Source organism: Equus asinus, chromosome 25, assembly GCF_041296235.1.
Source record: "Equus asinus isolate D_3611 breed Donkey chromosome 25, EquAss-T2T_v2, whole genome shotgun sequence".
NCBI lineage: Eukaryota > Metazoa > Chordata > Mammalia > Perissodactyla > Equidae > Equus > Equus asinus.
In genome coordinates this window covers 20180478-20323250 of record NC_091814.1, presented here as the reverse complement: position 1 = coordinate 20323250, position 142773 = coordinate 20180478, and the positions used below count along the sequence as shown (strand labels likewise).

The following is a 142773-nucleotide window of genomic DNA, read 5'->3' as shown; positions in this document are numbered from 1 at the left end:
ATGGTCAATATATTAACACCTCCCTTTTCTTCACCTGAATATGTAACAAGTCTCTTTTCCTTACCCAAATTCTGAACCAGTGGAGATAGAGAAATGAAGCAGATGGCAAAAGTGACCTTTATAAAGACCGTATTGGAAGATATAGCTTAGGCGTGCAACCACAATGGACTCCTAACAGGGAAGTTCAGAATTAGACTGACTCACCACCCCATCATAATTATCAATGGAAAACCATAGGCCTCTTGCTCATGGGAGCGTACCCCTGTAAAACTTACAGAAAGGAGCAGACCCAAGTGGATGTTCTCTGCACCTAGGGGGCGCAGTGGGAAGGGAGTGAAAACCAGAGTGGAGAGAGGCCAGGAATGTTAGTAATAGGGTTTCTGCCCCAAGAAAGAAAACCTCAGGAATGTGGAGAAACTGTTCCCCAATATCATATTCTAATTCTCCTTTGGCTTCCAGACACCACCGTCCAGGTCATGCAGAGATGCTGGCCGCAGCCAGCGGTAAACTTTTCCTCGGTAGTGTGGTGGGTGAGTCAGTGGAGTTTCCCTGGAGATACTTAAGGGAGCTCAAGCTGCCTGGCACTTCAGCGTGTCTCAGTTTCTAGGCCCTCCCTTTCCAGAAATAAAAGGACAGTTCAATCTGGATATCTTCGACAGTCAGTTCAGGGAATGATGAGTTGTTGGGCCATTTCCTACAGGTCAGCAACCTAACTGGGAGCATAAAGGAAACTATCAGCTCCAGAGCCCCAGCAGAGACTCCTCAGTACCCCATCTAATGCGAGTTAGGGGTAACCACTCAAACCTCAGCCCCGAGTGAAGCAGCAGAATGGGGAATGAGAGAAGAGTACAGAAGACAAGGCACTGAGGAGCCCAGTCTGGTTGGGGATATGAGATCAATATGCCTGAAGTAAGGAACCATAAAAGACACAAGAACGCTAAGGAGTACAGGGTTTCTTCTGAGAGGGGATGAAAACATTCTCAAATTAGATTGTGATGATGTTCAAACAACCCTGTGAAGATATAGAAAAAGATGGAACTGTAGACTTTGAATGGGAGAATTGTATGGTATGTGAATTATATCTCAATAAAGATGTTTGAAAAAGACGTTTCAGCGAACTAGGAGAGGGAGACCAGAATCCCAGTCCTTTTACTCACTGAGCCAATAACTGTGTGACTTGGTCACTTTCCTTTTTCAGACCTCAGTTTCCTCATCTGTTAGATAAAGGAGTTGGACTAGATGATTATCACAAACTTGGTGGTTTAAAACAACAGAAATTTATTCTCTCACAGTTCTGGAAGCCAGAAGTCCAAAATCAAGGTATCGTCAATACCTTGCTTGCTTCAGACGCTGCAGGGGAGAATCCATTCCTTGCCTTTTCCAGCTTTTGGTGGCTGTGGTTGTTCCTTGGCTTGTGGCTGCATCTCTCTCTGCTCTGTCTTCACAGCTCCTTCTCCTCCGTGTGTTTGCTTCTCTCAAAATTACCTTCTCTTCTTTCTTAGAAGGATACATGTGACTGTATTTAGGACCCACTGGGATAATCTAGGATAACCTCCTCCTCTCAAGATCCTCAACATAATCACACCTTTTGCCCTATAAGGTAACATTCACATGATCCAGGGAATTGACATAGATATCCGGGGGCTGGGGGTGGGGGAGGCGGTAATTCATTTACAGACCTTTGCAAGTTTATAGGAGAGTTGGAACCAACTTGAGAAAAGCTGAACTGCCTTATATTCTCCAGTCACCCCCTCTTCACTTCCCTTCCATACTAGTTCTTATTTAAAATAACTTAGATTTGTATGCAATCTTATGGTTTGAAAAGTTATTATGCATTTATCAGCTCATTTCAGTCCCATAAAAACCTATAAATTTGGTATTATAATTCCATTTCTGATGAGTAAATGGAGGCTCAGAGAGATTAAATGACCTAACCAAGTTCGCGAATTCTGGGAAGTGTGAGTGCTGGACTCCAACCTGAGTCCTTGGACTGCAAATCCTGTGGCTCCCATTCTGTTGTCACCTGCCTGAATCTTGATATGGCATCCAGAGGTTCCAGACCACAATGGAGTAGATGCACTTGGAGTAAATTCAGTTCTCCCTGTTCCTCCTGCTAAGCACAGTTAAAAACCGTGGACATTTTATATAAAACCAACATAAGAAGACTCTGAAAGTTGAGAAGAAGAAGGCAGACTGACTAGGGACCTTGGAACCCAAAGGTCAGCATGACAGTTCCCTGGGTTTTCTTCTTGCCTCATCTATCCTGGACTGGGTGCTGGAGAAGCAACCTGGAAATGCCAATGGGCACAGACAAAATAAAGTCTCAAGAAAAGCCTGTTTGCTGTCTCTAGCCAAAGGAGTAGGAAAAGCAATCCATCAAGAAAGATAACTTTTAGGCAGTAACTGCCCTACTCCAGCCAAACACCATGGAAAAAATCATGGCCCCACCGCCACCCCATAAGCAAAGACCAAGCAGGAACCCTAGGTTTCCACCCTTGCCCAGCTGTAATGAGGTACTCTTCCCCATTCCTCACCCCTTGCCAGTGTAGTATCAGAAAAGACAGAGTAGGGAGCAAGGACTTTCATCCCTGCCCAGAGGTAAGGAGCTCCCCACCTAAAGGTAAAAAGGTGCCCTTCCCCCTCCCTGACAGAGTGTCAGAGGAGCCTCCCTGGGGAGTCTGAAATTCCCCAACCAGCCAGCAATGAGGAGTTACCTCCCCTGCCCCACCCTGGGTTGACAAGGCTGAGTGGAGAACCTGGACCTTCACCCCTGCCTGGCATTAGTGAGGCAACGTCCCCCACCTACAATTGGGACTATTCAGAAGAATCTAGCTAAAACAGAAGATTTAAATAAGGTCCAGAATCTCATAACACCCAAAATGTCTGGCATGCAATCAAAATCGTACATCATATTGAGAACCAGGAAAATCTCAACTAAAAGATAATCAGCAGATGCCACCACCAAGATGATACAGATATTGGAATTATCTGACAAAGATTTTGAAGAATCAAAAATGCTTCAACAAACAATTATGAATACACTTGAAACAACTAAAGAAAAGAAAATCTTGGTGAAGAAATTGAAGATATACAAAAAGAACCAAATTGGAATTTTAGAACTGAAAAACAAAATTACCAAAATAAAAAATTCAGTGGATAGGGGCTGGCCTGGTGGTGTAGTGGTTAAGTTTGCATGCCCTGCTTTGGCTGTCTGGGGTTCACAGGTTTGGATGCTGGGCACAGACCTATACACTACTCATCAAGCCACACTGTGGCAGTGTACCACATACAAAATAGACAACAACTGGTACAAATGTTAGCTCAGGGCCAGTCTTTCTCACACACAAAAAAGAGAACACTAAATGGATGGATTCAATAGCAAAATGAAGTGGACAAAAGAATCAGTGAACTTGAAGTCAGAACAATATACATGACCTAAGCTGGACAACAATAAATTGGGTAAGTACAATAGACTTTTCTTCTCATCTTGTGTTTCCTAAATTATATTTGACAGTTGAAGCAAAAAGCATACATTGTCTTGCGGCTGGCCCTGTGGCATAGTGGTTAAATTTGATATGGTCTGCTTTGGCAGCCCAGGTTCATGGGTTTGGATCCTGGGCCCCAACCTATATCAGTCATCAGCCATGCTGTGGCAGTGACCCACATATAAAGTGGAGGAAGATTGGCACAGATGTTACCTCAGGGCTAACCTTCCTCAAGCAAAAAAGGAGGATTGGCAACAGATGTTAGCTCAGGGCTAATCTTCCTCAGCCAAAAAAAAAAAGCATAACATTGTTTAAATGTGAATTTCAATGTATATAGAGGAAATATTTAATAAAATTATATTATAAATGGAAGAGTGTAAAGAGACATAATGGGAGGTAAGTTCTCTATATCTGTCTCCAACTGGTAGAAAGTGAACACTAGGAGATCTTCATGGTGACGGAATTGTTCTATATCTTGATTTTGGTGATAGTTACAAGAATCTACATGTATGATAAAATGCCATAGAACTATATGCACAGATTTGTTCCAATGTCCATTCACTGGTTTTGATTTTGTACTACAGTTACACAGGATTAGCCATTGGGGGACACTGGGTGAAGGGTACATGGGACCTCTCTGTATTGTCTTTGCAACTTCTTATATACCTAAAATTATTTCAAAATGAAAAGTAAGAAAGATAAAAAAGGATTGACAGGGCATCTTCACAGGCAATTGGGAAATTCTCTTTTCAATCTGGAGGCCAGACATGAAGGGAGGTGATGCTCAGAGGGTAGAGTTTTCTGGACTAGAACCTTCCATTCAGACCCTAGCCTCACCTTCAGGTGACATCACAAAGCCTCAGAAGCCCCACCCACCACCCAGAAGTTTTGCCAGTTGAACTATCACCTCAGAACTGTGATGACATTATGAGCAGTTGTTCAACCTTGCTGAGCAAACTTCTCTGCCTGCTCAGTCACATCCGAAAGAAAATGGCCCCACATGATCAACAGGATCAACAGATAAGTGGCCACAGCCCCGCACCCATCCTAGGATATAACAAAGAGCAAGCCCAATTCTCTTAGAGTTTTCTTGGTTGTATGGGCAGTCTGCTTATACCACGTATCTCAAGTCCCTGAGAACCTGTGTCTTCCCCACAACTTCCAGCCTTCTTATGGGACAAGGGTGCACTGCCATATCTGATCCTGCTTACCTAGTAAAAGTTCTCTTCTTCTTTGCACTCCTAATAACTCTGGTGGCTCTACTCATCCTGGCCTGGAAAGTAATCAAAGACAAGGCAACAAGAATAGACAGCCAGACCCAAGAAAGGAGGCAACATTGCAGGCATGAAGATCTATGATTCTTAGTGGAGACTCTATTGAGGTGAAGACCTGGAGGTCCAAAAGGCAGGGCCATCTTGGAGCTGTTTTAGAGCTTAGAGCCTGAGAAGGAACAGCTGCTCTAACCACCCAATTCTCCCAACGCCAGATGCTCCCCCCAGGCGTCATTTTCCTCCTCTACCACCTCCATGATAACTCACTCTCATCCTGCCGTTCTTTGCCTTGTCCAGGCTCCTGAGTTTGAATGTCTTCTGTAGATTTTCTAGACTAAAATTATAAACGGCTCTTGATTTCTGCATTAACAAACACATGGAGAATTAAAAATTGATTACAAAGCCCAAATTTTCCTTTTTAAATTGAGCATGTGTTGACTTAGGGATATTGAAATTATTGGGCGCTCACAACATCTCAAACTCTATAATGAAGCTATACTGGAAGATCAGTTTGAGAAGATCTTTGAAATGGAACAGCTCACTACTTTGAATTCCAGGTAAAGTTCTCTCTCCTCTTCACGTAATTCTGGGAATAAACAGTATTTCTTCCCAAATAATGATTTGAAGCACCATGTACTTTTTTTTCTTCTTCTCCATCCTCAACTTTGTGGGTTGGCAAATTTTTAAAATATCACATTCTAAAATGATAATTTTATTTCATTTTTTAAATCTTTTCTGAGTTTGGAAAAAATTAACTCCCTTTTCAAATGAAATCCAAATTAAAGAGGCAGTGTTTTTAAAATTCATACTCACATCCAATTAGGCTTGACTTATCCTCAAGAACATTTGACCATCTGCTTGGAAGGGATGAATACTTTTCTAGGAGAAAAACCTCTATGTGCAACACCATTGTTAACCCTTCCTCCTAGGAGCATCCTATCAGGAATCCCCTTGACTCCCTCCTCACATGCACTTGACTCTGGAGTCTCAAGCCAACAGTCCTTCCCTCTAAAGCTTTTCCCAGGGGCCGGCCCCATGTCCAAGTGGTTAAGTTCCCGCGCTCCGCTGCAGTGGCCCAGGGTTTCGCCGGTTCAGATCCTGGGCGTGGACATGGCACCGCTCATCAGGCCATGCTGAGGCGGCACCCCACATGCCACAACTAAAAGGACCCACAACTGAAATACACAACTATGTACCAGGGGGCTTTGGGGAGGAAAAGGAAAAAATAAAATCTCTAAAAAAAAAAGAAAAAGCTTTTCCCAAATCTTAGAATCAGAGACTGTGTTCAGCCCTCTCTAAGAATAAATCCCCCTGGTAGCTGGGCCGTGTAATCTGTGTCTCAAACCCATGCATCACTCTTTCACTTCTGCTTTAACTCATAAACATTAAGGAGCTTGGTCACGTGGTGCTGAGGAGAGGTTAGTATTGCTACCAGACCCAAGGGGACCCCACTCCAGTCAGGGAGGGTTCCCACCTGTCTCCTTGAGTGCCTGGTCATAGTGGGGTGATCACCTCTGTGGTTGACCAGCTTCAGCAGAGACAGATCATGGGTGGCTGGCAGTGGCACTGAGAATCTCACAGTCAAGGAAGACATAATCCCTTCCCCCTGGCAGCATGGGCCCCCTCTATCAGAGGCTGGCTGGCATTCCCCTTGAGCTGGCTACCCATGCCCCTTCTCAGTCCAGCACGCCTGCTTGGGAAGTAGGGGTGGGGTGGAGTGGGGAATGGTGAATTGACATGAGTGAGCCTGGTTTCCACACATCTCTTTGTTGATGAGGAGTTCCACAAAAGGCCTGTGCATGCCTCAGAGTTGGCAGACAGATCCTCAGCACTCCCAACACTCTCCAGATCTTTCTCTCCTACCCTGCAAATGCCCCTATTCATCCAACAAACTTTAGTGAGCTCTTGACATGTATCGGACTCTGTCCTGGGTGCCAGGGATACAAGAGAAAGGGGTCCCACCTTCTCTCCCCTAAAGCCTGTACAGCATAGTGAGAGAGAGATGTTAATGAACCAATCACATAGATGAATGCTTAATTATAAACTGAGAAAACTGCTCTGAAAAAGATTTTGGCTTTATGAGAGCATCTATCAAAGGAAACTGACCTAGTCTGGAGAAGGCTTACCTGAGGAAGTCATGCTTGGACTGAGAGATGAGGAACAGGTGAAAATTAAACAGGTGGAGTGGGGCAGAAGGGCACGACATTCTAGACAGAGAGATCAGCATGTGCAGAGGCCTGTAATGCAGGAGTTTGCTGTCTTAATGGGATAGAAAGACAGGGTTCTGGAGCACAGAAAGAGCTTGAGAATGGAGCACTAGGAAGCTGGAGACATAGGTGGGACTGGATGTCACAAAACTCTGGTGGGCAACACTAATGGGAGACAGGAGACAGGCCGCGGAGGGGGGTGGGGGATGTCCTCCAAGGGTCCTTCCCATTGGACATTGCTTTAACAGCTGGGTGCATGTATTATAAGACTCCTGGGCTGGGATGTTCCGTACTTCCCAGGGACTCTAAGACACCCTCCTTCCATTGTATTCTGTCCTCCAGGATCTCCTTACTCTTCAAACTCCTCACACACCCCAAATCTCCTCAGTTTTATCCTTACTGGGAACTTACTGACAAACCAGCCAGACTGCACTGTAAGCTTATGGCCACATGATGGCAGCAAACATCAGCAAACCTGGTCCCTGCAACAAGGCAGAGGGATCCCCTCTCCCTTATATTCTGAGAGCTGGATAGTTCGTCTCTAAAGGGCAATAATCAAGTCATCGACAATAATGGGGAATTCTTATCCAGAAGGTCTCCTGAGCTGGAAATTTTATAATTTTTAAAGTATGTACTATTGAGCATCAATTACATGCTGGGTCTTTATAGTATCTCATTCTGCTTAACTATCCTATAAGAAGGACATTATCCCTCCTACAGAAGGGAAGGTGAGGCTCAAACAGAGAGGGTGAGTATCTGCCTAAAGTTTCACAGTAGAGCTGGATTATCTTTCCCCTCCCAGGCTGCCTCCCACAGTTGTCCTGGAATAAGACATCACATCCCCTGCTTTGAGGCAGCTCTTCTTTCTCTATGAGCAGTCTTGGCTCTGAAATGTCACTAGCATGAATTTGTGCTGTTCTCTTGTGCCTGGGGTGCCCTGCGTCTTCCTCTGTTTCTCCTCTGGCTTCTCCCCAGCTTCTTCAGAGAGGTCTGTCTGCAGCTCCAGGTCCTGAATCTGCAGGGAGCAAGTCAACAAGAACCAGCCACCATAAAGCATCCAGTGGGATACAGGAACCACAGGCAGGAGGCAGTGAAGAGGAATAAGACGCTGCTTGCTCCCTCAGGAAGCTGCTGGTCCAGATAAGGCTGAGGGCTTTCCTTGGGACAGTAACAAGCCCAGGTGGTTTCTGAGAAAGGCCAAGGCTGGGGTACTAATGGAATGCTCTAGGCATTCCAAAGCCTGAGGTGCCCTATGGGCTAGATCAATCAGGGAGGACTTCCTGAAGCAGGTGAAGTGTCAGAGAAAGGGACAGCCTGGACTTAACTGTGGAAGGGAGCACGTGAGGCATGACAAGGGACAGTGAGAGAGCCACATGATGCATGTAGGGGAACAATGGAAATCAGGTTTAGAAAAGAGGACCAGCCAGTGGTAAAGAGCCTTGAATGCCAGACTAGAGTGTTTGATTTCAACCAAGAGGGAGCCAGGAAGGTTTCTGACAAAGGAGAGGGACAAGTAAAATTAACACTGAAGATCAATCTGGCACAGTCAGTGTTTACGACGAATGGGAATAAGGAGAGAATGAGTCAAGAAGACTAGTTAACACGTTAGTTCAACAACAAAACTTTTCAAAGCCCCCAGTGCTTTCCTGTTTCTGTGACTTTGAGCATTCTATGCCTTCTCCCTGAAAAGCCCTTCTATAAACCTTTCTCCGCTCAATAGTTTTTTAAGGGTATTCGTGAGGAGGGAGGGGACGTGGAATTCAGAGGAGTCCATCCTCAGAACTTTGTCTAAAAGCAAGCCATAGGATGGAAAACCTTCACCCCGTTCCCGTTCTCCCAGCCCTGAGCACTGAGCGGCTGTGTCAGAGGTTGAAACGGGTGAAGCCACAAGCTGGGGGTGGGGTGAGACCCTCTTTTCTCGGAAAAGTGTAGGACTCACAGAGCTGTCTTCTCAAGTGCATGTGAGAGCGGACGGAGACGCCCCTAGTCTTTCGCTGTTCCTTTAGACGCTCGCACTGTTCCAGCTCACTGAGGCGCGACTGCCGCGATTCCCTAAGTAGGCGGCAGCCGGCGAGTCGGAACTGCCCAGAGCTGCAGTCATCCGGACAGAATCGTGAAGTGTCAGCGCCAGAAGGGCCTTAGGCCATCCAGGACTCCACTATCATTTTACAGAGGTGGCCCCTGATGCCCGGAGAGGGTGAGTGAGCAGGCGGTGAGTGTGGGATAGCTGCGAGATTGTGTACCGTGAGGCCGGACAAGCCGGCGTGGCCTCCCGGCTCCGCCACTTGCCACCGGCTGTGCGTCCACAGGCGAATTATTTAATCCCGGGGGTCCCCCAGGACCCTCTCAGGGGATCTACAAGGTTGAAACTATTTTCATAAAAACATTAAGATGTTATTTTCCTTCTCACTCTCATTTTCTCATGAGTGTACACACCAGACGTGTCTTCTGATAAGCCAAGTGTTAAAGAGATTTACAAAAAGATAAAACGATGCCATTCTTCTCTCTAAATGTTACGTTAACTTATAGTAAGTTTATTATTTTTTATATGAATTAGTAACTATTTTTAAAGTTTAATGTTCATTTCTAATACCGTAAATATGGGTAAATATAACCCACATAAACAAAAGGTCCATAATTGTTAAGAGTGTAAAGGGAAAATGAAACAAAAAGTTTGAGAACCGCTGATGTAAATTCTCTATTCTTCCATTTCTTTGTCTGCAAGATGGGCATAATACTTATCTCACAGGATAGTTTGAGGCTTAAAAAAGATACCTCGGGTAAATACCTGGTTTCACGGTAAGTTAATGACTGAGTTAAGAACAGATAGCATGTCTCTTGAACCAGTGCTCTCTCCAACATCATGTCAGGGCTGTTCCTGGTGATTTCTGGGGCCCTGGAGAGCCACAAGTCTGGGGTCTGGGGAATGAAGCATTGCAGAGTATGAAGATGCTTTGCTGCTGGAAGCCAATGTCTTCATGCACAAAGTCGCCATCTGTGCCTGGGGCATATCTCTAAGGCAAGGCCACCATACAGTGAGTGACAATCCTACTAGATAGCCCTCTGCCACGATAAGATGCCTATGGGTAGCAGGTGAGGGCCCAGGTATGTTTGTGCATCTGTAGTTCATCTGTCTCACCACCTGAGGGCAGCATCCCCCACATGCAGAACAGCAGCGCACTTAGGACACAAAAAACCCAAACAAACAGCTCTTGGCGCTTCCAGAACAGGACAAGTCACTTCAGAGAGTATCTCCCTGAAGCCTCTGTTTTAGGAGCTGTGACATTTCCCAACCAGCTGACCTGGCAGCAGAGATGATAAACCAAGGATAAGGGAAACACCCCTGAAGAATTCCGGTTATCAATCTTCCTTCAAGTAAGGATTCCAATACTGTCTTAACTCCCCAGGCCCTTTTTATCACCACTGCCTCCACTCCACAGTGAGTCTGTCCTAATTCTAATGAAAGTAAATCCTGGAAGGATTAAGAAGATGGACTCCTGGACCCACTTGGCCACTAATTCCCTGTGTAAATAAGCCTCAGTTTCCTCATCTGTAAAGTAGAAAAAAAAATACCCATTTCATAGGATTATGAGTGTCTAAGGAGAGAGACAGAAAGGATATTTGTGAAGTTTGCTACAGGCCCTTTAAGAATTTCTATCTTACATAGGGAAAGCCAAATGGGTAAATCCTTTTACATATATAGGTAGATCTTTTCTTAGTGTACATAGAACGTACGAATGCCTGGCTCGGGTCAAAAGGGAGCAGCAGTCAAGCAAGATCAAGTTCCTTGGAGTTTCTGGGTCTCCTTGATTTAATTAGAGCTCAGTCCAAACAAGATGGCTCTAGAATACACACGTGACCTGGGAGAAGCGCACTTTCCCCTTAATAATAGTTAACACCCATGTGACGCTGTAGATCTTACAAAGAGGTTTTGCCCACTTCACCCCCTGACTCCCCCGGAGAGCAGAAAGGAAGAAGCTCTCATCAGTCCTCTTTCACAGTTGAGAAAACAGGGTTAAGAAGTAAAGTGACTTGCTCAAGGTCCCAAAGCGAGTCAGGGGTACAGCCAGATCCTCTGAGTCCAAGGCTCAAAATCTTTCCACCCAGAAGACTGGTGGTACAGGAGCCCCTCCCCCTCACATCCCAGGGACATGCTGTGGGTAGCTCCATCGCCAAAGGCTTTACCTGGCCTGGTTTATCCATCCCGCTAATAGGGAGCCCAGGGGCTTCTGGTCCCTACTTCCTCACCCCCAGTAAATGCCAGTGGCTTTTTCTCATCCCACCTGAATAGTGAACCAGCCTTTGTCTTCAGCTTGAAGGAGCTGCCCCCACTCCACTGAGCCCAGCTCCCTCCTGCCACCCAGCCCAAACCCTAACAAGCAAAGTTTCCTCACAGCTGTGCAGCAGTGAACCACGGAGCCACGTGGGAGCCACGTGAGATCCAGAGCACAGTGCAGTGCGGAGGGGCGGGAAGAGCAGAGCTCAACAAAGGGGGCCTGTGTTCACCTTCAGAGAGGAGGGCAGAGGGAAATGGGGACACAGGGAGGTGGAGACCACCTGGGATCAGAGTCAGGGGCACTGAAGAGTTTGAGCCCGGCTTTCGCTGCTTCCTCCTTAGGGCTCTCAGGCCTGTCACTCAACTGCTCTGGTCCTTGGTTGCCTCATTCATAAAAACACCTTGTATATTCCAGAAAGCCCTCCCAGGTAGACCCAAGCAAAGCAAGGCCCGCATACTGTCAAGCCCTCTCTGTCAGAAGGAAGGCTTTCTTTGATCTCCCCCATTGTCTACCCCTAAATTGCACTTTTTAATTCACATTAACATGTGTTTCAGCCAATTGCTTCTACTCCTAAGGTGGGATCCACGGAGAGATTTTTGAGGGTCTGGGAACCTGGATGGAGGGGATACCTTCTCACTAACCTGTAAGTGAATTCAGTATTTCTCTACTACAGCAGAATGGGCCACACCTGTGCTGCTGTCGCTGCTAGAAATCAAGATGCTCTCATATTCTCTCCACTGCTGCAGGTCTCTGGAAATATCATTTACACTCAGCACAACTTTGAAATTCTGGTAGTGATGAGATGTGCTGTTCGATCTGGTTATTGAAGGCGCTGTTAGAGGAGGTGGGAGATTACTATGTCACAAATTTGGTTTTTTGATTCTTTCTATAACTGTGTGACAGTAAAACTGGCTTCCTTGGAACTTCTTGGTAATTGTGCATGCGTTTCGGAACATTATGAGGAGTCTATAGGCTTCACCAGACTGCCAGGGGGTCCTGAGCACAGCGAGGGTTGGGACTCCTGACCCAAAATGCTCCTCTGAGTCCTCAAGGGCATCTGTGTCCAGCCAGTCTCCCAGCACAGAGCTCCCTGTGTGCAGAGGGACACTGAAGAGAGGCTGAAGGGTGAAGCTCCTCATTTCTTGAGCCCTTACAAGTGCCAAGACCTGCTAGCTCATTTAATTCTCGCGAGGCTTCAGAGAAGATGAACATATGACGCACATTGTAAAGAAGAAACAAAAGTTCACACAAGAAGTAACAGCCTACTCCCTGCTCCTCTGCAGCCACGAGCTAGACCTCACATTCCCTCCATTCCTTCCTCATGAAGAGGTGGGCCTTGAGTCCGGTCCAACCAGCTGTGTGACTGTGGGCAAATCACTTGACTTCTCTGAAACTCCAAATCTTCATCTTCTCAGTGAGGATAAAAACACCAGTTCCACAGGGTTTCATTGTGGAGATCAATGAAAAGCCATGTGTAAGGAGCTTAGCACAGTGCCCGGACCCACTGGCTGTATCCTAAAAAGGGGTCGCCATCACTATTACAGAGAAAGGACTCAGTCCATTGCATCTGCAGCCACATTACAGTGCATTTTAGAAATTACAGGCAACTCTAAGGCCTCTCCCCCTCCTCCAACTCATCTCATCAGAAATGGCCAAGAATTTTGTTTGTTTTCTTTCTCAACACCCTTGATTTCTGAGGCCACATGGACCTCCCCCTCCTTCCCAGCGAGGAACTCAGGCTGAAAAGATGCAAGCTTAAGTGTTAGGGGCCTGGGAGAGAGGAGGACGGGGGCTGGTGCAGTGCAGGAATCAGCAGTCCTCGGCTCGGGCTCGCCGTGGCAGAGCTTTCTCCCGGAGCTGAGCCCGCTGGCGGCGGAGGGCAGGATCATCGTGCTATCCGTGTCTCCGTGTGCATGTGTGTAATTTATTTTCTTGCGTGGTGGGGGGCAGATGGCTGAGATTTCACAAGCTGTACCTGACAGATAATTACACAGAGACAAATTGTGCCCTGCCTTACCCTTCTCCCAGTGTGGCAACCTCCAGACTGTGTGGGGGGAGGGAGGGGGAGGGGAAGCGGGGAGGGGGGACCTGTAAGGCCGCGGGGTGCGGAGGGGGAGGTGCCGGCCCAGCTGACCCATTACTCATCCACACAGCCAGGTGGACAGTGGAGTCAGGAAGACCTGGGGTGGGCTGTGACTGAAGAGCACACGCTTTTCTGGACCAGGCAGTGGCTCTCTTAAAGGGTGACAGACGCCCAGAGAGGCAGTACCCTCCGTGTGCCTGAACCAAACCTGGTAGCTGCATGGAAGGCCAGAAGGCCACCTCCGGGGGCGGGGGCGCGCCGCGGCGACCAGCCATGGGGGTCTCTGCTGCGCCCTCTGGAGGAGAGGCCGCCCAGAGCCTGGAGGGGCCCCACCTGGTGCCCCTGCTTCTGCTCTCGGAGCTGATGGGAATTCCAGTTTCTCATGGGGGGGGTTCTCTTCAGCTCGCAGATTCCTGCCCGCACTCTCCCCGCTCCCACTGTCTTCTCCTTTTTCCTTCCCCTTTCTATTAAAACCTTTTCTACTGCATGACAGGATTTTTTTTTTAATGTTCTCAGGAGAAAACGTGGAAGACTGTATATAGCCTACAACCTCCTACACTTTTTTAAAATTAAAATGGTAGTGATTTTCACTGTAATCTTGAATTTATAATTATTTTATGTTGACCAGCATGGAAGCTAATAAAAATAAATCAAACCTATAAACGTATTAAGCTTATTTGTTTGAGAAAGAGAAAAACAGACTGCTCAGAGCCCGGGGATACTAAGACTTTGGTTTTAAATTCTCCCAGAGCTGAAGGACAGCGTGGACTTCCTCATCAACAAAAGGGAAAAAATACTATCTTCCTCAGAGGGCTCCTGCTTGGTGCAAGGCACACGAGTTTGTTCACTTATGTGCTTGTGGAACATCTATTGAGCACCAACAGAATGTGTGGTGCTGGCTGTGACATAGTTTGGTCTGTATCATCAAGGAGAAGAGTGGAATATGGAAGGGTCCTCTGAGTGGACCACCAAGGCAGGGGTGACTGATGTCCTCTACGAGAAGTCAGGGAGAGCTCCCTAAGGAGGGTTTGTGATCAATAGTTCTCTCTTGGGCTTTTTTTTTTTTTAAGATTGGCACCTGAGCTAACAACTGTTGCCAGTCTTCTTTCTTCTTCTTCTTCTCCCCAAAGGCCCCCCCCCCCCGTACATAGCTGCATATTTTAGCTGTAGGTCCTTCTGGTTGTGCTATATGGGACGCCACCTCAACGTGGCTTGATGAGCGGTGCCATGTCTGCACCCGGGATCCGAACTGGCAAAACCCCGGGCCCCGAAGCAGAGCACACCAACTTACCCCTTCAGCCACGGGGCTGGCTCCTGGGCTATATTCTTTAATGCAGAGCTTGGCCTCCTCTGGTCCCACAAAACAGATTGCTACCTGCCACACTCCCTCTCTCGCTGTTTCTGTATAGCATATCTCATAGTGCATCTCAGTCTCTTACTCATTCTTCTGCCTGGCCATCTCTGAACCCCCAGGTGAGATTAGCAACTCCTCATTCCATCTGGGTTCCCAGAGCCCCTTACATGGACCTTGATCTCACAGCCAAATCACCTGTGGTTGTATCTGCTCCCCAACCCTGAGGGGGCAGCAGATACACCTCTTCATTCCCCAGCCACCACCCCGCCATGGCACAGAGCAGGTGCACAACCATCACTGAGCTGAATGGGCCTCTCCTCCCCGGACCAATCTCCATTTGGCTCTTCATTCTCCTGATTTCCCTCCCTCCTCTATCCTCCTCCTCCATTTGCTTCTGCTTACCCTCCTCTCTCCCTCTCTGTCATGCCTCCTCCAGACTCCTTTGTTCTCTTTCATAAGATCTGTAACTGAGAAAAGGTTCCTCCTCCTTGTCAGGCCCATTCATTCTCCTCCCGCCAAGCCGCCTGGCTGGCTCTGTATCACTCATCTTCCTGTGGTTCTCTGCCTTCCTTTGGCTCCTCCCTCTTTCTCCAGAGCTGTGGCTGAGCCCTAACAGGTGCTCCCAAGTCCCACGCAGCCCTCGCAGTGACTCTATTCCTCACAGGCCCCTCACCCATACATTACCATCCAGGCATACCCCAGTCCACACGCACATTCCCATCCCCTACACAGACCTCACTGTGCACACACGTGCCCTCACAGAAACACGCATGCCCCAGGGGTCTTCCAGCCTTTCAGTGAGGAGCCACTTTTCCTTTCCTGAGAAGGAGGGAGGGATGTCTTGAGTGCAAACCCACAAGTTCTTTGGAGGGCATGCTCCCACACTATTGGAAAGTCCAGCAAATCGCAGGGGACAAGGTGCTCAGATGACAACAGGCTTGGAGGAGATTCAGCAAGGAAGGTCCAGGTCCCCCACCACACAGCCCCTCCTCGAACTCCGAGCCACATGTCCTGTCTCCTGGACCACTGGTCCTGACCAAGTCCTGGCCTAGCCACCTCTCTTATTCTCTTCCTCCTAGCCGGCTGGGGCAGGGCCCTCCGACTCCTCTGGTCTCTCCCTCTTAGCTCCTTGCTCCCTCCACACTGAGGAGACCACCTCTGAGGTGTCCAAAAGCTCTGGATTTCAGGCCCCCACCCCTTTGCTCTCTAACCATCCCAGTTCTCACACTCTCTTCTTGTGGCTACACTTGCATCCCAGCCCAGCCCCTGTTCCCCTGCCTCTTCACACCCCAAATGCTCCTCCTTCCCTGTCCCAGCCCACCTGGCCACTCCCTTCCACTCTTTCAGATCACTCATGGGCTCCCCCTTGTACAGAGACCCTTCCTGAATCCAGGAGCACAGAGGACTGGGATATTCTGGGAAAGTCTCTACCCTAACATAGAGTCACGGATTAACACAGTTTGTAGGACCTCCAAGTCCATCCAATGCAACCTCCTTATGTTACAGATGAGAGAACTGAGACTATGCGAGGGCGTAAGTCATCAAGAGCACACAACTCTTTCAACCAAATGTAATCAGCAGGCACTCCTTGTTCAGTGCTCACACACTGCTGTAAAGATGCTTGTATGGACACAAGTCCACTGCCTGGCATAGTGTCGATGGTGAGGGTAAAGGTGGGAGAGAGAGAGATGGGCTTAATTCTGCATGAGGACCCCTGGGACAGACAGCTTCCAGACTTTGAGCCAAGCGGCAGAACCTTACAGCTGAGGAGATGGTCAACTGATTCAGTCACTCCTCACCCCGAGGAGATGACCCCAGGAGATGCCAGCCTGGCAGTCTTTGGATTTTTTTCTCTCTCTCTCTCTCTCTCTCTCTCTCTCTCATCTGGCGGCCTGTGGGCTTCAGGATGGAAACAGTTCTGGTGAATGAGGAGGCAAGGGACAAGACCTCAGGAGAGACGGATGCTCATTCTTGGGACCAGTCTGGAATTTTCATCACCTGGAAATGATGGGAGAGGTGCTGGGGGGTGTCTTCCTGTGGGCATAGAGACAAAGGTCAAGGTCAGCTAAGAAACAGACAATGAGGGAACCAGAGGGAAAGAGAGAGACAGAAATGGCCTAGAACGGGAAGGGAGTCAGCCGAGTTTCCCCGCGAGGCTGAGTTCCATGGCGGAGAGACGACTATTTTAATCATTCCTGCCTCCTGCCTCACCCCCGGGTCCCAGCACAAAGGAGCGGGTGATGGAGAGGAAGGGAGGGACTAAGACAAAAAATATGAAGCAGACAAACGCGGGAAATGGGAGAAACAAAGGAAAACGCCTAAGTAGCAAAGAGGGCAGCAGAAAGGAAGGGTAAAGAAATGGAGTCGGCCTCCTCCGCCCACCGGGCTCGGGCTCAGGGGCCGCCGGGGGGCGCCAGGCACCTCGCGCGCCCCGCGCCTGGCCCGCCCGCACCCCTCCAGCGCCCTCGCTCCCCGCTCGCGCCCCGCTACACTCCAGCAGAAGCCATTACAGAGAACAAACTACCTTCTTGTCTCCGAGATGGGTCCCCGGGGCGGAAGGCAAATTGCCTGCCTCGTGCATAATAAACCAGGCGTGCAGAGCAGCGCGGAGGAGGCCCGGGCGCCGCCGGGCCGCAGTGCCGCCCGCCCCCTGTCCTGGAGCCCCTGCCGAGGGAGTGGGTGGCTGCAACCCGCGACCGGGGCAAGGCGGGGAGGCACCGCCCCGGTCCAGGAGAATCTCAAAACGCTTTCAACACCGGGTTGCCCCCCGTACGCCCGTTCCTCCACTCGGTCCACACTTAAGCTTGTGGCTGTCGGCTTACCCCGGGAGAACCACACCAAATGCTTGGTGCCTTTCCTGGGACAGTTGCCTCTGCCTGGAATGCCTTTCTTCCGCGTGAAAAAGCCAATTGCCTTTGTCATCCTTTATCTCTGCCCGGAGGTGACGTTCTTCTCACTTTGAACCCTCAGCAGTTAGAAGTATATAATGGTTTTCTCTTCCGGCTAAGGCAGCGCTGTGTTCAGATTCCGAGTATTTAGCGATTACATCACGGATACATTTATTTGCATACAGGTATGTCTCCTCTGTTGGACTGCACATCCTAAAGGACAGACGCCATAGTTTACTTCCTTCCATGCCGCAGAGACTTCGCACAGTGTCCAGTACTGACTGACTGACCGAATGAGTTTAAAAGATGAGACTAGAGGTCCAGATCAGAATCGCCGGAGATTCTATATAGGGGCGAGGGGCTATACATAGGTGCTGTATATTGGATGAAACTTGCTCAGGGGAGATTAGCCGTCTCAGGGGTTGTGTAGGAAGAGGATGTGAAGAGGGAAAGGGGTATTTATTGAGGCCAGTCTCTGCCTCCAAGGAGCTCCCAGTCTCATGAGGAAGCCAAGCAAATAAACAGTCACAACCCAGTATGCCAAGTGCACGGAAAGAGAAAAGCAAGAGAGTCACAGCTTTTCCTGAGATAATCCAACAGTCACAAACTTGTCAGTGACCCTGGGAGCAGGGATGGGGGCACACGGACTGTGCCTCTAAGAGAAGCAGACAAGGGCAGGAGGTAAGAAAATCTCCAGGGAGGAGGCAAAGCCCAGTGTAGGTTTTGTAGGATGACCAGGAGTTAGGTAGGAAAAGATGAAGGGGGAGGGACACATTTCAGGGAGAGAACAATCCATTCCAAGGAGACAAGAAATGGCATGGCCCTCTTCATGGGGACTGTCAGTGGACTCACAGGTGGTCTCCTAAAGCCCTAGGGAGGGACTCAACGAGAGAGGTGAGGCTGGAGAGAGGGGGTCAGTTCAACCACGCCCTCAACCAACTTGTTAACGGGCTTAATTTTGTCCCGACCCTGACAAGAAGCCATGGAATGTTTTCAGGGATGAGAGGATCGCCTTGGATTTGCATTTTAGAAGGATTATTTCAGCAGCAGAGTCAAGTATGGATTAGATGGGGTCAGGCTGGAGACAGAAAGATCAGATAGGAGGCTGTCGTATTAATCCAGACAAGAAGTAAAGAATGCCTGGACCAGGACAGGTAGACTGGAAATGGAGAGGAGCAGCCAGGCTGGAGCCTGAGCAAGGAGGCAGAGTCAGCGGGTCTCGGTGCCTGGTTGGAGCTGCGAGGTGAGGAAGGGGAGAGAGCCAAGCCTGGCTCCCAAGGTTTTAGATTAAGCACCTGCGTGAAAGGTGACACCATCCAAGGAAGAAAGGTGGATCTTGTAGGTAGAGCATGTTGTATTGGAGGTCCTGGGGGATAGAAAAATGTGGATCTGCAGCTCCGAAGGAAGCTGTGCTGGAGATGGAGGTTTGAGAGTCATCAGCATAACTTTGGTGGCTTAAAGATGACAGAGTAGACATGTCAAAAGTGGAGGTAGAGGGAGAAGAGAGTCTAGGACAAAACACTGGAGAATACCTACATTTAAGGGCAGGTAGAGGAAGTGGAGGCCACTTCTGCTGAGAAGGAGTGGTCAGAGAGGTGGGGGGAATCTGAGGTGACACTGCAGAGCAAAAGGAGGAGCTTCAGGAGTGGTCATTAGCGTTCAGTGCTGCTGACAGGTAGAAAAAGTGTCAGGAAAGACTTTAAAAGGGACCAAACAAAAGTTATTGGATATCCTAAGTTACCCATCAAGGTTATCCCTGCCATTCGTTGTCTATCAGCTATTTTACAAACCTGTAAGTGGTAGAAAACTGATAATGCAAAGGATTCCTGTTCCTAGAAATGCAGATTAGTTGTGTCTGGTGGAGTACAATTGATTAGTGCCTTGTGGACAAACCAGTTTTACGTGGATTTGTAAATTCATTTATTAATTCTTGGTTGACCTATCCAGCTGTGGTATTTTGAATTTTCCATTGAACCAGTTGAAACATCTTTCTGGATCTCTCATTAATTAATGTATTCTATACAATTTTTGACATGTGTTCATTTTAGATGTATATGAAATTCATGATTTAACCTTTGGTTAAAAAATGATCCTGTAACAGAAGAAAGTAACTGAGAAGTGACTGTTAGATTTGATGAGCGGAGCAAGATCTGTTTGGTAGGTTTGGCAGGAGCAGAAGATAGATTACAGTGTGTTCAGGTGAGAGTGGTAAAAGTGAGGAAGCAGAGACAATGGATTTCAAGAGACTTGGCCGTGAATGAAAGGAAAGAGATTGGGTATTAGCTGGAGGGTACCATATTGTGGAAAGAAGGAAATATTTCTCTTACAGCTGGCATCACAATTTCTCTTTAAACTGTCAATACCTTGGTAAGCTGCAATGGGTATAAAAACAATTGACAGAGGGCTGGCCCAGTGGTGTAGTGGTTAAGTTCACATGCTCTACTTTGGCGCCTCCGGATTCTTGGGTTCAGATCCCAGGCGTAGACCTACACACTGCTCATTAAACCATGCTGTGGCGGCATCCCACATACAAAATAGGGGAAGATTGGATGGATGTTAGCTCAGCAACAATCTTCCTCAAGCAAAAAGAGGGAGATTGGCAACAGGTGTTAGCTCAGGGCCAATCTTCCTCACCAAAAATAAATAAATAAATATATATATATATAATTGTAGAGGCACAAATGGATGGGGGCAAGAAGGGAGCATTATATGATGACAAAGAAGAGGCACTTAATTTGGTATGGTGGGTGGAAGCCTTCCTTGAAGAGATAACTCTTGATTTGAGTCTTTAAATAAGAGTGAGTTAAGTCTTCTGTTTTTCTATGATTATGGAGACCCAGAAGGAGTCAGAGATGTTGCACTCAGTCAGTGTCAAGTATGAAGGAAACAGGCTGCGGTGGGAAAGCCTTAGGGTCAGGAAACCTAGATCCTTGCTGTTGCCACTGATTTGCCATGAACATCATGGATACAGAAGCCATGTGTTCTGAATGGAAAATGGGTGCAGAGCATTTGAAGGTGTTCTTTCCTGAACATCCTGCTGCTTAGTTGCCCCCAGTTTGGATCCTTAAAAGACATCAGAGTCATGGAATTCTGGATGTTAGTGCTGAGAAGGAAACTCGGAGACCAGTGATGCCATCCCCTGCCTTTTTAAAATGCCATTCTGCTCATATAAATTCCCTGATTTATGACAGATAAAAAATGGGAAAGTATTTCCCTGCCCTTAGGTAGCTTCAGCATTCGATCCCTGAATCAGACCTGTACAATCAGCCCATGGGCCTGAATTCAACTAGGCTTTTTCTCCTCAATCTACCAGAATCCTAATGTTTCTACACTTACCTTAAGGTTCTTTTACCCCCATGGAGATTTTACATCCAAGAGGAACGAACCTGTGTCTAGTGCTGAGGGTCTGTGTCCTCCCATAAGAAAGGGGCAATTCTTGAGCCATGAGGTCTGTCTCTCTCTTTTCCAACCCTGGTGGAGGGGCTGCCCTTTCAAAGGGAGATCTGGGATTCCAGCTTCCTTTTGTGGCATGTAGCCAGAACCAAAGGGACAGGCATCAAAAAAATTGTTTTAATAAGTGAAGAGACTGTTAATAGCCCTTTAGGTTATTAGAAGTAGAGAGCTGGAGCCCTGGGGGCTTCCAAGGCTGGAAGCTTCTTGGGTTTATTTGCTGAGCTTTTCTCTGAGCTGGCCCACTGGGTGTTGGGATGGCGGAGAGAGGAATTCCTTTTAAGTTCTAGCTTCAGAGGCCCATTCTTCTGAACAGTGCGTGTAATCACATTTATGAAAGTGCCTGGCACGTTTACTTAATGAATGTTAGCTTCTTCCCTATCCTAAGCATCCCCAAAACTTCAGCTGGTTTCACTGAAGGAAGGGGTCCAGCATTTTACTCCATGATAGAATGTCACAGAGAGCAAGGTCAGTGAAACTAGAGTGGTAAGTGAGAAAGAAAGGATGGAGGGAAGGTAGGCAGCGGCCAGCTAAGGTAAGGCCTGTAGGAATGAAAGGAGTGTGGATTGTATTCTAGATGGAATAGGAAGTCATAAGGTCTGCAGCAAAGGAGTGATGTGATGTGATTTACATTTTAAAAGGATTACTTTGATTGTGTTATTTTAGTTAAAGTTTAATTTTGTAGTATTGATGGTGAAACTAAGAACAGTTTCTTGTTTTCTCTAGTAGGGTAACAATTCCTTAGGAAACTGCTACCAATGCCCTGCTGTGGAAAACAAACTCTAGGGGAAGAAAGAATGGAAGCAGAGAGACCACTCAGCCACTGTGGGAGTCTGGGCAGAGCTAAAGGACCGGTGGAAGAGGGGTTAGCAGTGGAGGCGAGGCGGAGTGGTGGCATTTGAGATACACGCTCATTTAATTTCCAATTGTGCTAGCTCTTCCTTCAGCTAATGAAGTAGTATCATTATCCCCCTTTTGTGGTTAAGAAAACAGACTCAGAAAGTTTCAGTAACTTGTCCAAGGTCACATGGTTAAGAAATGGAGCTTGGACTAAAACCCATATCTCTTGATTCTCCAACCAGAGAGCAAACAGATGTCGATCCTGAGAGCCAGGTGTAGGTCATTATGGTGCCAGCCATGCTATTAAAAAATTCCAAGTAGGCCTGCCACACAGAGCACGCCAAGTCTTGGGACACCTCATAAAAACCTAAGTTGTGGTGCCAGGCACGGCCATAGCCAAGCTGCTGGACCTGGGAACCGCTCTTATTCTACCTCCTGGGGATTTTTGTTTGAGAATCTGGCACTATCTCCCCCTGCAGCAGAGGGGATGGTTCTGAGGGCCATTGGGAGGTTAAGGGGCCTCCACTCCCTCCTGGGGAAGAGCCAGAAGACAGTATCCTTGTTCATCGAAGGTTAGGAGGTGAAGGAACACAGAGAACCCCAGTGGGCTGAGGTGGGGAACTCCCTGTCAGACTAGTCGGGTGCTGTAGGAAACTGCTGTTTCCTGCCGATTGTTTAAAATTCATTGGGAAGGCAGGGTGAGCAGGATGAGGAAAAGTCAGGAAACCAGATCATAAGAGAAATGGTTTGAAGAATCAGAAATATTAAACTCAGAAAAGAGATGCCTCAGGAGAGACATGACGTCATGACAACTCTATTTCAATATCAAAAGGGCTAGCCGCTGGGGGAAGTGGGGCCGGCTGCCCAGACAGCACTGCCCTGAAGGCAGAATTATAGCCATTGGGTGAAAATTGCAAGAAGGCAGATTCATGCTCAATAGAAGGAAGAAATGTCTTCCAACTAATCCTGCCAAAATAATAGAAAAGCCTGTTTTTTTAAGTGGTAATAATAAATTAACGATACTGCAATTTACATCTATTAGGTTGAACCATATAAAATTGCTGATGTTCAACTGTTTCTGACCTACAAAAACAGCAGTTTCATATGGCTTGACTTACAACATTTTCCCATCTCGGAATAATTTCCAAAGTCCTTTTAATGGCTTACAAGCCTCACAGGATCTGTTCTGCGTCTCACACAGGATTTCCTTCTACCTCTCACCAGTGCCCCCAGCCAGACTTCTTGCTGGGTATTGACCCTTCTGAACTCATTTCTGCCTCAGGGCCTTCGCAGCGGCTGCTCCCCTGTGCCTAGAAGATTCTTTCCCCAAGCTTACTTGTCTTCTTAGCTTAGAGGCTTTCTCTGACCACCCAACATAAAAGCATGCACCCCCTCCTCCTCCCATCCCTGCTATTCCCTGCCCCTGCTCTGTGTCTCTCCATAGCACTTACCACCATCTGACATACATTTAGTTGTTTATTGTAATCTCCCACCATGAAAATGTAAGTGCCACCAGAACAGGGACTTTGTGCTATTCCCTGCTGTATCCCCAGGGTTTGGAATAGTACCAAACACATGGTAAATGTTCAATAAATATTTTTTGCATGAATGAAGGAACGATTTTTATCAATGAGGAAACCAAGGCCCAGAGAGGTCAAATGATTTTCCCAAAGGCACAGAGCTGGTGCCTGGAGAAGCTAGAGGGAAGTCCAAATATTCAGATTCCGAAGTCCGGAATCCATAAAAAGCCATCCAGCTTTCCCGTCCCCTGATGGTCTTGATGTGGAGCCCGTTTGTCTCTGAGGCTGAATAGGGGCTCCTGCTTTGGGTCCATAGTTGGGCCAGGTGGTTCCAGAGGTGCCTTCAATTTTTGAGATTCTTTTATCCACAGTTAAGCATTTATTTTAGTGAGGGCTCTGGGAAGAATAAGGTTTTGGTCAGCCCCAGGCTATAGCATGACTAGGGAGCCAGACTAGGAGTGTAGACATGATGCTGTTTGAAAAGAAGTCCCAACCAGTGTCTCTTTTGGGGAGGTGGAACATTAATCTGAGCCTCAAAATATGAAATATTCCCCAGTTTGCAAATGAATGCGGGATGTGTTTGCATAGCGACCACCAAGAGAGCAGTATTATGTGGAGAGGAACAAAAAGACAAAGCTCGTCTGGTTCAGTTCTGGGAGCTGATGGCTCTGCTCTCCCCGGGAGGTTGCCTCTGTGTAGCTAATTACAATGAGTAAAGGAAATGGGAAAGTGAGTGCCATGAAGTGATGTTTCTCCTCCCCCAGGTTCCTGCTTTGCAAAGAGCTGGTCTTTTGGTTTTAGGACCCTGGGGGCCAGCAAGATGGGCTCTGTGTGCCCAGCTGGGTGGGCACATTCTCCTAATATCAGGTCATTGCTAGAGCTGCCAGTAGATAGTGTGTGGGTGTTGCGGGGGTGTTAGGAGTATGTTTGTGGCAGCGAGGTGTGTGGTGTGAGATGCTGGAGAGTGGGGATGGGGTGGGGTTGGGATGCTGCAGAGTGTTAATAGGCCAAAGTAATCAACTCACAGTCAATAGCATTTAGCTATTTACACAGGGCTTTTGCATGTCTCATCTCCTCCAGCATTCACAACATTTACAGATAAAGAAAAGGGAGCTCAGAAAGTGTGCTGACCTGCTCTGAATCACAGAGTTCTACAAGGCACTGCTGGGATTTCAGCCTAAATCTTCTCATTCCAGATTCCACCTTCTTTTCATAACCCCTGGGCAATTGTTGACATCTTTCATGATGTCTCTAAGGAAAGAGGCAAAGGGGAAGGGGGCAGATGCGCACTGCTCCTCCTTCTCTAGGTGAACAAAAGCTAACTTTTACTGAGTACTCTTACGACAGGAACTCTGCTAAGTACCTTATATGGGATAGGAACTATTATTGCACCATTTCCCAGAGGAGGAAAGTGAGATGCTGAGAGGTAAAGTAACCTACCCAAGGTCAAGCTGGAGCAAACCTTGAAGCTCTATGTTAATCAGGATAGGATACACTATGTTGCAGTAACAAACAACTCCAAAATTTCAACATCTTAATGAAACAAAGATTCATTTCTCCCTCAAACTACATGCTCATCATAGGTTGGCAAAGGGACTCTGCTTTCGCATAGTCTCTCAGGGACCCAGGCAGGGAAGGACTTCACTATTATGAAGCTGCATCATCTGGAATAAATGAGGTCTGGTCCCTATGGCAGATGAAGAAAGAGCTGGAGGGTCTCATACCAGCAATTAAATGCTTTGGTCTGGAAGTAACATGTCACTTCTGTTGACAGTACACTGGCCAAAACTAGACAGGCTGGCCTTTCCCAACAGCCAGAGGACTCAGAGAGAGAGAAGCCAGTATTCACTAATACTGGTAACATCTCTCAGCTTGGCAGACTGACTTGAGATCCGTGTTTGTTTTTTTTTTTTAAAGGTTGGCACCTGAGCTAATATCTGTTGCCAATCTTCTTTCCTTCCTTCCTTCTTTCTTCTTCTCCCCAAAGCCCCCCAGTACGTAGTTGTATATTCTAGTTGTAGGTCCTTCTGGTTGTGCTATGTGGGACGCTGCCTCAGCATGGCCTGATGAGCTGTGCCATGTCCGTGACCAGGATCCTAACTGGCGAAACCCTGGGCCACAGAAGCGGAGCGCGCAAACTTACCTACTTGGCCACGGGCCGGCCCCAGGAGATCCATGCTTTTAATCACCATGCTATCCCACTTCATCACGCATGAACTTCTCTAGGTTAAATTCCCATTATGCATTGCGTTTACGAGTTTGCTTCCCTTCCCTCCATCCCTGCATTCCTCCAGCTCATACTGAGCAGCTGTATGCCAGGTACTCTCTTGGCTGATGAGGATACTAAAATAAGCAATACATGATCCCTACCTTCAAGTGCCCTTCATTGAAAAGTGTTAATGCATCATACACAAAACCCTGTGAATGAAGCAGATAGTTATGAGGTTAGTGAGTTGGCTCACCTGTCTTGGGCCTTCCTGGGAGGGAAGGAGGGGAGGAGGGAGGGAGGGTGAGTAGATGAGTCAGGCAAGGCTTCCTGGAGGAGAAGGCCTTTGAGCTGGGCCCTGAATAAAATTTGTAAATGAGAAGAACGGGGGCTTTCCAGGAACAGAAAAGAGCTTGGACAAAAGCCCAGGGGCAGGAAAGTGCAGGGTGTGCTCCAAACAGGGCATGATTCCATTGACATTGAGGAAAGTTGAGCAAGTGAAAGGGAGGGCTGACAGATCTGGTCCTTTGGGAAGGTGCTCGGGGTAGATCATGGCGGACTTTGAACATCACACTTTGGTGGGAAAGTGCAGACTGGAGCATGTTTGTGCCTCGGCCCAGAGCTCCTGCTGTGAGGCAGAAGACTTCCCAAGGAGGGAGTGGCTCTTAAAAGTCTGCAAAGCTTGGTGATAAAGGGGCTGTTGATGTCATTGTTACTTGTCCTCAGGCTGGACAAGTGACTTGGGGCCTTGTCAAAGGAAAAGGCCTAATCCATGGGACAAGCTCCTGTGGCCTCTCTTGGGCCTAAAGAAGAGAGTGGGTTCAGGTCTTGGAGGCTCGTGTGGTGCCCTATCTAGCTCACAGACTTGTCCCAAAGTGCCTGCTGGCCCTGTGCCGGGCTCTGGGGATGCAGAGAGGAATAAACAGCATCATAAGCAGACAGATGGCACAGGAAGCACCCCACTCAACACTACTTGGCCTATCAGAATTCATCTGGGCCTCCATGTTTGCACAAATTTGCTTCTTTATTTTTTTTTTTCACTCTATTCTGTTTGCGTCTGGATCCCAACTATCACGCCGTGTTTCACCTATGTGGGTTCAGCTCACCTGGCTGCGTCCACAAGAGTCATCCTGCACCTGGCCCTCTCATTCCCATCCAGGTTGGCCTCACCTTGAGCTACCTGTACGTTCTTAGTCTTGGACACTCGCTTCCAACTGCAGCCCCCACTGTGCCCTGCCCCTCCCTCGTGGTAGTTCTGGGCGGTGACCTCCAACCTTCTTGGAAATGGGTCACATTATCTCTATTTTTCAGCTCTTACATCCCTAATTTTGTCTGTTTAGTGTCCCTTGTGTAAAAAAGGCTACTGTGGACCGTCTTTAGTTGGCTTGGCTAATTGGATGAGGAAAACAAGAAACCCTTGTATTTTTCTAATGATTTAGCCCTTTCAAAAATATTATCTGAAAACATTTTTTTTTCACTTATCTTCAAACTGTTATGAAATGAGCAAAGTGAAACCCTTACAAACTCCACTAACCTCAGAGAATTTAGAATTTCTTAGCTGGATGGCCTCTGCGTATGCGTACTGTGCATCATCTGGTTTTTCATTTTATTTCACTCTAAGTTCAAAAGGTTGGAAACTCGGGAAATTTTACCTAAATTACTGCATTTTAATAAATGAAACCACAAACCTGCTCACATTCCCACTCCCAATTCCTTTGGGATCTGGATCCCAGATTCAGTCTCCCCCCTTCCCGTCTCATAATCAGATTTGGCACAGAACATGTGGGTGCTGTGTTCCAAAAGCATGGAGCCTCCAGCTGTTTGTCCCTGAACTGCTGTAATCGGCCTCAGGGTTCTGTAACAGTCACAGACTGAATAAAACACCTTTGCCCCACAGCCTGGAGATGACACAGATATATAGTCTCTGCATCTCAATCCCAAAATCTGTTATCTTTTCCCCAAATCTGGACCATTTCACCCCAAATCAGGCAAGCTTTTAAGTAACTAGAACTGCTCATGCATTAAATAACACAAAACATGGCACTTTTTAAAACATTTATATTTATATATATAAAAAAATTAAATATATATAATATATAGTGTGTTTGAGACTAAAAATATAGTACATAATATTTAAAAAAAAGGAAAAAAAGGTAGAATAGGAAAAGGTGTGAGGGACACACAGATACACATTGCTAAAAATCTACGATGGTTTGTCCTAACAAAAATATTATTTTTTTCTCTTCTCTTATCATCATGGATCCATTTATTATTGGGGTTTGGGTGGAGAAAAGTCAACTGGAGCCAGAAGTGGCGGTTGTAATCCCAAGAAGAGTTGGGTAGAAAATATGACCACAGGAGCCCTGGGCCTCTTTCTGGTGAAATTGGAGGCAGCCAAATCTTCCGGGTCTCTATTGCTAACAAGATTGTGTCGAGAGTTTGATTATATTGGCAACCTAGCTGCTCTCTCCCCAGAGTTAGGGATGTTCCCAGGGTCAGCATCCGAAGACCTCCAGAAGCAAACAGAAGAGCCCACGGCCCACCAGCTCTTGAAAAGGCCAGTGATTGGGGCCAGCAAAAAAGCCAGGAGTGGGCAAAGGAGACTGGTAGGAATGAGTGATAGGTCTATGCAAATGGAGTTATTATTATTATTTTTAAGGGCAGGCTTGTACCAGAACCGCCCAGTATGGCCTATGACTTCTGCGCAGCAATTATTTCTCCAGGGACAGGGCCTGGAGCTCCCTCACAGTGATGCAAGAAAAATGAGATTCCAGCCCCGTCTCTCCATCTCCCAAGCCACACATCTTTCCATCCTCTCCACCAGCCCAGAGGTGGAATGTCAGGGCCAAGCTGATCAAGGTGAAGCCAATGCCTTTCAGAAAGAGCCTGGCCTCCAGGAGAGGAGAGATATCATGGGGGGCATATGGGGAGGCAGAGAAGGGAATGTGGATATTTAAATGCTAATTTTATAGCCTCTTCACAAAAATAAATGCCTTTCCAATTACATCCCATGGTCTGTGCACTTCAATGTTCTATTATCACATCCTCACTGGTCCCACCAGGGTCATGAACTTTACTAATGCCTTTCAGGTGATTCCCTCAACATGCAGAAGGGCCTGTAGAGGCACAGAGCGGTGACCTGGCTCAGGACACACAGCACTAAAATGGTAGAGAAGCCAGGGTTTCTGAGGCCCAGGTGGCCTTGGGAGTGTGGGAGTGCAGGAGTGGGGACAGAACCGTCCTCACACCAGAGTGAGGCAGTGACTGAGCCAGTTCAGTCCAGTTGGGGTCTTGGCTTTCATGTGTTTTTCTTCAAACCCAAATGGCCCAACATTGCTATGGACATGGGTCAAGTATACTGAGAGACCCTATGATTCCATTTTAAGGAGCCCAGGCCTTGTGGCTCCCGACAGAGCGCCGACTGTTTAATGAGAGGGCACAAAGGCAGAGGAGACTCTAGTGCAGTGTGCTCCATCCTCTGACGCAGGGAAGGCTGCCTCCAAAATTACGAAGAATGCAGCCACTGCAGGGATGAGAGGGCACGGTGCCTGGAGACAGGGCGGTCAAATTAAACTTTTTCATCCCAAGCAAGACATTTGTGAGAACATAGTGTTGCTCCCATTCCTGGCCACTTTCCTTTCTGCCTTATTGTGGTTTTTGCTTCATGTATACTCTGTGGCTGGACTTTGAGGGGTCCAGGATTTAGGATGCAGGCTGGACCCTCCACAAGGAAAGAGACCATGGGACACCCGGAATCACGAGGACCTCTATAAGATCCAGAATTTAGGTCAAAACTGCTGTCCCGCTATTTCCTCCACCAGCTGCCCTTCCCACCTGCTCCTTGGACAGAGGGTCAGCTGTGCTCACACCTCACTCTCTGGCTCAAGACACCATCAACAGCAGCTTCACCGTGCTCGGTGAGTGGGGCCCGCTGTCCCTGGACCAGGGGAATGCTCCTGAGGAGCAGGGTGGAGGGTGGCTGCTCCCCTTTCTCCCCACATAAGTTGCCTGAAACCTGGGTACACAGCGAAGGAAACTCACCACGCCCTGCCCGAGCCATAGCCACCTTGCAAAACTCTGAATTCTGAGTAAGGAGCAGCACAGCTACCCAATGGCCAAAGGATAATTCCACGCCAATTTCACTCTGAGGTTTAGGATGTGGTTTTTGTTGCTGTCTGGGATCAAGGGGTTCCTAGTGGAAATTCGTTCACAAGACTTCTGACAAGATAATGAAGCCCATGGTGAAAGCTGCTTTCAAGGGGGAAACAGAACCTTCAACTTCCCCATCCCTCAGCCTGCTCGCTCGCCATTCCCAACTCCTTGCCAGGGATGGCCAGGCCCCTCCACCTCACCAAATGAATACAGTAAGAGCAGAATAATTCCATGTTTGTGCAACTCTTCCCCCTATTTCACAGGTGAGAGAACTGGGGGCAGTGAATGTACAGAGATTAGGCCAAAGTCATTCAGTAAATGGCAGCTTCAGAACTGGGTCCCAGGTCTCCTAACCCCTAGCCCCTTGCTCTTCTCACCAAAACAAGAATGTCAAAGGCGGTCAGGATCACCAAGGTGACCACATCTAGTACCGAGGCACCCTGCTGGAGGATGTCAGCCTTAGACAACAAAGTTCTACATTCAAGGGCGCCTTCCACTCCCCCAGAAAAGCTCTTCCATTTGGCCTAACAAGCAGGTCCCAGTTCAGATTCTGATCAGACCAGAGTGCAAGTTGCAGAGGGCAGAGACGGCCTTGGTTGCTGTCTGTGCCGTGCACGGCACTTGCTTGATACTCAGGAGGTGCCCGTTAATGTGCTAAAGAAGAGAGAACAGTGAGGTGGCTCTGTATCAGGCCCCAGGAAACCAATGGTCCCTACAGCATCAACTGAATGTTACCTAGTGACCTTGGGCCCCCTCCTCTCCTTCATTTCAACAGAATGGGCCCAGCACTTAAACAAAAATGGAGGAAACAGAATCTGGCCAAACCTTAAACAAAAATGAATGTTTTGGGGAATACCCCTGTTTAAAGAGCCATTATCTTTAGACTTTAACTGTTTAGATTACCCATGGCTTCTGGTTTCGGTGAAAATAATCAAAATATGCATGAATTTGCACAGCAACCTTCCATCCTTAACAGACCTTCTCACTGAGCTCACATAGAAGGACTCTGCAGGAAGGTGTCCGCTTCCAGGTGCGGGGGCAGACTGCAGCTGCAAGCCTGCATCATGCCTCAGGAAGGGCCAGTCCATGGTACGGGCCCCTGCTGAGATGGAGCAGGACGCAGAGGCAGCCTGTGAGGCTGGAACTGGAGCTGCTCCCTACCAGCAAGGGAATGGCAAGGAATGTCACCCCGCAGACCCATCCGCAAGGGTGGTGATGGCCCGTGGCTGATAGGCATGTAACTCATTAAAGCGAACATGACTAATGAATGATGACCATGAGAAAGGGCAAGGCGCATTCTGGGAATTGCACCTGAGGCCCCGCCCGTCGGGGAGCAAGTCTGGAGGAGGGGAACAGCCGACTCCAGACCCTGCTGCTTGGGAAGGGGCGCCAGGGTTGGGGTCCGAGTTCTCTTTGGAGCGCCGGTTCTTTGGTCGGAAGGTAGTGCCTAAGAATGGCCTCTGTGGAATGTGTGTGGGTATGTGCACGTGTCTATGTGTGTGTGTGGGGGGGGGGGCAGCATGGGCCATGACTGCCTGCAGTGCCCTTCCGTGCCACCTTACCCGGTCAGCCCTTCCTCCCCAGGCCCCCTCATCCGTCTATCCCTAAACGCTTCAACACTTGACAGTGTGTCTGGGGCTCACAATACCCACTGTCTGCACAGCCACTCACACAGGGCCGGTCGACCAAAGCTGGACACTCAAGGCACTGAAAGTGGAAGAGGGAATCTGATTGGTCCAAGGGGAAAAAAAAGACACGTAACAAACCAAAACCTGTCTCAAGAGAACATCTCCCATGCCCCCTGGAAGGTGGCCTCTCTAACCAGCTGGTGGACCCTGGGGTAGGACAGCAGAGTCTGAGAGCCAGGCCCCTCCTCAAGCCTCTCAGAGCCCATCCAGTGACAGGTCTCCCTACCTTAATGTTTAAAAATGGATTCAAAGTGCTTGGGGATGGAAAGTGTAATGGAAGGTGTTAGCAATCTGGTGGAGAACAGGTGCCTCCCTTTCCTTTCCACTGGGACTTGTATTTGGGTGAGGGGATCTCTACAGGTTTTTTGGGGGTTTTTTTGTTTTTTCCAAATGAGGTTTTCATTGTTTTTTGTTGTCTTTGAAAAATAGCTTATAGCACCCCCCACCCTCACCCCACCACTCCCCAGGCAGGCTCAAGAGTTAAAGCCAGGAAGTGGGACAGACTGGGGAGAGAAGGGGGCTTGGGTGGGCTCCCTCTAATGTGGGTTCTGGAAACTGCTATGTAGCACACAGTTGTCTTGCTGGTGAATCAGGATATGGTGCCTGACCTTTCCTTTTTCCACCAGGATCCCCTGACTTATCTGGCTGGCCCAGCGTAGAGGGGCCGGAAAGGGGGTTATGCTCCTGCGCATCCATGGATCCCTCCGCAGGCTGACAGACAGGTGTCCATAGCCGGCAGCCAGGATGACTGGCATTTTAATCCCAGCTGAATAAGGGCTGGATTTGAACTCAGTGCCAGGGCTATTCTGTAGACAGAGCTAAGATAAATCCAAGGTCCCTTCTGCAGTGCCGAGGAGGAAGAGATGCACCCCGGGCATGGATGCAGACGACAGAGGGACTGGCCAGGCTGTCTTGTTTCCACCTGTCTGCGCCAGAGCCACCCACCCCCACACTTCATGTCCCCTGGCCAAAGCCTGCTCATCCCCACTGACACCCCCCGCACCCCCACCCCGTCCACTTATGGGAGACCAGAGGGGTGGGATAGAAAGGGAATGCTAAAAGTGCCCCCTCTGCTCTCCGCAACCTTCACTTTCCCTGTCCCCATACTGGGGCCAGGCGAGAGCGCAGGTCAGAAGAGACACGTCCTCCCGAAGAAGAGGGAAGGGCAGGCCCAGGAGGCTGGGGCGTGCACTGAGCACCATCCTCGGGACGGGGTGTTTCCGGGAGACCTGCTCCCCACCCGCCACGGCGGGAGGAGGAAGGCTGGTCCGGGACGGGAGCAACGAGCAATGCCCCTGAATATCAGGGAACAGCTGTGAGAGCCTTCTCCTCTGCCCCGCAGAGATGCCCCAGCCAGGCTCTGGCCCCTACACGTGAGTCTGCATGCGCTGCTGGAACCGCTGGCCGTAGTCCGAGTGCTGGGAGGTGTAGGAGAACCGAGTGGCAGTGGCGTACTTGCCAATGGGGTCATACGCCTCATACGGGGTCCGCTCCAGGCCAGAGGGCGGGGCCTGGGGGTAGCCCAGTCGGTAGGTGGGGTACCCTGCTGCCCCGGGGAAGGGATGGGAATTGAACTTCTCATAGTTCTCGTAGGACAGCTGGCTGGTTGTGTCGGTACCAGCTGGGGCAGCAGGGCCTGGGGGTGTGGGCTCAGGGCCGTAGTCGGAGGCCGGGGCCCGGCTGTAGGTGTTGAGCTGGGCGTAGCCGCTGGAGTGGGAGAGACGGGAAGAGGGGCGGCCGTCGAAGCGGGCAGGGCCGGGGGCACGGTAGTCAGTATAGAGCACTGCCCTGGAAGACGGACGGTCTTCGTGGGCACGCACGTTGTAGTAGCCATTGGTGGGGTCCTGGGGGGCAATGAGAGAAGAGGATGGAGGAGGGACCTCCCTCTTGGGGGAGGGGCGTCAAGTCTCGCATGGCCCTCTGAGCCTCCTCCACTTGCTCTGCCCTGTGTTCTCAGCCAGTACCTCTCCACCTCCTCTGTTCCTTCAATAAACCTCCTGACCGTTCCTCCCCACGCCTGCCCTCACCTCCACCCTGAGGCCCTCGGAGCCCCACGTGCCCACCCAGCCCTCTGCCCTGGCCCCTCCCCCTTTCCCACCTTCATCTCATACTCCTCCCGGGTGTCGATGGTGTCGCAGCGCAGGTCCTGCTTCAGGTCCACATCATCCTTAAAGGACTGCAGAGCAGCAGGAATGGGGCATCAGGAGACAGAGGCCCTGTTCTTGGCCCCTTTGCCCACCCCATCTGCTCACCCAGAGGCCACCTGCTAAAGGGAAGGGTCTGGGGTCACCGGCAGGCTTGAGTTCTGTGTCCTCTCCCAGCAGAGGCTCTGGGATGTGGCAGAAAGAGGCCAGAGACCCGGGTAGCACCAATTTTGTCATTAACACGCGTGACCTTGGGCATGTCGCTGCCCCTCTCTGGGACTGTTTCCTCATCTGAGCAATGAGGCAGTTGGACCAGAAAACTTCCAGGGTTTCCAATCTGACACTCTGTGGGGGAAGGACAGGAAGCCTATGGGGGCCCCACCTGCCTATCCTCTGCTGGAGGGAAATTAGCCTGGGGAGCGTGTGTGCACACTCACATGTGTGCCAGTTTGTGCGTGAGCATGTGCATATGCATGTGTGTGCATGTGCATGTATGTATGTGTGAGAGCATGAGCACGTGTGTGCGTGTGTGGCAGGACCAAGGTACTGACTGAGGGAGGTGAGAGTGACAGTGGCTATTACAGTGCTGGGGTGGGCGGGTCCCAAGAGTGTGAACGGGGGAGTGGGCCGGGGAGGAGCAGGACCCTCACCGAGTAGATGGCCTTCATGACCCGGGTCGCTGTGGAGACACTGGCGGTATCATCGTCCCGGTCAGAATGCATCGTGAGTGGCTCACGGTTCACTGTCTCCACCTTGATGTCCAGCTTCCTCAGGGTCACATCCTTGCGACCTGGGATGGGGGAGGCAGCCTGGATGCTTTCTGCCAGCCTCTGCAGTAGCTACTTCTGGACCCACCTATGCTGGGGAACGAAAGTCCAATCCCCTCGCTCCTCCTGGCACTGGCTGCTGGGGGCCCTGGAGGGACAGGAGGGGCCATACTCACTGCCTTTGCGGCGCCGGTAGAGGAAGAACACCAAGGCGATGAAGAAGAAGGTGAGCAGGATGCCTGCGCCGATGGTGGCCCCGGCGATGATGCCCACGGGCAACACCTCTTCAGATGAGGCAAGAAAAAGAGGAGGGTAAGCATGGAGTCACACGGGCCAGCCACAGCTTTACTGGCACCCCTGGATTGTGTACAGAGTTAGGTTTCAACTGAGCTTGTGGACAGTGTTCGGTTTAAGGAAGGGTGGGATTGAGAGGAAGGTCTGCATTGTGTTTGGGTTTTGGCCTGAGCTTCAGCTTGATCAGAGTTGGGGTCATGATCACATCTCATCCCTGCAGCTGGGGCACCAACTTCACCCTGGCCTGGATGGTCCATGTGACCCTCTCCTGCCACCCACCTGTCTGTTGGGCTTGGTCTCTCCTTGCTGGGCTGGGCCCTTGGTTGATGTCAACTGTCTCCACATTCTCCGATCTGCCATCTGTGTTCCGATCTCTTTCACCACCTCCCCCATCCACACCACCGTGATGGCCCCATCTGCACCTACCCTCCCAGGCTCAAACAGTCCTCCTTGGTTCCCCCTGTGCCCCAGAGCTGAGAAGGACCTGGCAGCCCTGCCTCCAGCTTTCTCTCCCTTCCTGCAGTCCTGGATGGATCCCATCTGCATAAGACTCCTCCCCTCCGGAAAGCCTTCCCTGCTGGGTCCTGTGTCCTCTGATCCTCCCACCAGCCCCTTGCTGGCACCCTCAGCTAAGACAGAACTGATGGACCCCCAGTTATTTTTCCCCATCTCTCATGTCAAAGGGCTGGTTCTTAAAAAAAAACAACAAAAAAAAGAAGCCGTCTTTCTCTCATCAGACCTGGGAGCTTCCAAAAGTCACAGCTAATGCCTCTTTCATCGTGCTAGAAGTGCCTGAAGAGAGGGAATGTGTCTTTCCTATCAGGCTAAGGATTCCTGAAGGGGTGGGGAACCAAGATTTACTGGTCACCTATTCTATGTCAGTATTTTATAAATACTCTCTCATTTAATCCTCACACCATCCCGGTAAGGTAGGGTGTGTTACTCCCTTCCACAGATCATTTGATTTTTCTCCATCTGAAGTCATTTGCTGCCACTCTCTAAGTTCCCCCACTAAACTGAGAGTTCCTTGAGGCCAGGGACTGTGTCTTGTTCACATCTGGCCCTACAGCCCCTACTGCAGGGCCTAGTACACAGCAGATGCCCAATAAATGTTTAAAGAAGCGAGTGGATTTCCCCAGGTTCTGGTGGGAAGGCCCAACAAAGAGCTGTCTCCTTCTGAGCCCTGTCCCAGGAGAGAAGAGGAGGCAGAATCCCCGGGCTGCCCTGCCGGTCACCTCGCTCTTCTAGCTGGATGATGGCCGTGCCCGGCCCGAAGCTGTTCCAAGCAGTGCAGTTGTAGTGGGTCTGAAAGTCGGCCTCCATGACGTTGTTGATGGTGAGCGTGGACAGCACCCCACTGCCCGAGTTGGTCCTCTCGACTGTATAGCGTTCCAGGGTCCCCACCTCCAGGAAGTTCTCTTTCCATGCCCATGCCTGGGGTGGGGAGGGCAGGAGGAGGTAAGGAAGGGGCAGGTGGCAGGAACACCTGACCTACCCTCAAAGCATGCTCACCCCATGTGTCCTGGGTACCCCTGGGCCCAGCCCAGCACTCACTCTGTAACAAACCTAAGTCGCACCTCCTGCCTCATACCTTGGCAACGAGTCTCTAGTCTAGGAGAAGCAGGGTCTTCCATACATGACTGAGACTTATGCCAGGGACATGCAGATATGCCTAGGGATATCTTTAAAATGTAGATTCTTGGGGCTTATCTCCTAAAAATGACTCTCCAGGGAAGAGGTCCAGGAATCTCTATTTTTATAATGATCTCATGTGATATGGGTGCAGCTGATCCAATGAGCTGACACTTGGGAACCCCTGATGTCAGAGAAAAAGTCCTGGATGGGGAGGCAAGAACACTGGGCTCTGGGCCTGGCTCTCCGCTTGAGTCCCTGTGTGGCCTCCCTTCCCCTCTCTGGGCCTCAGTTTCCTCATCTGTAAATGAGAGGCCGATTCTCTTCCAGCTCTGACAGTGTGAGATTCTAACTAAACATAACTCAATCTTCAACCTTACCTTTAGCCAACTGATAGCCGACCCTACATGAACCCACCTGGCTGGCTCTGGAGCCCCATCCACAGACTCTTACAGTGGGTGGGAGTTATCATCGGAGAGGGGGATCCCCAGGCTCCTCCACCCCTGACCTCCCAGCCGGGGCATGCCCCCTTCATGACCCCTCCCTCAGAGTGGAGCCCAAGGGAGCCGGAGCAGCTGACAACTGGCTCCTTTCCAGGGATCAATCCTCCTAGATCTGCAAGGAAAGCCCCCGGGAGCCGAGCCGCCTGCTGCCCGGGCGGCCGTGGTAATGAAGTGTCCCTGGGCAGCCCTGGAGTTAGCCAAATGGTCATTAAATGTGATGAGGGGTTTGACGGTTAATGGTCACGGAAGGAATTAATGGCTCATGGTGTGGGGGAGAGGAGGAAGGAGGGAGGAGAGTGGCGAGGGGGCTGGTAGAAAGAAGAAAGCAGGAGAAGGGAGAGGAGTGCGCAGGGTGGAAGGAGAAGGATGGGGCAGGGTTCAGGAGAAGAGGGGAGGGGGGGACCAAGGAAAAGATCAGGAGGCTGAGGAAAGGGCAGGAGAGAGGGAGAAGAGAGAGCAAGAGTGGTGGACGAGGGGAACTAATGATGAATGGAGCAAGTGGCTCCCACAGGCCCTTCACACCTGTTGCTACAGTTACTTCTCCCGGCAACCCTGTTAGGGAGGGAAACTGCCCCCATTTTATGGATGACGAAACTGAGGTTCAAAACACTAAGTAAGTTCCTCAAGGTCACAAACAAGTAAGAGAGGAGGTGGCATTTGAGTGGGGAAAGGGACAGAGGGACAGAGTCAGAGGATTAGAAGTATAGAAAAGGCGTGGGGAAGTGGAAGGAGCAAAGGCAGATGAACAGGAGGAGAGAGCCAGAGCAGACAGACAGGGGGCAGCGGTCCTCAGATCCCCCCCGCCAGTCCCAGCACTCACAATGCGGTCCGGGGGTGGCGTGCTCCCGATGAAACACTCCACCTTGCCTCCATCACCCCTAACAGCGTACTGCACCGCCTCGCTGGAGATAATGGGGGGCCCTGCAAGCAAGAAGATGCAGTCAGGGCCAGCTGGAACCTACAGCATCTGTGCACCCAGCCCCCCAACTCAGGCCACTCACCATTTACATAAAGTGGCACCTCCCGCTCAGCCACTCCGATCCGAGGCACGATGGCCCGGCAGGTGTAGGTGCCGGCATCTGCCTGGGTCACCGACTTCAACAGCAGCTGGTTGCTGTTACTCAGGACCTGGGCAGAGAGAGCAGCCTCGGGTGGGGAGCCAGGAGGCCTGGGCCCCTAGGTCCGTGTGGGCCCCCGCATTGGAGGCATTGGAAAGAAAGCAGGAAGGGCCACAAGTGAATTCCCAGAAGGGAAATAGGATCCCTAGTCCTTCTGGTCCATCCCCTGACTCTAAACAGGCTGACATTTAAACACACCATCTCTGCAAAAGCGGAGCCCGGCGAGGGCAGGTGAGGCTGCAGTAATTTCACAGAGGATGCAGCCTCGTGGGTAATCTGTTCTAGTGCTTTTCTTGCAAAACAAAGTAGGAAGTTTCACTCTGAAATCCCTCTTCCTGCAGTTTTGGCCCAAAGTGTCTAATGTAGGTCTCTGTAGAGCTGCAGAATTCAACCCTCTCTTCTCCAGTGAATCATCCCAGCTTCCCCACCTTCCTAGGCAGCATTCATTCACCAGATCCCTTTCCACTGCAGCAGCTCCACTCAGGCGTCTTCCTTCCTCCCACACACAGGTCAGCGTGTCCCTCCCGCTGCCACTGAACCAGCCCACTGTCCTGCGAGGAGTGTGGAGGTTGATTACGAGCACTGTCTTTCTCCTCCAAATCCCAAGACCCTGGAAATATCCCAGGTTCCACTTGAAAAATAATGTGCTTATTTGCTGCCCCACCCCCGACCCCCACGATGCTCCTTCCAGCATTCAAGATAGGCAGCAAGCATCTTACCATGTTTGAGTCCTTTTTGGTCCAGGTGAGGGTGAGGGGGGGATTCCCAACCCAGACACAGGTGAGGGTCACATCAGAGCCAATGTCTGTGGTCGTGGGTTTAGGGTCAACTACGATCCGGGGGGCAACTGAGGTAGAAAGGAGCAGCTCGTTAGGGTCTCGGTCTCATTGGGGGTCAGCTCTGGTCAGTCTTCCCTTCCTTCTCCTGCCCTGCTGCCTCCCCATGTCTATCCCCTGTCTCCTCAGCCTCATGGAGCCTCCCCCCACTCCACTCCAGGCCCTTCAAAGGCCCCCAATCTCTGTCCCTGTCCCCACCCTTGCAGCTACTCACAGTGGACATTGACTAGAGTACTGACGTTGGTGCTGCCCACTTTGTTGTGAACCTCACAGGACACAGGCTCCGTAAAGAAGGAGTAATCAACATTTGTCTCATAGCGACTCTCGTGGGCATCTTCAATCAAGAAGCCCCCCTTGGCCCACCTGGGGGAGGAGGCACCAAAGCGAGGGGTCAGGGCCTGGCCCCTCTCACCCGTGTCCGATGGCACTGCCCTCCCCAGCACCCCACTCCTGGCCTCAGGGGCCTCTCCACTCTCCCTCCCCAGACAGCTCCCAGCCCCACCCCTCGCACCTGTAGCCCAGGATCTCAGGGTTGGCTGTGGCCTGGCACGTAAAGACGACACGCTCGCCCTCCTGCACTGTCTGTGGCTCAATGGACAGGGTCACTGTAGGAGGGTCTGCAAAGCAGGGGACAGGAAGTCACTGTCTTTTCTGTCCCCAGCACATACGCTCAGACCTCACCACTGTGCAGTGATCTGGGAATTTGAGTTTGCAGTGTACCAGCTCCAGCAAATAAGCTGTGTTGCTCACCTTTATGCCACGGAGCCTCTAGCAGGCCGGCTGGGGAGACCACCAAGGATGACGCCAAATGGACACATTGGTCAGTGGATGTAATGACCCACTGTGGCCACTAGGCGTCAGTGTGGGCTCACTTGGCCAGCTAGAGGGATGGGGGTGGGGCATCTCTTCAACTGCTGCCCACACTCCCACCTTTCCCTGGGCAGAGGGGATTGACTGAGCACCTACCCGGGAGCCTACTCCGTGCTAGATGCTCTTACACTCTCATTTAATGTTGGCAACCCTGAGAAGCAGGTACAGGTCCACAGTCCCTTATCTGAAATCCTTGGGATTAGACGTGTTTCAGAATTTGGCATTTTTCATATTTTAGAGAGGTAATGGGATGCATAGACCATTTACTATGTAAGACTCCCAGCAGGGTCTGGGCAACACCCCACAGTCAGACACATTAACACGTCTGCAGTGAAACAGATGACTATTCAGATTAAGTGGGTTAAATAAAATACTACGAAGGGCCCACAGTTCAGGTTTTGCCACCAAACCACTCTTGGCTTGGAATTTTGCATTAAGGATTGTAGACCTGTATTTTATTCTCTGCAAGTATACAGAATTAGAAATTGAAGCTCAGAGATTAAATCATGGCCCAAAGTCAGACGCTGGCTTAGACCCGGGAACTGCCTGCCTCACATCCGATGCCTCTTCTACCAGCCCTCAGTGTCCACGGTCAAACCACAGACTCCAATGTGAGCATCCCTCTGGGGCCCCTGGAGGATTCTTCCGTGCTTCTCCAAGGGTGCCCACATGTGCTTCCCCACCTCATCCCTCCACCCTGCTCCTCCCCAGGACCCTACTCACGGTGCACATCAAGCTCGATGGAAGTCTCCTTGCCACCGGGGATGGCCTCATTCACACTGCGACAGGTGAAGACTCGCCCGATGTCCAGGTCGGTGGGGTTAATGAGCAGCTGGCTGATGGTAGTCTCCCGCTTCCCATCCTTCAGCAGCTCCTGGGGTGGGACAAGGTGGGAGACATGGTCAAGCTAAAAGCCCCCTCCTCTGTTCTCAAGATGACCCCACTCAGAGCTGGGCTTGCGCTGGAGAGGCACTTCAGCCTGAAGCTCAGCCTCCTCCCCCAGCCCCAACCTCTTCCCCAAGTTTGGCTTTGTTTTCTTTAATTAATAGTTATTTTTTAGAGAAGTTTTAAGTTTATGGAAAAATTAAACAGAAAATACAGAGTTCCCGTATACCCTCCTTCCCGACCCCACAGTTTCCCTTGTTATTTTATTTTATTTTTTTTTTTTAGGAAGATTAGCCCTGAGCTCACATCCGTGCCCATCTTTTTCTACTTTCTATGTGGGATGCCTACCACAGCATGGCTTGCCAAGCAGTGCCATGTCCGCACTCGGGATCTGAACCGGCGAACCCTGGGCCGCCGAAGCAGAATGTGTGCACTTAACCGCTGCACCACCGGGCCAGCCCTCCCTTGTTATTGTTAACATGATGTATTAGCATCATACGTATGTTGCAGCTGATGAACCAATACAAAGACATCATTACTAAGGAAGTCCATAGTTTACACTGGTGTTCACTCTTTGTGTTGTACAGTTTTCCCCAGGATCTTGAGCATCATTCCTGGAATTCTCTGAGTCCAACTCAAGTCCCTCCTCTTCTGGAAAGTCTTCTTTGGCCACCCCAGCCCTCAGGACTCTCCCAGCCTGAACTCGTGCGCTTGTAGTCTGTCTGTCCCGCACTCTGCTCTAGGCACAGCCAGCCATGCCTCTCAGGCACTGGGTGATTTCAGTGCTGGGTCTCTCCTGCCAGACCATAAACCCCTTAAGGGCAGGGAAGGGCCTCACAGGCGCAGTCTCACACTGGCTCAGTGGTATCCAACTTGAGGCCCTGAATACGGTCATAGGATGCCTTGGGCTGTTTTCCATATTGCAAATTGCCTAGGGGTTACCATACTATTAGCCATAGTTAGGTCCCGCGGTTTGACAGCAATACTCGCATCTTTGCTGGACCAGAACAGGACCAGCCCAGTGCAATAACACCAGCGTCCTCGTGCTGCTTTGAAGCTCCATCGTCTTTAATGAACATAAGAAGGGGAGTGGAGGACAAGTGGCCAGTAACAAATAAGCTTGTTTGGCTGCCAAAATATTTCAAAACATGTAGCCCCAGAGGAAAAAAATAACACAGTTCATGGTAGTGAAAAGGTTAAGTACCTCTAAGGCCAGATTCTCATCTGTCAAACGGTGAAACTAAGGCCAAGAGAAGTGAATTGTCCAAGGTCATACAGATGGTCAAGGGTTGAGCTAATCCAGGTCCTCCCTGGGGCCGTGCTCCGAGGCACACAGGTAAGCAGTCTCTCCCTGCAGGTGAGCAGGTCTCTCAAAGCACCAAGCAAAGGGCTGAGGACACAAATATGCTTGCCTACAGCTGGCAGAAGGAACCTCATACAGGAGGTATGGATTCTAATTCCAGCTCCACTGTCAACTTTACCATGTGCTCCTGGGCAAGTCACCTGATGTCTTTCTCTGCCGTAAATCCCTCATCTATAAAGTGTACACAGTAATCCTTGCCTCTTCAACCTCTTAGTTGTGCCGACTGGGAAAATGTGCCAACTAGAGGTTGAGGGAGGGAGGTTGAGGTACTCCACAGAGAGACAGCACAGTCGGACCCAGGTACAAACCCCAGCTCTGCTGCATGCCAGCTGTGTGACCTTGGGCAAGTCACTCAACCTCTCTGACCATCAGTTCCCTCTTTGTGAGTTGGAAATAACATCTAATTTATGGACCTCCTGTGAGGACTAAGAGAGATGATCCATAAAGAGTTTAGCATGCACCAGTGTTTGGCACACATTAGGTGTTTCATCGATGTAGCTATTATTACTATTAATTCTGAGTCTCTGCTCAGCTACTGAATGGCATCATGAACCTGAGGATTCACTTCTCTTCTCTGGGCCTCCATTTTCCCAACTGTATGGGACCAGATGACTTCTAAGGCCCCTTCTCACATCTGTGTCTCCCTGAGTCTGTGGTCAGACCCACGTGGGAAAGGAAAGGTGACCTGAGAAGAGGCCCAAGAGGAGCTGGGGGAGCAGACGGGGTCTCACCGTGCTGGCCACAGCGCCTTCCTGCTGCGTCCCATCCCTGAACCAGATGATGGTGGCGGCAGGCTTGGCGTTGAAGGCTCGGCACGTGAGGTTGTGGGGGGTGCCTGCCTGTAGCAGAAGCACAGGACCTCCATCAATCCTGGTGTCCTCCGGGGGGACTGTGGGGAGAGCAGAGCAAAGTCAGTCCAGGGTGCGGCCAGCACCACCCTGATGACCAAAACCCCTGCCCCTAGAGGCATTTCTCCCTCTGCACCTCCACCCCTTGGCGGGGTGGTGCCTCCCTTACCTGCTAACTTACAGTCACTGTACCTGTGCTCCCACAGTGGCTTCACCTACGGCCCTCAGCTCACCCAGCTTTCCCAGACCCCCATCAGTTATCCTTTCCCAGCCTGTACCAATTCTGGTTCTATACGGCCTGCCATTGCTCAAACCTACACACTATGGATGAGGGGAGTGGCCTCAAGTTAGGGAAGAACTAGGCTATCATGGGGTTTGAGTACAGCTCATACCTTGGGGGGCCTGGCATGGAAAGGTGGCTACCTCCCCAGAGCTTCTTCCATCCATTCGCTCCTCTCTGCTCCTCCGCCCTGGAGCAGCCAGATGAGCCCGCCTATGACAGCAACCTCCCAAATGGACTCCCTGCCTCCAGTGCCTCCGACCCCAGCACATCCATCACTGCTGGCAGGTTATTTTCTCTATAGAGCAGCTAAGACTGTGCCACTTCCCAATTCAAACACCTTCAGTGGCTACCAACTGCCGTGGGCACGAGTTCCAAGCACCTCAGCCTGCTCCTGAGGCCGAGTCCTGCACTTTCTCACCTCCTCGCCTTTGCTTCCCCTGTTCTCTCCCTCACAGTGTCTGCTGAAGTGCTACCCAGCCTGTTCACCGCCCAGTCACTGCACAAGGCCTTCCGTGCCACGTGCCCCCCAACCACTACCTCGGTGGTCCCCAGCCAGTCACTCAAAGCTCTCAGCACCATCGGCCTTGTGTTTGGGTTACTTCTGATTATCCACGCCCCCTTCCACCCAAAACAGCTATCCCCGGAAAAGCAAGGACCCTGTCTCCCTAATATTTACACAGTCTCCAGCGCTGGGAATGCGGCCAGAGTAGGCTCTTGATAAATGCTTAGGGAAGTGAATCAATGAGATGTCTGACACTAGGAAACGGGGGTCCTCTTCCTGTCCTGTCCCCATGGGCTTCTAAATGCTCAGGTGACCTGGACTGGAAGTTCCCTGGGTACAGGGGCTGCCTCTTCTTTTCCTTTTTTTTTTTTTTTTTGAGGAAGATTAGCCCTGGGCTAACTGCTGCCAATCCTCCTCTTTTTGCTGAGGAAGACTGGCTCTGAGCTAACATCCGTGCCCACCTTCCTCCACTTTATATGTGGGACGCCTAGCACAGCATGGCTTGCTAAGCAGTGCCACGTCCGCACCCAGGATCCGAACCGGTGAACCCCCGCCCGCTGAAGAGGAACGTGGGAACTTACTCCCTGCGCCACTGGGCCGGCCCCCTCTTATTTTCTCTTAAAGCCCCAAAGTCTAGCCCAGATCTTGGTTCATGGCAGGCCTTCAGGGATATCAGCTGAATTAAAGAATAAGTGATTGAGGAGATAAAGGCAGAAGAATTTTGATTATAATCTTCCTGGTCCACCTAGTGGTCATCAGGCCAGAAATGAGAAGGATTTCATTTGTTTTTTGCTGGGAAAGACCAGGAAGACTCAGAGGGGGCTCTCAGAGGGAGCCCTTGAGAGTAGCCTGGGAGGCCCGTAAGTCCAGTGGTGGGCAGGGCTGTCCTGGAGTTTATGCCGTGATGGTCTCCATGCTGGGGTTTCCAGTAGAAAGGAACCACTAGCAGCCCGACCCAGCATTCTGCTCACCTTGTGCACACAGAGGTAGCATGGGAAAAGAGTGGAATTTCGCATCAGGCTGCCCTGGTTTTAAATCTTGGCATCTTTATTTTCCTGTCCTGTGATCTTGAGTGTGCCCCTCAAGTCACTGAGTCCCAGTTTCTTCAAGAGGGACATAACAATGCCTACCCACGGGGCCCTCGTGAAGGTCAGGTGAGGCATCGTGTATGGACCGTTATGTGCAGGGCACATGTGATATCTGGAATGTGTTCGCTTTGCTGCCCAGATGAGAGCCTGGAGCGCCTCCACCTCCTGGCTGGAGAACTGCCCACTGAATCCCTGACTCCTCCTCTTTGCTTGCTGGTGTACCTGGTTCTGATGCCGGATGGGGACAGATTGGGAAATGGGGTGGGAAGCAGTGAAAGGTGGAGAGAAATGGATAAAAAGCTGCCATTCAGGGTCCCCTGGTCTAGTTGTGCCTTGCTGCCACACCCCGGGAGGAAGGTCCTGGATAAGCAGAGGCCCTGCACTTCTCCAGGGGGGAGAGACCATACCCAGATGTGAGTCGTCCCTCCTGTGGGGACGATCTCTCCTCTTGTCAGCTCTCCCTTCCTTGTAAGTCTCGCCCTTTTCCTTGTTCAGGAAAAGACCGTCCATCTGTCACCTCTGTCACTAGCCCAGCTTTCTCTTTGTAGCTGGGGCAAAGGGAAATAAGGCTGTTGAGGTATCTGCTCAGCCATCAGTTAGAGGGCATGTGTCCATGTGTATGTTTGTTTATGAACAAACTTTTATAATTTGTGATGTGAATTTGCATTATCAGCATGTACCTGTGTCTGGGGCCTCAGTTTCCTTGTTTGTAAAACTGCAAAAAGAACATTGACATCTATTCCCCAGGATTGTTATTATGAAGGCAAAATGAGATCAAGGATGTGACGCCAACTGTGAACGGTAAGGTGATAGACGATATTTCCACCACTCATTGCATGCTTACCGTGCGTCAGCTAACGTGCCCCATGCGTATGATTTCACTTAATCCTTACTACAAAGTGTATTTCATTACTCCTTTCATGGTAAATACCATCAATCCCAAATCCACAGGTAAGGCACTGAGGCTCAGGGAGGTTAAGCAAATGTGCTTGGAGACAGGAGAGTGAGCGAAATGGCGGGGCCGGGATGCGGATGGGGCCCGCTAACCCCGGAGCCGTGCTCCTTGCTGCTGCACTGGCGTTGTCATCTCTGGGAATAAGGAGGGAGCTGTGGGGCTGTAGATCTGTATTATGTCTGCATCTGAGGGCAAGTGTGAGGCAGCTTCTCAAAGTCCTGCCACAGGAAGAATGAAAGGCCATTCTGTGAAGGGACCACTGAGGGGTACGGCTGCAGATGTGAGGGGTTTATGAGGCTGACTGTGCACACTGGGCAAAGCCCACTCTCGACTCTGCCCAGCCCATTTCTGGGCCCCCGGGCTGCCCTGAGCAAAGGCTGTGTGTAAGCGGGTAGGCAGGGGAGGGTGTGAGCAACGTCCTGTCTTCTTACTGCCTCCATGTGGCTGCAGATGGCAGGGAGTTTGAGAGTTCAGGAGAGACAAGGAGGGGAGTGAGGGGAAAGCAGCAGCTGTACTAACCTTTCATCTCTTTTACTTTCGGGGCCACCCTTGCTCCCCTCATCTGCCCAAATTGCCCAGATAGGCTAGGAAGGCCCATACCTCAACACCCCATGCCCTCCAAACAAGCCAGTCAGCTTCCCCACTCATGCGGCTCTCCCTCATTGACTTGCAGGCTTTTAACTGGGCACTGCTTCATCTAGGGTTCCTTCTGATATTCTCCTCTTCCTGGAAGCCTTTCTTGATTGAACCAAGCCACCAGATGCCATTATAAGCCTTTGTTCCTGTGATACCTAGGGGCTTGGTTGGCCTTTCTTCCTCTCTCTCTATTTCTCTGTCTCTGTGCTGGGGTGGGAGAGGGAAGGGAGAGTACCAGAGCCCCCTCAGTAGGATGGGAGTTCTCCAGAGCAGGAGTACCTTTCAGGACTCAAAACAGAGGCAGTTGGGGAGCGAAAAAGAAGAGAAGGTCTCCTAAGAATCTCTTGGCTCCCTCGGAATGCCTGGTCCAGCAGGGGCCTCGCACACACTCCAACGAGGGAGGGAAGATGGTGTCTTGGCATCCCGTGCCACTCCGGGGGATCAGCTAACTCTTATTCCCTAACTTCAATCCTGCTTCTTGCTAATTCTTTCCATTTTGTCCTTGCCATTTTTGGAGGAAAAGCAAGTCTTCCACCAGCCTTGAGCCCTAGTCCTTCAGGGCCTTTACATCCAAAGAAATTGGCTGTTGGGTCCCTCCAGTCCTCCTTATTCTGACACCTCACATTTGCCCAGACCTTCACAGTTTACAACTTCCTGCACAGGGAGCTGCAAAGCGGCACTTGCTAAGAAAAGGCTGGCATCATTATGCCATGTTACCGATGAGAAAACTGATGTCTAGAGGTTGTGACCTCTTCAGGGTCTTGGTGCCAAAATGGCCCCAGTCTCTTGACTCCCAGCCCAGGCCTCTTCCTGACACACTCGGACGACTTGTCACATTCTCACCCACTGCCCCCTAAATAAAAATCTTCCTTGTGCCCAAACTCACTCATCTCAGCTCCTCTCTCCTTCCTCCCATCCCTCCTGGGGGCTCCCCGACTTCAATGATTTCAGGTTGGGGGAGAGAAAAGAGGGAGCAGGACAGATCAAATGGAGGCAGGAAAAAAGAAAGGGACAGAGTCGATGCCAAAAGGGAAGAGAGAGGGTCACAGGCAGACAGAGCAAGCCGGAGACAGAGAGAAGCACAACTAAGGCAGAGGCCCGGCGAGAGCACCAGAGCTTGAGGGAGCCAGGCTGGTGGAGCCAGAGGTACCCCAAGAGAGGCATGGGGAGAGGTGGGGGGCGAGTCAGAGCTGGCCTCATTCCTACACTGTGTGCAGGAGAGAGTCCCCTCATTATGCAAATGGCCCCGGGTGTTACCAGAGAGGGACATCTGCTCTGTGCATCGCGGGGCGGCAGGCAGGAGCGTGGCTTCTGAGAGACATGTCCTCCTCTAGCGCCCATCTAGAGGCAGCCAGGACCCCCGCCCCTCGGGCTCCCCAGTCGTCAGCCCTCGAGGCCCATTCCTTCCAGTCTTGCTCCCCCGTTCCCTGTGGAGGCCTCGAAGTGAATGTGAGGAGGAGGGTGAGCGCTGAGGGGAACAGGAGGCAGCGAAGGCAGGAGGGGCCGAGTGAAGAGGAAAAGGAGCAAAAGGGGCAGTTTCTGGGGCTCCGGGGCAGCAGAGAGGAAGAGGGAAGGGAGAAGCTGCCTCACCAACAAGCCTGGCTGCCGGGAGAGGCTGGGAAAGTGAGGCACTGGCTCTCCACCCTCCCAACACTCCTCTGCTCTGGTGGGCAGAGCCTTATGTTCAGAAGGGGGAGCGCAGTCCTTGAGTGGCCTGGGTACATGCTGGGTGAGAGGGTGCCAGACCTCGCACACCCTACACGTCCTGCCAGGGGCTGCCCACACGCCCATTTTGCTCTCTTCTATCTGGACTTGGCTTTGGAAGAAGTTTAAAGAAGAAGTTGGGGAGAGAAAGCTGGGGAGACGTGGGGACACTGCATGTAGGCATGAGGCCAGGAACAGACAAGTGGGAAATGAAGGAGGCAACGGAGAAGGGGAAGGACGGCAGGGACATCAAGAGAAAGAGATGGAAGAGGGGGCTGGGCACTTTGGCAGTGGGTTATTACTGAGCACTGTGAGTTTCGCCCGCCGGGAGCGCAGGGCAGCCTCGGTGGCCTGACACTCATAGGAGGCGTCGTCTGAGAGCTCGGCATCTGTGATCTCCAGGTTGTACTGCCCGGCGTCCGCAGAGCCCACGACCCGGTACCGTGGCCAGGCTGCAGGAACAGAAAGGACGAGCCTGATGTGAGCCCCGCCCCAACCTGGGAACCGGCCTGGCTTACCCTGTCCCAAGGTCACATCCTCTCCCCACTTCTCATCCTTATGTCAGGGTCCACATCCCATTCCAGGCCAGCACTCCTCCCTCCGCCCTCTCTTGGAACCCCATCGCCCTCTCCTGGGACCCCACGGGCAGCTGATAAGAATGAGGTCCCAGAGGCAGACACCACCATGATGTCACAACCTCCTCCAGGGAAGCTGGGAGCCATAAAGCAGGAGCTGGGGACAGGGGGGCCAGCAGAAGGGGGAGATGAGCAGCAGCAGATGAAATCTCCGAAGCTGTTTGCAGACAAATGTCTCTCATAATAATAGGAAAGAAAGAGAAAAAAAAGGCAGACAGCAGGGAGAAAGGGGGGGGGGGAAGGGCGTGTGGGCTCTAGGAAATATAGGGCATCGCAGCACAGACATGAGCTCACTGGGGCCAAAGGGAAGCCCAAGGCGGGCCAAGGTCTTGCCCTCACTCACCAAGGGAGGGATGCACGAGGCAAGGTCCCGCCAGCTCCCTGAAGGAGCCTCTAAACCAGAGTCTCGGTTCCCTGCAAAAGCTGTGGCTATGGCAGGTGGGCCTCTCCAATTCTGTCTCCTTGCCCTCCTTCCTCCAGTCTCCCGCCCACCCCCTCACTCTCCCCTGTGCTCCTCTCTCGGTTCTTCACCATCAGCTCCCTCCCAGTATCCCCCTCTGTCCAGAGGCTATCGATTCTTCTCACTCCATATCTATTGATCTCTCTCTCTCCCCCAGTTTCTTTCTCTTTCCATCATCAAGAGATGTACCAGATCCATCTCTTTCCTTTCTACAGATTGCTTTGTACAGACAAATTTCCCCTACCTGTACTAATACATGGAACTCACAGCAAATAATCTCAACCCCCTGGACAATAATAAGAATAAAAATATACAGTCCCTCCTATCCTTTTATCATCACACTGCTTTACAGTCCACAGTGTGTTTTCACAAGCATATTCTCTCATTTGTCTCCCCAAAGCGCTTCTAAGGCAGACAGGCAGGCCTGCGACTACTCTGCCTATTTTACACGGCAGTAAACTAAGGCCCAGGAGGTGAAGTGGCTTTCCTAAGGTCACCCAGCTGGTAGGTGGCAGAGGCGGGACTAGCACCCAGGTATCTTGACACCTCATCCACTCTGCCAACAGCCTTTTCAAAAGTATCTTTACTCGCTTTGGAATATAGGAGGTTGGGTTTTTTGTTTTTTTTTTTTTCACCAACTCATTATGTTTGCTTCAGCACCGGCTCCATAGTGCTTAATAAAGGCATGTTGAATGAATAAATAAATAAGTGCTCAGGCTGATATTAAAATGAGTTTTGGCCTCTGAGCAGACATTGCCTGGGCGGGGGGCAGGACAGAGGCTGAGGAACAGCAGCCTGACATGAAATCTTTGCAGGACAGGGGGATGCCCGGGCTCTCCCCAGCTCTTGCAGGACACATTAGTCTCCCAGCACATCCTGTGTCACCTCTGTCTGCCGGCAGCACCTCTCGTGGTGTCTGTCTGTCTGTCTGTCTGTTTGAAGCTCTCTTATGTAAATGTCTCTTGGTTCCCTTGACCTCTTGGGCTTCCCACTGGCTTTCTCGAGCCAGTCCACAACTGGGAGGAAAGATAAAGCTTCAGAGTTTGGAAAGCAGTGGAGAGAGCTCAGGAAGAGAGGGACAGACTGACCTCCAAACAAATGGGATGGGGGGCTGGAGCAGAGAAGGAATGTGGTGGGGATGTTAAGTCCAGGAGTTGATGTTGTGGGGAGGGGACACAAAGATGGGACAGTCCAGATGCGGGCTGGCTGGGCGGCCCCACTCACCTTTGAGGCCCTGGCCCATGCCCAGTGCCAGCCCGTCCTTGGTCCATTGCACGATGCCCGAGTAGTTGAGCAGCACGCAGGGGAGCACGGCCCGCTGTCCGGCCACCACGGTCTGGTCGGCTGGCTCCTGGCTGAAGCGGGTCTGGGTCCCTGGCAAAGCCAAAGCCGGCACAGGGTAAGGAGATGAGTGAGGAGAGGGCCTCTCGCAAGAGGCCACCCCTTCCAGGCTCCCAGTCCACGCCCGCCCTGCAACAGGCCAGAGAGAGAGAGCCTGAGCCTGGGAAGGTGGACTCACCAGTCCCTCTCCCACTTCAGTCCCAACCCCTTCCCTCCAAGACATCGCCTGCTCGCCCTTGATTCCTCTCTCCCTCCACGGCCCATGGGAATGGGGTTCAGGAGCTCAACTGCTTAGCAATCATGGAAAGTGGTGCAGTGTTATGTAAAGGCCTTAGGGGCCTGTCTAGTACAACCCTCTCGTTTTACAGACAAGGACACTGAGGTCCAGAGAGATGAGTAACTTACCCAAGGGCACCCAATGGCTTAAGGACAGAACTGAGATTCAGACCTGAACCTCAGCACTCCAGGTCCTAGGCTCTTGCTCTACCACCCCTACCACATCTCCCTCGCCCCTACACCCAGGTCAACAGGTGATGCATCCATAATAGATGCTGCTGGTGATGCTGTGGCCCCTCAATCCTTGGAGCAGGAATATAAGACCATACCCCTACTTGGACACGTGTCTTATGAGCCAGTGTGAAGTAACACATGTGCGCAGCTATGCCAGATACCCATCCCCCACGAATGCACGCAGAAAGTGCCTAAGGGCAGACTCTATGGGACAGGCATGTCCACGTGTGTGTATATGAGCTTCCTGGGTGGCCGTGTATCTAAAACGAAGCAGCTCTGAGTCCGCTTCTTGGCACATTTATCCTATTGTGTGTGTTGACCCCTTGCTCCCGAGCTCTGGGGGCAGGAGTGCACGCACAGGACACACCTGCACACACTCAGCCTCCCGCGCTGTGGGAGCCGAGAGGACATGTGACTGTTCCACCCTTCCTCTGGCTGTGGGAGCTACACATGGCTGCCCGGCTGGCAGCTCGGCCGGGAGCATTTGATTAGAGACCTGCAGAGTAATTGCCCTTAATTGTGGAGCCCAAATGGAGCAGGGAATTGGATTGCGGGTTTCTTCTCCCCCACCGCTCTGGCCCACCCACTCCAGCCAGCCTGGTTGGACCGGTGATGGGGCAGGCCTGGGCACCGTGCAGAGCTCCAGGAGCTGTGGCCATCAGCTTCCTGTGCTGCCCGGCTGTGGGGAAGAGGAGAGGAGATGGAAGGGCTGTGGGATAGCAAAGAGAGAGGTCTGGGGCTTCCTACCCATGTCCCCAATCTGTCACACCACTGTAACCAAAATCAACTTTTCCCAGAACTCAGGGGACCCCTCCCCTTCTTTCCCTCTCCAGCTCCCAAGTCTTTGCAGAGACTACAATCCACAAATCCAACTCTTTCCAAACTCAGCTTTCCAAAATTTCTCTGATCCTATGTGTAAGCAAATGGAACTTGTCCTCCCCCATTCAAGACCGCCTTCTAAGCAACAGGACCCTAGTCTCATCCCCTCCCTTCTTTTTTTTAACTTCTCCAGCTCCACTCCTCCCCTTCTTTCCAAATCTACCCCACATCTCCCTCCTCCAGGAAGTCCTCCTAGATTGATCCCTCAGCTCCTTGGGCAAACATAGCTTGTCTCATCACTCACCCCTGCTGTCACAGCTCTGTCCATGGGATTTCCTGTCCTAAAGTATCAGAGTCTATGCCCATGCTTTTGTATGTCATGGGGTAGAGGGCAGCTGGTGGGTGGGGGCGTTTGCCCTTCTGTTCCACCAGAATGGGAACTTCTTCTCAAGGCCAAAGGCCATGCTGTCTCTTCCCTCTGAATCTCCCCGGACATTTGACATCCACATTGGTTGCTGTGCACAACGGGGACCAACTAAGAGGGGGTGGAAGGATGGCCAGCACATGATTTAATGCAACGAGGCGGCCTCTTTTGGTTAAACATGCAAATCCAGCTCTTTGGGTCTGCAGGAAGTTAGAAACAGGGCTGCTCCCCACACTCCATGAGCAGCTCCCCAAGTCTGCTGACCTGACATCCCATCCGTGTCTTCTACGGAAGGAAAGTGTCAGGCTCACCCATATTTCCAGGGATTAGGGTGGCAGGTGCTGAGATCCTGGGGGAGGGGGTGGGTCAGGTGAGCAGCCAGCATTATTAATTCAGGCATTGCCCTCATTATTATTCAAATTTATTCATATCCTTGCGCATTTCTCCAGTGCAGCTCCATGCTGCAAACTCTCCACACTCACGTTTCTCCTTCCCACAGCCCCCGGAGCCCAAGTCAAGGGCCTGGCCGTGGGGTGGCCTGTGAGCCCTGGCTCAGAGATGGAATTTACAGTCACAGTTTTCCTGCGTGGGACTTAGACACCCTGGTGTCCTGTTGAAATCTCCGGAGGACAGTGAGAAGCTGGCTCCTTGTCCACTGGGAGCAAGGAGGCAGCTGACCCTGCGGAGGGGCAGAAGGGAAGCCCTTGAAGTCAGAGTCAGAGATGGGGATCTTAGGGAGGAGTGGTGTGACCTTGGGCATGTCACTTCCCCATCCTGGACCCCAGTTGCTCACCTGTACAAGGACAAGTCTGGACTAAGGACTGCAGAGGTCCCTTTTAAGAGCACAGGTTCAGGAGACAGACTGAGGTTTGCATAGTTTCTGTGTCACCTTGGCCAAGCTACTTACTCTCTAAGCTTCATTTTCCTCATTGGTAAATGGTGGAGGGTGGGGGAGGGGGATAACGCCCACCTCCCAATTGCCCCTGGACTGAGTTAAATGGGATGAGGCGGATGGCATGCCTGGTACATTCCCTTGCATGTGCCCACTAAATGGCAGCTATGACCCTTATTTATCCTGAACGGTTAGATAATTAGAAGGACGGCCAGAAACCTGAGCAGGGACACGACAAAGAAGATATCTGTTGTCCTAGGGATTTGGGAGTAGAATTCCCTCTTGGGTTAGGCCTGGTCGAAGCAGTTTTTAGTCTGGAGACAGAGGGATGGAAGCAGTAACCCTGAAGAGAGTCCAGAGAGGAGGGGAAGTGAAGGGTCTCGGGAATTTAACTGGATGGAAAGACAGCATAGATCCTGAGCCTGCGACAGTTGCAGGCAATGTTTCCTGGCCCCAAAACATCCCCTGCAGCCAAGACAGTATCTAAGATAGAGTCCAGATGCCCACAGACTGTCCCGACGTGCCTTATGATTTGGAGAAAGACAAAGCGTACCCTGACCAAGTCCCATTCTCTCTACTCTGCACACTCCAGGCTTCCGTCACCCTTCATGCCTTTGCACAGGCCTTTCCCTGGGTGGAACACTGCTCTCTCCCCCTCTCTTGGGATTCAAACAGCCACCTCCTCTGTGAAGTCTTCAATGACACGCCTGCATGCCCTGAGAGCCCTTTACTGTAGTGGGTGCGTTCTGCACTGCCCACTGGCTGCCCTGCCCCCGGGAGAACTCCTTGAGTCTGGACTGTGTCACTCAGAGCTCCAGCCCCATCACCTAGCACGGGGCCTGGCTGCCAGGCTCACAGCAGGTGCTCCGAATAAGCCTGCTGATTGATGGGGTGAGAGTGAGTCAGTGCCTGAGTAAACGTCCTGCCTGGTGAAACCCCATCAAGGAAAGGAGGCAGAGCTCCCCCGGCCCAGGGCAGGCTCCCAGACTCTGGCAGAGGCAGGGACAGGGCAGGGGAGTGAAGGGACAAGACAGGCTTCTTCCCGCAGCGAGAGGAGGAGCAGAGCTGGGAATGGGTAGGGGAAACAGAACTCTGGAAGGTTCTGATGCAGTGATGGGGGTGGGTGATGAGGGGCTATGGTGATTGCTGAGGGAAAAGCCTAGAGAGTGAGCAATGAGGTGCAGACATCACACAGAGCATAACAGGAAGGACAGAGGTGTCCTGGTGGCATTACAATCAAAAAACAGGTACTGGGTATGTCTTTACGTGTCAAGAAAGTACCAAGATGTGGTAGTGACCAGTGGCCTAACAAGGATACACACAAATCTGAGAACACACAAGGGCCTCCAAGGTCCTGGTGACCTGGGCCTTCCGGTCTGTGACAGAGGGGAGCCTACACTGGAACTGGGGGGAAATTTCAGTCCCTTCCTTGTGCCCACACCCCTTTTCCAGGAAACAAAACCAGCGCTCAATAGAAATGCAGGGGAATCACTCCCTGAGGGATGGGGATGTGGGGCTCTAGGAGCCAAGTGGGAGGGGAATCAGGAAGGACCTGAGCACAGACAGAATGTGACCACAGACCAGCCTCTCTCGCAACAGTGTCATGTAAACGGCCTCAGCCACCTAGCAGCTCCACTCTGGGGGGCACACGAATGTAACGTGTGTGTTTTTAAATGAATTCTCACCTGCTTTGATCCCACTCCCTCCCTGTCTTCAGACACCGTCGCAGATGTGGGGGACTCTTGAGCAGCCATTGTGGAGACAGGCAGAGAAGAACTGCGCTGTACACAGGCTCGCGGGAGCACACACTCACAGACAGAGGGGGAGGCTGACAGAGGCGCGAATGACGCTGAGAAATAGAGACAAAGACAGACACCCACACAGACGCAGTGGGAGAGCGGAGGAGAGAAAGGAGACTGGGGGGCAAGAAGGGAAGAGGAGATGGTGGTTAGAAAGAGGTCAGGAAAGAAAAAGACACAGGCCTGGAACAGAGATCCAGAGAGAAAAGCCCCGGGAAAGACCGGTGACACAAAGACGCCCCTGGAGTCAGAGAAACCCAGGCCAAGGCAGAAGGGAAGGAAGGCTGAGGGTCACTGAGAGATGGAGACCCAGAGAAAGACAAAGAGAGCAGGGCAGGGGAGGTGTGTGGGTGCATGTGGGCCATGAGGGAACCAGGGCCCCATCTCCTGCTCAGCTCTCTCCTTCAGGCATGTTGTCGTGAGGCTGGGGCATCTCAGACTCCAAGTACCCCCCGCCTCTCCCCATCCAGTGTTGCCACCAGGACAGGAGATCTCTAGATTCTCAGCCAGGGTTTTCAGGCAGGTGAATAGCTGAGCAGGTGGGGAGGGCAGGGGAGCACAGAGGGACCCTGGGGAGGAGTTAGGAGTGCAACAAGGGGTACTGTGGGGAGCACTGTGCTTCTCACACAGGTGAGGCCAGGGCAAAGCTGGGGAAACCCTGATGTCCCACAGCTTCCCCTTCGCCTCTCTCCCAGACCTCCTTCCTCTCAGGTTAACCCCTGGCCTCATCACCCAACCCCGTAAGTCCAAGCTCCTCTGGCCTCCCATCAGGCATAGTTCCCTCCCTGCTCTTCCCCCCGATTGCCTGAGCTTCTGGTTATAGCACTTATCACAGCCTGCCTGGGATTAAAAGTTACTCACGTGTGTGCATTTCTGTCTCCCACTCTCCTGGGAGCCCCTGGAGAACAGAGACACTTTGATTTACTTTTCTCATCCCTTCCATCCCAGCAATGTTCCTTAATAATGATAACTCCCAATCATGAGATGCCGACTACATGCCAGACACCAAGGCAGATGCCTTATGGACGTCATTTCTAGCCCTGTAATCCACTATACAGTGGCAGTTATTATCTCCATTTTATAGAAAAGGGAAATAAGGCTCAGGGTGCTTGAGGCACAGACATTAAGTGGGAGAGATGGGAATGAACTCAGGTTCTCAGGCTGCTGAGTCCCAGCTCTTGGCCCCAAGCCATGCTACAAGAATATCCAAGGAGTATCTCCCAAATGGACTGGACTTGGGGCCCCTGGCCCAGAGAACTTCTGGTGGCCCTCAGCTCTGCCTCCATCTACCACTTCTGATCTCTACCTTACACATCAGACTTCCATCTTAACCCTGGTTACCTCCTGCGAGGGCAGTGCTCCTCAGATCTGGGGCTGGCCCGTGACCTGTAGCCATGCAGGATTTGCCCTGCACACTGCCACCAAGCACAGGAGAACGCTTGGTGTAAATGTCTCTACTTGAAGAGAGTGGTTCCGAAGGCTGGAACAATCACCAACAGCATCCAGACAGGTTTCAGTGATTCATAAACCGCCAACCTTTAAGCCACCCGTGTCCACCAGCAGGTATAGTAGTAATAATACAGCCCCTGGTTACAAAGTGCCAGTCACCGTGCCAAGCACCTCACTGAGATGAGTTCACTTAACAGACACAACGACCCTATGATGGAGGTTTCGTTACTATCCCTAGTAAGGACCTAAGGCTCAGTGAGATGAGCAACCTTCCTTCAGTCATGCAGCTGCTAAGTATCAGAGCCAGGAAGCCAAGCAAGGGGCCAGAACGCCTGGCTCCCCTGGAGTGAAATGCCATCTCAACAGCCTGCCTACTGCTATCTTCCCACCCCTCTCCATCCCCTGGACCTCCTAGCTCAGATTCTGGCTATTGTGCAAACTGGTCCCCTGATGCCTCTCCATCTCCCCTTGATACTGTCGCCTCACCTAGGACACCTTCTCTTCTCTCAGCACCATCCCGTCTTTCCTTCTCAAGCCTGATCTTCCTAGGCTGACACTGCCTTCCAGCTCTGTTCTCCAGCTCCCTCCTCCATCCTCAGCACAGCACTGGGGTCCAGAGTTAGGCCAAGAGAGGCCACCTGTCTTAGTCTCTGTGTGTGAGCACATCTCTTGTTCCCGCTAGGCCTGTCCCTGGGGCTGGGGATGGTCTCCCCAACAAAGGTCTGGTGAGGACAGAGAGTTCCAATTCCATTTTTGACTGAGAACTAGGAAGTGACCTCTAAATCTATCAAAGAAAGGCTGGAAATGCTTACAGATTCTCATACACACATTGTGTAATTCTTTGGGCACACGCGTACCATAACACTTAAGCACACATGTTCACTGGTGCATGTGCACATGCACACACGCAGACACACAGGTCTTGCACCTTTGCATTCAAGTACATGTTTCTGCACCCCCTGGGTGCCCGTGTCTTGGCACATGTGCCCTGGCAGTCATGCTCCCAGAGCCCTGCCTGCCAGGCCAGCAAGAAACCGGAGTGGGAGAGGGGCCAAGCACATGAGAAGCTGAGGAAGCTAGGCTGCAGGAAAGGGGGGTGGTGGAGGCCAGGCCCTGTCTCCCCGGATTTATCAAACGAGCAGTAATGAACCCCCTGGGCCGGAGCGGTCCCCACGCTCTCCATTCCAGATCACTGCTGGTTCAAAGGGAAGCCTTTGATTCACACCGACAGCTTTCAGATGGAACTAAATCTCTCCACACTCCACTCTTCCTCCTGCCACTCTCCCTCCCTCTCTCTACTCTCACATCTTCGCTCTCCCACCCTCCCCCTAGACTTTCTCCCCCACCCTAACCATTCCCTTCCTGCTCTCTGAAAAATACAACAGTCAGAGAGGGCCCCTCCTGTGGGATTCTCTCACCCAGAAAAGAGGATTGCAATTCTCTGGGCTGGGCCAGCAAGGGGGAAGGGAGAGAAGAAAGGGAGATTTGCACTTTTGATAAAGGAGGAGAGAAAACAGAGGAGAAGGGAGGAAGGGAGAGAGGGGGAGGGCGAGGAGGGGGGTGCTGGCTGGGGCAGGCAGAGTGAGGACAGAGAGGAGAGAAAGACAGAAACCCTGGCTGCCCCAGCGGTGATGGTGGCACCAAGACATACAGAGGCAGAAAGAGAAGCAGGTTCAGGACCCATAGACTGGAAGCTCCAAGGAGGGAAGCCCCACACCTGCTCAGCCGACAGGGCATGAGGGGTGTGGGTCTGTTGATTTTGCCTTATATAGAGCCCAGCCCAGAATCTGAAAATGTCAAAATGATATGACTTTAGGGACTGTCAACCCCTCCTTGGACAGGTGAGGAATCGGGTCAGAAAGCTCCATGACTTGCTCACAGCAGGTGATCTCAGGGATGGCTGTGAGAGATGTCAGGCCATATGGATATCAGATGGACTCCCCCAAAGACAAGTTTCCAAACATTCAAAGACTATTATCCACCCCCCTCTGCTGCCCACCAGCATTCACCATATCAAAGCACTTTGCCTTCATTTCACAGTTTGAAGTGGAAAAAGACAGAGTAGGCAGCAGGGGCCTCAAATGCCTTGACTCACTTGATCTACCCACCAATCCACCGATCCACTGACCATCACCACCACCCCACTTTCTTTTACTACCAATCCGATTTCGGTCCTTTCTCATCCTAGGAAGCTGAACAAGTCTCTCCTCCCTCCCCACAATCTGCTTGGCCAAGCCACCCTGATGTCCATCTCCAAGGCTGGGGTATGGTAGGGACAGCCGAAGGGGAATCTTTCCAGGGACCAGATGGGATTTTACGAGTGGCCACAATCTGGCCTGGTTTCCTTCATTTGAGCAGACCACAGAGGCCGGCTGCAGACGCTGGCCGCAGGGCCTGGCTGGTATTCATGGTAACAGGGCTCATGAGTTTATTGGTCTCGGCCAGTGGACTAGTCACTGCAAGAGGCAGGAACAGAACCCTGCAGGGGGCAAGAGGAACAGCCCAGCCACCATCCAGCTGTGTGACTTTGGGGAGGTCACTTTCCTTCTCTGGGTCTCAGCTTCCTTCAACTGTAGAGAGAAGGAGCTGAAGACTTGGCCCCCAAGGGCCTTTCCAGGTCCAATGTTCTAAGATTCTCCACATCTCCTGCTCTCCCGGGGCCTCAGCCAGACCTTGCTGACACCCCTAAGGACTCAGCCCCATGCCCCGTCCCTCTCAGACTATGAAGGAGTTCTGGTATACTTGGGGTCATCCTGGCATTTCTTCCCAGCAAGGGTGTAGTGGGAGGTCTGCGGGTTTGTGGCTGAGAGGACGCCAAAGATGTATCCAGCATACGGAAAGAAAGGCCTTTTGTTTTCCCCAGTAAGGAGCTCCCCATCCGAGTTTCTTGCATCCCCTTCTACTAGGTTCATGGTGAGAAAAAGGAGGATACAGGGCAGGCAATCCTGGGTCTCTTAAGTGACCTGCCAGCCCAGGCTCACTCACAAGGACTTTGAGCTCCTGAACCAAAAAAGACTGGCAGGTGCAGCTGGGACCCCCTGCCCCCACCACCCCATTTGGACCTCCAGCTCCCTCTGTCCTGCCAGACCAGAGGCACCTGGACCAGACCTGATCTGACAACTCTATGCAAATGTGCCCTGGCAGGGGACCCTGAGAATGTTTTATAGGAAGGACAATGGCATTGTGAGCCCAAGTGGGGTTGGCTCTAGCAGGTATGACAGGCGGGAGCAGAAAGGGGGGGTGGCAGGGCTGGTGGATTGTTCTGCTGAAAAACTGAATTTCAATCTGGCTTCAGTGGGCAAGGGAAGGGCAGTGTGGGAGAGAGGAGGCAGGTGGCCGGCAAGGGCTTAGCTCAGACAGGAGACAGAGGATAAGGGAAAAGAGAGCAAAAGACAGAGAGAGAGGGAAGGAGAAGAGAGTGCAAATGTTAGGACAGCCACAAAGCCAGAGAAGACTGGAAGAGGTGGAGGAAGGCACCAGGAGCTGGGCTGGGACGGCGGGGAAAGGAAGGGGACCCTCCTCCCTCCACCCGACTCCAGGCCCTGAGTCTGCCTCCCCCAACCCACTAATGGAGGATGGAGATGCCCCGGTCCCCAGTAGTCCCCAAGTCCACAGAGGGGGAGGAAAAGACACTGAGAGATGGCCCAACGTGCAAAGGCAACAGAGCACAGAGAAAAGGACTGGAAGAGAGAGTCACAGAGAGAAAATAGAGAGCAAAGAAGATGCAGAGAACATTGGTAACAGGAAGAGTGAGACAGAGGCGATAAAAGACTGTTTGAAGGTCAGGAAGGAGGGAAGAAGGAAGGAAGGAGCTGAGGTGACACTGGTATGAAAGAGATAGCAAAGGGAAAGAGAAGAAAATTAAATTAGAAAGGGGATCTGAAGGTTAGAGCTGGAAAGAGCCCTGGTCACCAATGCCACACCCTTGTCTGGAAGAAACTGAGGGTCAGCAAAGGAGACAGATGGGAATGTCTCCAAATTTCTGGTGGCTTCTGAGCCAGCCTCCCAGTTACAGAAGGCCCCCTTCTCCAGGGGCAGGACACACCCCAAAACCTGCTGTCCTGCGCTGGGGGGGTGGGGGGGGGCAAGTTGAGGGGTGAGGAATTGTAAGCCAGAAATCCTCCTTCACTAAAGGAAAGGAGGGGAAAAGGAGCAGTGAGAGAGAAATTACCGACAAGGCTGGGAAGATGGATAAAAATGGGAAGTGAGAATCAAGAAAAAAAGTAATGAGACCATCTGGGAGAGGAAAATGAGAATGAAGATAAGAAGGACAGAGGAGGGGAGGAGAGAAACTGGAGAAGGGAGAGGCGGGGCAGCAGAGGCCTGGCGGGGGCGGGGGGGGGGGGGGGGGGGGGGGTGTGTGGGCGGAGTGGCGGGGAGGCCTGGGGCGGATTACCACCCTCTGGCCTCAGCTGAAGGTCTTGAGCATTTAGGTCAAAGAAAAGGAGTGAATCCTTGAGAAATGGAAGGGATTTTTGAAGGGATTAGCCAAGGAGGGGGAGGAGGAGAGAGGTGGGCTGTATCTGAGGTAATTCCAAAGGCAACTGAGGGCAAGGCCCTTGTCTCTCCCCAAAATCAGGACAGGTCTAAGGGACTGCCACCACTGCCTCTGTCCCACAGGCAGCCTCAGGGGGCGAGCTAATCCTGGCCCCAGGCAGCCGTGTGCCCTCCAGGAGGGAGATCAATGAGTCACCCCTCATCTCCCTGCCACCCTGCTTTTCCCTAGGCAAACAAACAGTTGTCCTGGGGTCTAACTCCATTCCCTCCTCCTACATTAAACCCCTCCCTCAGGCAGAGGGCACAAGGTGTCCCTACAGGGAAGAGCAAGTTCTGCTCTCAAAGTCCCCCTGTGCTTGTCTGAATAGTCTCAGTCACCACTGTTAGGAATGTGCCTTTGGAGTACAATCTGATAGTAGCCAGGATGGCACCCTGAGTCCCCCACAGGCTCCAGGCCCGGGAAGAAATGTGGGCTGATCCCCAGACCCTCTCCACAGAGGTCTCCTGGCACTTTTAGGAAGAGGCCCCAGAATAAATAGTCTCAATTTTGAGAAATCCAGAAAGGTGAGGGCTGGGACAGCAATACGGAGGGCATTCTCTCCTTTACCCTGAAACCAAGAGTCAGAAGGAAATCCAGGTCTTCTGATATGGTCAGGAGCTCTTAAGGACACTTCTCCATTTCTAGGTTTAATGAGCTTTATTATATTTCTGCATCCCCTCACATCCCCCTCCCCTCAAAAAAACAAAAAAAGGCCAGCAAATTCAGGTGTTAGACCTTTGTCTCCTTCCAGAGTTGGGAACCCTTCATCACAGACGACTTCGCAGATGTCTCTAGCACTTCCGGATGGACTGACTATGAGCCAGGTGAGCAACTAATAGGGAAGGCACCGGGCTCTGATGAATGCTCTCTGCATTGGCACTGGCTGTCCACCGGTGCCTCTGAGAAAGTCTGGCTTGGCAGACATGCCACAAGCCCATGACACAGGTAGATCCCCAGACCCCATTACTGAGCCTTCATTACAAGCCCCCAGGCTAGACATCAATGACTGTGCCTCCCAGGGCAGCAGATGTTATTATTCGTGGAAGAACTTTCTAATAGCACATGGCAGTGAGTTCCCCATCCCTAGAGGTGTTCAAGGTAAGGGTGGATGACCACCTGACAGCAGTGTTCCAGAGGGCTAATGGGTAATATTTAAGATCCCTTCCAATTCCAGCACTTGATGATTCTATTCACACACCTCATATATTTTCTTCTTACTTTGGACACATACCCATCAAATAGTCAATTGTAACAGTTCGATCATGGTGGACTGAAATGGTTTGCAGTACCAAAGTTTAAAGGAAGAAATTCTGAAAGGAGCTGTCTGCAGGGAAAAGAACAGTTCAAAAAATGGTCTAGGAGGGAAGTCAAAGACATAAGCATAGCTTTTGTCCCATGGCAATTAATCATGAAACTTCAACAAGATAGCAATGGGACCTGAACATAATCCTGCTGATTTAGACCTTAGTTTAGTCTGTAGCTATATTGTATTCTACTCTGGCTCCTTTTTCACGTGACTAGACTATAAACTCCTTGAGGCAAGAGATGTAATCTTAGCTGTGCATCTTCTAAAGTGACTAGTACAAAAGTGCACTGCACACAATAGGGACTCAATAAATGCTTGTCGATTTGATTATCTGAATGAAAGATTAATGGATAAAGCACCTGCACCCAGAGAAAGTCAACTCAATTCGATATTCATTCATTCATGTAATAAGCATTTTTGGGCTGTCTACTACATACCAGACACTGTCCTGGGCTCTGGGATACAAAGTGAACAAGACAGACTTGGCCCTACCATCACCTCACTTACAGTCTAGTGGACATACCGAGTATCTGGGCAACACAGCATCATGAGTGTCACGATGGAGCCGCACGGAGTAGATCAATGCATAAGTCGCATAGTCTGACTTCCACACTGGTCTTCTCTTGGGCTGAGACCCATATCTTGTTGGCCTTTGTTGACTCTAGGCCCTTTCTACAGTCATAAACGTTGGCCATTGGAGGCTTCGCTTGGCTCACAGGAGATATCCAATAAAAACACACTTTTTGACTAAGAAGTGCCTTGAGCCTTGAAGACGAGAAGGATTCCAACAGCCCGAGAACTGGGGGGAAGGGCATTCCAGACAAAGAGAACAGCATGAGCCAAGACACGGAGACATAAAAGACCAGTGAGCAGTTGGAAGTGGCTGGAATTCAGGCACATGAAGAAATTGGAAGCAAGGTCATATCTCTTTAAAAATTAAATGTTTTCTGCTTCTGGGTATTCTTGTCTCTGCCCTCTAGAAATTTTTAGGCTGTTGAGAGAGACCAGTCTCATAAGAAAAGAACGAGGTCCAGATCAGAAAGACAGAAGTGGAAGCTGTGGCTGATCCAAGCTGCACAGAGCCATGATGTGTCAACCTGGTAAGATTCTGAGATGGGCTTACAAGAATCAGAAGGAGTTAGGCGGCTGTGTGGTGGTGTGCGTGCGTGTGTGTGTGTGCACATGTGTGTTGGGGGGTTACATGTGTCCTTGTTTGCATTCATGTGTGTAGTGAGCTTGTGTGTGTTACTGCATGTCTACGTACAAGTGTTGATATGTAACCACCCAAAGGGAGAATGGGGCACTTTCTGCCTATAACTAGGACAGTCTAGGCTTTTCCAATTAATCTCCATTAAAAAGATTTCCCGCAAAGGCGCTTCTAGAGGCCCCAAGTTGGGGTCATCTGGATCAATCCTGCATAAAGTAAAAGCAGCTCCGACTGGCTGCTGAATCGATCCATCTAACTTGGTTCACTCTACACGTGCAAGGGGCACGGAATGTTAATTTGCTGCAGGGAGCTGAGGGAGCCTGGACATGGAGGCTCTGTAATTAACAGCTGTAGGAGCAGGGTCTCAACATGGCGGCATTCAACAGGCACAGGGGAGGGAGGGCCCAGATGGAGGCCTTCGGGGTTGATGACACCGGGGCTGGGGGCTGGGCTGGAAACTCTGGTCTCCATCAGCTCCTGATCTCTCCTGTTCTGCCTGACTCAGTTTGCTCGTCAGGTGGAACACAAATGCCTCAGACAGGGGAAGCCCAGGGAGACCAAAACCACTCATCTAACCAATGAGATTACAGGCCATTGATAAGGGACACAGTAGTGGTGACCACTTGGGAGTCCATGGCAAGGGTCCATGCAGAGACTTTCTCTTCAAGGCTGTGCATACTAATGACTGTTCCTGGGACCTCAAAGTATATGAAAGCCAAGGCAGCTCTGTGCCCTTATTTCTATGAAGGAGGCAAGTATTTAGCAGAAAGGGGACAGCAACCTAGGTATATACATGTCGGCCACCTCGCCATCTCCTAGCAAGCCTATACCCACCCAGAGCCTGCTCCACATCCTTCAAATCTCCCTCCTCCAGGCAGTCTACCCACAGGGGTTGTAAGGGAGGTATTGATTTTCCTCTCCCCTCCCATGCAAACCAGCCCTTCTGGCCTGTGTCCTCATCAGTTTCTCAACATGGGCCCTTTTCAACTTTTGTACTCACAAAAATGTCACTGATCTGGGGATACCCAACCCTGCTCACGTATCTCCTTGTCCTGGGTCAGCCTCAGACTGCCCAGATGCCAGAGGAGAAGTCAGGAGCATGCCGCTGATGGAGGTGCTCACTAAAGCTTCGTAAAGGCTGCATAAAGAGGAGCTTGGTGGGCCGGAGGCATGGAGGGTGTGGACCCCCAGGTACAGGAGAAAGCTTGGAGAAAGCAGCCTGCCTCTTCTTTCACACTCTCTCTCTATATCTCTGATTCTTTCCTTCCCTTTTTGATCTCCCTGTGTTGCCCCTCCACCACCCAGAGAAATAGGGAGGGGGTCTCTCCTTCCTCCACCTCTGCTGTCCCTGGTCTCTGCAATAACTTAATGATTTCTCATTTGGCTGCCCAGCCTTCGATGGGGAGAGGCTCCCTTTGATTGCTTGTGACACCAATCTCACAACAAATTTAGTACCTCGTTTCCTGGACGAGCCAATATTCCCCCTCGATTATCTCCCTGCGAGGGGACAGGGCGCCGTGCATTCCAACGAGCAGCTTGTGCCTTCCCCAATATCAGAGTCAATCAAGCTCACAGTCCTCAGAAGGATGGAGGGGTGGGGTGGAGGAGGTTCTCACAGGAGCAGAAGAGGGCTCCGAGAGCAAAGAAAAGGCAGAGGAGGGGGAGGGGGCAGGGGGACAAGGAGGACGGTGGCGGACAGAGAGAAGCCTCAGATGCAGATTCTCTGAAATGGAAGGTGGGGATGGGAGCAGTTTGATCCTTGCTCAGATAATTCTGGAACTTCCTTCCCAAGCCGCCCCTGAAATCCTGGCATTTTCTCTAGCTGCCCCCTAAACTCTGGCATGGGGCTAAAGGAGGGAGAAGAGTGATGACCTTGGAGTCACGCTGTTTCACCCTGGAATGAAACAGGGGAGGAAAAGATGCTTCCTGATTCCATGCCCCCACTCCAGCATCCCCCCGCCCCCGACATCCGGTATCCCATGGAAATGACTTTTCCTAACAAAATCACTTGCTCTTGGCTGGGCTGCCAGAAGGGGCAGGCATCCTGTGAGGGGTCTGCCCCACAAGACTGATGAGGGGAGATGAAAAGAAATTTCTCCAGCCCAGAGGCGGTGAGTTAGAGGGATGGGGGGGCGGGGGGGTGCGGTTCTCTGAAGGGAGTTAACGGAGGAGGAAGGACAGACTGAAATAAGACCCTGGGGGACTTCTGACAGGACCCCAGGAAATGGATCAAAGGAGAAGGGGGGAGGGAGTGATAAGGAAATGTTGCTTCAAAGCAAGAGGGGAAACAAGGAGAGGCCAGCTCCACTGAAGATAGAAGGGTCCCAAATGTGCGAAAGATAGAAGTGAGAGCCGGGCCAGGTCGGGGTGTTGCAGGGGAAGGAGGGTGGGGTGGGTGTATAAGGTCATCTGTAGTGACTAGGGACAGGGAGATGGAGAAGGACCCTAAGGCTCAGAGACTCACAGAGTGGGAGCTGTGGGAGAGGCCCCGCCCCCAGGAAGGCAGGATGCAGGACTCCTGCTGGGAGAGGCAGAAGGAGGAGCAGAAGAGGGAAGGGGAAGGGGCTGATCACTAGGAGGGGTAGCAGATGGTGGCTGTCATTAAACGGATTCCAGTAAGTCCAAGAAGCCTTAGACAGCACAGACGAGCTTGGGTAAGCAGTGGGAGAGGGGAATTAAGGGGCAGAGCCGAGGAGGAAGGAACTTACACAGAAGCCTCACACCAACCTGTATGGTTTCACATAAACTAACCTTTATTCCAACTTCGACACTAACCCCAAACAGTAACCCCTCACCCAGTCTCAACCCCAACACGAACTCCAACCCAAGCCTAGTCCTAACCATCATTCTAACCCCAAATCCTAACTAGAACATGAGCTTCTTGAAGGCAACGCATCTCAAATTCCCTCAGTGCCTGGTCAGTGGAAGTGATCCACAGATGCTTATTGAACAAATGAGCACATAAACCAAACCTTAATGCTCATCCTTAACAGGAAGTCCTGCTTCAAGTCCGGCCCCTCCTGCCTGCCCCAGTGCCCATCCTCAACACTGGTCAATCCCAAGCCCCAGCTCTGACTACATCCCCACCCCCATCCTAAAGGCCACTGTCCCTAACGACGATTTCACTGCACTAACTCTCATCTCAGTTTTTTTCTGCCCCCACACCTCTAGACAGATGGTTAAAATTCATGTGAGTACACAAAGGTAAAGATAAACTAAAGACCAACTCAACTGGGAGGCCACATCAAGGTGGACCGTGGCCCCTGAATTCTTTGGCCAATTATGGATGCTTACTCTTGTCTCTAAACCAGCCACCCAGAGCCTTCTGCCCCAGGGGCTGGTGCCAGAAAGTGGGACTGAACAAGGGTATGAGGTTTAGGACAAAAATAATCTGATGCTTGAGAACCAGGAAGAGTTCATTTGATCCAAAGAGGCAGGTGTGAGCCGAGAGAAATGTGACAGAGAGTAAGTGAATGGACTCCAGTTCAGAAGCCGAGCCTGAACATCTTCCCACTCATAGCTCCGAACCTGGATCCCTTGTCCAGACACAGGGAGCAGGAACCCTTCCTGGGTGCCATGGGAAGCCCTGCGGTGGGGAGGGTGCTGTGAAGGTGCTGGGCTGCTCTGAAGACTCTGCCTATTTGCCACCTGACTCTGGAGCAGGGACCTCTGCCTCTGCTCCCTGCCCCTCCCTCCTCAAATTCCAAGGAGCGAGGCTCTCCACTTCTCAGGACCCTTTGCTCGAAGCCTGGGAGAGGAGCTGAGTATTATGTTCTGTTCTTGCTGCAGCCAAATCTGATTATCGGGACGTGTGATGGATGAGCTGGGTGTGGACCCCCAGCTCAGGGAGTGGGATGATGGAGTTAGCCTGTCACTCTTTCCCCAGGGGATGAAGCATTGGGTCCCGGATGTCATCTGGAGCGTGCACACTTCAAACATGTCTCCCTAACCAAGATCCCTGGGAGACTGCAAATCCCTCTCCAACCATTTCTTGATATAAAGAACTTTGAGCACCGCAGCACCTGCATGACCTCCCTAGGTTCCGCCAAAGGCAGGATCAGGAACCCAGGTGTGGAATCCCCAGCCTTGGGTGAGACCCGTCACCTCTGGCCAGCTGCCACGTCTGCAGGGGCCACTTTGAGGGAGGAGGTGGAAAAGCCTGCCTCTCCTGGAGAGGGGCCTCCAGGCATTTCTCAGTGACAGCCATGGGCCTTGGAAGCCTGGGGCAGGGCAGGGAGGGAGGAGGGAGAGAGACGGTACAGAATAATAATGAAGGATTTTTAATAACTCGTCAGCTATGGTGTCAGTTGAACAGCAGCGGCAGTGCAACCCGTTGGGAAAACTTTGTGAGGAACTGTCTTCCTAGGAAGTGAGAGGAGTCGGAAGGGCTGAGGGCAAAGGGAAACGTCCTCCTCAGCCCCAGGACTGCAAAGCTTTGAGCTGGCGTCCAGCCGGGGGTGCAGGACAAAGAGTAAACAGAATTACAGAGCCCTAGGTCTGGTCCTCGGGGAGCTCCCACTCTGGACCAGACCCACAGGCCACAGCCCCAGCTGAAGACAGGAGCAGCCTGTGCAGACATTACAGAGCACAGGCAGGCCACCCTCCAGGAAAACATCTCCCCCGCACTTGCTTCAGGAAACCGATCAACTGGAAGGCAGTTACGTCTTATCAAAGGGCTTCTTCTCTTTACCTAATAATTCATCAAAGAATTGTGTGAAGTAGGAGCATCATCAAGGAAGGTTAGAGAAAGCCCTGGTGACCACCTTTTTAACAGCCTCATTTTTCAGATGAGGACACTGAGGTCCAAAGATGTTGCCAAGACAGTTGGTGGCAGAGCAGTACTCCTAAAACTAGAAATCCAGGTCTCCTAAAAATGCGTACGATTTTACAAACACAGAATTTCCATATACTTTTCAGGGGGCTGACTGCTGCAAAGAGGGCAGTACCCCATACTCCAGCTTGTCAACGGCAGCTGTCTTTCCAGTGGGAGCAATGGGGGAACTTGGGGTAACCCCTCATAACCATTACACATCTTCTCTTTTCCTCAGATCACTCTAGGAGGGCTTCCTGGAAGCAAGGGCTGTGGATGTGGGCTGAGAAATGGAGAGATTTCCCAAGCCTTTGGAGTGACAGGTGGAAAAGGGTTCAGTGACATGGAGAGATGGGAATATTCTAGGTCTGTGAAAAGCCCTGGAAAGGAATGAAAAGATGGGGGTCCTTATCATACACATGTGTGAAAGGCACAGGGGCAGCAGTGGGAGCTTAGAAAGGTACCAGTTCTCAGGAGGTCAAGGACCCTAAAGGCTTAGTGGCTCTGAGCAGACCACCAAAGACAAGGCAGGGTTTCTCTTCTAGGTCCACAGAAGTGAGCCAGCTGGGTTCCCCTGGAAGCCCTGGGAGCCTGCGGAGAGTATCCCCATCCCTGCATCCCTGAAACAGAGCAGAGAGGAGGTTGTCATCACTTCACTTCAGGCCACAGTGCTGGGGCAGGGGACAAAGACCTCTCTCCCATCTAATCCCAAGAGCCCTCAAAGGAGGTGGCACCTCTGCATCCCAGGCCCTTGCACACAACAGGCACTCACTAGGGTTTGATGAATGAAAGAAGAAATGCTAAGGCTTTCTAGGAGAAGATAAATGAAGGAGAAATGCAGGTCTGGAAGAAGAGGCTAGGGGTGGCGAGGGGAGGCACCTCCATACCCTGGCAGAGGCTGAGACTGAATGATTCCTTCCCTGTTTCAGAAAGAGAAAGTAAGGCACCAATGGGTAGGCACAGGTTCCAGATGAGAAGTCCTGAAATGAAACCTGGCTGCCAGCCCCCCTGCCCAGCCAGCCGCTCTGGAAGACGTAAAGTGCTATCTAAACGTGATGCATTATTAACACTTTAGAAATCATATTTCACAGCCGCCCGGCTGGAGCTGGGAAATGAATTCTTCCTCCTGCTCTCCAGCAGGGGAATTATTGTTAGAGCCAAATGTGACAGCAGTGACATGTGACTGGGGGCCAAGGGAGGGCAGCTGAGGGTAGAGGTCATGGGCACCCACTCTGGGCGGGACCTGGGTGCTCCTCCTCCGCCTGGGGCCTTGAATCAACACTTTGGCCCCACCTAGGCAAGGCAGCCAAGCTGACCCCTGCCTCTCCCACCTCATGGCAATCAACCTGCAAGAGTCCCTGGCAGAAGGCAGATAGAGCCCGTGACCCAGCCCCTCACGCCCAGGGCACTGCTGAGCTCCTCCTCGGGTACAGAACCTTGTCCTGCCTTGGTGATGAGGAGTTACAGAGGGTGGACGATGCTCCAGCCCAAAGGGAGAGCAAGTCCTCAGGATGGACACACAAGGGAAGAAGACTAGAAGGATGGGAGGCCCTAAGTCACTACTGCAGGGGCTTCATGGAAGAGGATACAGAACAGCTGGGAAAGCAGTGCAAAGAGGAGCTGGGAATGAGTATCCTGGACGGGGGGAGTGGCCTCCAGGCAGGCCCCGAGGTGGAGAAGGGAATGGTGTTGACAAGCAGAGACTGGTTTTGCCCAATTGGGCTGGAAGGAAAGGAGTGGGCAGGACAGCAGGTGGGAGGAGTATATCCCAACAGAAGGGAGGAAGCAGGCAGTGAGCTGCATCCTGTCCTCACTGGAGAATCACCAGCCATGGAATGGGGAGGAAGGGGGAGGTGAGGGAGAGTCCTGCTGCAAAGACCAGTGCCCACCCATTGGTAAGAAACCAGAAGGCCTCATGTGGTGGATGTGGAAGAGGGAAAGCTGCCAGAGTCACTGCCATCCCCACCCCAGGACCAACCCCGGGCTTCCCTGAGGGTGCTGGGCTCCTCCTGCCTGTGTGCTCCGCTGGCAGTGCAGGCAGCTTGTAATTAGGCACAGGGAACAGACGAACCAATTTTCAATTAAAACCTTATCTACAGGGTGCATAGATATAAAGGCGGGTGGGTTTGATTCTTTTCTAAGCCAGCCTTCAATATTTGCAGTGCCTGGAAGGAGACGCAGGGAGGGCGCCCAGGCAGCCCTGGCGACATATAAATTCTGCTCGTAATTACATGACTTTCAACACCACGAGATGCCAATAAAGTATTTGCAAGGCACACAAATTAACGGCGTGTTGGCATTCCCGAGACGGTGCTTGGACGGCCAGGGCATAGGGAGGGGGCTACCGCTTCTGCCTGCAAGGTTGAGGGAGCCCAGGCTGCTGATGCACACTCCTCCTGCCCTTCTCAACAAAGATACCTGCTATTCAGGTCCCCCAGACCTGCTGGCTTATCTCTATTGGACCCCCAGCTCTGCTAGAGTTGCAAAAGTGAAGGACTTAAGCTGTGTTTCTTCCAGAAGGAAGTGGAGGAGGGCCTGAGGGGAACAAGGAGAGTGGAGCTGGGAGCTGAGAACAGCTGTTGGTGATGACAGCAAATGTCAGGCTCTGGGAACTCAGGAGAGGCTCCCTCCCCTTCACGAGTCTGGGAGTCTGGTCTCTTTCCTGCTCCCGCCTTCTTCAGGTGGGCTGACAACAGGCGAGGCAACCCTAGCTTCTTCCTCCTCATTCACTCAGAGGGCAAGGCAGGAGCCCCACTGGCAGGTACTTGGGGCTTAGGTCCAATCAGGGGGCAGCTCTGTGTCTCAGAGCCCCAGTTTCATCAGTGGTAGAACAGGGATAATGGACAGCCCGAGAAAGGGTACAAAAAAGCCCAAAGAACTGAGGTCTGAGGCTGCTCAGCGAAGTGCTCTATAAAAGGAAGGTCCCCCATTACACCCTCCACCGCCCACAGTTTAGGCAGGAAACGTATCAAGATGAGGAACTTCACCTTCCCCATCTCTCTATTGTTTCCATATTCCCCAGCATAGGCCTCTCTGCAGGAGTAGATACTCAATAAAATAAATATTTGGTGAATTGAATAGAATGGAGGAAGGTAGGAGAAGAGGAACTCTAACGGCAGTGTGGTGGGGCAGATTTCAGTAGAGAGAGTAGCAAAAGACACATCAGCCAGAAATCAGAACTGCTTTGAACTCCAGCTCTGCCATTTACTACAGGGAGACCGTGGGCGAACGCCCTCTCCAGGCCTCTGATTCTTCATCTGTAAAGCGCACGGGCAGGACAGAAGATCTGCAAGATGCCTTCCAACTCTCAAGATGGTATGAGTTCTTTGAGGAAGGCAGTGGGCTCTGAGAACCATCTTGAGACAATGTCGTGAGGAGTTCCTGGCATGGGTTTAGGTTGGCTGTCGGCACATTACTCAGCGCTCAGCATGCTGTTTGGGACAATCAAAAGTTAAATAATAATAAGAAGGATGCTTCCATAAACATCCACAGGCAACTTGTTGGCAAGAAGTCTTGTCTATAACTTCTGTGGCAGAGTTTCTGTCAAGTTGAAGCAGTCTGCTGTCTGGCTCCACCCTTGCTCACCCACAGCTCCAACCCATTCCCACTCCTTTCTTGATTCTCTTCTGTCTGTGGTTCCAACAATAACTGGAAGAGCTCTGAATCCTAAACAATTGATTCAATTCAATTCTATTCTATTCTGATCAGTAACACATACTGGGGACCTACTATGTGCCAGAATTCATGCTAACCACTGTATAGACAAGGGGATTAATAAGGTTCGGCCTTGCTCTTGAAGCATTTATAATAAACAGCTTTAGTTACATATAAAGCTCAGGCCAATCATCAGCTTTGGTGTTTGGGGAGAAATGATTAATTCCAATAGTGGGAAAGAGAGAGTGAAGCTGAGAAGGGACTGTGCAAGGGCGCAATTAAGCCTTGAACCAGCAGATATGGAAGTAAAGAGATTCCGGGCACCAAGAACGTTTAGGACAAAGGCAGGGAAGTGTGGGGTGCATCTGGGGAATAGTCTGGCATGGCTGCAGCTCTGGGTGTTTGTAGAAGGGTAAGGGTATGAGGATTAAAATTGATAATCCCCTTAAATGCACTTGCAAGCTACACGTGCATGGCAATTATAAGGCACCACATTTTTATTGTTTATGGAACATACAAGACGATGGGTAGACTGGGATCAGATTGTGGCAGGTCCTGAATGCTGTTCAGTCATTCATCCACTCAACAGTTAATGCGCATTTACCTACTATGTGTCAGGTCTGTGCTGGGGGCTGGAGAGAGGAAGTAGAATCCCACATGCCTACTCTCCAGGAATTCACCAGAGAGTATAGACTTTAACACAGTAATGCAACATGGGGTGATAAGTGCCATGGTAAAAGTGTGGAAGGGATATAATGAACACACAGAGAAGGAAATGGCCAATTTGGCCTGGGGGAGTTGACACTCAGGAAGGCTTCATAGAGGGATATCACTTAGACCAAGTTTGGAAAAATGGGAGGTGTCCACCGAGCAGATAAGGGGAGTATTATGTTTGGGGTGGAGGACTTCCTCCAGGCAGAATATAAATGTGAGCAAAGGCTCAGAAGCATAGATTTCTGGCGGACTGTGGCATCTGCAAGTGGTTCTGACTAGCTTGAGAGAGAGAGAGAGAGAGGGAGAGAGAAGAGAAATGGGACAAGGGAGGTAAGCTGGGGACAGATCATACAGAGTTTTGCATGCTGGATCAAGAGTTTGGATTTTATCACAGCAGTTGAGAGAAGTAAATGAAGAATTAGATAGAATACTCTGCCAGTGGTTGGGGGAGGGAGGGCACAGAAGGGAGCTGCAGCACTTCTCTTGGAGAGAAATTATAAGGATGTAAAACTAATACAGTGGATAAAGAGAAATGGAATAGATATGCAATGTATGAAGGAGGTAGAATCAACAGGATTTAATAGTTGGGAGAAGGTGGAAGCTGAGGGGAAGGGGGAACATTTTCAGTGTGGGTAACCAGGCAGCAGGTGAAGCAATTATGGGAATCCTGGAGGAGTGTGTGGTGTGGGCATGACCTGGCAGCCATCCAAGGTCATTCTAAGGAGTATAGACTTTATCCTATAGACGACAGGGAGTCACTGAAAGGTGGATTTTAGAGAAATTACTCTTGCACTTCTCCCACAAAAAGAGTAAGCAAGAGAGGGGAATGAGCTAGGAGAAGAGAGAGAGTGGGAGGGAGAAGAGAGTGGGTGTCCACGCCAAAGAGGAGATAACCACAAGTCAAGTGTAGCGACAGCTACTCCAGTGTTGGTGGTGTTGTGGCTATGTGTTGGTTGTTGGTAGCGTTGACAGTGTGAGGATTAAATGAGGTGTACACAGGGTGTATAAAACATTAGCCATTGTTATTATTTCATTAATGTCAACTCTGTCATCTATCAGTATTTGTCATGTGACCATGAACCATTAATAATAATAATAATAGCTTATCATCTGTGATTGTAGATGATGAGATCTGGAAAGAGGAGCTGGGAGTCAGCATTCTCATGTCTCCCCTTGCTTCAGGACAGGCCATGGGAACAGCGTGAGCACAGGCACAGAGGCAGGAGGACCGTGAAGGCATGGAGTAAGAGTGTGAGTGTGAGTAAACCTTACAGTTGCACTGGGCAGCTCGTGTGCTCCTTGCCCTCCACTCACCAGGGTCCTCCCATGTCTACCATCCTAACAGTTGAGGGCACTCTTCAGCCAAAACTGAAGGCTGACGAGGGGGCCTTTGTTCTGAGCACTGGTGAGCAGGTGGTTGTTCTCCCCAGTAAGGTTTGTGAGGAAGCAAGAGAACGAGAGGGTAGATGCGAAGGAGGACTTTCTGCTCTGAAGTTTTCAGGAATCAAGAAAAAGTAAGACTTTGGAAAAGTGCAGATAGTAAGACCAAGGAAGGATCAAATGGACAGCAGCTATCGGACTGCATTCTTCAGAACCACAGCATTTTAGAGCTGGCAGAAACCCACACAAGAAGATCTCATCCAATCCCCTTATTTCACAGATGAAAAACCTGAGGCCCAAAGAGGTGAAATGAATTTTCCAAAGTCACAGAGCTGGTCAACAGCAAAGCCAGAAGCATAACTCTGTCTCTCTGGACTCCAAATCAGGTGCTGTCTCCGTCCCCCCCAACCCCAACCCCCCGCCTCCCCTGCCCAGTTCCCTGTCACCATGAAGGTCCCTTGAACACTGAATGCTGCTGCAGTGCTGAGTGACCTCTAAAGATTAAATGGCTCCTTGCTTTCATAAGCAATACTCTCCTGTATTCCTGTTAGCCTCCAAGTCCTCCATCTGATGTCCCTGACCCCCTGCAGAGCCCTGGGATGGAGGGAATTGGGATCGATCCTCTGTTCCCACCAGGAGGCTGCGGCGTGGGCCAGTGCTGCTGTCTGAGGTGCAGCCCACATCGGAGGCGCAGCAGGCCCTGGAACCCGGGAATCTCCGGCCAAATGTTCTAGACACTCTCTTCAACCAGTCGTCACACCTGTGCACAAACACACACACACAACCCTCTCTCCCCCAAGCCCACCTCCAGATACTGATTTTTGGCTTTAAACTTGAAAACTGCCAAGTCCTCAGTCTTCATCCAGGGATTTCCAGGAATCGTGCACCACTTCCTGGGACCAGTTCAGTCCATAAAAGCTGTGTGGACTCTGACTCTGGCCCTGGGTCACGAGCGGGCAGCGGCTTCTGGAATCTGGGCATCTTCAGCCTCGTTTCCTTAGTCCTTCTGCCACCGACCCCACTACTTCCCCACTTAAACTGGGCACTCACCCCAGACTCTTTCCTCTCTTACCTTGGACCAGGTACCACTGGTACCACCCGACATCCCTCCTAAACAGGTCTCGATTCTTTCTATCCTCCCCTCTCCACACCTACTCCCTTAGTTGAAGTCTTCATCATCGCTCCCCTGGACTACTACAATCACGTCCTAATTGGTTCCCCTGCCTCCAGCTTGCTCCCCTTAAATCCATTCTCTACACAGTTGCCAGAATGATCTTTCTAAAACACAAATCTAATATCACTGCCTGTGTAAAACCCTTCAATGGCTCCCCAGTGACTTCAGATGAAGTTCCAATTAGGTTAGGTCCTGCTCAACCTAGCTGCTATTTACCTCTTTAGCTTCATCTTCTGCTCTCTCCAATGTGCACTTTACCTTCTAGAAATCCCAGAAGTGTCAGAGGCTTCTGCACACTCCCAGCTGCACCCTACCTCAGCACTCTGCTTTCGCTTGCTTCCCTCTCCCACCACTTGGCTCACTCTTCTTCATCCTTCAAGACACAGTTCAGGCTTAGTGCCCCAGAGCATACCCTGAACCCCCAGCCTGGGCCAAGGCCCCACCCCAGGCTCCACTGTACCTGTGCACCCTATGACTCTCTGAAGCACCGAACTATAAGCTTCTTGAGGACAGACGCTATGTTTAAATTTATCCTTATACTTATCAAGGATGTCCAGCTCTCAGTAGACTCTCAACTAACATTTGTTGAATTGAACTGAACCCAAAAGTTAATTTTCTCCTCCTTTTCCATCTCCCACACCACCTTTTCCTACAAATATTTTATTCATTCTGCTTCCTCACTTGCTAATCCAAGTTTTTCTCCTTCTCAAATGCAACCCAAATGCCCCCTCTTCCAGGAAGTCTTTCCTGATTAGCCCCTCCTGACTGCTTCTATTGGTTATCTCCGCGCTCAGTTTGTGCAACATCCCTTAGCATCTCTACCTTACCTTTCACTTGCCTCTTAAAATTAAGCTCTAATCCTACCAAATTGGACTGCTCATTCTTTCTCAGAAACATGAAATGCTTTGCACTCTCTTGGCCAATGTCATACTATTTCCTACCCTGTAATTCCCCCTCCAGCTGCAGGACGAGGACTTTGCCTTCTGCCTGTGGCAGCACCCAGACCAGTATTTACTGTAACAGGTGCTCAGCTGCGGCTGTGAAGTGCTGAACTGCTGAGTTGTATGTTTTATGTTATTTTTGTATGCGTGCAAAGGTGTGTGCTCCCTTTTCCCTCCAAGGTGTTTCACTTCACCTCCCTGTGTCCCAATTTGGACGACATCTCCAAGATCTCTTCCCGCTTTGATGTTCGGTGATTCTGTAGCTGTGAGTTCACTGAGGGCAGGAACTAAATCTATTTCTTCCCCCATAGCTTCAGCATGGCAGAGGGTCAGAAAAATCATGCTGAATGAAAGCCTTTCCTAGGCTTTGTTTCTCTCCTCCTTTTTCTCTTAAGGGAGGCACTTCGACTCAGCAGCCAGCACTGCTGTTCAACCTGGGGCAACATGCTTTACTTCTCTGTGCCTCAGTGTCCTCATTTGTAAAATGGAGATATTATTAGTATTTCCTCATAGGTAATGAGCCTGGGGTAAGTTTTTTTTGTTTTTTTTTTGTGGGGTTTTTTTGGTGAGGAAGGTTTGCCCTGAGCTATCATCCGTTGCTGACCTTCCTCTTTTTTTTTTTTTTTTTTTTGCTTGAGGAAGATTCACCTTGAGCTAACATCTATGTCAATCTTCCTCTATTTTGTACATGAGATGCCTCCACAGCGTGGCTGATGAGTAGAGTAGGTCCATGCCCAGGATCCAAACTTGCGAATCCAGGCTGCTGAAGTGGAGCGCATGGAAATTTAACCACTCCTCGGCTACAGGACCAGTCCCTCAAGGTACGTTTTTATTATTATTAACACCCTATCCTTCTTCCTTCCCTCCTTCTGATTTACAGTTTTTGGATATCTCACTCTATTTAATTTTTTGGACTCAAGAGTTCTCATCAACACCAGAGGAACTCAAAACTGATGATGTAGGAAGTCTGAGGAATCCCATAGTTTTAGGCCACTCTTGGGTTCTAGAGATCTCCAGGAAATGAGAGAATGTGAAGCAAGGCCAAGAAAAAGAGGAGGGTAGGGGCCAGAGGGGAGGACCAGGAGAGAAAGTCCCAGGCAGAGGACAGGAAACTGTCTAGCTTAATCAGAGCAGACTAAAGTTGTGGGAACCAGACTGGGGAAAGCTCCAAGAAATCAGGGGAAGGGATGTGGAGTATGAAACATTTCACAAGAGACCCAAACCCTGGCCCCAAAGCACTTTTGTGCATGGGTCAGAGCAGATTATAATCAGCGTGGCAGAGCATTTGGCAGCTCCGGGAAGGGTGTGTAAACTGGACGGGGGACTTGTGAACTTGGCTCTGGCCCCAGCTCCATCTTTATAATAATTATGTGACCTTAGGCAAGGCTTGCTGCTCTGAGCCTCAGTTAACCCAACTATAAAACAGGGATAACAGAACAATCCTGGCAGGGCTGTTGTGAGGATTAAATGTGCTCTGTAAATGATAAAGCACCACCCATCTATCAGCCATCATTTTTATTAAGGCTGTATCTACATGGGCTAGTCATCCAGAAAATGTACCTGATAACTGAGGTTCAAGTACCTTTTTAAGCCTCATTTATTTAGGCCAAATAGGTTCTCAGTTATCAGAAGGTGGAATATCCTGGGTGGACATTTATGGCTCCCCTGCCCAGCCTGACCTTTCGGTGAACTCCCGTTTTCTCCACCCTTCTCCCCTCCCCTGTCAAACGCAGGGCCCCTGTCAGCACTTCCCACACTGTGTTACAATGGTTTGCCTGCCTCACTCTGCTCCACTGGCCAGAGGGGCTGAGTCTTCATCAGGACTTTATCCCTGGTGCCTCGGCCAGCGTCCATCACACAGTAGGTATTCAACGTTGATTTCTTGAATGAGTAAATAAATGGATGCACAAAATTCTTATTTAGGCTGCGCTACAATCCTCTTCTTAGTAGCTTCTAACCATCGGTCCTAGTTCTCTCTGGAGTCACATGAAATAAATCTACTTCTCTTCCATATGACAGTCCTTTAAGCACGTGAGGAGAGTTATGACATGCCCCCAGGGTCTCCTCTTCTCATGACCAGACATCTCTAGTTTCTTAAACTGCTATTTTCTCTCCACAGGCATCCGCATACAAATGGGCTGCATTTTCTTCCCTCTGGAAACAAATCTCTGTTGATCCCACATCCAGCCGCTGCCCCATCTCTCTGCTCTCCTTTCCAGCAAAACTACTGAAGAGCAGTGGAATACACAATTCTTCTCTCATTTTCTCATGACCTCACACCAGAACTTTTCTGGTCAAGGTCACCCGTGACCTCCAAGTTGCTAAATCCAATGCTAATCCTCATCTTAGTCCTTATCTTGCTTGATGGATCAGCAGCATTTGTTACCGTTGATCACCGCCTCCCTGGGCTTGCAGGACCCAACTCTCCGGGTTCTTCTCCTGCTCCCCTGGCCTGCCGATAGTCTGCATGGCTACTTCCTCCTCATCTTCCTGTTGGAAGGCTCCAAGGTCCCAGGGTCCTGTCCTTGGCTCTCTTCTCTCTCTCCATTCACTCATTCAGTGGATTCATCTATTTATTTGGTTTTAAATACCATGTCTACATCGATGTTCTAGCAGATCTGTCCAGCTCAGATCTCTCCCTCAAGCTCCAGTCACCTCTGTCATATTGCTTATTTAACATCTCCCCCTGGGTTTCTAAGTGGCATCTTAGACTTCCATGTCCAAACTGAGCTCCACTCCCAAACCTGGTCCTCTCAGTAAATGACAATTTCATTCCTCCAGGTCCTCAAGACAAAACTTTGGGGTCATCCTCCACTCTTCTCTTTCTCTCTCACCCTGCATCCAATCCATCAGTAAGTCTTGCTGGTTCTAATTTCAAAATAATTCCAGAGATGGACCACTTTGCATGGCCTCTACTAGTGCCACTGCTGCCCAAGCCATCATCTTGCATCTAGATCACTGCAGTAGCCACCTAATGAGTCTCCTTTTCCTCACACAATCTGTTCTTAACACAGCAGCCAGAGCAACCCTGTTAAAACAGAAATTGCCTCATGTCACTGCTGCTCAAAAGCAACATTGACTTCCTACCTCATTCAAAGTAAAAACCCAAGTCCTTTTGATTCCCTTAAGGTTCTTGCCCTGTAATAATTGGTCTGTTCTTTGTCCTAGGCTCCTGGTACAGAGGTTATAAACCTTTGTAATTTCCCATATAAGTATCTTTGTTATTTATGGTGGGCCCTTGGACCATACCTGGATTTATGCTAATGAAGTGCCTCTGGATGAGGGCTGGTCATGCTGGAAAGACCAACTGCGTGATTAGAAGGTTGGGGTTTGACACCATCCCCATGGCCGAGTGGTTAAGATTGCACGCTCTGCTTCTGCAGCCCAGGGTTTCGCTGGTTTGAATCCTGGGGGCAGACATGGTAATGCTCAACAAGCCATAATGAGGTGGCATCCCACATGACACAACTAGAAGGACCCACAACTAAAAATACACAGCTAGGTACCTGGGGGCTTTGGGGAGAAAAAGGAAAAATAAAATCTTTAAAAAAAAGAGAAAAGAAGGTTGGGGCTTTGGGCCACTGATAGCAGCCTGATCTGCCCTCTAGAGAGAGCACGGGAGCTGAGATTGAGTTCAATCACATGGCCAATGATTCAATAATGAAACCCCAGTAAAAACTCTGGATGCTCCAACATTATACTCAACGGACAAAAACTGAAACCCATCCCTTTCAGAACAGGAACAAGACAAGGGTGCCCACTTTCACCACTCCTATTCAACATAGTACTAGAGGTGTTGGCCAGAGCTATTCGGCAGGAAAAAGAAATAAAAGGAATCCAAATAGGCAACGAAGAAGTAAAACTCTCGCTGTTTGCAGACGACATGATCTTATATATAGAAAACCCCAAAGAATCCATACAAAAACTATTAGAAACAATCAACAACTACAGCAAAGTTGCAGGGTATAAAATCAACATACATAAATCAGTAGCATTTCTATATGCTAACAATGAACTAACAGAAAAAGATCTCAAGAACTCAATCCCATTCACGATCGCAACGAAAAGAATAAAATACCTTGGGATAAATTTAACCAAGGAAGTGAAGGATCTATACAATGAAAACTACAAGACCTTCTTGAAAGAAACTGACAATGACATAAAGAGATGGAAAGACATTCCATGCACATGGATTGGAAGAATAGACATAGTTAAAATGTCCATACTACCTAAAGCAATCTACAGATTCAATGCTATCCCAATCAGAATTCCAATGTCATTCTTTACAGAAATCGAACAAAGAATCCAAAAATTCATATGGGGCAAGAAAAGACCCCGAATTGCTAAAGCAATCCTGAGAAAGAAGAACAAAGCTGGAGGCATCACAATCCCTGACTTCAAAACATACTACAAAGCTACAGTAATCAAAACAGCATGATACTGGTACAAAAACAGATGCACAGATCAATGGAACAGAATTGAAAGCCCAGAAATAAAACCACACATCTATGGACAGCTAATCTTTGACAAAGGGGCTGAGGACCTACAATGGAGGAAAGAAAGTCTCTTCAACAAATGGTGCTGGGAAAACTGGACAGCCACATGTAAAAGAATGAAAATCAACCATTCTTTTTCACCATTTACTAAAATAAACTCAAAATGGATCAAAGACCTAAAGATTAGGCCTGAAACAATAAGTCTTCTAGAAGAGAATATCGGCAGCACACTCTTTGACATCAGCTTCAAAAGAATCTTTTCGGACACCATAACCCCTCACATGAGGGAAACAATAGAAAGAATAAACAAATGGTACTTCATCAGGCTAAAGAGCTTCTTCAAGGCAAGGGAAAACAGGACTGAAACAAAAAAACAGCCCACTAAGTGGGAAAAAATATTCACAAGTTATTTATCCGACAAAGGGTTCATCTCCATAATATACAAAGAACTCACACAACTCAACAATAAAAAATCAAATAACCCAATTACAAAATGGGCAGGGGACATGAACAGACTTTTCTCCAAAGAAGATATACGGATGGCCAATAGACACATGAAAAGGTGCTCATCATCACTAATCATCAGGGAAATGCAAATCAAAACTACACTAAGATATCACCTTACACCTGTTAGAATGGCAAAAATATCCAAAACCAAGAGTGACAAATGTTGGAGAGGCTGTGTAGAAAAGGGAACCCTCATACCCTGTTGGTGGGAATGCAAACTGGTGCAGCCACTATGGAAAACAGTATGGAGATTCCTCAAAAAGTTAAGAATAGAAATACCTTATGACCCAGCCATCCCACTACTGGGTACATATCCTAAGAACCTGAAATCAGCAATTCCAGAAGCTCCATGCACCCCTATCTTCATTGCAGCATTATTCACAATAGCCAAGTCATGGAAGCAACCTAAGTGCCCAGCAACTGATGATTGGATAAAGAAGTTGTGGTATATATATACAATGGAATACTACTCAGCCATAAAAAAGGACAAAGTCGTCCCATTCACAACAACATGGACAGACCTTGAGAGTATTATGTTGAGTGAAATAAGCCAGACAGAGAAAGATGAACTCTGTATGACTCCACTCATAGGTGGTAGTTAACATATGGACAAAGAGAACTGATCGGTGGTTGCCAGGGGAAAGGGAGGTGGGGGGAGTGCACTAGGGGTGAAGTGGTGTACCTACAACATGACTAACAATAATGTACAACTGTAATTTCACAAGGATGTTAACTTTTATAACCTTAATAAAAAAAAAAATGTTAAATGGACCAAAAAACCCCCCCAAAAAACAAAAAAAAAACTCCAGATGCTGAGGCTCAGGGGAGCTTCCTGGTTGGTGAATACCTCGATTTGTGGGGGGGGGGGGGGGGGGGTGATGGCTTAATTCCACAGGTAGAGGACATGGAAGCTCCACACCTGGGACCCTCTCAGACCTCGCCCTGTGTGTCTCTTCACTTGGTTGGTCCTGATTTGTATCTTTTATAATTAAACTGTAACTAAGTATGGCACTTTCCTGAGTTTTAGGAGTTGTTCTATTAAATCATCGAACCTGAGGGGGCCATGGGAACCCTTGAATTTCTAGCTGCTTGGTCAGAAGTGTAGGTGGCTTGGAGATTCCTGAACATATGTCTGGCATCCAAAATGAGGGCAGTCTTATTGGGGGCTGTGCCCTTCAACCTGTGGAGTCTGCACTGCCTCCGGGTGGTTAGCATCAGAACTGTATAGCAGTATTGTAGCCCTTTATGATTTGCGTGCATGAGCACGTGTGTGCACACACCTTATGTCTATTACTTGTTCCCTTGCTCACCTCACTACACTCATATTGTCCCTTAGACACGCTAGGCATGCTCCAACCTCAGGACCTTTGCATTTGCTGTTCCTTCTGCTTAGGATGCTTTTCCCCTTAATATGCCTGCTCCCTTACCTCCTTTAGATCTTTTCTTAATTATCACCTTCTGAGTAAGTTCTTCCCTAATCACAGTACTTAAAATTGCACCACTGCCCATCACATTCCAGATTCCCTTTCTGTTGCTTTATTATCCCCCATAGCACATATCAATATCCAACTTATCATATATTTTATTAATTAATTTATTTATTGTCACTCTCCCTGACATGAGCCAAGGTCCAGGAGGGTAGGAATTTTTTTCCCTCCATTTTGTTCATTGTTGTATCCTTAGCACTTAGAAAAAGTGCATAGTACTTTAAAAATACTGAATGAATAAATGAATGTTATGATTTCTACAAGCTTTACCACTCTCCTCCTTTCGGAACTACAGTGTGCCCACTTCCCATTAAAAACTGGTTATCCAGAAAGAACGGGAGCTCCTCTGGCAGGGGCCTCCCCCAGCAGTGCAGAGGATGGTCCCTGCCCCCACCCCACAGAGGACTATGCGTTCAGCCCTGAAGCAGGAGAGTTGGGAGTTACCTCCCTGCCTTTGGAGGCAGGCAGAAGTGGGTTTCCCTCCTGCTCTGCCACTTTTTTATAGCTGCCTTTTATACAACGATTCCTATATTTGGCACTCATCAGGGCTTGCGGACATTGCTTGCTTTCAGAAAGGCAGAGTCCATGTCCATCTTGCTCACTTTGTGTATCTAGCAAGCCTAGTCCCTGGCGTTGAGTTAACATCCAGTTCACATCTGCAAAAAAATGAATGGATGTTCAAGATGTTAAGCTTGTCATTTTATGTGGATTGTCTCGGTGAATCCTCAGCACCTACCATTAAAATACATATTATTAACCCCATTTTACAGATGGAAATGTGGAGGCTGAGAGAAATTAAGAAATTTGCCTAATATCACAAAGCTAGTGATTTGCAGAGTAGGATGGAAAAATGAGGTTAAACACTGGCTCTTTTGGCATCAACAAGCACAATCCTACCCTCAGTGCTGTACAGCCTCAAATGGAAATGTAACCACAGACAAGTGAAGCAGCTCCTCTGAGCCTCAGTTTCTTTATCTATAAAATATGACTTCATGGGGCCGGCCTGGTGGCGCAGCGGTTAAGTTTGCACGTTCTGCTTCTCGGCAGCCCGGGGTTCGCTGGTTCAGATCCCAGGTGCAGACATGGTACCGCTTGGCAAAAGCCATGCTGTGGTAGGCGTCCCACGTATAAAGTAGAGGAAGATGGGCACGATGTTAGCTCAGGGCCAGTCTTCCTCAGCAAAAAGAGGAGGATGGGCAGTAGTTAGCTAAGGGCTAATCTTCCTCAAAAAAAAAAAAGATTATAAAAATAAATAAATAAATAAAATGTGACTGCAAAGCTTAGATGAACTAAAGTACGTAAAGTGCTTAGCTACATTAAATGCTATGTAAATGGTAGCTATTAGTAGTAATTGTGATTGTAAAGTGACGTAAAGTTGCATTAGCCTTTTTGTCATCCACACCATGGCTCTCTGCTCACCTTAACCTAGTTGGTAGTTGGCACCTTCCCTCCCCTGGGAGGCACTATAGGTAATCACGCAGGAATAGCCAGCAGCCAACAGGCAGAGGGGAGGGGAGAGCAGAGAGAAGGCCTCACCCTGACACTGCAGTTCACAGCTCCCTGCCCCGGCCTCCTCGGTGCCTCTCCAGAAGGCACATTTTCTGCTCTGTTTCCTCCTCTCCCCACAAGCAGGGACCCAGGAAAGCAAAAGCCTCCTCCACAGCCCCTGGAATGTAGCCGTGATGGGGTACCCAGGCTAGGGGAAGGCGATGGAGAGAAGAGACAATGGGTGGAGAGAAAAGGCGTTTATTTGGGGAGCCCCATCTGACTTCCCCAAGCTGCCCCTCAGGCTCCCCTGAACTATCAGTGCTCCCAGACACAGAGGCCTTTATCCCCTGAAAGGGAGCAGCCAGGCAGAAAGACAAAGGCCATATCTGATCCCGGCTGGGGTGGAGGCCACAGGTTGGGGGAAGGGAGGAGGGCATAAGGGGCCAAGCAAAGGGTGGAGGTAAACAGGAGCAGGAGTGGGGGAGGTGGCCTGGAGGCAGTGTTCTTATTCCTCTCCCGCCATAAGAGAGGAGATGAGATGCCAGCTGGTCACCACGATATCTTGTACTTGCGTCACCATTTTTATTTTTAAGGAGTTTTCCATCCACCGTCTTGCACTATGGATCTCCAGGTCCACTCTGCACACAGCTTCTTCCTGTCTCACCACCGTCCACTTCCTTACAGGAGGTAGTGAGCTCCCCACTATGATGAATTACAATCCTTTACATGGCATGCAATAATACACCTCAGAGACAGCGCAGCTGCTGGTTGAGAGCACAGGCCACAGCCAGACTGCCTGGCCCGTTGGACAACCTGTCTGTCCATCCATTTTTTCACCTACAAAACTGGGGAGAATAACTACTTATCTCAGGTGGCTATGAAGATTTCATGAGGCAGTGTGCACACGTAAAGCACACAGAACAGTGCCTGGCACTTAGTAAGCACTTGACAAACATTAGCTATTGTTATAGCAGCATGCAGCTTTGCAGATTATCAAGTGCTTTCATTTCCAGAGTCTCATCTCATCTCCTAACAACCCAGTGAGGGAGGGGCACCCACCCCATATTGCAAATGTAGAAACTGAGGCTCGGGTAACAGAGACTGAGGTAATGGCATAGCCAAGGATGCAAATACTCCTGGGCCCATGTTAAAGATCCATTCTGAGCATCCTAGCTGCCTCCCAGTGAAATAAAAAGCAGTTGGAGGGCACAAGGGTCACCCACTCCATGACCCGAACATCCAGGCTGGGCCCCCTTATCTGCATCCTCACCTGGAAAATTTGTCCACTTACCCATTCTCTCTTGCATGTGCATGCACATGCATGTGTGCAAGCACACACATGCACACACACTCTCTTGTCCCTTGGAGAAGGGCCACACCACCACCTGTCTTGCCCAAGCTTGCCTCTGGTCTCATTTTTTGAGGAGCTCTCTTCCTTTCCCAGGCCCTCACCCCATGCCTCCCCAACATCCCGAGCTCTGGGAGTGCTGGGCAGTGCAGCAATTTCTCTGAGCTTCTGTGAAGGCCCCAAACTTTGTTCTTCTCACCTGCTTCCCCAGAAAGAAGCTCTGAAACAGACCTATGACCCAACCTCCTCCCCATCTCCAGCTCACCAAACGCCTTCCCTTCCACTGCATCCTAACCAAGCTGCTGCCCACAATGTTGACAGCTTAGGGTTTTACAAAGTACAACAGCACTTCCCCCCATTATCCCACGGCACAACCTAGAGAGTAGCCTTGCTCACCATGAGGCACACCTGAGTAGGGAACGGAGCCCAGACTAGGATCTGGTGCTTCTGGGAGAGGATAAACATAAGGAATCTGAAGAGAGATCCCACGGTGGGTGGAAAGATATCATGCCCTCCCCATGGATTGGGTTCTAAGATAAGGAGAAGTGAGTCTCCCCCAGCAGAGATCCCTCAGCTTCCTAGTCACTCCCACTCAGTGCTCTACCACCATTCCTCACTCCTTATAACTCAGGACCTTCCTGGAGGACTGTTCCCTAGGGGGCCTGGACCCCTTCCTCTCCCTCAGTCTTTACCTCAATCGACTATCAATTCCAACTTCCAAATACTTTTGCAAATTAAATGCCTCCTTCTCCTGAATTGTCGCTCCCTTGGTTCTAACCTGTATTCTCTCTCTTCTGGACAATTTCAGTACCAGGACCACTTCCACTTGCTGTCTGTGTGAATGACTTCCGCCCACACCCCCAGGAGCTGTGCCATGTATGCACATCCATGTGGATTAACAAGAGGCCTTGTCCATAGCTTCTTTTATTAGCTGTCCTTCCATCAAGCCTCCATAGGACCTGCGCTTCTCTCTAGCATAACTCTTACCACAGCTTACTGTGTTCTCCATTTACCTGTCTCCCTTAGAAACCTATTTAATTCATCTTTGTACCCCCAATGCTCAGTAGAGGGCCTGGCACATAATAGCTGCTCAATAAACGTTTGTTGAATGACTGCCTATAGTCTCTCCCAGGCCCGCACTCACTCTGCTGTCTCTCTCCTACTCCACTCCTACTTCCACACTGCCCCCTAAACTTTCCCTAAAACACAAAATCGATTCACATCACTTACTGCTTTAAAACCTCCATTACATCTCTGCTGTTTATAATAAAATTCAAAATCTTTAGCTGGACATCCAAGGCCCTTCACAGCCAGATTCCCAACCTTCTTCCCACCTTACCTCCTGCCACCCACCCCACAGCATACACCAGGCCTTTTCCTTACTAGGGATGGGGATTAAGGAAATGCCTGTTCTTACTTTCTGGAATGTTCTTCCCCTCTGTCTCCACCTGGACAACTGCTCTCTGTGCTGTAAGATCAAGCTCAACAACCACCTCCACTGTGAAGCCCTCTAGCTTCCCCAGGCAGAGTCGGCTCCTTTCATATTTTCCCAGATAGTGGAGAAGAGGGATCCACATTTACAGAGTGCCGGCTATGTATTATCTAGTTTAATTCTCCCCAAAACACTCTTAGAAAATAGATATTATCATTCCACCAAAGGTGGGCTCAAGTAGGTCACAAAACTAGTAAAAGCTGGAGTCGGGATTTGAGCCGGGGTCTGACTGTTTCTTCTCTGCCTCGCTGCTTCTCACCTCTATTATGGGGTTTCCTTGCTATGCTTTATGGCATTTATTGGTCTACATGTCTGCTTCCCCATTGGACATATGGTCAGAGATTGGTTCTTACATGTATCTACATTCCCAGAGGCCACACCCAGGAATGGGCTCATGGAAGGCCCTCAATAAATGTGGCTAATTGAGTGAATGAATGACTGAACAAACTGAAGGTTACATCACTCCCCCAGGCGTGAGCAGTAATGGAGGAATCGTCCAGAGGAAACAAACACAAGGGAGACGTAGTCTCATGCTCTGAGCAGGACAACCCCTTGCGCATCAACTGGCTCCTCTCTTTGGAGCTCTGCTTTATAAGCAAACCAACAGCCCTCAAGGAGATGGCATGGTTGCCAAAAAACAAAACACCAAACACATCAAAACAAACCAAAAAACATAACAACAACACCCAGAGGTGATAAGCGCAGCTCCCTATAAAGAGCAAGACAGACACATCCCTTGCCTTCTGAGACCTCCCTCTGAGACCGACACACCAACACAGGTAGCAACATCTAGGCCATTTGGAAAGAAGGCCTAGAAATAGAAAATCGATACATGGCCTGGCTGTATTTACATCACAGGCCCATCAGGAGACATGAAGCGGTGGGGAGGCAAGAGGAACACTGCGCTAGAGCACCTCAAGACAGTGGGTTCAGGAATGCTCTGAGTGGTTGGAGGAAAACCAGCTGGATGAATTGGTGTGGGACATGGGGTGGGAGGTTCTAGGCATATGGACGTGAGTGCACGCTCGTCCTGCTCCTCACCGCCCCAGCCTGCCCAGCTCCCACACCCTGCTCAGTCCTTCCCACTCTCATGTCCTCCAGCCTGCGTTTCGGGCCAATGCCGCTAATTGTTTTCTCCACTGGCCAACTGGTGGGAATGAGGGGCCATAAAGGAAGCAAACAGCACATGCTATGCATCCAGCAATTTTACCGTTGGCAATTTGATACAGAAAAATAAAACGGGGACAGAGCTGCAGGGTCAGGAAAGGGAAGTCTATTTCCAAGTGATTTTCCCTTTTAATGCCGAGCAGTCAGGGCTCCTCTTCGTGGACAATTCTATTGCAGACAAGACACAGGCATTTGTCAGCAAAGTCCGGGCATTTATGATGCAAGACCAGGCAGGCTGGGCTGGGGAGAAGTGGTGACGGGATGGCAGAGCCTCAATGTTGGAAGATACTATGGAGGTCACCTTGTCCAACCTCCCTCTCAGTCAGAAGTCCCCCATCCAGCGTGCCCAGCATGTGGTCGTCCAGGCTCTTCCTGAACTGTCTGGGGCTGCGGGGCTTACTGCCTCATGACGCAGCCCTTTTTATTTGCTGGACAGCTCTGGCTATTACGAAGCACTTCTTTATAGTCTATGGAGCCCTGCCTCTCTGTAATGTCCAATCTTTTCATCCCAACTCAGCCCTCTGGAGCCAATCACTATTTATTGAGGACCTACTGTGTACCACTGTTCTAGATTCTGCAGTTACAGCAGTGAATGAAACAAAGTCCCTTGGGGTGCTTGTATCCAGTGGGCCAACGGACTGTTTCTCCACAGGACACATGATTTTTCCCTTCTCCCTACAACCTCTGGGGCCCAATTTGTGTTCAGTCTTCAGTTTGTGAGATCTCCGAGGGCTAAGATCGGTTTCTCCTACTACACACCAAGAAGCACTCCTTGAAAGAGGAAGAGAAAATTTTAAAGGGACTGGAAGACGTCCATCTTTTTGTGTCACCCTGTGTTATCTGCAACATCCTACCTAGTTGCTATGTTCTTGTTGATTTACTTATTGTTCTCCACCCATCCCTACCACCACTAACCAGGTCCCTCCAGCTATACCAGAGCAGAGCCTCCTTTACTCATCACCGCTGATCACAGGGCCTGGAACAGTGCCTGGCACATGCTAGAGACTCAGTTAAGTATTGGCTGAATTGACGACTAAATGGATGGATGCATAAGGCAGCTCACACATGGGGAGAACGGATGGGGTCTCCGCACAGACCTGTTCCATGGGCATCGTCAACTGCCCCAGGAAGAAGTAGCTGGCCTTCCTCCCCAGTCAGCCAGGCAGATGGTGGCAAGCCCACGGAAAACCCCCCAAGAAGGTCTACAAGCACAGAGCCAGGCCCCGACTCAACCATGCTGGTCCTGCCTGGTGTCTAGCTGACAAAGAGCCTGGGGCTGTTTCCTGGTGAGGGAATGGGAGTAAGTCACAGGGAGTCAATAAGTCAGGCACCCCGGGGCTCAGCCCCAGGCCCCACAGGCAGGAATGTGCTCCGGCCCGAGAGAAGACATGTGAGGAGAAGAGGAGATGGGCCCTTGCTCTGGAGACCATGTTTCTAGGACACTCAGGACAACAAGCCAACAGCTACCCAGGAACCCAAAGTGAGGCCACAAGAGCCCAGGTTCAGTACACAGGAGAAACAGAGTCCTGAGAGCTTAGTCAGAGAACGCTTCCTGGAGGAAGGGGTTACAAAAAGTGTTTGGAAGGAGACAAGGGGCTTGATAGGTAACAATTTAAAATAATTTAAAATTTATTGAACACTTAAGTATGCCAGGTACTCTGCTAACCAACAGACATTGATTCATTTAATGCTCACAACCCCCAGAGAAGTAGATACGATTAACCCCTTTCACAAATGGAGAAACAGAAGCTTAGAGAGATGAAGTAACTTGGCTAAAGTCCAACACTAGTCAATGGCAGCACCAGGATTTGAACCCAGGTGTTGAGGACTGCAAATCCGAATTTGCTACTGCATGGCATCAGTGGGTCCCCTGGCATTAGTGGGTCCCCTGGCATCAGTGGACATCATGGCATCAGTGGCCCCACAGCATCAGTGGGCATCATGGCATCGGTAGGTCCCCTGGCATCAGTGGGCATCATGGCATCAGTGGGTCCCCTGACATTAGTGGGTCTCCTGGCATCAGTGGGCCCCATGGCATCAGTGGCGCCATGGCATCCTCTGGCATTTCTCTGTCATAGGAAAGCCAACCCTCAAAGGCAGAGCTGAGACTGTACCTAGGCTAGGCCCCACAAGTCGAAAGCTCACAGAGGTTCACTGCAGACCTGTCCAAGGCCCCTCGGACATGCAGCAGATCAAAGCCACACCACCCAGCCCACCAGCCTTCTCAGCCCTAACCCCCAGAATCCTCACTCTTGTTTCTCCTGTGGGTCTGCTCTCCCACAGTCTTTCTTCTCCAGCTAGCCTTCTCTCTACCCCAAAGTGCCTTCTCTTCTCCCCTTCAAGCCGTAGACAAGGGCATATGAAAGCCATCAGGAGGCCTCAGTATCATCCAGCCCAACCTCCTCCCTTTACAGTGGAGGACATCAGCCCCAGTGGGCTGACCAAGGTCACACCATGCTCCGAGGTCAGTGGCATGTCTGTCCCCTCCATCAAACCACCTCCCTCAAACGGAAGAGCTCACCATCCTCCACTCCATGAATCCTCTTACGCTCCTTCCTGCAGGTCCTGCCTAGGCCTGGAGAGGTCAAGAAGCCCTCACTGAGTGTTCTCATCCTCTGTGCCCCTGGTTATGGGCTGAATTGTGCCTCCCCCAACTCCAAATTTCATACGTCGAAGCCTTAACTCCCAGTACCTCAGAATGTGATTTTAGTTGGAGATAGGGCCTTTAAAGAGGTAATTAAGTTAAAATGAAGCCATTAGGGTGGGCTCTAATCTAATCTGACTGGTGTCCCTATGAGAAGAGGAAATTTGGACACGCAAAAGTGATCCAAGGGTGCGCCCACAGAGGAAAGACCATGTGAGGACGCAGCAAGGAGTCAACCATCTGCAAGCCAAGCAGAGAAACCAACCCTGCCGACACCTTGATTCTGGAATTCCAGTCTCCACAGCTGGGAGAAAATAAATTTCTGTTGCTTAAGCCACTCCATCTGTGGTATTTTGTTATGGCAACTCTAGCAAACTAATACACCCTTTCACTGCCTGTAAATACAGATTACTCAACAGATTGCCTTCTGCAACCTGAGCATGAAGCATGTCCCATCAGACCCTGGTCTAAAGGAGCTGTGCGTTTTCCATCCTAGCACAGCTCCCCAGACCACCTAACTATCCACCACTGCCCCTGAACACCTCCAGCTGATCAGTATACTCGCTACAAGTTCACCACAGTATCCATCTCAATGAGTCCAACCAGAAAATCAGTCTGGAACAATGATTAACCAACGAATGAATGAATAAATAAAAATTTTGAAACGTCATACTCCGATTCTGTGCTCCAGGGGGCGCCATTTGCATGGTAGTCTGTTATAGATGCCCCGTATCTTGCAACGTCAAGGCCAAAGATTCCTTCTGTATCCAAAAACAAACAAACCACAACACTTTTGGATTATCCCAGTATCCCTTGGTTTTAATTGTTGGTTTGAGGGAAGTCTCTCTCCACACCTCAATTGTTGAGAATTGCAGGCTGACAGGATACTCTGTCTATGCATAAATCTACCCCTGGAAACACCAGATCCCCTTTTCTCTGTGTAGTTCTGCAGGACTCTGTAGATTTCCAGGACTTTGGGGTGGTAAAATGTCTTTTTAAGGGGCAAAGGCATGTTCCTCCCAAATTATTGGCACTCCTGCTACTGAGATATAGCCTGTGGCTAAAATCACCCAAACGACCCATTACTGTTAGGGGCCACTAAGTCTCTATCTAGCAGGGACATGGCCTGTCTCCTTTATTAGTGGTTCTCTGAGGCCCTGAGAGATCGTGGACTGGTAAAAAGAGCTAGGACTTTTGGGTCAGACAGGAGGTCTTGGTTTGAATCCCAGCTCCACCGTCACCGATCTGGGCCTTAACACCTCACCCAGAAAATAGGGTTAATAATTCTTATTTAACAGGGCTCCATGAGAATTAAATTAAATGGGTCAACAGTAAGTAGGATATCTAGCAGAGTGTCTAGAGCAGAGGAGGTAGTGATTACGTGTTAATTCTCTCCCCCCTGATTTCCCTCCTTCCTTTGTATCCACCCTCCTACCGTGAAGGTCAGGTCTTCTTGTCTCCCTCTTGATACCCCTGTTCCTCCACTGATGGACGGAGGATGCCAGAGATGGGGCAGAACTCTCTGCAGTCCTTGCTGTTGGCCTCCGTGAGTGCAGTTGCAACTGTACATCAGCAACACAGCAGCTGGACCTCCCTTCTCCGTGACACTCACTGCCCGGGGCTCTGGTCCCAAGGGGGCTGTTCTAAACAGGTTTCTTTCCAAGAGAAAAAAGAAACTGACGGATGGTAAGTAATAGATCCCTTATGAGAGGTAGGGAGGGTGCAGGAATAGCTACCTTAGCCAGGAGGCAGGGTGATGGCTCCCATCAGTTCCTGTTTCAATTCCCAGATTCCAAGATGCAAGACATGAAAAAGAGATGGGAGAAAAGGATGCAAGAAAAACAAAACAATGGCAAAAATAAATACAAACACACACACAGTTCAATACAATTGTTAGGTAGAAAATACAGAGTAGAGAGAATCTAAATGTTGGCTTTCCCTAGTATGCCTCAATTTCTTTAATGAAAAACGAATACTCATTTGTATCTGGTGGAATAGAGAAACAAATGTGTGATTTGCAGTAACAACCAGGTAGCCCCACATTATCTAAAAATATGTCTACTCTAGTCACCGAACTTGTGGATCATCCATAATGGCCTCCTGTCCCTCCATCCCTACTGACTGGGTAGGTGGCAATAGGACTAACACAGAATTAGCAGGAAATAATAATCCCTTACATTTGATGAACAGCTTTATAATTCATAAATCATTTTTATATTCATTTTATTTTTTGAACAATGAAATCTCAGCCCTTAGGAAGGGGACTCTCAGAGAGATTCAGTGACTTCCCTACAGTTGGTAAGAGGAGACTATGAACTTGAACCCACATCTCTTAACTCCTAATACACACACTCTTTTCACTAAATCACAAGGGAGAAATATAACATCATGTGCCTGTGGCTTACACACATGTGCATGCACACCACAAAGTAAGACGTCCAGGCAACTAGATAATAGAGATTTGACAACAACTCCCTTCCATTTTGGGCATTGCTCAGGATCTTATTAGAACTTGGGTCTCAGGGATATGAAGAATTCTAAGTACTAGAATATAAAATAGAATGGAAATTGGGAGAGGGGAATCTATGGGAAATTGAGGCACCAAGAATCAAAGAGGAGAAGGATGATATTCTTCACTTCATATTCTACCTCTGAAGTGTGAGTTCCATGGTGCCTAGTGACCATTTGTCAAGGGCCAGACAAGAGAGAATGGACTGAAGCAGCAGATTCCAAGACAAGGACCAAACAACTTCCTGACTAGGGCGGTGAGAATAAGCAATAAAATAGCTGCAAAGTAAAGAAGAGAAGGTACCGTGAAGTAACGACGCCCAAAAGCTCACCATCTGGCCCAGAAGTGTGAGGTGCCCCATGAGACGGAAGGTGGCCACTCATGGGAAGCATGATATTTCCTATAAAAGGGTACTCTCAAAAGGGAGCAGGGATCCCCCATCCTAGTTTGGGGATGATCTATAAAGAGACGAGGGATGACTAGAAAGGGTGCTTTGTGTGTGTGTGTTTGGGGGGGGGGGGTTCTTACTCCTAGATGATCCGGAGTTAAAAAAAGGGATATTCAGAGCTCATCTCTTCTCAGACATGCTGGGAAGGCTATGAAAAGACTTCCTTTTCCCCACTCCACCCTTTGCATCTCCTTCCTAAGGAAAAGAATTCTTAAGTTCTGCCTTCAATACCCTTTTGACTCCTTCTAATCACAGAGACAATAGAATGGGGTCCCAATTTCCTTACACCCTATCACCCCAAATCCAACTTCATACATTCATTCGAACACCTACTATGAGCTGAGGAAAGTCAGTCCTGCCTCAGGGAGCCGACACAAAACCAGTCCGCTAGCTACATCAACCTCATCTCCTTGCTCCAGGGCCACACTTCCTGCTTCGGCCACACAGACCCAGCCTCCACCCCATCCTCTCCAGTATCTCCAGGCCTCCCTGTCAGCGGCTTCCTTCCCATGGTGAGAAAAATCCCTGCCCTTGACTTCTCCATCCTGCTCTAGTATCCCCAGCAGACCCCAGTCCCAGCAGACACCAGCTCCTATCACATGCCAAGTATTTAATACCTAGTTTTGCCTATCTTGTTCTCATTTGCATATTTTAAAAAGAATCTTCAGGCTTCTGTTATCTCTCCCCCGATCAAATGAGAGTCCTCAAAATGAGTCTTTTCTCTCCTGCTCTTCCCACTCTGCCCACAGGGGGCCATCAGTGCCAGGAATTCACTGCCAGGCCACAAAGTGTTTCCAGATGTTGCCTAGCCATTTATACTCCACAGATATTTATTGAGTACCTACTGCATACTCATGGAATTCTTAAATATTATAATACCCTTTTTTGGGGGGGGAGGGTGAGGAAGATTGGCTCTGAGCCAACGTCTATTGCCAATCTTCTTTTTGCTTGAGGAAGATTGTCCCTGAGCTAACATCTGTGCCAATCATCCTCTATTTTGGACGTGGGATGCCACCACAGCATGGCTTGATGAGTGGTGTGCAGGTCCATGCCCAAGATCTGACTCCGTGAACCCTGGGCCGCAAAGCAGAGTGTACAAACTCAACCACTATGCAATTGGGCCAACCCCTATATACCTTATTTTCGGATGAGAAAACTAATGACTCTAAAAGATTCAGTGACTCATCCACAATGAAAAGAGATGAGTGTCAGAAAGGGATTGGAATTGAGATCTTCTGACTAGGTACAGTCTTTCTTCACCCCCACCCCCACCCCAAGCCTAAAGACCAGGATATCTGGGAAGTACCAAAGTCCACTGGGCCATCCAGACCAGCTTATGTAACAAGAATGGAATCCTAACCCTCCAAGACTCATGGACAGGAGTGTGTGTGTGTGTGTGTGTGTGTGTGTGTGGTGTAGAGAAGAAAGAAAGGAATAAGAAGACAAAGGAGGCAGAAGGACAAAGGTATCTGCCATCAAAGAAGTGATGCTAGAACCGAAGGCAACCTTCCTACTTATTATTCTATATTAGGGAAGACATCCTACCATTTGTTTCCCATTACTGCCTTCAATTCCCTTCTCGTTCAGGGAACCTGAAGCACAGAGCTGGATTGTTGATTGGTTTGAGTTTAATTCATTTGTGTAATATCCCTGTTCAGAACGATGTCTAATTAACACTTTTGTTGGGGGGAATAAAACCTCCCATAATCATTAATGAATGGGGGAGGGGAGAGGACGCTTTCCCAGGCAGCAGCCTTGATTCTACCAGGCTGTTTGCTGGCTCCGTCTTACAGATGTCTTCATGAGACGTGTCTTAATAACGGATTATCACTCACTTCGGACTGGGACAAGCAGATGGAGCTGAGATCTGATGACAGGATGCTCAGTGCTCCATGAATCAGCACTCACACCTAATACTGGGGGCCTTCATTCTGGGTGCCCAGTCCAGAGATGGGGCGCATGGCTGGACAGCCTCCGCCAAGCAGGACAGGCATTTTCTAAGCTGCTGGATGAAATTCCAAGTATGAGTCTACTTTCTAGCTTCCTCACTCGCTTCAGGCCTTGCAGGTAGAAATAGTACCTCAGATTCGTTTCTAATTTCAGTTTGTAAAATGACTTTATAAATGCTGGTACATAGCCCTTTGGGGACAGAGAATACAACCCCATTTAATAGATGAGGACAGTTGAGCTCAGAGAAATTGAGGGACTTGTCCGAGGTCACAAAGTTAAGACACGACATGGCCGGGAGTAGAACCCAGATCTTCTGACTTCAGAACCCTGGGCCTCTTGGGGGGCAGGTTTGGTTTGCAGGTCACTGAGCATGTGCCATTGCTCTCCAGAGAAGTTCCACAGAGCTAAAACCCTACTGAGGAAAGAAAGAAGAGATTGGGATGGTTTGGGCTTCAGGTGGTAGAGAAACCATATAAAACAGGATGTGAGAGTCTGAATGGCATGAGGTGGTGATAAGGGATCAATATCTTTCACAGGATTCTCAAAAGAGTCTATGGCCCCAATGTCACAAGATTCAGCAACTTGAGGTACATCTCTGACCACGCCTCCTGGTGTGAAATGTGGAATACAACAAACTGGGTTACTCATAGGAGGACCTGAGTTCTAACCCCACCCTTTTCATCTGGGTGACCTTAGGCAAACTGTTTTAACCTCCCTGGGCTTCAATTTCATTTTTGAAAAATAGGGATAATAAACCCTGTCCTGCCGACTACACAGAGATTTTGTGACAACCAAAATACATAAGTAGAAGAGAAAAGGTGGCTAGAAGACCACAGTAGGAAAGAGATTTTCACTGCTTACCCTTTTGCATTTTTTGAATTTTGTACCATATGCATTACCTACTAAAAATATAAAATTAAAAATTTTAACAAAAATACATTAAGTTACCAGGTTATAGTGTGCACACAATCTCACTTAATTCTCTCCACAGCCCTGCAAGGTAGAGACAATTTTCCCAATTGCACACGAGGCAACTGAGGCTCGGCAAGCTCAGATAAGTTGCCCAGTGTCATCAATGTGACTAAATATTAGCAGGTCTAGGATTAAAATTCGTATCTCTCTGATTTCAGAGTTGCTATTTGCTCTCTCTCTCTCTCTCCTATATTACAGGTGCTCATTCCATCTCATAAAAGCTCAGTGTTAAGAGATAAATTTGACGGAGAGTAAATTTTACTCTATTGCTACAGGAGGGCTAAAAGTTTCCCCGTCATTATCCAAATATAGGACTCCCATAACTACCTGCCTCACAGCCAACCCAACTGTGCACTGCCGGCCTAAGAAGACGGTGTACACACACACACACACACACAGACACACACACAGGCTTTTGTTATGGCAAGAGGAGAGAGAATTAGGGTGGGTATTTAAAAATGCACTCCCATGGTCTGGCACTGTGGAGATCTGCCGAGGCAGCTTGGCAAGAGTTGTTCATTCTGTCCCACCCCGAGAATGCATTTATCCTTGCCTTGTACAGTCTTGTAAATACTTTGCTGTCGATTCACATTAGGTTATTGTTTTCATTCTGCTGCCTACGTGCCCTGTACAGGCTTATCCATGTCAGTGCCTTGGCTTAGACTGCAGCCCCCAGAGGGCAGGGGCTGGGCCACCCGTATCCCTTTATACTGCATCCACACCAAGCCAGACACAGTAATGTGCTTAATAAAGGTTTGAGCAGATGACCACAGAGATAAAGGTCGTTTATTCCAACCTGAAGAGAAATGAAGCCTCCGGGTAGGGTAATTCTTACCAGACAGTGCTGTGCAGTGGAATACGCACTAACATCTGGAGAAAGACAACATCTACATCCTGACTACCTGGCTCCACCTGGCTCCAGAGCAAGAGAATTATCTTCTCTCAGTATCAGTCTATCCTCCTATAAAATGGAGATAATAATACTTATTTCATGGGGCTGTCGTTAAAATTAAAACAACAGGACTATGAAATGTTTAGTAAACTGAGAAGTGCTATGTATCTGTTACTTAGGAAAAAAGGGAGAAAAATAAATGAAAAAATAACTGAGCAAACCTCTAAGGTGCCGCCAAAGTGCCCTGCAGCATATCACCAGGAAAGTACCTGCTGTGCTTTCCATCCCCGAGGATGGAAGCTGTCTTGTTCGCTGGATCCCCTGAGCCTGGCTTAAGGCCTGGCACATCACTGGCAAATGGGATGAATACTCCAGACATCCCTGCCAAAGTTGGCGGCTACAATGAAAAGTTGGATTTGCACCCACCTTTGGAAACGGCTAAAGAGAAAAGAAGTAGTCCACATTCTCCCCAAAGTTGATTTAAGTTGCCTTAACCCATCTCTAGCCGTTCTGGATGGGACACACCACACAGCTACCCATCCCCCCACATTAGAGAGGGTTCCTTCAAGTCATAGACCAACCAGTGCAAATGACAGTGCAGCAGCACGGCCTGACGGCCCAGGCATCAAGGAGACCCTGAGCGGCAGACAGGCTAATCAAGTCACAGTTCCTGCAGGAGCTGAGGCTGGTTTTGCAGGAGGTGAAGGTCAAGGGTTGGCAGTGGAGTGCGAGGTTGTGTAGTGGAGTAAGGAGAAACAGAATTAGTAAAACCTGCACCGGGGTACAGTGGGGAGGTAAGAGTGCCGGTTCTTTTTGAAGAGGTCTCTGGATTGTCATTCCTTCCCTGGGGGTGCCCCCGCGCTGTCCCTAAGACTGAACTATGAATTCTCCCTGATTATCAAGCCTTCCCAGGGCACCCCAATTTAAGAAGTGATTTGTCCTTGCTCTGAGCTTCCTGGCTATGCTACTCACACAGCAATTTAGCATCTACTGCCTTGTTCTGAGATGGCTCAAACGTATTGAGGACCTACTACGTGCCAAGTATTTTCAACTAATCTAATCTTCCCCACAGCCCTGTGCTCAAGTTACGTTATTCCCATTTCAGAGAAAGGCCTGGGAACACGGCAGTCAGCAGCATGACCTCCGGGCCACACTGTCTGCCAGCAATCTCAGCCGCTCTGTCACGTCCCAGCTGTGAGGCTTTGAACAAGTTACTTAACTTCTCTGTGCCTCAGATTCCTCTTCTATAAAATGGGGATGACAAAATACCCGTTTCACAGGACCACTGTGAAGAACATTAACGCATAATGCATAAATGTATTAATATCACTTAGAAAGGTCCCTGGCACATGGTTAACGCATAAGGAAACTGGTGCTCAGAAATTTGCCCAAGACTTAAATAAACTGTATAGCTGGGATTATAACCAAGTATGTCTGACTTCAAAATCCATGCTCTTTCCACTTCTCCGCACAGTGTCTCACTCACTCAGATTTCCTGAAGTATACTGTCCCCCATCTCTCACAAGTCCCCATCGGGTTATAAACTGCTCAGGGGACAGTGGTGTTCTTGCATTCACCCTCTGACCCCCAGGGCACCTAGAAGGTGTTTGCATATTAAACACAGCTCTATGTTATCTAGCAGGACAGGAGCAGGGAGGAAGCTGGAGCAGCCTGAAGCTAGGGTTTCATCTGCCCCTGGTTTGCTTTCTGTGCCTTCGAGATTTGGAGATTTGGAGGCGAAACATCGGGACCAGTCAGTAATCCTGGGCAGGGGAAAAGGCCCCCGTGGAGGTGCGGGGAAGAAGAAACCCATCTGCAGCTCCTTCCTCTCCCTCCCCCTTCTCACAAGGCCTTGGCTCTCATGACTTCCCCAAGAGGACAGCATGCCAGAGTGCCAAGGGAAATAGGTGTGTCCCCTCCCACCACCCCACCCGCTGGCAGGGAGCCCGCCACCAGTCTGAGGGAGGCCCGGCTGAGCCAGGGCAGGGCCCCAAGTGCCCTCCTGCCAGCTCAGCACTCCTACCTGCCCCAGCCCCATCCTCTCTGGCTCCCAGCCCTCGCGCCCCCCTGCCATTCTGCTGGGTGAGGGCATTTCTTCAGACCTCCTGACCTCAGCCTGCCCGGGAGGATGGAGGCATAATTAGCGCACTTCTCCTGGGGAGTGGGAGAGGAGAGTGGCTCATTAAGCCGGCCACGCGTGCCTCTCCCGCAGCTCCCTCCCCCCTTCCTGCCTGTCTTGTGTGCCTCTCCTCTCTATCTCCTTTGCTCCCATTTCCCTCTCCCACTTTCACCCTCTGGCCTCGCCTCCTCCTTACCTTGTTCTCTCCTCTTTCTCTTCTGCCCACTCTCGGCTGCATGGCTCCCTCCTCATTTTGCTTGCTCATTTACCCTCTCCCTTCCTCCTTCTCTCTCAGGCATGTTCCCGGGGCCTTTCCCCCCTCCTGACGCCCCAGGTCACCTTTTCCCGACCCCTCCCCTCTCTCTCCCATTTCTCATCTTGGAGCTTCCTCTGGGCCACCTGCCCTCCCTGCAGCATCCTTAGCCTTCACCTTTGCCTCAGAATCCTTATTTCCTTGCTTCTCTTCTCCGTTGGCGCCACCTCTTTCTTCTGCTTCATTTTCCAGCTCCCCTTTCTTGGGCCGTTCCTCCTATTTCTCTCCTCCCTCTTTTCTTACTGTGTTCCCTTCATTCCAGTTCTTATCTCCCTATCCTCTCCCTCTCTCCCTGTCGGTGTCTCCACCACACTGAAAGAAATGTGTATTTTCAGGAATTTGTATACATTCCATCCCTTTCCTGGTAGGAGGAGAGAAGGGGGGAAAGCTTAGGGCAGGACACATCTGACTTTTCTCATCCTAGGAGCTCGCTGCATAAAAATCCACTAGTGAGTTCCAAACACGAAACCCGGCGACAGGGAATAACTCGTGGAGTCAGGGCCAAGGAGAAGGGATTTGAAGATGCCTTCTCCACACAGAGGAGGTAGTTACAAAGGGACAGGCTTTGCGTAGGAGTTGCCACGGGTCACCTTGGTGGCAGGGTGTCTGCCAGCCACACCTGGGCTGCCTGCAGCTGTTGCGAGGACATCTGAAGGAGGACTTCTTTTTTGGGTCTGGTTTCCTCAACTTAGGGCAAGCAGTTCCAGTCTTTGAGGAATTACTGACTTGGTTTTGCCACACCACCCTCTCTCCTTCTAAAAATGCATCTGGTGGTGAGCAGCCTTTAATTCTGAGGTCAGGGCGGATCCTGTGGAGCTGTGGGGGGACACTCGCCTTAGGGAAAACATCCGAGCTTGCCTCTGCCATCTCTGTTTCAAGGTCTCCTCCATAAACTCTATGCTTTCAGGTATGATTTCTCCAACTGGGTCCAAAGGGCCTTCCCACACTGTTCCTCTAGGTCTACTAATTCCTACACTACCTGTTCACAGTATCTGCTCAAAATTCATTGTCTCCAGTCTCTCCCTCCCTCCACTCTTTCCCACCTCTATTTTTCCCAGATGATACTACACAACATGGATGCCATTCCTAGCACAATAACTTAATGTTTCCCTCCCCTTTTACAAACACTGAAATGGTACTGCTTCCAGGAAGACTTCCTGGATTGATTCCATCTTAAAGATGGAAGAGATCTAAGAAATTATTTAATTGCACCTCAATTTAGAGTTAAGACAGTCAGTGCCAGAGCAGTTAAATGATTTGCCTGATGCATATAGACTATGAATGGCAACCCTGGGAGAATTTACCCAAGTTTCCTAACTCCTCTTCTTGTGCTCTTTCCATCGTACCAACCTGCCTTCTAATCAGAGAAGTGAGAATTGCAGGTTGGGCCTGCTGGTTTGGGGTCCATAACTATGCCGCTTGTTCTCTGTCCCAAAATACATTTCCCTGTTGTCAGTCTCTTTGCTGTGTCTGAGATGGGTGCCGTTGGTCTTAAATAAAAATTTACTCGACTGTGCACTTCTGGCAGGCAAGTAACCATATTGTATTCATCTCTGTTTCCTCAGCACCTAATAGTGCCTAGCACTCAATAAATGCTTGCCGAATTGAAACTAACTGAAATGAAAACACACTATTGACTATCTAAAACTGTGGAGCCCTCACCATCAATAAGAGTGAGATGGAGGTTTTTTTGTAGACAAGGAGGATAAAGCACAGTCCTGTCCATTTGGAGCCAGCTCTCCTTCCACTCCCTACCACTCACAAAGGACAACAGGGCAGTGAAACGATCACCCAGGGGCATAACCTGCATTATTTGCCCTTTCCGAGGCCAGAAGAGAAAGGCATAGCCTTCCAGGCCAGGAACTTTGCAATTGCTTGGCCAAGTTCATGGCTGCAGGACAAATCTGGAGAGAGGAGAGAACAGGGTCTACACAAGACTCCAAAAAGAACTCCTAGGACAGGGGTGGACCCTCATCTTCTAGGGTGGTTGCTTCTGGCTCCTCTCATCTCGTACTGAACCAAATCCTAGGTTTCCCCTCACTGGTACCCACACCGGGTATACGCAGGTAAGAGTCCACGGTGAGCAAAAAGCCAGCTGGAAAGGGGGCCCAGGCACTTTAGCAGAAGGCCTGCAGATGCCCTTACATTCTGCAATGTGTGGACGGGCGAGAGAGGAGCCTAGAGGGCAGTACTTGCCTGAACGCTGGGACCCTCTCCTTCCCTTCCATTTAAGTTATCCTGCAATCTGTGCCGGGGGCTGAGTGGGGAGTTTAAATCTCTGGGCCTGGGATTTTGGTAGCTGGCAAAGGATCTGGGGCAAGTCCCGACTTTTGGCTTCAGGGGGCAGCACATCTATAGTAGAGATCCTGAGGTGTGTTAAGGTCACCCTGTACCCAGGGGAGCCCCTCAGGCACTAGATGCAAGTTTAACAGGGAAACTGAGATCAGGGAATATGGGTGTTACTTAGCTATAGTAGGAAGAACACTGGGGATCAGGAATCAGCTCCCTCAGAGTCAGCTGTGTGCCATCGGGCAGGTCCCACCCCTTATCTGGCCTTTAGTGCCCTAATTCTTGGAGTAGATCACCTCTGAGGTCCCTTCCAGAAGTGATGCCCCAGAACATAGTAGGTGTTTAGCACAAGATAAATGAGTGAATAGATCTAATTCCGAGACTCCTTTCCTCCAGATATTTACGTTTTCCACAAGGCTCATATCCCACTGGTCTCCTTTGGATGATAGAGGCCCCTTCGGCATCCTCCCTGCTTTTTGCCTTCCCCACTTCCATATGCCCAAAAATCTGAATGCAGCCTCTCAAACTTCATTATGTTGACCCACTTTCCAGGAAGCCACAACAGCGTCCCACTGAGAAACCAGGTGCATAAGGCTTAAGAGCTGCCCACCACGCCCCTCCCCTAACCGCACCCACCCACACACCTGGAGTGGCTTTCTTTCTCTCCTTGCAATCCATACCACGCCCCCTCCTTCTGAGGCAGCTCCAGACTTTCCTCTTTAAGGAGGTCTGGCCACACTAGCACCATCTATAACCACACCCGGTATTATTTCCTGTCCCTTCAGTAGTCAAGGCCTCAGGTTGCATTATATTTATCCTCAGTTGCTTGTATATGTAGATCCTGGTAAGTAGAGGCTTAATTTACCCTGAAACCTTACACGTGAGCAGAAGGGACTAAGGAAAACCCACTTCATAGAGCCTACCACAGCTGCCACACCCACACAATCTGAGGGCTGGGGTGGGGGGGGGGTGTGGGGGAGGCCCCTCTCAGTTTTCCCCAGGTAAGGGAGGGAGGTTAAAAACGTAATTTTATATATAAACACACAAAGCTACAGCTAAAAAGAGCTTCTGCTTTTACCTAGTTCAACTTTCTCACGTTAGGGCCGAGTGAGATCCAGAGAGGTCAAGCAACTCCTTCAAAGACACATAGCTCATTTAGGAGACAGGCAGGAGAGAAACCACGATGGGGGGAATGCCTCGCATACAGTGAGTGACCCTTTCACCAGCTGACTGAATTAGCCAAACAAGGAGTCATTTTGACATCATACAGCCAGACAAATTTCAGTTTTTGAGTGGAGAATGTGCATTCAAGTGCAGTGAATGACCTGTCCTGGTCACCCAGAAAAAAGTTCTCATAACAAAAGGGGACACACGGGTCTGAAGAACTGAGAAGACTATAATCCCATCCCAAGAAAGACTCTAACAGCCCTAAGAATGAAATCCAAGATACCACATTTTTGACTGTGAGTCTTTGAGGTTTTGGTGGAGATATTTTCTTGATGACAGCCCACGCTGGCCATTTTTAGGTCGCTACTGAGGGCGGGACCACCAACACTACGTGCTCTGTGCAAATCCCAGCATGCTCAGCAACTGAGGTGAAAGAATTACAGAGGCTGTGGGCCACTGCTTCCTCCTCCTCCAGCCCAATAAGTCCAACTGCCCTTTAAGGCGGTCCCCTCATCAATTACGATGAAAACATTCACATCTCAGTTATCTGCACCACTGAGGAAGAGCGGTGGTGTGGATAATGCAAAAGTCATTTCTTTTTAGCTTTCGAAAGCATGATAATTTTTAGCGGCACCTAATTATGTTCTTCTGAAGATAATATTAAAAAAGCGTTTGCATTCTCTAAGCACATATCAAGGGACAATGTGAGGAGCAGAAGTGGTTAGCTGGAAGAGGAACCAGACTTCAAATTAAACATTCATTATCTGCCAAGTAGATAATCCACATTGAAATAACTGCGATATTCACTCGACAAGCATTTGTGCTTGTGTGTGGACTTACTATGCGGCAGGCACTCTGCTATGTGCTGGGGAGAAGAGGTAAGAGGAGAGTAACAAATACGAATAAGATATCTTCCCTCTCCTCCAGGAGTGTTACGGTCTAGTGAGAGAAGCAGAAGTAAACAACTCACTATGATTGAGATAGAAAATAAGACAGAGGTGAACGACTCACTATGATTAAGACACAATATAAGTGCCACATGGAAATTCCAGCAATTTGCTTTGGAAGCCCGAAGGAAAGAAAAGTTTATTCTTTGGAGGCTGTAGAGAAGACTACCTTAAGAGAAAGGCATGGAAAGTGCATCTTCCAGGCAAATCCAGATCTGAGAGGGCAAAGGATGGTAAAAGGGATCACTGGGCTGAAGGAGCATGGAGGTGAGAAAAGGTACGGGCCGGGCCTGTTCAGCGGACAGTGAGGCAACATGTGGGGCTTTCACCTCCCCAGCCAGTGCTCCAGAAGGAGACCTGGCTGAATCCCCCCTTGGAGCGAAAGGAAACGCTGTAAACCTCAAGACCCCTTCAGACGACGTGCTCCCTGCTCAGCCATCATTTATTTTAACAAGATAGTTCTTGCTCAGGATCTCCTAAAGCAAGGTTCTTTCCATTGGTTATTTCTCAGAGCTTAAAAAAAAAAAGAGAGAAAAAAAATCACCCTGGGAAAAATTCCTGTCTCAGTCCACAGCAGTCTATTTTCGACCTCAAACTTACTCAATTCAGGGCCAATTTCTCTGGGATTTCCAGACGTGGGACTTTCTTTACAGGAGACTGTTATGTTCGGGGCCTCTCTCTTAGCCATCAGCCCCTCTAAACCCTGGTAATTTGCTGCTGCTTTAAAACTGCAAGGGAAAAAGATGGAGAGGAGGCAGCCCTCTCTGCCTCTCTGCCTCTTTCCCTTGCTCTGCGGTTACGCTCAGCAATGATCCTACAAGCCTGGAATTTGAGGAATTTCCTGCCCCGTGCTCCCTGGAAGAGCTGAGAGAGACCTAGCAATTAGGCCTGGAGTTTCCACTCCTGCCTCCCTCCACCCAAGTCGAGTGCCCTGAGTGAAGAGCTTGCTCTACCAGGCCACGTGGAGCCCAGCCTGGGATGTGTCCTGTTCCACAGGAATGTCACCCCAGAAAGTCACCCCCACTGCCACCCCCTCCTTCACCCGCTTCCCAACCACCCAAAGAGCCTTTGCCAAAATGCTCCACAACCTTTCCTTTGCTCACTTTAGATTGTGGTAATAATAATAATACAGGACATACGCAGAGTTAATTCCTTCCTGAATCCATCTTGTTCTTCTGCAATTGTTTCAGGATAATTCATTACTTTTGTTTTCGTTTTCCCCCAACACAGGGGCCTGCTATGCCTCAGCTCTTTATTTCTTCCCTCTCCAGTCTGTTCCTCTCTCTCTTTCCCTCTCTCCCTCTTTTCCCCTTCATTTACATGCCCAATATGTATTGATTTGTTCAATTTGTGCCCTTGTCCGGTGTCTCTCTGCAGGCTGAGGGTCTTAGATATGCTCCCCGGCAGCATGTCTGTCTCTGGGACTTCTAGAGGGTAGGGGTAGAGGCTCGGGACCTCCGTTTCTTTGGTTCAAGCCAGAGACATGGGGATAGGAATGGGGAAGATGCTCCCAACTCATTTGAACGAACCTTATGTAACTTCCTTGCTGCAGAAGCCAGAACAGCAGAAGCAAATTTCTCTTCCTAATTATATTTTGTTCAGGCTAATATTAAAATCAGTTCATATTCCCTTGTCTCACATCAATCGATGGCTGGACACCAGGTGCCGGGGCAAAAGCAGCCTGGGATTTACACACTTGCCACAAATAGTTCTCAAGGTGGCCTGTCAGCACGGCCTCCTGGGAAGGTAGCATTTATATAGGCTTAATGAGCGATGGGTTCCTGTCCTCTCTTTGCCCTTCCCTCCTCATTCCAATGTGCCCTCTTGTCAGGTGTCAAGCTTTGTGTCTGCCTCCTCATTCTCATCATCCCACTCTTGACACCCCTTCAATAATACCCTGTTGTTTAATTACCCTTTGTTTTCATTCTTTCTCAAACTGAAGGACATTTCTGAATCTGTGTTGCCCAAAGTCCTAGAGAAGTTATGACCAGTTGGAACCTTATTCCCCCACCTCCCATCTCTGTCCACATAACACACAGCCTCTCGCGCTCCATTCCCACGTCAAGACCATTTCTCCCCATCCTGATTCCACGGCAACACCACCTCCAACCTGCCCGAGATCTCTCCTAGGGTTTCACAGCTTCACCATCACCAGCCACACTAGATCAGCTCCCATGGCCCTCACACCCCCCCTCAACTCTGCTTGCCCTCTTCTTGTTCCCTCTCTTGGAAAGCATTGAGGCCAAGACCAGGGGTGCAGCACATCGGGGCCGGAGGTTCAAGGCCTAGGCCTTCTTTACAGTCATCTCGCCTCTGACCCTTGACCGTTCTGACCCGGGGTCAAATTAAAATGGTCACTTCCTGCTTCTCTTTCCTTCTACCCTCCCACCTCCAATTCTTCTCAGCATATTCGATGAGGCTCAAAAAGAGAAGATTCTTTGGTTAAAAAGGATATCAAAGCTATTCCAATACTTCAATGGGAATGTTCGCTATCTCCAGATTTCCTTCAACTCTCAAGATATTTGCCTTTTGAGGTTGAGAGTTGCTAGTTGCCAGTTCCCTCCTCCTCCCCCTTCACATTCCCTTCAAACAAAGCTTTTCTGTCAGGTTTTTGACCCTGATGAAGATTTTTAACTGGAATCTTTTTTTTTTTCTGCTTTTCCCCCCTTCCTCTCTAATTCTGAAGGATCTTTTGTCTTCTGAGCAAAAGAATTGAGAGATTAGAAGGGCTGCTTTTTTAAAATTTTCCTTGTAAGTAATTGGGGAGGAGTTTAAAAAAAAAAAAAACCTTAAGAGTAGAAGATAGAAAAAAAAACCAATATGGAGCTATTTTCTTTCTCAAATTATTTTAGTAGAAAAAAAGAGGAAGACCTTGAAAATGTGAAAGGAAAAGAAGGACCTTGAAAGAGAGGGAGAGGCAATAGAGAAAATGAGGAAGGGCTGGAGGGAAAGACCTCGAGAAAATGAGAGAGAAGAGTTAGAGGAAGAGGGGACCTTGAGAACTGCAGGAGCAGAAAGGGGGAACGGAGGAAGACGATGGTGCACTCCGAAAGATGCCCGTTCCCTGGGTTGTGTGTCCACTGAACACTGTCTGCAACTTAGAGATGAGAGAAAGAACTGGAAGCCCGCCCTGAGGCAGTAAAGAGAGCTCTCCTCTTCTTGCACACTCACAGGGCCCAATACGGCCAAGCATACCGTAAATACTCAATAAATGAGCGGTTGAACAGAACAAGGCTGCCACGGGTTATTGTTGTTTTTCTTTTTCCTTTTCTTCCCCCAGGATCAAATGAAAGGTTGGTTGGAAATGAATAGATGAGAAAGAAACAAAGAACTCGGGGCCAACCTCACCTGATGGAGATCAGGTTGTGCAAGGCCCACAAACAGAGGTCACATTTTGTCAACCTCTTCTTGTCTTCCCCTATGATCTTCCCCGGGCTTAGTGCTCTCCCTTCTCTGGCTAGGCATAACCGATCCAACGAAACACTATCAGCTTTCAATTACTGGCACATCGGTTTCTCACTTTTGGAGATTATCCATGGAAAAATCTTAATCCCAGGCAGGCTGATTCCCTTTGCCACCCAGAATGTTTCGCTTGTCAGTCTTGGTGTGATCAGGAAATTAGAAGCTCATTTAAATAGCAGTGCAAGTCAACTCTAATAAGCAAGGCAAATCTGATTATTATCATCATTATTATCACCATGATGCATTCCAAAGTTGAAAAAAAAGATAAAATAAATCAGTGGCTGGGTGTCATCTGTGTGGAGGCTCTCCCTCTACTGAGTCAGTTGGGGGTTAACTATATTTACAGAGGGGCTTTAATCTGGGAGATGCAAATAGCTCTCCACAGCCTCTAGTCCATCTTTACAACACCTCTAAAAGGAAGATGAGAGGAACTTATATTGTTACTTAAAATAGTAGCCGGCTTATTAGTAGCTGCTTGCTTACAATTTGCCACGCACTACCCTATTAGGTTTTATATATCTTAATTCATTTCATTAATTTATTTGTCCCTTAAGAGATTTGAGGCAGCGTACACAGACACATTTGGTCAATGATAAAAACAATAAGTGAGGAAGACACTAGACAGTGGGTGGGGATGACGGTGATTAGGCAGGCAGTGAAAGAGAATAAATAAGCACAGGTTGAGATGAAGTTAGCAAACTAAACCTACAACACAAGATCCTTTATACCTCATCTGAGATGAATGGCAAGGTTAGCCTTGAGCTTCCAAGCAGCCAGTGCGAAGAGGAAAAATTCAAAATTAGTGGCACAATTTACAACGTCCATAAAATAAAAACTAACCAGTGGCTTAGGAAAAGCACCATTATAGAACTTTCTCCCGTGGATCCTCGTAAAAGGACACTGTGATGTGTTGAACCATGTCCTGGGCAACATCCCTGCCATAAATACAATCAGGAGTCTCACAGGGCTGCTCCTTAGAACATCAGTGCAGGCTGGTGGCATAGGGCCAAATGCTCAGCTCAGGAAAAGCAATTCTTCTAGGGGCCAAAACCATTCAGTCTCGGTTTGCCAATCTCTGACAGTCTGGCTTAGCTGAAGGATAAAATTTAGAGTATCTGGAGGAATGGACTGGAGGTGGGTGATAACAGTGGGAGGGAAAGCTGCGGATATAAAACAGGACTCTTGCGACTTAGCTATTCTGGCCTTCAGTTCAGAGCTGCATCCTGAGATGAGAGGAAGAGAAGCACATCACAGTCTTCTCTGATATTCACGATTTCTTGGGAGGCATCTGAAGGTAGGGGGAGGCAGAACTCAAAGGATTATTTCCCTGAGGGAGATGGGGCAAGGGGCCAGCCAGCTGTGGTGATGTCTGGGGTGGGAATGAGGTGACTGAGTGAGACTCATTTGAAAAATAAAAAAGTACTTTGGCATTTTTTTTCAACTTCTGCAGAGCACACCTAACCCCCAAAATATCAGCTTAGCTTTTGGCCACGTTGAGGCTTGGGAAGATTAAGCCCGCTGGAAAAATCCTAAGGAGCATTCAAAGAGGAATTAGAGGCAGCATTAAGCACAGTTAAGTAGCCCCCGACACAGCTCCCAGAGGAGAACGGACCTCTCCTCCTGGAGGAAGAGCGCGGGGACCCCAGCAGTTCAGAAACCAGGAGGGCAACATCAATACAGAGGTCAGCCTGCCTGTGACATCTGCATCCTTTACCCTCGAGATCACCCGAGGGAACAAAGTCCACAACTTAATTATCCATCTAGTAATTCAGTGTCCAGAAGTTCTTCCAATTATCTGACCAAGGCCTTTTTCGTTGTTTTCCTTACAAAGACTGTATTTTTCCTAATCGTGAAGGAGAGAAAACTTGTCCATCCTTGGTCTGGAGAGCTAGGACTGGAGTGAGAAGGGCAGTCCCCTGCTAAAGGGAAGGAGACTGGAGGGAGGTTTGGTGCTCCCCGGCTGCTGCTTTGAAATCCTCGTGGGGAGTGAAGACAAGGAGTAAAGGGTGGGGAAGGGAGAGGCAGAGCAGGCTGGACTCTCAGGCCAAGTCCCCTGACAATGGGCAGGAGTCTGGAACCTGCAGCCTGTTACTTAATTATCTCTGAATGGTTTTTGTTCCTGGCTTTAAACATTTACCCCTATTGGGTTTTCACGGCTTCACAAGCTCTCTATCTCCTTTTCTTTGCCGTTGCCATGGCAACAACTCCAGGCGTACAACTGCTCTCTGATTTTAAATAAAAGTTGAGGTTTCTCTCTCTCTTCCCTCCCCCACCTCTCTCCTTTTTCTCTCCTAGGATGGATGAGGTTTCTCTCATCCCCTCCCTTCCCTTCACCTACCTCTCTGCCCTGCACTCCCCCCGCCCAGCTCTGTTTCCTTATCATCACCTCATTCTCCAATTTCCTCCTTCCACCTGCCTCCTCTCACAGCCCTCTCCCATATCTTTGGGCTTCCAAGCTGGCCCTAATCCCCTGGTTGCCATGACAGCAAGACTAGGCCCCATAGCAGGGATGGGGGCAGAGGTTGAAGGATAACATGTCTGGCGAAGGTGGGGGATCTGCTGGGAGTCCCAGGAGCAGTGTCCCCCAATATTCTCTGGGGACCACCATTTTCCTCTCTGGGCCTCAATTCCTCTAGCGATTGATGGGCAGTAGATTTCTTATCTCACCACCCCCAATCCCAGAAAGGACTTTTTGATCTGTGCAAGTGGGAATGGTAGGGGGAGGCAGGGAGGTCCGTGGACATGAGGCAGTGGTTTTCCAAACTGATGGGAGATATGTGCGTTGGGGGGTGGGAGGTGGGCAGGGTTAGGGTGGAACTTCCAGTTCTGATGTCTGCATGGGGCAGTGAGTCACTGTCCCTCCTGAGTCTTGGTTTTCATTGGTAACTTTCAGGAGGTGGATTAAATTGGTGATTTTCAAACTGTACTCTGAGGTGCCCTGGGCCATCTGAGGTCTCTGCAGCCATAGCTGGGGGGGTGGGGAGTGTGAGGTGAGAAAGGGGGTTATGAAGTGAGAAGACAGGGGTGCAGCAAGTGCCTGAGACCCACAACAGTCAGTCCTGTTGTCTGGCACCACCGGGGTCTGCTTGTATCTGCTTAAGGCAGAGACATGGCAGACCTTGCAGCAATCTTCATCACAAACTAGATGTTTCCCAAGAAAGTCAGGGCCTCCACCCACTCCCCCCAGTGGATTGTCCAGGCGGCTCTCTTTGCCACCTGGCTGCTCCTTCCCTAGCCCCACCTTGGATGGACAGGTAAGTCACAGCTTAGGTGGAAACCTAATCATTTCTGAAACAGGATAGGGGATGAAATACGTTGCTTCCTCCTCAACCACATAAACCTCTCTCTCTTAATTTTATGGGGTATGGGTCAAGGTTAAATACCTGGGTAAAGGGAGAAATGGACAACAGTGTGGCATTTTAGAAAAAGCTATGGATTGGCAGTCAGAAGACCTAATTTCTAGGTCTAGTTTGTCCTCTGGTTAGCTCAGTGGTTCTCAATCCGGGCGGTTTTATCCCAGGGAATGTTTGGAAATGTCCAGAGACATTTTTTATTATCTCACTTGTGGGTGGGGGGTGCTACCGGCTTTGGTGAGTAGAGGCCAGGGATGCTGCTGACTGTCCTACAGTGCACAGAACCGCCCCCACAACAAAGGGTTAGCTGTATCCATCTGAGTGTGTCATTTTCCCATTCTGAGCCTCAATTTCCTTGTTCACAGATTAGTACCTTACACTTAATCATTCATTTAACACACACTTCCTGAGTGCCTATTCCAGGCACTGTTCTAGGCATGGAGGGGGGAGGGCAGGGGTAGATGCAAGAAAAGACAGAGAAGGTCCACTTATATTTACAACTCCCCACGGGGGTGGAGTCGAACAGCACTTATGAGTTCTATGTTATAATTAGGAAAACGAACTTGTACAACATCATACAGAAAGTCAGGAAGGAAGCTGGAATCTGAACCCAGCTCTCCTGACTACAGACCCAGTGCTCTTCTTTCTCATTGCTCCACACCGGAGAATGTCAGGATTTAATTTAACAGTAAAAGCTAACATATACTGCATGAGTAAAGCATCTCACATACCTTGTCAAGCATTCTATACAGATTATTTAATGCAATCTTTATCATCACCCTAGAAAGCAGATGACACTATTCTTCTAAAAGGTGAAGGGTGTACAACAGGGTCATGCTGGCAGGAGGTAGCAGGTCCTGGATCTGAACCAGAACAGTCTGAACTCCAGATCTTATTCTTTTACTCAGAAGCTGAAGAGCCCTTTTGGGGCCTCGGGTGTCATCTGGTGAGCTCCTTGTTTCACAGTTGACTAAACTGAGGCCCCGAAAGGGCACATGACTTGCCCAAGAAGAAACAGCCCAAGAAGGGTCAAGACAAAAATCCAGGTCAGCTGACCCCTAGTCTAAGATCCACTCTAATATACCCTCGAGCTCTCAATGTCTGTAATCTTACTGGGGACAGGGAGAGGGAGGTGTATTCTAAGAACTAAAATCCAAATGCCCAAGAATGAAAGTTTGAGGGAAAGAAGGAGGGGGAATGTGGGAGAAACAGCTGGTGGTCAGGAGAATGAAAAGAGCTGCCTCCAGATGGAGAAAGAGAAATAGAGAACTCAAAGTTAGAGGGGAGGAGGGCTGGGGGATGGAGCTTAGAAAGAAAGATGCTGAGCACAGGAGAAAGGGCCCAGACTAGGAAGAGGAGGCTTCCAAGCATGGCTCCTAGGGACATTAGCATAGTCTTCCCTGGCCTCCTGCTTCTCTCCAGGCTAACTGGCTCTGGCTTCCCTTCCCTTCCCTTCCCTCTGGGCCTTGCCACTCACCAGGCTGACAAGATTCCCTGACTCACTCCCTCACCTTAAAACCCACTCTGTCCCCCTAGTAGGGGAAAGGGAAGAGCCTGGAACCCTTCTTGCATGACCCCCCCCCCCCCCCCGCCGCATCCCCCCCCAGTGTCTAGGGGCTTCACCTGCTACTTTTCCTGACAATCAGGTCCACTCCTGAGGGAGGGGACGAGAAGACTGGCCATGTCCCCCAGGGCTTCCCAGGACAGTCCCTGAGACAATCCTAAAGCATCTGGCATAGAACACAGCACAGAGTAAGCACCCATGACCTGCCAGGCTCCCAACCAGCTTCCCAGTTCTTTCTCGGGTCTCTTCTAGGCTCAGCTCATCTCTTCAAATCCACTTTACAGAAGAGGAAAACAGGCCCAGAACCTTCTCCGAGGGCCCTGACCCTCACCGAGGAGGCCCAGGCATGACTTATGAAAGAGGTTCGGGTTTGTTGTTTGTTATTTTTGTTTTGTTTTTAACAAAACATAATCCAGGGCCTTGGGGAACTTGCAATCTGGCAGAAAACGGAAAGGTCAGTGCTTTAAAACCCAGTGCACAGAAGCCCGTGCAATGAGATAAAGGGGAGGGTAAGTCAGGAAAGGTCCTCCGAGGAGGCAGCCAGCCCTTCTGAGCATCAGATGCAGGAGGTGGAGGGCGTGATGGAGAAGAGGGAGCAGCTCACATCGCAAAGTCTTTAGGTCTTTACAGACAGACTGAGACTCCTGCGCACTGGCTCCTAGTCTATGGCCCTGGTTTTCATTTCTTCCCTTCCCCCACAGCTCAGCTCTGGTCGGCCTCTGAGATGATTAAAACCAAAAGAATTTTAAACGTCTGGAATTCACTTTTCACCACTGATGCCATTTGCTTATTTTCTTTCTCTCTCTCTCCTCCCTTCTCATAACTTCTCCCCTTGGGAGAGCTGTCTGTTTGTTTCACGCCCTTCCTCCAGCCCAGTTTGCTCTGCAATGATGCCCCATACCCACCAGTTCACTTTGTTTTCATTCTGGGGAGGAGGAGAGAGGGGGTTGGGTGTCTGAGGCAAGGGGAGGGAGGTGGGGGCGCGTGGAGGGGCCTTGATCTTGCTGGCGAAAGTTCCCAGAAAAAGAAAGAAGAAATAGCTTTCAGGGAAAGAAATCTGCCAAAGGTTTATGTTCCCACAAGACTCTGCAAAACCTTTTCACAGACCCAAGCTAAAGTTCAGGGCGAAGCCAGAGCATGTTTCTTCAGGGAGGAACTCTTATCGACATGCACACACAAGCACCCACACCCTCGGCCCATGGTACCCCACCTTCCCAGAGCAGGCTGGACCATCCCCAGGACAGCAGACTGCGTGTACATGTGTGCATGTGTGAGTGCGTGTGTGTATGGGGGGGGGGGGCGGTCCTACTCTCCTTACCCCAAGTCCAGACCAGATCTGAAAATATAGAAAACATTTGCTTCCACCTTGGCTCCTGAGCAAATAATGCTTTCCCTGGGGCACCACAGCCTTGGTCCCCTGAAATCGGTATCTCTGGCCTTGGCACACAAACCAAATCAGAGATCCAAGGCCTCGTTCAGGAAGAACCAGTCCTTTTCGCGAATTCCCGTAGGATGACAAAGAGTTAGAAAACTGCAGCCAGAAAGAATCTTGGAGATAAACCATCTCATTTTATGATAAGAAAACAGGCCTAGGTCACTGCATAAGGTCTCTCCACTAGAGGCCAAAATGGGACTAACATCCACAGCTGGACTCACCATCCAGTGCTCTTTCCATATTGCCTCCGGAATATAGATTTTCCTATTGTAATGCCCAGGAAACCAGAAGCTGAGTCAGAGGTTGCCAGCCATGTGAGACTTGACATGTTAACCCTTGGCACACGGGCTCTGCTGCAGGCGGCCTGGAGGTCAGCAGGGAGATCAACCCTGCTTGGGGCTGGACGCCAATACGCTCTGAGCTGGAAGCCGCCCCAGCCAGAACAGACAACTTATTTGTGGAAAGAAAAATTGCACTGGGACAGAGTGGCCTGGGCTGTCAAGGCTTTGCTCGATAGCACACCCCAGAAGGAGCACAGGGTGGAAATTCTGTGCCCTCCCTTACTGAGGAAGTTGAACAAAAGGATCCCGCCTCCCTCACCAGCTTTTTAAAAATCAACTTGTTTTACATGCTTTCTACTGGGCTAGGCTAGATACCTTCACGTATAGCGTTAACGACAATAATAGGAGGAGTAGTAACAGTTACCATGTGTTTACCACCTGCCATATGCCAGGAACTGTTTACATACACGGTGTGCCGTCTTTTCAAGATTCTCATTTACCAGTGAAGAAACTGAGACTCAGGTCATAAGACAATTCCGAGGTCTCACAGCTAGTTAATGGCCAAAAAGCAGTAGGATCTAATGCATTTCATTCTAAAGACCAAATTCAGTATGGAGAAGAAAAAATGGATGTTCCACATTCTCCGTCACCCCCTGCAGACTGTCGGGTCCACAGAGATGCAACAAGGAACAGGAAAGAGGGACAGACACATGAGTGTGTGCTAGGGCTTGGGTTCCAGTCCAGCTTGTGTCAAACTCTCTGGGGAAACCCTTCTGTCTCTTGAGGCTCTCAAATCCATCGTGTCCTGTCTGCTGATCTCTGGGTTGGAGGCCCAAGGAAAGCCCCAAACCCTGTGGTGAAGCCAGAGCCTAAGGTCCGGTGGGAACAGGCTCTCTCCCTGCCTTTACCTAACCTCCTGAGCCACAGTTTTTCTCTAAAGTGAAGATGATGGGCACATTGTGAAACACCTGGCACAGTGCCAAAAAGTTACAGGTATGAATAAATGTGAGACCTTTCCTTCCTCATTCGATCACAGTACTGAGTGATCATTCCTTAGGCATTCCCAGGGGTTTCAGCCCCAGGGTGTGTGTCCTGCTATCCTCAAAACAGAAAAACTCCCAGGCCAAGCCCTGGTCCTCATTCGACGGTGGCCCTGCGCATTCTTTTCCCTGGCACAGCTTTCCCACCCCAGCTGGCCTCGGGTCCCAGCACATGGTTGAACTAACTTCACCTAGGACCATCTCTTGCTCCTCACTCAGCTTTCTGCCCACCAGCCTATACACATCTCCTACTGTACCCCCCACCCTGGGGCAGGCCAATGGAGCCACGCAGTGCCCCTCAGGCTGTGGCAGCCTAGTGCTGGGGGACCAACTGGGGCTTTCCCCAGGGAGTACCACAGCCCACCCCCCGCCGCCCCACTGCCCCCATCCACTGGCAGAGCCTCCCTGGGCCTGCAGGGCAGACAAGGAGCCCTGGTTCCCATGCTCTGCTCACCACTCCATGTATCCCCCACTGCTGCTGCCCAATGTCCCTTTCTTCTCCTCCCTGGGTCTCACCCACCAGCTGCAGACCGCCCCCACCTTTCTCCAGCATTTCTCTTCCCACTCCCCCCTTCCCTCCCGCTTTCTCCCCACCCCCCTCGGCTGCCCGCTTGGAGCAGGAGGTTATGAAAATGAGCTGCGTGCCCAGGAGACTGTAATTATCTGCTAAGTGTGAAAGCCAGAGTGATTAATTAAGAGATAATAAAAAGAAAAGGAGGGCAAGAGGGGGGCCTGGCAGCTTTGCTTTGATGATAGAACCTGAGGTGAGCCAAGCAATTAGGGGAATCTTTATCGAGAGTTAGCTATAATCCACAAATTATCAAGCACCAAGTGCTTCAGGAGCAGCGTGCATTTCACTCCTGCCGAGTGACAGACCGACAGACAGGGAAGGACAGCAGGAGGAAGAGGCCAGGGAGCATCCGGCTTGGGGGCAGGGAGAAGCCCGGAGCACTGGAGCATGTGGCTCTGCTGGTGGATGACAGCCACAGAGCAGGCTGTGCAGATTGTCCCATGCCAGGCCACCAGGCAGCGCTTCCAGGACCCCGGGCCATGGCTACCCTTGAAAAAGGGTAGCTACCTCCCAACAGATGCAAGCTGCCCCACAGGCTGGCTCCAGGCTAGAATGACACCCCACTGTCTTCTCCAGGAGGACTGAGACCCAGGTTCTTCTCTCCCCCCAGACCCGTCAGCTCCTCCTCTTCTGAGGGCTTGCCTTCTGCCCTGTCCTTGAGGGATCAGGCGCTGCTTCCACATCATCCCTCTCCCGAGGTGCTCTGCCACCTGTGGGTGTGGGAGAACGTCACCTGGCTGGTGTGAACGCGGCAGGGGCCACAACTTGACAAGGCAACACCACAGCTCTCAGCTCCCAGAGACTCCAGCCCACACAGCCCCAGAGGGGCAGACCTCCTCCTGGCCCCCTACTCTTCTTCCACAGAACCCTCCTATAATATAGGGTGGTCTCTTCTACCTTCTTGTTCACTGGGTCCTGCCCTGTCAGTCCACCTCACCCGGCCCCACTGTTCCTTCCTGTCCCTTCCCCAGAAGCTTCCTTAAGTGATCCCTGGCTCCAGCATCTCTTTCCATCTGCTCCTGTGCACAACAGACTTCAAACGCCCCCCCCTTGTGCAGACGATCTTTGTATGTGTTCAGACCCTGAGGAAGGTGAGGAACCTATCTCCCCTATCATAACCAGCTGTCTGATAACAGAAACCAAGTCTCCGCCCTCAAGTTCAAGTTTAGAGCTGAGAGTTTGTACTTATCTAATACGGTCCAGTGTTCCAGGGAAAGGCCCACACTCCTTCATCAGATTAGCAGATCTCCAAAGGCAGACACCCCACTGCAGACGCTCCATCCCCCCCTGTCTCTGCCTACGCTGACACTTGGAATCTACCAGGTCCGCCCAGGCCCCGGCTCGGCAGAGGACATTCCTGTGTGATTCCAAGAGGAAAAATATTCCTACCCTGAAGCTAGAACAGGTCCTGACTGTGGGGTAGGCCTACCTCTGCCATCTCCCCTCCATGCCCCGCTGTCCTACAGGTACCAGGTTCAGAAGCAGATGCCAGGGTCTCTCTCGGCCTGGCCCCATGCAGGGAGGAGGGGGCGCCCTCAGGCCATCAGCTAGAGATGGTGGGAAGGACCAGAGCTCTCCAGTCTCAAGCCATCTGAGCTGCTGAGAAGGGGAACCTGGACAAGCAAGGACATGGTGACTCAGCCAGGTTCCTGTGAACACTGTCCTCTGGCCCTGACTGGGGACATTGGGAGGATAGCTTTGGTGGTTTGTTGGAAAGCAGATCTGACCCCTAAAGAGACAACCTGCTCTGGCTCACCTGGGGCCTCAGAGACAGTCTCACCTATGACCTCTCTGGCCTTGCTCCTCTATTACAAGGAGCTTTGCCTTGAACTGCAAGAAATGAACCTATTGGGGAAAATGTTATTTATCTAGACATAGAGAATACTGGAGACTTATTCAGTCACAGTCCCTGGTAAGACAGTTCTTTTGATTCAGGAGCAGGAAGGGTTCAGGTTAGACACAAAGAAGAACTTCCTGCTTGCCAGGGATTATTAGATACGAAAGTGAGTGAGCAGAGAGAGCTAAGGAAATTCCTTTTGCTCTTCAGAAAAAGAGCAAACACTGATGCGTCAAGGTTGATTTCAAGTGAGTCCTGCCTAAAGAGAAATATCTCAAGAGTCCAAAGATGTTGGGAGTCTTAAAGAGTCATCTCTCCATTTTCATTCCTGACCCCAGGTTCTGTGTCCTAGGAAGCCCAAGCCCAATCTGATTGATCCCACGTCCTTCTTTATGTACTCTGAAACCCCTCATGATTTACGTCTGTCGTTTGCATATGTCCCCATTTGTACCTGCAGATGGCTCAATGCATGAGTGTTCTGAGGGAGAAGAGAGGATGAAGGAGAATCAGTGGGAGTCCCTGTTTCCCCTAGTGGACAGGATTCCCCAGGTATAAGGACCAAGCCTCCGCCACTGAATCAGGAGAACTCTGACGGCAGAGGTTCTCTCTTCCTCTGGCCTGCGGATCTTCCTCTACAGCACACAGTTAGAGAAGGGAGGGAGAGAGTGAGCGAGCTCATCACGTTGGCTGAGCAACCATTAGGTCTATGTAAGTGTGAGAACTGACCTGCCCAAAGGTGGTCCTCCACTGCTCCCCCCAAGTCATGCCCCCAGTTAAGCCTATGACCCACCTTCCTGCCCAAATCACACAATTTGCTCATGACCAAATTTTCAAGCCAAAGCCAACCAGGTCAAGGCCCTGGCTAGCAGCTCTGTCAAAATGTTTTCCCCTAAATCTCCACCAAAGGAGAGCTGGATTCTGAGGACTTTTGTCCTTGGGAAAAAAAAAAAAAAAAACGAGTGAAAACGACTGACTTAGGTACGGAGGAGTTTCCACCAACCCACTGGCTGGTTGCTTTTCAACTTTGCAGTTGGCAGCTGCTGGCATGAATGAAGACTTGGTGGGGTGGACTGGGGGTGGCCGAAAGCTTGTGGGGTGGCAGGAAGGAGGGCTGGGCAGGTCAATCTCGGGGCCGAAGATGGGCACGCTGGCAAGCACTGCACCTCCTCCTGTCCCACAGCCTGCCTTCCTAAAACAAACATATCAATGCTCCTGAATCAATGATGCATCCTGGCTCGGTTATACAGCTAAGCTGGCTGCAAAGTGAATTCAGTTCAATGAGTTCTATTTTCTCTTGCTTCCCATTAGAATGTTGAAGATCTATTTCCCTAGAGGAAATAGCATCCTCTAACACTTCAAAGTGTGGTCCTAGGACCAGCAGCATCAGCATCACCTGGGAGCTTTGTGCCAATGCAGCAACTCCACGTGACCTCAGATCTTCCGAATCAGGCTCTGCGCTTTAACAAGATCCCAGGGTGTTTCATAAGTGTGGTTGAGTTTGAGAATCATTGTTCTAACACAGAGTTGAAACCTTCTGGAAAGATAGGGGTTAAAGTGGTGGTCACGCTTACTGCACACTATCCAAGAAGTGCTTTTCCAGGACTTTAAGTAGAGGTTAAGTGGTTGCTATCGTTCCATTTTACAGATGGGAAAACTAAGGCTCATAGAGGTGAAGAGGCTACTCAATCTTCAGAGCAGGGACTCAGACCTAATTCTAGACCAAGGTGCTTTCCATTAGTCTATGCTACCACCTCAGACCTCCCACTGTACTGCATTTCAGAGACCCGGTGTTCTTCACTCATCCTACTGTCTGCCTTCTTCAGATCTGCCTTGGAGTGTTAGCTGCAAGAAGCAGGCACTGTGCAATATGATTTATTGAATACTGCTGTGTTCCAAATACTGTTCCTTAATCTATATTCCTTCATTCAGTCCTCATAGCAACTGTCTCCATTTTATAGATCAGAAAACTGAGGCTCCAGTGAAGTGACTTGGTCATGATCATACAGGCAGCAGCCCTTCTGGTAAGGAGGTCCCAGGGCATTTGAGGGGTTCCGCAATTCCAGGGTTGTGTTGAAAGAGGCCAGTCTTATGACATGACCCTGGTACAGAACCAAAGGCAAGGTGCACAAACTGAATCCCTTAGATACCAGCTTTATGGGTGCCCCTCTCAATTTTCTGCATAAATCGAGAGCAGCAGCGGTGCAGATAATCCGGAAGTCATTTCAACTTGGCTTTTGCAAGGCATTGGATTTTTATTTTTGCAAAGTCAGATTTTCCTCTCTAATTACATTTGGCTCAAACTGACACTAAAATGAATTTGCATTCTCACTTCACCCACTGCCCAGTGAGGGGAGACTTCCCGGATACGTGTGGGGTGAGAGGCACATCGATCTGGGATCAAACATCATCCACACGGTAGCTGACTTGGGGTGGATGCTGGAGAGTTGATGGCACTGGTAGCAGAGTAGGTGTGTGGGAGAGGTGGCAAAGAGGCAAGAGTGGAAGTCCCCGTAGCCCATCCCACAGCAGGGTCAAGCTGGTAGATTTCCAGGGAGGCGGGGAGCGAGGCCTAGAGCAGCAAGTCAATTGCTCAGGGTTTGCGATTAAAACCCAGGAGTCCCCTGGACGACTAAGGAATCAAGATGAAGAAAACCCCAACTTCTCTCAGGGGCTTCCCCCTGCCAGCCTGCCCATCCCGGGGTTTCTGCTTCTTTGAAAATTCCTTTTCCCTCTCTCGTTGTCTCTCTCTCTGCCCCCATCTGCCCATCTCAGCTCCTTTCCTTTTAATAACCTCCCAGTTAAGCGAATCGAATGGGAAGAAGCAGTTAAAAGCACCTCATGGCTTGACAATGCTGGGTAATGGAGCGAGCAGGGCCCCAGGCTGTTCCTGGGAGAATTCAGGAAGGAGGGGGAAAAAAAAAACACTCAGCTAAGCTGATTACAAGGACAAAGTTAATTCAGAAATCAGCTCACTTGGGTGGGAGTGGGGCTGGGGAGGAGGGAAGTGGACATAAGGGCTTGGTAGATTTGGGAAAAGTGCGCTTTATATAAACTGCCTTTGTTCCTGGAAATCATAATCCTTGGGAGGGACCTCGGCTCACTCCTTCGGATTCCTCGGCTCCTTCCATCTGGAGCAGGGGGCACAATCAGGGATTGTCCAGAGCTGGGATATCTTGAACGGTGCTGCATTCCAGAGGCTCCAGCCGCAGCCCCTGAGCCTCACATCTGTGGAGGTCCCCTCCCCCTGGCCGGGCTCCCTCTAACTCCCCCTCCCTCAGACAGTTCAGCTTCAGCATTTTTCACATACCTCCCTCACAACCTTTATCTTATAGTATTGTCAATATGTGTTTATACATCCATCTCCCACACCAGCCCAGGAGTGCCTGAAGGACAGGGACTAAATTTCACTTATCTTTTCATCCCCAGTGCCTACTTGAGTGCCAGGCCCAGCCCAGCCATTAAAAAAAAAACCCTTGCTTAGTTGAACACAGGCTTTTCACCCCCCGGGAGGGAACCCTCTTTAAAGGTTTCCATTTGAACAACTCCTTACAGAGGTTTTAAGAATCTCTAGGTTCACCCCCACAAATGCACACACATCTAGGACAGGCCACTGACCAGAGGAAACAGCCCAAGACTGACCCTGCAAGGATCAAATCCGGATTGGCCCTCCGATGAAACCAGGTGGTTCCCCTAGACTCTGGGCAGGGCAGACCCAGCCTAGGCCCCACAGGATCAGACGACAAAGAGTCTAGACTGGGGCTCAGGTTTCCCAAGGCTGCGGGGCTCTCCTCTCTTGATTATCTCCACTGAACTCTGCCCGTGGACATCTTTATCTTATACCTGAGGATTCTCGGAGAAAAAAGACTTTCTCATCATTCCAAAGCCTCCCCAACTCAGGTCACAGATCTGAGACTTCCCAAGGCGAACGGATATTTCTCTAAGGCTTTCTGCTCACTTCTGCCTGGTCCAACCCTGATTATCTGTCTACTTCACTTTTTTTTTTTTTTTTTTAAATTGAAGGGGTTGCAAATCTCTACAGCAGCTCCAGCAGATGAGGAGTTTAAGAGGAAGGGAGGGTTTGATGAGGAATGAAGTAGAGATCATTCGACTTTTTTTTTTTTTTTTAAGATTTTTTTATTTTTTCCTTTTTCTCCCCAAAGCCCCCCAGTACATAGTTGTGTATTCTTCGTTGTGGGTTCTTCTAGTTGTGGCATGTGGGACGCTGCCTCAGCGCGGTCTGATGAGCAGTGCCATGTCCGCGCCCAGGATTCGAACTAACGAAACACTGGGCAGCCTGCCGCGGAGCGCGCGAACTTAACCACTCGGCCACGGGGCCAGCCCCCGAGATCATTCGACTTTTTAACACACTCTTTGTTTAAAAAACAAATCTCTAGCTCCCCACTGCTTACAGGACAGTCTCCGTCCTGGCTTGTCAAGGCCCTCTCAGATCTGGCTGCAGTCTACTGTTCTGGATCATGCCATTTATTTCTCCCCAACCCAAATCCTCAGCTGCAATCAGCCTCAACGTACCCGGCACATTCCGGCAGCCACACCTTGGCTCGGGAAGTTTGGCCTGTCTGGTAATGCTCTCCCTCTTCCTGCCACATCCACATCCTGTCCATCCTTAGACCCACTTCCTCCATGGAGCCTTTCCTGGCCTCTTCAGGCCACAGCAAACTGCCCTCTCCTGAACTCTCCAGCTCTGACCACGCACGTTGCTGTCCTGGCTCCAATGACACCCTGCCTGGCATTACCAGGAATCTTTGCATATTGCACTTCTTAGCTTCCTGGAGCACAGGGACCATATAATGTCATTTTTTATAACCCATAATGCCTACCAGTATGTTCTGCATAAAGTAATATACCTTTGCTAATTCGAAAAAAAATTAATTCTCCCCATTTTATGGAGGAAAAAACCGAGGCCTACAGAAGTTAAGTGATTTGCACCTAAATCCCAAAGTGAGACACTTAAGGGCTAGGAGAGCATTTTATTCATTTTGCAACACTGGTGGCGGCACATAGTAAGCACACAACACATTTCTGCTGAATGAAGGAGCTGAGTCCTTACTCTTCCTATACATCTTCCAGTGAGGATGTACTTCTCATAGTGCTTCAGAAGAAGTAAGAAGCAAAAAAAAGCATCAAATGGCCCAGTCCAGAAGAAGAATCTCTGATGCCTAAACTGGCCTGGGGTAGCACAGACTCCTGGGACAACCCTGTGGGCACACAGCACAAGAGACTCAGGTTCCTGCTGTCCCTTCCCTGCCTCAAAACCCAGACCCCAGAGCCTTCTGGGAAATTCCCGCATCACTTTCCCAGAGCCAGGCCCCTAGAGGAAGAAGCAGCATTATCTCCTGGGAAACTAATGGAATTTACTAGGGAGTGCTAGAGATTTCCACCCCTGGATTTAAGATCCTTAATCCTGAGGAGGTTGGCTGGCTGCAAGGCCCATTTATTTCAATATGATCCCAATTTTGTTAAATGGGCTCAAGGAGGGCAGAGAGGAATGAGACTTCAGCCCCCAGAGACTACAGAGGTTAATAAAAGTTGCTGGAAAAATTAAATTTGGAGGGAGAAATTGGGAACTTGGAGAGAGCTGATGGAGGGAGAGAGAGTGGGATGGAAAAAGAAAGAAAAATGTGATCTTCAGCGATGTCTGGGAGTTGGAGCCCCTTTAATCCTGGGCACTCAAAGAACTTACACTTAAAATTAGGTTTGCATTGTCTGTGAGGGAAGGTGTAAGAGCTGGGCTGCAGGACGGAGAGGGACCAAAGTCACAGAATGGGGAACCCAAGGGTTCTGACTTTCTTAACCTTGTAATGTGTGCCTCTATTAGAGGGGATACAGAGTAAGCAAGACAAGTAAGCACTACAAGAGCAGTGTCTTCAAAGACTCAGGATGGCTGCCATAGCTAGGCGAGAAATGGTACACAGAAACAGGGCAGTGTTGCACGCCAGTGATCTGGTAAATGGAAGGACTGGCGTAAAGGGAGAGACATCTGTCCATATGTGTATGGGGGTGAGAAATGGCTGCATGTACAAGTGTACATGAGTGAATCTATGGACATGCATGTGGGCACACGCACTGTACAGTGACACAGCATCTGCAGACGTGTATGCAGCAGAAATGTATAAGAGGTGGAGGTGCTGGTCTCAAGGGGCTTCCTTCTGGGAATCACTCCTGCCCCCCACCCCAACTTGCCTGCTTGGGTTCTAGTCCTGGCTCTGTCATTTACTAGCTGTATTATCTTGGACAATCTACTTAATTTCTTGGGGTCTCTCTTTGTCCATTTATAAAATGGGGATAATAACCTCTACCTTGAATAGATTATTGTCAGTATTAAATTAGTTACTAATACATGCAAAACACAAAGTGGGCCCTCCTTAAAAATGAGTGACCTGGGGGCCAGCCCGGTGGCGCAGCAGTTAAGCGCGCACGTTATGCTTCGGTGGCCCAGGGTTCGCAGGTTTGGATCTCAGGTGCAGACATGGCACTACTTGGCAAGCCATACTGTGGTATGCATCCCATATATAATAGTTGAGGAAGGTGGGTACGGATGTTAGCTCAGGGCCAGTCTTCCTCAGGAAAAAGAGGAGAATTTGCAGATGTTAGCTCAGGGCTAATCTTCCTCGGAAAAAATAAATAAATAAATTTAAAAAATTAAAAAAAAAAATGAATGACCTTCTCCTTCACAAGAAGTGAGCCCATTCTCTTTTGTGACTTCTGAGACTGCCTCTCCTTGGCTTCACATTTCAGCATCAAGGACATGGCTGCCTCCTTCTCCTCCACTGCTGACCACCCACCCCCACAACCCCAGCCCTTTCCAGGTCAAGGATCCTCGAGGAGATTGCCAAGTAAAGTGGCCTGGAGGCCCTGGGAAGAGACCAGGCAGGAGCTGGTAGGTCAGGAGAGGACACAGCTTTCCCAGGTCTGGACACTTGGAGGAGGAATTTCCCTAACTTCGCTGGAAACAGCCCCTGGATATTGGAGTAATTAAGGAATTTGCCCTCATCTCCTCCCTCCAGCCCAACTTCTGCCTCTTAGCAAGTCCTTTAACCTCTTTATGTCTCTGTTTTCTCACCTTTAAACGGAGAAATAATAACTACCCTGCCTATATCATGGGATGGTTGTGTAGCTCTATTAAATGAGATGATACATGTGAAAAAGTTGCTAAAATTGGAAGGCACTATACAAAGTTAAAAGACTCTGAAGGTGGGAAGAAAGGGCGCTGAGGCATTACAAACCTCCTTCTCCTGACAGACAAGAGGCAATATGTACAGTTCCCACCCCCCAGTTAATAAAACAGATGATCATCAGAGCAAGGCAGCAAGATGGATATGGGCTCGGCGTCCTGGGCTGAGCCCTGGAGAAGGCTGAGCGAGGCAACGGAAGGAGGCTGTCTGCCATTGTGGGGAGAGGAGAGGGGAAGGCCTCCCTGCCCTCCAGAGCTGCCTCAACTCTATGGGAGGCATTGAGGGGTGTGGGCTTTACAGTGAGACAAAGAGTATAAATCTGGGATCTAAAACCCCAGGTACAGCCTGGAGTTAAGTTCATTGAACTCAGCTTTGGTTTCCTCATGTATAAAATGGGGATAACAGGGGCTAGCCCCCTGATGCAGTGGTTAAGTTCGGCATGCTCCACTTCAGCCACCTGGGGTTCGCAGGTTCGGATCCTGGGCAAGGACCTAACACCACTTGTCAGCCATGCTGTGGCAGCAGCCCACATAGAAAGTAGAGGAAGACTGGCACAGATGTTAACTCAGGGCTAACTTTCCTCACCAAATAAATAAATTAAATTAAATGGGGGTAACAATAACTTCATAACTTCATCATTAAAAGGAATATGGATAATGAATATGAAAAGCACAATAAAAAGGAATTTGGATACTTTGGTATGCAGCCCACCTCCTGGTTTTTCACTTACCCTAGGCCAGGCAGGGCCCCCAAAGCCAACTGGAACAGACCACCCAAGACCCTAGCCTCCATGACCACCACAGACTGGGCTGGTTTGGGAGCTGACTGTCCTGGGACTCTCCCTGGGCCCCCACTCAGCACTCCATGCCAGCCTCATACATCTCTGGGCATCTGCAGGAGTCAGCTTTGCATGGTACAGGAGTAGCTCCCAAATTTGTAGCTTATGGACCGTGTTTAATATTAGTAATGAACACAAGGTTGCGAACCTTTTTATTTGCCAAGTAAAGTCCTTTTAAAAAAAGTCACTTACAAGCACTGTCCTATCATCAAAGAAAAATCATTCAACACCAAAATATGTAGAAGGATGGAATCTTAGAATACAGGATTGCTTTAAAAATATGAGTGAGTTCACCTTTATGAGACACTCACTCCCTTTTCCTCCTCGTTCTCATTCTGTTGTGGACCAGGAAAAACCCTGGCCCACACGGGTCCCTGCTGGCATGTGGGATCCCTGGCAGAGGGGAAGGGACAGGCTTTGAGGTCAGGTAGTTCCTCCAAGTATCAACAAGAAGCTGAACCCACCTAAACCTCAACTTTTCATCCATGAAATGGGGATGATTACAGATCCCATCTCAGGGGGTTGTTGTATAGATTAAATTAGATAATGCGTAGCAAGCAGTTAGCACAATGGCTCCATAAATGATCCGTATTATTTCCAGACTCTGGAATGCTGCCACCTCAGGGCTAGTGCGCCTCCTCATTTCTCACCAGAGCCCTGCTTTCTTCTCACCAGAACATCAACCTCTGCCACTTTGCTCTCTCCCCAAGTCCATTCCCCAGACCTTTCCTGAGGTCTCCAACCAAGCAGAAGCTGGTCAGTTTCCCCTTCTGGGTCTGCCACAACACAGTCCTCTCCATGACAGACACAGAGAAGGTGCTGAAGCCCAGGACCAAGAATCTGGGCAGCTGGAGCAAGAAAACAAAAGGAGAACCATAAAGAGGAGCTGGAAAGGAGGCACAGTCAGTCAGCTGCCTAGCCCTTTATGTCCAGCCACAAAGTCGCAACAGCAGCATCACTAAGCACTTCTCTCTGGGCCAGACACTGTTCCATGCACTTTACACAGATTAACACATTTAACAGTCATCGCAACCTTATGAGGTGTTATTTCTATCCTCCCTTCACAGACAAGCAAACTGAGGCAGAGAAGGCGCATACTTTGTTCAAGGTGACCCGACTACCAAGCGGCCGAGGTGGGGTTTAACCAGGGAGTGGAGGTGGGGCCGTGATTTAATCACCATTTAGCAATTTAGCACTGCCTCCTTCCAACACTGTAGCTCGCTTGTCAAATCAATCAATTGATCAGATATTTAAGGGCACTTACAATGTGTGGAGCACTATGTCAGAAACCGAAAGGACCATAAAGAAATTAAGACGTGGTCCCTGAGGACATAAAGATGAGCTTCCATCAGAGCACGCAGTTCTCCAGTCAGGGTAGTAAGAGCTGGGGACCAGAGCTGGGCTTCCTGGTCTGCACCTCACCAGAGAACCAACCAACGGCGGAGCAAGACAACCAACCATGCAGCTATGGTAACCAGCAGGAGATAGGAAGGCCTATGAGGCCTCCTCCCCCTCCTCCTCCTCCTGATGTGGGTCCCCTGGGTTCCAGGGCTATGGTCAGAGGTAACCGCTCGAGGCACTGAGGACTGTACTTGGTTCCCTTTAGGTCTAAGTGAGTGTAAAGTGGAGTCCAATCAAGGTCAAGGAGGGGGACTGGTATCCTGACTTCTGCCTCATCTCCCCCAGCCTCTTCCTCAGCCTCAAGGTCTGCTCCGGACTGGGCAGGCAGAAGAGGGACAACTGAAGTGTGTGTCTGTGTGTAGCGTGGGGAGGGGGGAGTCAGATCTCCAACTACTCTCCTTCCTGACTCACGTTCTCTTCCAGGATGTGGCTGTGCTGGGGAGTTGAATCCAGGGAATTTAGGAGGCCCTCAGCCCTCTTCCCTTCACTCCTCACCCCTCTGCCAACTGGTGACAGGGATGCTGAGGGGACCTCTGGGGGCTGCAGACAGATTTTTCCCCTACCCTCATCTCCACCCCCATCCCCTGGAGGCAGCTCCCACCCCGAGCCGGCCTGTCATCCCACATTGCTCTGATTAGCTATAATCTTTCTTTTTCAATTTCTCCTCCCCGAGGCTGGGGAGGGAGAAAATCTCCCAGAAAATGAATAAATATTTCAATTTTCGGCGCAATCAGTCTGAGGAGCCGGCGCATGATGGAAATGGGGGGAAGGATAATGGTTTTCATTTAGATAAGATACAGAAAATTATTTAGTGAAAAATGAAGATTGATGAAGCCCATTGAAATTCTTTAAAATGCGATTTTTATTTCTCTGCCTGGGCTGAATCTTCCCTTCCCCTCTCCTCTCTGCTCCTCTCAATTCAACTGCCTTCTCCTCCCCTCTCCTCCCCATTTCCCACCACCATCCCTCAACCCCCTGGCAATCCCCCCCTTGCTTTCCTCTCTCACTGCCCCAGGCCCTGAACTAGAACTTCTTCTTTGTAAGGATGGAGGCCAAGGAGAGGAGGTCCGAAAGCCTCCCCCCACCCCGGGAGTGTCCCAGTCTTGCCAGATCCACACTCCTTCCCTCCCTGCCTCCACCCTAGTCGTTGCTCAGCTTCCCAGAACACTCAGTGGTGATTTCCTCCCCCCTCCAGTCTATTCTCTCCATCTCTCGTCTTTGGTATGCCTCCCCCAACCCCCTAGATACTTTTGCACAGTTTCACCAGGTCTTGCTCTCACCCCTGTTGGTGGCCAGGAGATGGGAGCTCAGCTAACCCCTAACCCCTCCCCCCTTTCCAAAGGGAGAAAGGCACACAACACACTTCTCTCTGTCTGACCGCTTCTGTCCCCGATTCAATCCACATGTCTCTCCTGTTTGCTAACCGCAGCTTTTGTTCCTTGAAGCTCATTCGTATCCATGTTGCTGACATGTTAGGGCTGCGGGAAAGGGACAGACAGAAGCTTGCCCCTAACACATCAATAATGACCCAGCTGCCCCCTCCCCTCACATCGTGGGCCCTCCCCCCTTCTCCTCCTCTCTGGCAGCCTGGCTGAACAAAGTCAGAACTTAAGTCATCTTCCCAACTTTCTGCCAAGTGGCTGGCTTGGCCTGCCAAGCCCAAGGCCAGGCCTCCTTTCCATGGCATCACTTCCCACTGGACTCACACCATGGATGTATGTCCTGCTCATAGCTTAAGTGTGTGTGTGGGGGGGGGGGAGGGGAGAGGGGGATGGATGCCCTATGGGGAAAGATGGATCAAGATCTGCCCCCACCAACTCAGCCAGGCTTTGCCTTCTGAGCTGGGGAGGGGCCTGGTAAGGAGAGGAGGGGTCCAGCACAACACCTCACCCCTAAATGCACACCCTACAGCCCAGGGAGGGAACTGAGAGCAGGGTAATGCCTGAGGGCATTCTATCCAGGCTGACTTCCCTCTTCCCAGATTCCCCCCCACCCCAAAACCAGACCACCTCCTCCATTTTGTAGTCTGTACATCTCCATAGGTCTCTGCCTATAGGAATGTCTGTTCAAGTTTCTTTGTTTGCTGGAGGGTTGGTATCTGTAGAAGGGTTTCACTGTGTGTGTGTGTGTGTGTGTGTGTGTGTTGTGTCCTTGTAAATGCCCGCCTGCATACATGTACTGTGTCTATGAGTTTGAATGTGTTTGGGTGCATGAATGTGCAAGCTGATACGGGGGAGGATTCTGTCTTCCTCAGATGTATCAGCGTCTTTGTGTATATGTGTCTGTCTCCGTGTGGAGGATGCTTGTGGGTACCTCCGTCTCAGTAGGTGAGTAGTCTGTCTCGGTGTCTGTGACTGTTTTTTGATGTTTGTGTGTCAATTTCTGTGTGTCAGCTCCATTTTGGGGGTTGGGGGTGGCTAGCTCAGCAGGATTAATCTTCCTTAAAGTCAGATGCAGGAGGCAAGCATCCACTCCCACGGACCCAGTCCTGGATGGAGTCGGGGACCTTGATTTCCTGGTCCCCTTCTCTCCTACCCCCCCAGCCCTGCCTCAGGATACACTAACATCCTCATCTCTCTCAACCTCTTGTCTCATCGCCCAGCCTCCCCCTACCAGTTCCAAATAAGCCCCTGACATCAACACTTTCCTGACCCCAGGCAGAGTGTTAGCCCCCCAAGTGTCCCCCTCCTTGTCCAGCCGCCCTGATGCTGCCTTTTGGAACTCCACTCCCCCACCCGAAACCTCCGCCGGCAAGGGTTCCAAATCCCCACCAGAGGCCCCGAGGCACTCCTCCCTTCCTCTAGAGGGGGCAGCCGGCTCCGACTCAGCACCCTCCGAGGGGCTGGGCTGGAATAGGGAGATTCCCTCAGCAACATCTTCGGGCGCCTGGCTCTCCCGCTTTCCGCGCACCTCCCACCCCCAACGTCTGAAATCCCACCCTCTTCCCAGCCTTCCCCTCAGCCAGGACCCAGGCGTCCGGATCCCGGCCTCAGAGGGTGGAGGGAGGGAGGGTTGCCAGAGGCTCCGGAAAAGACTTGGAGCGTTCGGATCCCTTTTTCACTCCGAACCCCAGCCCTCGCGGCCCCAATTCTCCCTTCTCCCGCGCAGCAAAAGGAAACAACTTGGGCAAATCAACGGAAAACTCCTTCTCGCCAGGCCCCGTTACTCCGTGCCCCCTTCCCCCGGGCTCCGCGCCAGGACGGAGCCCCCGCCTCGTGGCGTCTCGACCCCAGGGACTGGCCGCCGGCCGCCGGGCACCTCAGCGCTCCCCCAGCGGGGGCGCAGTCCCCAGCCCCGAGGGCAGGGGGGAGCCGAGTCCGGGGCGGGCTGGGGGCCCTTACCTTGGGAGAAAGTATCGGAGAGAGTGAGGATCCAGACGAGGAGGCTCAGCATGCTGTCCGCCCGCCGTGCGCCCGCCCGCGGCTGGGGCCCGGAGTTGGCGAGGGAGCGAGAGGAGCGGGCTGGGAGGAGGGGAGCCCGGGAGCCCGCCCCCCGCCCGCCCGCGCCCGCCCCTGCACACACACACACACACACACACACACACACGCACACACGCACACTCACTCGCGCGCACAAACTCACTTCCCTTCCCTGCGTTCTCTTTATCTTTCTTTCCTCCCGGTCCCGTTCCTCCCTCTCTCGCTCTCTCGCTCTCGCTCGCTCCCTCCCTCTCTCTCCTCCCCCTCTCGCTTTTATGATTTCTCCTCTCAAGCTTTATCACTCTGGGTCTCTTTCGATCTCTGCTCTCCCTTTCTCTCCTTTCTCTTCCTTCCCTCTCTCCCTCGTCCCTCCTCCTGACGTCTACTCTCCCTCCGACGGCGCCTCCCTTCACAGCCCTCCCCCTGCGCCCCCCCCCCCGCCCCCAACGCGCGCGCACACACACTCTCACACCCCTCGCTGGAACTGAGATGCAAAGAGAGCAGAGACAGAAAGGGACTGAGGGCAAAAGCGAAGGGGTAAGGAACGTGACAATCGCGGGCGCTGGGGCAGGGACGGCTGGACCCTGCCTGCCCTCACCCCCTCGTATTTACATACAAAATCTTGGTCCCGAGCTACGGAACTAGGCGGCGGATTGGGGAGGCGGGGCATGGGCTGAGCACAAGCCACTAGCCCCGTGGATGACTGTCATGGGGAAGGGTATGTGAGTGTGTGCATGTGTGTTCGAGTGTGTGTAAGTGTGTGTGGGAGCGGAGGGGATGGGCAAGCGGTGGTTCATGGAGTTAAAAAGCATAAAATCCTTTTTTTAAAAAATCCCACACCCAGAATCTAACCCTTAGATTCCCCAAATTGGGAATTCTCAATTGACTGATGAATGCTGGGAGTGGGGAGGGATACATTCCTCTCCCCACCTACAAACCCAAAGCTGGAGAATCCGAGCTGAGTCTCGGACCTGCCTGGAGCCCCTGCCAGGGGGCGGCACCCAGCACACAGTGAGGCCAGGCCAAGTGTCGGAGTCCTCAGCTGGCCCTGGCCCTTGGCCGGGGAGAGGCTTAGTCGACTCCTTCCTTTGTCCATCTTGGGCATCTACCCATCTAGAAGGAGAAAGTAGCCAACTTGAAGGGTTTGAAGGGCCAAGGAGAGGGCAGTCACAGGAAGATCTCTAAGCCGGGAGGAGTTTGAGATCCTTTGGGGTTGAGAGATCCAGGAACTGGGAAGGGAGGGAATTCCTGGTTAGAGTAAGGAGGGCATTCACTAGGTGTCTCCTCTTTCTTAAGAGCCCAGTTTTGCAACCAGTTCCTTTCCCAGCCCCTAACCAGATGCTTCTGCTCGCAGAGTTGCTGGGGGTGCTTGCACGTCTGCTTCCTAAGGGATGAGTTGAGGGGAAATAACAGGAATTGCACAACTTTACAGTACTGTGTTGGTCTAACGAGGTCTCCACTTCTTTCCTCCCAGATTCTCTAGGTCTCCTGGGTCCTTAACACTACCCGCCAAGATTTCACGATCTCAGCCCCTGAGCGGAGGCGCATGGCTCTCCGGTGCCCTCTGCTGGTGGTAGGTGGCCACAACTCCTCTTTCTTGCAGGGACCCTGACGCCAGGCTGAATGGTCCAGATATATGCACACACAACCGGAGGACACAGAAACACAGGCAGAAAAATACGCAAGCTCATATTCAGGAACCCAATATTTACAGACCCAGAGAATGCTTCATATGTTCAAAAACACATATGCACAGGCAAGCACAGAGTTTATAAGTAAAGAGCCACACCTAGCCCAGAGAAATAGAAATAAAATCATAAATACATACAAACAGCCATACACCAATATGCAGACACACAGGGCTTTTCATCTACTCATTCATTAATCATGCATTCCACAATATTTCTTCAGTGCCTGCTTATGTTCCAGTCACAATTCTAGGCCTTGGAGATACAACAATGAAAAAAAACCCTGAGAAAGTCGTTCCCTCACAGTGTTCCATCCTGGAGGGGAAGGAGAGACAGCACAAAAATATTAAATACACCAGGTTGTAGTAATGCTATGGGAGACAAATAGAGCAGGATAAAATGAACAGGGAGTGGAAGGGAGGGAGGAATTGCTATTGTTATAGGTAATCAGAGAAATCTTCTCTGGTAAAGTAATATTTGAACGGAGACTGAAGGAATTGAGAGATTCAGGTATTCAGGTGTCTGAGGGAAGAATGCAGCAGGTAAGTGATAACAGCATGTGCAAAGGCCCCGAGGCAGGGGTGTTCTTAGAGTATCAGACAGTCTTTTCCCCTTTTCACTCTGTATAAAGGATTCATGGGAAGGAGGTCCATGGTGATAGTGATTTAGGAAATGTTGAGAAGAAAAGGCCCAGAAGTGAGGGAACAGAATATTCTTAGTTTAGTTCTTCTTCCCACATTCTAGCTTTTGGTATTCAGGCTTGATGGGGATTCTCATTGTGAAGAGGGACTGAGTTATCAAAGCTTTTACTTCCCCTTAGGCCTCTTATCTCACCTCAAAACCCTAGCAACAGAAGAGCCAAATTTCTCCAGATCCTTAACAGCTAAATCAGTAATCTCACCTCTCTCTCCTGGTGCTTTAACTTTCTTGTCTCCCTCTCCCTGTAATCTCAAACCCTTACCAGCTCAGTTCATAGCAAACACAGTTCTCCAGAATCCCCTCCACATAAGCCACTCAGCATCCTAGATCCCAGAGCTTAAGATCTCAACTCCAGCTAGTGGTCCTCAACACCAGCGGTGTGTTAGAATCTCAAGAGGGGCTTTTAAAAAACACCAGTACCTGGGCCTCGCTCCCAAAGATTAACTGCTCTGGGGTGAAGCCCCAAGCGTCAGTATTTTTAAACATCTCCCCAGGTAATTCTAAGGGGTGGCCAGGGTTGAGAGCCACCGAGCTGAGCACACCCCTGCTTTCCAGGCCCTCAGCAAGCCTGCACACCGCCAGGGGGCCTTGGCCTCTCCTCTCCACCAGCAGTTCTGCTTATCGACCATCCTGCATCACTCTCTCCTCCTTCTGGGGAGAACCCCAATTAAATGCCCCCAGATTTGCTCCATTCTCATCTCCGCACTAATGTTCACCATTCTGTCTAAATGGATTAACTTAGTCTACAGGAGTCTAATCACATAACTCTCATTGAACTGGGGGGCCCTGGGGCGGAGTCCCCAGTATCAGATGGATGTTCCTGAAGGCAAAGCCTGTGTTTTTTACATCAGACTAGATACACCTCCCTAGGACAGGACACCTGCCTCCCCTATCAAACTTGGGGCTCCTTGGGGGCAGGGGCTATAGATGTCCCCTCAGTCTGGAGCTCCCTGAGGGCAGGGAAGAAGCTTGGTAGCCCCTCTCCTCGCAGAGAGGCAGCAGAGTAGTTGGGAGCAAAGCACAGGGGAAGTGAAACCAGTCGGAGGGAATTCTAATCCAGGTTCTGCTGCTGACTTTCTCCATGACCTTGGGCAGTTTATTTACTTACCCTCTTTGAGCCTTGGTTTCTCCATCCGAAAACAGGGATAATAATACTACTTACATTATGGGGTGGTTGTGAGGATTAATTGGGTCAATGGCCGTACAGCTCTTAGAACAGTGCTAGGCACACGATGAGCAGTAAAGGCCAGCTGTGAGTATTCTCGCTTTGGGAGCTCCCCAAAGCAGGGACCTTGCAAATCTTCCTCCTGCTGGATTCGTCTCCATCCCCATGCACAGGGCCCTGCCAGACAGAAGCATGCAGGCATGGAGGCAGATGGGGTAATCCCTCAGGATGCCACTTCTCCCACAAAAAAAGGAGAGAGGCAGCCAAAGGTTATATATGGAGTTAAGAGAAATATTAGTAATTTTTTGAGCACAAAAGCAAAAAGATCAAGAGGTCAGAGAGTGAGTGGGAAGGCAATTTATGACCATCAGCAGGAGAAGCCACCCTTGGAGACGGAAATGAATTCTTCGTCTCAATGAGGGCCGAGAACAGCAGGACAATTCTATAAATTGTGCCCTTTCCCCCTCGAAGGGGCAGAGGATTGTGTTCTTGCTGCTTACCAGAGACACAAAAGAGAAAGGCCAAGATCCTGATTTTCAGCCTGGAAAATAATCCTGACCATAAAGGAAACCCCAAGTCGCCAAGGGTGAGGGGCCGCCAGAGGTCACGGCGTCCCTTCCCCTGCTGCAGACTGTAGCTCAGAGCACTGAGAGATGCACTCCTTCTTCAAAAGCCCTCCCACCAAAGGGGCTTTTCCTCCCTCTTTCTCCACTTTTGTCTTACAGCCTAGGTGGCTGCGTAAGTCCTTCCAGATGTCGGGCCTTGGGCTTTCCTGCTGCTATGCCAGTCTATTTCCTCTTGTTCTCTTTTTTTCTTAAGATGCCCAGCTTTTGAGATATACAAGAAGAAGAGCAGAGACAGAGGGCAGTCTTAACGGCAATGGGGAGAGCCACCACTCTGCACCGTGAGGGGAAAGATTGGGGCAGGAAGAAGAGCAGCAGTAGTTGAAGTGCCCTGGACCAGTCCTTAGTGGTCTCTTAAGGGAAAGAGGACCAGGGAGGTCAGGCTTCTCGCATGGGGCTTGGGGGTCACAGGATATTGGGGGTAACAGTGCTGCAATTGAAGCAGAAGGACTAAAGGCTAGACCCCAGAAGGGACCGTCCACTGAGGAGGAGTCTCCAGAGTATTCAGGCAGAGATGCTTTGGATAAGGTTGAAGCCGCTCTGAGGCAGGGGCTTAGATAGGATGACCTCAGCCAAGACAGGCTGCCAGGATGTGTTTACCATGGACCAGCCTCGCCTGTGAACAACTGGGCTCCATTCCTTACCATTCATTTTCAGCCCTTCCCTTCTCGGTGCTTCATATTCCAGCTCCAACATGGGGAGATGATTTGTGCTAAATGGACCAGTTCTCTCTTATTAGGTTTAATGAGGATTTCATTGCCTGGACTCACAGGGATTGAAGGATTCCTGCTTCAAATGAGCAGCCCAGTTGAGGAGACCAGCTCAGAGAGAGAGAGAGGAGAGGGTTAGGGTCCAGGGCCACTGAGGTGAGGAGTGGGCGTGGAGGACGGGAGAGTGGGGAATAGACTTAAGGAGGAAAAAATGGAGAAAGTAACATGAACTAACGATTCGAACTTCAAGCTTCAGAACCAGATGAGACCTCAGATAACATGTAGGCCATGCCCCTTCGAGATGGTAAAATGATCTGTCAAAAGTCACAAAGCAAGTCAGAGACAGCGTAGGGCTGGGACCAGAACTCAGGCCTCTTGCTTCTCAGGATTCACCGATGGATCTTGCTAACCTTAACTTTCCCACCTGTACACCCTAGACTCATCCCAAATGCTTTCATCAGCAAAGACACCCCTTATGTCCAAGGACTGCTGACCCTCATGTGGCTCTGGTCTCGCATAGGTATCTGAAAATCAGAGAATTGAGTAAGCAGAAGTGGGGAGGGTACCAGGGAAAAAGTGGGGAGTCTCTCATCTTCCTTTGGCCCTTGGATGCTCCTCCCAAACCCACAGTCCCTTGACATTTAGCCTTCCTTGTTACTTCTTTGAAGACCTAAAACCACCCCTATTCAGATCCATTTAGTATCAGGACTAGGTCACAGGGTTATGGTGTATGTTTGCATCCAAGCTACGGATGAGCTCAAGTTGGCAGCTAGGATTATGGCCTGGAGTTGTATTAAGGTCACTGAACATCACAGTGGCTTTAAGGGTGAAGTTGAGCAAGCTTCGTATGAATGGAAACATAAGGGTTAGGCTTACTTAACCCTTATTTAAGGGGGGGGGGCATTAACTTAAAGCACAGCCCTTAAAGATGTCACTCCAACCCTTACAACCTCAATAGAGGTTAGCCTCTATTAATTAAGATTAATTAACTAATTAGTTGGTTCACCCATCCACTCATCTGTTCCTCTCACAAACCTGTATCAGAAGCTTACTCTGTGCCCAGGCAGCAGGCTAAGCACTTGGGAGACAAAGATGAGTAAAGCACACCCCACCTCTAGGGAGTCACGGTCTAGTGGGAAAGACGGACAGATAATTACAACTGAGTTGGGAGGGGCAGAGATAGAAAAATGCCCATTTAAGGGTGCAGAGCAGGAGTTATGGAACTCAGCTTGGAGGCATCAAGCAAAGTTTCCTAGAGTTGAGTATTGAGAATTAGGATCTTCAGTCAAAGCCTGAGGTGTGGCCTAAGATAGCTCCCCTCTCTGGGCCTCAGTTTCCTGCCAGCTCTCTCTGATGCCCTCATGGCACTGGCATACTTCTTCCTCCAAAAAGGGCCATTCACTGGAGATGTCTACTGAGGGGTTCCAGCAGGGCACATGGGGTGTTCTATGAAGGCTCCCTGTTTGAGAACTGCTTCTTGAATCTCTCGAAGCCTGTTTCTAGCCAGGATTCCTCCCCAGGGCCAGGGCCAGGGCCCCATCTTCTAACTCCCACTCCCTGCTCATGACATGGTAGACCTTCCTACAACTGACAGCCACACTCCAGGCCAGCGGTACTCTTCCCTGCTCCCACTGGCTTCCCAGGTTCTGTGCCAGAGAACAGGCGTAGCAGTGCCTGCCAGGCAGGGTCAGGCTGCTGGCTTCGGTGGTGTTTCCTAAATGGACAGATGGAGAATGCTGATTCAATGTCCTTGTAGTGCCTCTGTTCCAGCCTCCAAGACACAGCCAGCAATGAGGCCCTGGCACCAAGTCCCCCCTTTCAGGCCACGGAGGTTTCCCCTCCTCCACCAGCTGTCATCCCTGAGCCTCCATCTTTCCCCAGCCCCATTCCCAAGTCCTCCTCACGCAGAGCCTGAGTCTAGGCTTTTGGAATAGATCCAAGGGAAAGAAAATCCAGACGAAGAAGTTGCCCCTGATGAAAAGAAAACAAAACAACAAAAACGTGGCTACTCCTTCAGTGGTCCTCCTTCATGAGGTACTACCAGAGAGTAGAATGGTGGTTGCCAGGGGATGGGAAGGGAGGAAGGGGAGGTATTGGCCCAAAGGTACAAAGTTTCTGTATAAGATGAGTAAATCCTAGAGATCTACTGTGTGGCATAGCGCTGACAGTTAACAATTCTGTACTTATCCTTAAAAATTTGCTAAGAGGGGTAGATCTTACATTAAGTCTTCTTATCACAAAATAAAATAATAATACTAAATAAAGAGGACAGGAGGAAACTCTTGGAGGTGATGGATGTGTTTATGGAATAGATTGTGGTGATGGTTTCATGGATGTACATCATCTGTGAACTCATCAAGTTGGAGACATTAAATATGCACAGCTTTTTGTATGTCAATCATACCTCAATAATAAATACAATTTTAACAAAGAGAAGAATGGCACCAGCTTCCATTCTGTTGTTCAAATCAGAGACTTGCCGGTCTGTACTTGACTGCTCTTTCTTCCTCCCCGTTCGCACACAATCAGTCTCAAATTCCTGTTGGTTGTTATTTCCAAGGTGGTGGTCCACTTCCATCTCCACGGTCTACACTACGTCCTCTCTAGCCTTGACCATCAGCAACAGCCTCTGGGTGTCTGCTCATGCCCCTTCCTCAGTTCTGTTCCCTGCAGTTCTGTTGTCTGCAGCCTCAGTGGTCTTTCTTTCTCTCTTTTTTGCCTTTCTTGCAGTAATGCTCTTTTATTCAGAGAATAGCATGGAGTAGCATGGGGACAGGACCCATGGGCAGTAAAGAGCTGCAATGAGTTGAGGGTAGGGCTAAATTTATAAGACATAGGTATGTGAGTTACTTCTTTACAAGACAAAGGAAAGATCATGAAAAAAGTCACTAAAATGGTATCAGTGCAGGTGGGGTCTGGTTATTGGGTGGTCCTATAACTTTGGTTAGAAATCAGGTCAGATCAGATCAGGACGTCCTATGCTTCCTGGAGGATGATATAGAGCAGTATGTAGGGCAGGACGCCTTGGGCTTCTCTCCCTGGGGCAGCCTTGATCCTCATCATAAGATCAGTGGTCTTGCTTAAGCTCAAATTTGACCATCTCACTTCTCTGCTTAAAACTCATTGGTGACTCCCACTGCCCTAAGGATAAGACACAGAATCTCTCCATTGGCCAACTAGAGCCTGCCTGGGATGAGCCTGCCTTGCCCCCAGACTCACTGTTCCCCAATCCTCCTCTTGCCCTCACCCTCCAGCTCTATCAGGCTTCTCTGAGTTTTTGGAAATGGCCACCTATCTCTCATCATTGGGGCCTCCACATGCTCTGTTCCCTTGCCTGCAATGTTCTTTTCCACCCTGGGACCTACCCCCACCTCATCCCCTAGGCTGAGTCCTACTCATCCCTCAGACCCCACACTGACTGTCAGGCCTCCATGGAAGCCTCTCTAATTCCTCCAAACAGGTTAGATCACCTTGTTACCACCCTCAAGCACTCTCTATTTCCACTGGCAACATTAATCATACTGTAATTAGGCATTCAATGTCTGTTTCCCCTGCTGGATGGTAAGCCCTGTACAGGTAGAGACAGTGCCATTATTGTTCACTGCTGTCACCATAGTGCCTGGCACATAGTAGGCTCTTAGGATGGAGAAAAACAGAGAGATGCTCCCTATTCTGAATTCTACAAATAATTTCCTGTTGTAAAATGGAGGCTAGGTTCCATTTGGCACAGTACAGAGCCAGAGGGCTAGCAATTAGACTACAGGAGGAACTTCCCTACTAAGCAGGCATTTGGTGAGTTCCAGAAAATCATCCTTCCAAGGCAAAGAAGAAAAGCAGAAATGGCGTGAAAGTTTATCTTCCCTTGTTCAGGGTGAGTGTGTAGGGGGAGGTACATATTACCTCAAATGTGTTAAAAAAAAAAAAATCTCAGGGAACAGTGAACAAAGCTATAAATACAGCCGAGCGTCGGGTGACATCACCTGAGCACAGTGCGGCGATTTATGGCCAAGTCACACGGCCCTAAAGTGTATTTATAACGGTGTAACTCACCAGTACCTCTCCCTGCCCGCCTGCCCGCCCTCATCCTCCTGTTCGATGGTGGCCCCATTCCTCGTTCTTCTGATGAAACAGGATGGCTGGTCCAGGGCCCTGCTTGGATGCTCTGAAGAATGGAGCTGTCTCTCCAAAAATGTACGTTCAAAAACCTGCCATGGTTCCCCATTTCCTAGTGAATTATGAACACTTAAGCCAGGCGTTGAAGACATCCCCTCTCTGGCCTTAACTTCCCTTTGAGTCTCGTGGACAGCTTTATTGCCTTCCAGCTTTATTCACACACACCACGTGGTCCTTAATCTATCCAACCTATTAGCATTTTCCCAAATAATCCCTAGGTTTTTACAATGTTGTGCCTTTGCTCATGCCGTCCCCTCCATGTGGTGTATTATTTTTAACCATAAATCTCCAATCAAAACTCCTCCTTCAAGACCCAACTCAGATGCAACATTTTCACCGAGCTGCCCAAAAGGATGATGCGTGTTTTGGTGCATCTTTGGTGCACCGCTTTCCAATGCCACTGACTTTCCACTCTCCACTCCTTGAGGCCAACTGTTTACTATTATAAGCATGTATATAGATGTCTTGCCTCCACCTCAAACTGTGAGCCCCTTCCCCATACATCTTAGTTCCTCCCTCAGGGTCTGCTCAGGACCTGCCACATGGGAGAAGCTCAGAGAACATTTTTTCAATCAAATATCCCTTCTGTTGCTTCTGTGACGCACCACCCCCCCCAACCTTGCACATCTACAACATGTCCAGCACTGTGCTAGAAACTGCTGGCATTATTTCCAATCCTCACAACGACCGGGGGGAGGTTACCATCCCCACTTCTGCGTAGGGCAATTGAAGCAGAGAGGGGTTAAGCAGCTTGCCCAAAGTCACAGAGCAAATAACTGTGACCACAGGATTCTCACTCAGTATGTCAAACTCTACCATCTTTCTTCTATTCCTGGAGACCTTGGGCTGTGTGTTCTATAGCCTGATTTCTATCTGCTATCTTAGGATTTGCATTCTTTTCTCAAAGACACTGCCCACAGCCAGCTGAGAGCCTGCCTCTTCACAGTGGGTTCCAGTATGGCTTGCTCAGGCACTGGGGTTATCAAAGTGGAGTTTTCTGAGAAAGCTGCTCAGCGAATCACCGCTATGAAAGAAGAAGCGCCAGGCCCTGTCTGTTCTGGGGACCTTCCCTCCCCTGCCTCATTTTCATGGGGAAAAGAAAGCTCAGAGCCAGCGAGGGAGACTGTGAGATAAATAGTCACCTGGCAGCTGCCCACTCCTCGCAACACTGGCTCCTCTCCACTCTCCCCTCCTCTGCTTCTGGATCTTCTTGGGTGATTTTACACCACCTCCATTTACAGTCCAAATGGAAAGAGAAGTGAAGGTGAACTGAGATTCTCCTTCTCACAAAAAAACCACCAAATGCTGACCTCAGGGAAAGTGCCAGCTACAAATTACCCAAGGTGGGCGGGGGCGGGGCGTTGGTGGTGTAGTTCAGCGAGGCTGCGCCCTGAGTCACGGTCTCCTGCAAACAGAGGTTGGGAAGCTGGGGCAGGTGACGGTGGGGGAGGCAAGCCAGAGTAAATTAGAAAAATTAGGTGTCTTTCCAATTCATCCTCAGTTAACTCACCAACACGTGGCTTAAAGCACTGAATAAAATCCAAAATATTTACCAAGCAAAGTGATTTTGTTGAAAAATTGCTATGAATATCATTAATAATTCTTATCTCTTCTATTGCCCTTCAGAATTGAAAAGTGACTAAAAATGATGCTGCGACGCTATAGGGGTTCTCCACCATTCTGCCTTCCCACATAGTCCACTTGCAATCCCAAATTTGGCTGCAGAACGCAGCACATCCATTCTCCACACAAAGTGTGAACTGAAGGAAGGTTGTCTTTGGTGATATGGTCTCTCTTTCTCAAATCTTTATTCCACAGTCCTGAGAGCTCTCCTACTGCTCTAAACCTCCCCTGGTGAATGAGTTCATGCTACAATGTGAAGGACTCCATATCCTGCACCACACCCACCCCCCAGGCCCAAGGATACTTTCAAAGAGAGCCAGCACTAGAGCAACGCTTGAATCGAAGGAATACATTTCTGACAGTATAATTATAGACACCTTTATTCTCAGTAAGGAGACATTTTGTGGGTATTATAGAGACCTTCTAGAGCCCCCCAAATTATACCTAGCCCAAGAATCTACAACCAGAGGCAGACTTAACATGAAGTTAATGAAGCTCACTTGCTCAGGGCCTGTCTAAGGCCCTGGGTGGCATCTTGCCAGTGTGTTCACATGGTTCTGCAAAAAGGATGCACGAGTAAGATATTGTAACCACAATTGCTTAAGTCTCTAGTTTCTTTTCTTTTCTTTTTTTTTTTTGTTTTTTGAGGAAGATTAGCCCTGAGCTAACATCTGCTTCCAATCTTCCTCTCTTTGCTGAGGAAGACTGGCCCTGAGCTAACATTCGTGTCCATCTTGCTCTACTTTATATGTGGGACGCCTACCACAGCATGGTGTGCCAAGTGTTGCCATGTCTGCACCTGGGATCTGAACTGTCGAATCCCGGGCCGGCAAAGCAGAACTGTGAAATTAACCACTGCGCCACCGGGCCAGCCCCTCTAGTTTCTTTTCATTATGACTTCCCCACCATCCCACCTCCTCTCATGTCAGGTGGTGGAGAAGCCATGGGCATTTTGGGGATCTGGCTAAGCGGAAATTGAGTTGAGAGTACATTTAAGCTGGATTAAAGGATTATGTAACCTGGCTCACAATCACTTGAGTATATGGTTATGCTAATTCTCCTGGTGTAGGAATGGCTTCCAGAAATGCTCCTATGACCACTGAGCTGACTCATGCAGAATCACGACATGTAGCTGCAGAACCAGAGGGTCAGGGTAGTGAGAACATGTCCTCTCGTGCCCAGACCTGGAAGCATGTTCGAAATGTAAGAGCCAGAAGCTAGTCCGTGGAAGATTCGTCTAATCACCAGATGTGTAACATTGCAAGTCGTGGGTTTGGTTCTCATTGACCCTTTTTCAAAATGGAAGTTCCTTCCTGTCAGGAATATGCCTGATAATGTAGTGTAGAAATTATAAATATACCACACAAAAATGTTTCTTATGTATTTTTTGGTTTTGAGGAAGATTAGCCCTGAGCTAACATCCGTGGCCAATCCTCCTCTTTTTGCTGAGGAAGACTGGCCCTGAGCTAACACCCGTGCCCATCTTCCTCTATTTTATATGTGGGACGCCTGCCACAGTATGGCTTGATGAACGCTGTCTACATCCCTGCCTGGGATCCAAA

General features: G+C 49.9%; 2 protein-coding genes across 6 annotated transcripts; one reads left to right on the top strand and one right to left on the bottom strand.

The window, feature by feature from the left end:
• The first annotated feature begins 3874 nt into the window (after positions 1-3874).
• SMIM42 (small integral membrane protein 42) lies at positions 3875-4833 on the top strand. Its single transcript, XM_070498065.1, is given in 4 exon segments — positions 3875-3881; positions 4624-4668; positions 4671-4778; positions 4781-4833. Coding segments are annotated over 4 exon segments (213 nt in total).
• A 26615-nt stretch (positions 4834-31448) lies between these two features.
• Positions 31449-130914, bottom strand: KIRREL1 (kirre like nephrin family adhesion molecule 1). 5 transcript variants are annotated; one of them, XM_044757586.2, is made up of 15 exons: positions 130453-130914; positions 50169-50318; positions 48152-48301; positions 42565-42722; positions 40309-40459; positions 39227-39332; positions 38930-39078; positions 38599-38726; positions 37763-37889; positions 37582-37682; positions 35862-36060; positions 34509-34616; positions 34216-34355; positions 33520-33597; positions 31449-33265 (listed from the first exon to the last, which is right to left on the bottom strand). In XM_044757586.2, exons 1-15 carry the CDS (start codon positions 130502-130504, stop codon positions 32789-32791), a joined length of 2274 nt encoding a protein of 757 aa, XP_044613521.1. In that variant the 5' UTR covers positions 130505-130914; the 3' UTR covers positions 31449-32788. The 5 variants fall into 5 exon arrangements, with proteins under 5 accessions (XP_044613521.1, XP_014692362.1, XP_070353178.1 ...); XM_014836876.3 differs by having other exon boundaries at positions 37763-37937; positions 130453-130870; XM_070497077.1 differs by having other exon boundaries at positions 130694-130861.
• Positions 130915-142773: the final 11859 nt, after the last annotated feature.

Excerpts from the sequence above, each read along its gene's own strand:
- KIRREL1 (XM_014836874.3), bottom strand. The coding sequence starts at position 130,504 with ATGCTGAGCCTCCTCGTCTGGATCCTCACTCTCTCCGATACTTTCTCC. Across the intron at positions 39,333-40,308 it reads CATCGAGCTTGATGTGCACC|ACCCTCCTACAGTGACCCTG; the intron begins GTGAGTAGGGTC and ends CCTGCTTTGCAG. Across the intron at positions 36,061-37,581 it reads CGCCACCCCCGGACCGCATT|GCATGGGCATGGAAAGAGAA; the intron begins GTGAGTGCTGGG and ends TCCCCACCCCAG.